The 142,198-nt window shown below is 33.1% G+C and overlaps 13 protein-coding genes and 1 pseudogene across 28 annotated transcripts; 4 read left to right on the top strand and 10 right to left on the bottom strand.

The window, feature by feature from the left end:
• Positions 1-4,770: 4,770 nt before the first annotated feature.
• LOC110606367 (sterol carrier protein 2) lies at positions 4,771-5,790 on the bottom strand. Its single transcript, XM_021745143.2, has 4 exons — positions 5,528-5,790; positions 5,392-5,452; positions 5,134-5,236; positions 4,771-5,054 (listed from the first exon to the last, which is right to left on the bottom strand). Exons 1-4 carry the CDS (start codon positions 5,648-5,650, stop codon positions 4,973-4,975), a joined length of 369 nt encoding a protein of 122 aa, XP_021600835.1. The 5' UTR covers positions 5,651-5,790; the 3' UTR covers positions 4,771-4,972.
• Positions 5,791-15,112: 9,322 nt separating this feature from the next.
• Positions 15,113-18,192, bottom strand: LOC110605978 (abscisic acid 8'-hydroxylase CYP707A1). Its single transcript, XM_021744675.2, has 9 exons — positions 17,903-18,192; positions 17,492-17,813; positions 17,000-17,149; positions 16,664-16,912; positions 16,448-16,537; positions 16,235-16,313; positions 15,846-15,952; positions 15,604-15,722; positions 15,113-15,466 (listed from the first exon to the last, which is right to left on the bottom strand). The coding sequence occupies exons 1-9, from the start codon at positions 18,094-18,096 to the stop codon at positions 15,367-15,369; spliced, it is 1,410 nt and encodes a 469-aa protein (XP_021600367.1). The 5' UTR covers positions 18,097-18,192; the 3' UTR covers positions 15,113-15,366.
• A 15,565-nt stretch (positions 18,193-33,757) lies between these two features.
• LOC110606093 (coenzyme Q-binding protein COQ10 homolog, mitochondrial) lies at positions 33,758-37,459 on the bottom strand. 4 transcript variants are annotated; one of them, XM_021744846.2, is made up of 5 exons: positions 36,792-37,449; positions 36,334-36,696; positions 36,013-36,208; positions 35,102-35,233; positions 33,758-34,170 (listed from the first exon to the last, which is right to left on the bottom strand). In XM_021744846.2, exons 2-5 carry the CDS (start codon positions 36,645-36,647, stop codon positions 34,054-34,056), a joined length of 759 nt encoding a protein of 252 aa, XP_021600538.1. In that variant the 5' UTR covers positions 36,648-36,696; positions 36,792-37,449; the 3' UTR covers positions 33,758-34,053. The 4 variants fall into 4 exon arrangements, with proteins under 4 accessions (XP_021600538.1, XP_043809603.1, XP_021600537.1 ...); XM_043953668.1 differs by having other exon boundaries at positions 36,334-36,714; positions 36,799-37,448; XM_021744845.2 differs by having other exon boundaries at positions 36,799-37,442.
• A 507-nt stretch (positions 37,460-37,966) lies between these two features.
• On the bottom strand, positions 37,967-41,174 carry LOC110606333 (cold-regulated protein 27). Its single transcript, XM_043953670.1, has 5 exons — positions 40,982-41,174; positions 39,390-39,587; positions 38,992-39,280; positions 38,562-38,674; positions 37,967-38,490 (listed from the first exon to the last, which is right to left on the bottom strand). Exons 1-4 carry the CDS (start codon positions 41,060-41,062, stop codon positions 38,568-38,570), a joined length of 675 nt encoding a protein of 224 aa, XP_043809605.1. The 5' UTR covers positions 41,063-41,174; the 3' UTR covers positions 37,967-38,490; positions 38,562-38,567.
• A 1,514-nt stretch (positions 41,175-42,688) lies between these two features.
• Positions 42,689-53,325, bottom strand: LOC110607071 (serine/threonine-protein kinase tricornered). 3 transcript variants are annotated; one of them, XM_021746127.2, is made up of 12 exons: positions 52,763-53,304; positions 52,254-52,428; positions 51,787-51,870; positions 50,922-51,163; positions 50,358-50,589; positions 49,949-50,113; positions 49,726-49,857; positions 49,309-49,422; positions 49,127-49,174; positions 46,095-46,173; positions 45,727-45,783; positions 42,689-43,129 (listed from the first exon to the last, which is right to left on the bottom strand). In XM_021746127.2, the coding sequence occupies exons 1-12, from the start codon at positions 52,951-52,953 to the stop codon at positions 43,071-43,073; spliced, it is 1,578 nt and encodes a 525-aa protein (XP_021601819.1). In that variant the 5' UTR covers positions 52,954-53,304; the 3' UTR covers positions 42,689-43,070. The 3 variants fall into 3 exon arrangements, with proteins under 3 accessions (XP_021601819.1, XP_021601820.1, XP_043809551.1); XM_021746128.2 differs by lacking the exon at positions 49,127-49,174 and having other exon boundaries at positions 52,763-53,314; XM_043953616.1 differs by lacking the exons at positions 42,689-43,129; positions 45,727-45,783; positions 46,095-46,173; positions 49,127-49,174 and having other exon boundaries at positions 49,621-49,857; positions 52,763-53,325.
• A 2,462-nt stretch (positions 53,326-55,787) lies between these two features.
• On the top strand, positions 55,788-61,585 carry LOC110606850 (annotated as a pseudogene).
• A 2,135-nt stretch (positions 61,586-63,720) lies between these two features.
• LOC110607173 (bZIP transcription factor 23) lies at positions 63,721-68,468 on the top strand. 4 transcript variants are annotated; one of them, XM_021746263.2, is made up of 5 exons: positions 63,721-63,874; positions 64,424-65,478; positions 66,385-66,456; positions 66,568-66,597; positions 68,074-68,468. In XM_021746263.2, the coding sequence occupies exons 2-5, from the start codon at positions 64,435-64,437 to the stop codon at positions 68,146-68,148; spliced, it is 1,221 nt and encodes a 406-aa protein (XP_021601955.1). In that variant the 5' UTR covers positions 63,721-63,874; positions 64,424-64,434; the 3' UTR covers positions 68,149-68,468. The 4 variants fall into 4 exon arrangements, with proteins under 4 accessions (XP_021601955.1, XP_043809123.1, XP_043809122.1 ...); XM_043953188.1 differs by having other exon boundaries at positions 63,734-63,874; positions 64,307-65,478; XM_043953187.1 differs by having other exon boundaries at positions 63,738-63,874; positions 64,302-65,478.
• A 1,397-nt stretch (positions 68,469-69,865) lies between these two features.
• LOC110607171 (THO complex subunit 5B) lies at positions 69,866-75,433 on the bottom strand. Of its 2 annotated transcripts, none has more exons than XM_021746261.2 (8): positions 75,142-75,433; positions 74,749-75,039; positions 73,958-74,294; positions 72,884-73,236; positions 72,516-72,775; positions 71,631-72,216; positions 71,426-71,548; positions 69,866-70,470 (listed from the first exon to the last, which is right to left on the bottom strand). In XM_021746261.2, the coding sequence occupies exons 1-8, from the start codon at positions 75,364-75,366 to the stop codon at positions 70,210-70,212; spliced, it is 2,436 nt and encodes an 811-aa protein (XP_021601953.1). In that variant the 5' UTR covers positions 75,367-75,433; the 3' UTR covers positions 69,866-70,209. The 2 variants fall into 2 exon arrangements, with proteins under 2 accessions (XP_021601953.1, XP_021601954.1); XM_021746262.2 differs by having other exon boundaries at positions 72,899-73,236; positions 75,142-75,431.
• Positions 75,434-75,593: 160 nt separating this feature from the next.
• Positions 75,594-82,487, top strand: LOC110605850 (trimethylguanosine synthase). Of its 3 annotated transcripts, none has more exons than XM_043953185.1 (11): positions 75,594-75,820; positions 75,923-75,977; positions 76,151-76,205; positions 76,325-76,410; positions 77,255-78,321; positions 78,568-78,740; positions 79,349-79,412; positions 80,227-80,362; positions 80,830-80,924; positions 81,059-81,182; positions 81,949-82,487. In XM_043953185.1, exons 1-11 carry the CDS (start codon positions 75,753-75,755, stop codon positions 82,033-82,035), a joined length of 2,010 nt encoding a protein of 669 aa, XP_043809120.1. In that variant the 5' UTR covers positions 75,594-75,752; the 3' UTR covers positions 82,036-82,487. The 3 variants fall into 3 exon arrangements, with proteins under 3 accessions (XP_043809120.1, XP_021600204.1, XP_043809121.1); XM_021744512.2 differs by having other exon boundaries at positions 75,601-75,820; positions 79,349-79,580; XM_043953186.1 differs by lacking the exons at positions 75,594-75,820; positions 75,923-75,977; positions 76,151-76,205; ... (1 more) ...; positions 77,255-78,321; positions 78,568-78,740 and adding an exon at positions 78,762-78,894 and having other exon boundaries at positions 79,349-79,580.
• A 9,193-nt stretch (positions 82,488-91,680) lies between these two features.
• LOC110606917 lies at positions 91,681-97,028 on the top strand. 5 transcript variants are annotated; one of them, XM_021745923.2, is made up of 8 exons: positions 91,681-92,032; positions 92,351-92,534; positions 92,664-92,756; positions 92,852-93,514; positions 93,750-94,113; positions 94,963-95,044; positions 95,953-96,207; positions 96,646-97,028. In XM_021745923.2, exons 1-7 carry the CDS (start codon positions 91,838-91,840, stop codon positions 96,157-96,159), a joined length of 1,788 nt encoding a protein of 595 aa, XP_021601615.1. In that variant the 5' UTR covers positions 91,681-91,837; the 3' UTR covers positions 96,160-96,207; positions 96,646-97,028. The 5 variants fall into 5 exon arrangements, with proteins under 5 accessions (XP_021601615.1, XP_021601616.1, XP_021601614.1 ...); XM_021745924.2 differs by having other exon boundaries at positions 96,672-97,028; XM_021745922.2 differs by having other exon boundaries at positions 91,682-92,032; positions 96,660-97,028.
• Positions 97,029-97,172: 144 nt separating this feature from the next.
• LOC110606918 (triacylglycerol lipase OBL1) lies at positions 97,173-101,754 on the bottom strand. Its single transcript, XM_021745928.2, has 5 exons — positions 101,270-101,754; positions 100,939-101,132; positions 100,652-100,685; positions 98,345-98,952; positions 97,173-97,870 (listed from the first exon to the last, which is right to left on the bottom strand). Exons 1-5 carry the CDS (start codon positions 101,586-101,588, stop codon positions 97,613-97,615), a joined length of 1,413 nt encoding a protein of 470 aa, XP_021601620.1. The 5' UTR covers positions 101,589-101,754; the 3' UTR covers positions 97,173-97,612.
• A 14,890-nt stretch (positions 101,755-116,644) lies between these two features.
• Positions 116,645-117,731, bottom strand: LOC110607128 (transcription factor HEC2). Its single transcript, XM_021746198.1, has one exon. It carries the CDS (start codon positions 117,537-117,539, stop codon positions 116,751-116,753), a length of 789 nt encoding a protein of 262 aa, XP_021601890.1. The 5' UTR covers positions 117,540-117,731; the 3' UTR covers positions 116,645-116,750.
• A 3,696-nt stretch (positions 117,732-121,427) lies between these two features.
• Positions 121,428-126,393, bottom strand: LOC110607166 (protein ROOT INITIATION DEFECTIVE 3). Its single transcript, XM_021746255.2, has 8 exons — positions 126,082-126,393; positions 125,893-126,006; positions 125,664-125,797; positions 125,420-125,567; positions 124,362-124,561; positions 123,520-123,647; positions 122,006-122,253; positions 121,428-121,817 (listed from the first exon to the last, which is right to left on the bottom strand). Exons 1-8 carry the CDS (start codon positions 126,292-126,294, stop codon positions 121,668-121,670), a joined length of 1,335 nt encoding a protein of 444 aa, XP_021601947.1. The 5' UTR covers positions 126,295-126,393; the 3' UTR covers positions 121,428-121,667.
• Positions 126,394-128,993: 2,600 nt separating this feature from the next.
• Positions 128,994-130,589, bottom strand: LOC110606095 (heat stress transcription factor B-4). Its single transcript, XM_021744847.2, has 2 exons — positions 130,200-130,589; positions 128,994-130,069 (listed from the first exon to the last, which is right to left on the bottom strand). The coding sequence occupies exons 1-2, from the start codon at positions 130,446-130,448 to the stop codon at positions 129,239-129,241; spliced, it is 1,080 nt and encodes a 359-aa protein (XP_021600539.1). The 5' UTR covers positions 130,449-130,589; the 3' UTR covers positions 128,994-129,238.
• Positions 130,590-142,198: the final 11,609 nt, after the last annotated feature.

A 142,198-nucleotide genomic window follows, 5' to 3' on the forward strand; every position in this document is an offset into this window, starting at 1 on the left:
TAAGGCCACAAGACAGTTTCGTCAAGCCAAACCACGAATTTAGGCGTTGGTCCTACTAATTGAGTCATCTGTGCCAAATAGCTAAAAAGGCGGATATACCAGTCCCCAAAAAGACAAAGGATGAAGGTGTCAAATAAAGAACTAGATCGAGTGAAATATCCTTATTAACAAATCCCCCCAAGGCATTTTACGGCAATCTGCTGAGTCACAGGTCCAAGTATTAATCCTATTTTTTTAGTAATTTTTTAAAAGATTATTTTATGACTAAACGAGTGTTAAAGAAGATACGTTTTAGCCCCTTCGTTCTGTAAAAATGGTGGCAATAAAGGAAACACACAAAAGCATACAAAATATATATTACAAGGAGTCAAAAAATGGGACTTGAATAAAGTCTCTATTATATCAAAAGTCTCTATTACATCAAAAGTCTCTATTATATTAGAATTCTTAAAATCTATTCTACCCTATGGGAGGGAGCTGTCCGGAAGGCCAGGCGAAGAGCTATCTCTCCAACTACTTCCTAACATTGACTTCAGAATCAATATTGCACAAATTAGCCTTTGCCCTAGGAGTCATAGCGCTGAAAAGCTGCTATAGTCGAACTGATTGCAATCCGCATAGCTAAGCAATATCACATTCATAAAGACCCACTTTCAGTTGCTCTTCGAAGATCATGATGATATCCTCCACATAAATTTAGTTATCCTCAGGAACAGAAGAAGAAGGACCTCTATTTCTTTCTCCCATGAAAAACTGTTGTGAGCTAAAAAGAAAAAAAAAGGGGGGGGGTTTATACAACAAAATAGCCGATAAAACTTTGAATGGGGTGCAAAAGATAAGGCGACCACAGGCAAGTGAAACACGTTTACGATTGAGATCACGCCACATATCCGAAAAAGCAAACAACCATCTTTGAACCTAAAGAATCGAATACTACTCCAGCACTAAGTAATCCATTATGTTATCTCTATTCTTCAAAATCACACTACGTATCTATTACATCATCTCTATTCTTCAAAATACTGACTTAAACATTAGAGTAATTGTTGTTGGGCACCCACTATCGTCTCAATTTCCTCTCTTCCAGATTTTAGCCAATCACAACACAATTCTATTTCGGACACATCATTAATATAATCTCAACAATATCATATAGTTATATAGATTATAATATGATATTACAAATTAATTAATGAGGTAATAATATTAAATTAATTAATTAAAATATAAATTTATAGTTAATTTATAATTTTATAAATAACAAATAGAATTATATTCAATTATTTATTAAATGTCTTTATTTTAATTTGTTAGTTAAACTTTAAACTTCTCATAAAAATTTATTAAAACTTCTTTAACATTTAGTTTGTTGTTTTCAATTTTTTCAATATAAAGATCAGTTTAGTTTAAAAAATAATTTATAATTTTCAGATTTAATCTTTACAAAATTACGTTTTATACTGTAATAATACTAAACTATCAAAAATATTATTTGCGATTCTAATATTCCACCATCCCTCCCAACTTTTATACATACTAATTGCATATAGAAATCAAATTTAAAATCGCCAGATTAGAATTGAAATTCAATCAAATTCAAATTATTAGACCAGAAACAAAATTAAATTAGAATTGATTAGAACTGAATTAATAAAAATTAATATCGAATCGTCCTGAAATTATCATCCCTCCTCTGCTATACATTGCATAAGTCAATCTATTCCAATTGATTGCTTCTAGAATTGTAGCTTCTACTTCATTTATAAGTGCCTATATACCTAAATGGATTGACTGATTTGCAATTGCTTAAATTCTTCCCTTGTGTTCCTGCCTAATTATTATATTTTTGAAATTTTATGTCTCTCTAAGGAAGTTTTTCCCATTTATATAGCCACCGCCTGTGGCGGATGTACAGCGGTAATGATCAAATTAAAATTGATTACCACATGAAAGTGTCAATTTTCTAAATAGAGGAATGTGGAAACTAGTTTTCTAGTTTCCAGAATTTAATTGAGATTTTGAAAACAATTTTCGATTGTTTTTCTCTAGTAAAAGTTGTTTAAAAAAACAATAACTTTTTATAACTAATAATTACACCGACTTTTTAATAAATGAAATTGATAAATTATTTTTAAAATATTTATTTATAATAATAAGAAATTAAGTGTATGATTATAAATTAATAAATAACACATTAAAAAATTTTAGAAGTAAACATAATTTAAATATATTTTATAATTTTTTTTATTATGAATGGGTATATATGAATAATTTTATAAATATCAAATTACAAAATTATTTTGTACTATTGATAAGTGATATTCTCTATGTTTTCTCTTATTTTCTAAAAGAAAATGGAATTCATAGAAAATGAAAAATGGAATGAGAAATCTATTTTCTATAAATAGACGCTATATTTTGTATTTTTTTCACAATACTTTATTTTATTTTTAACATTTATAATTCTAGAAAAAAAAAATCTAGATCCCTCGTATGCCACAATACTTCAGGTGAAATCAATTTCACGATGGAACAAGAGCTTCAAGTGAAATCAATTTCAATTCCTTGTGGAGAAAATTTTTTTTCCCCTTCTTGATCTTCTACCCTCAATAATTTAATTATAATACAAATAATACCCTTCATTGTTACTAGTTGTGATTTTGTTTAAAGGTTGGGGGTATTCGGTTGCATCAAAAAAATCGATCAAATTGAATTAATTTAAAATTTTAATCTCATTTTTTATTTTTTTTTTGATTTTTTTAATTTTTAATTTTAAAAATTTCGATTATTTTAATTCGATTCGATTTTAATAAAAATAAATAAAAAATTGAACCGAATCAATTAGTGATAATAGTATATTATTTTTAATAATATAGAGATTAGATTATATTAAAATTAAAATATTTTAATTAAATTTAAAAATATTAAAAATAAAGTGTAAAAAATAAAAAATATATTAAAAATTTAAACTGATCAAATCGAATTAAATTAGTCCGAATCAGTTCAATTCAGTTTTTGACCAAAATCAGTTTAATTTGATTTTTATAAATATTAAAATTTTAATTTTTAATTTATTCAATTCAATTTGATTTTAAACCGAATTGAATACTCACTCCTAATTTTGTGAGTACAATTTTCTGGTGTTTATTCAAACAAAGAATATTTTACTTCATTCCATTTTATTAATAGCAAATTTTAATTTGTCTTGCAACAGAATAAGAGTTTGCTGCCTGCCTCCCCCTCATCTTCTCATATCCATGCATGGTTTAATAATGGAGTTTGTCTAATATGAGCTCAGTTTTATGCCAGCACGAAGTTTAATAGCCGCTAAATTAGATAATTTAAGTTTTTAAATTTATGAATAATTAATTAAAGAGTATATAATAAATGTAGGGCCGAGCAGTATTCAGTTCAAACTGAAAAAATTGACCGAATCAAATTGATTTGAAAATTTGGTTCGATTTTTTATATATTTCGGTTCGGTTCGGTTCGATTTTTAATTTTAGAAATTTTGATTATTTTGGTTTGGTTCGGTTTTGATAAAAAAAAAACCGAAAAAACCGAAAAAACCGAACCGATTAGTGATAATAATATATTTTTTCAATACTATAGAGAAATTAAAAATAAAGTGTAAAAAATAAAAAAAAATTATTAAAAATCGAAACCGATTAAACCGAACTGAATCAGACCGATTCGGTTTGATTCGGTTTCTAACCAAAATCGGTTCGATTTGGTTTTTATAAACACTAAAATTTCGGTTTTTAGTTTATTCAGTTCGGTTCGATTCAAAACCGAACCGACCGAATGCTCACCCCTAAATAAATGTATAAATTTATATATAAATGTTTAAATTAATACTTGTCAAAATCAGTCTTACATCACCTGGTGATCTTATTCTAGATGCTTTATATGAGAATTGATATTACGTTTCTAAATTTTTTAAAAATTTATTAATTTGTTTATATAATTTCAAAATTTAATTAAAAGGTGAAAATTTATTAATTAATATTTTTATTAATTAAAAAATTAACACTTCATTTAGAATCAAAAATTTTATAAAAATTAAATCAATTAAATTCTTTTCTTATAAAAAATTTTAAAAATTTTTAACTTAAAAATTTTTCATCACATTTTATAAAAGTTTATTTAAATTTTTTTCTTATAAAATTATTTAATAATGAAATGGGAATAATCTTATAGTAGTTTATTTAAAATATTAGAAGTTTAATTTAAAAAGATAATTTATTTAATATCTAATAAAATTAGTCCAAATATAATAAAAATACTAATAAATTTTTAAAAATTTGAAGGATGTATCACAAATACTCGAGTCGGGCAAGATAAAGCGTCATCATGTTTTTTTCATGTTAGGGAGAGCCATTAAGAAAGCTTACGTGGTTATAGCATTCAACAGTCATATTGTGAGCAGAACCACATGGTGGATGTCCAGTCCACACTTCTCCTCTGCTCTTTTCTAACTTGATCTTTTCATATATTTAAGAGTATCGAAGTCTGGTAAGATGTTTAAATGCTGTGTTCTGGATAGGGCTGTGAAATTTAAGTAGGTTGGTTAGCAGGACCCCACATATCACAAACCTGAAATTTGCATTAGCTTCAGACACATAAAATCAAATTGACTTCCTGCTGATAACAAATCTGAAATTTCCCCTTTTATGTAAACTATAATGTAAGAGGTTTGCAGGAAAGTCAGATAAATTAGCAATCTGACCAGCCATGGATGGTTATCTACTCATCTGGGAAGCAAACATATCAATCACACCACAACCTTATTTGTTTAACATTGATTAATAAAGATAATCACACAGCTTTATGACTCCAGAATCCAAGATCGTTCTTACATAACACATACAACAGATATTGTTCAACTAATAGCTCTACTGTCCCATTACAAATTTCAATTTTCATATTCAAACTTGTTCATTTCAACAAAATGGAACTTATCTAATACAGCTTACAACTTTGACGGCTTTGGGAAGATGTCAAGGGTGAATTTTGTTGCTGCACTCAGATTGCCCTTAATCTTCACGGCGCCCCTGTATTCATCAAACAATCAGAAATCAGCATTACTACACAAATGGAGCAAGAACAGTTGAGCAGAGCCAATGATTGCACCTCATGAAAGCCATCTGGGGATTCATTTTTCTCTCAACAAGGTTGATAAAATCTTCGTCCTTCATGTGAAATGTGGCATCGGGCTCGCCTCCTTCATATGGGCCTAAGTTCAGAATACTGAATAATCAATTGCTTGTTAAACCAGAATACAAGACTGGCTTGCACTGCCTACCATCTAAGCAAGCAAATCGGACCAAATTATCATGAAAAATTCTTGAAAAAGCAGGCAAATTACTACACAAAATAAAAAATCCAAACCTTTAATAACCTCTCCTGTCTTTAGATTAACAGTATAAGTCACTTCATCGATCCCCATTTTCTGCAGTTGGTCGACAAAAAATGAGTGGCCGAAGAAATACACGCATAAATCATAGTACAGTGAGACAGGGTTTACCTTGGGGGCGATATTGAACCGATAGACGAAGTTGATCTTCTTTCGACGTTTAGTACCCTCATCGGTCTCGAGGAATCGCCGGAGGTGGTCAAAAAGAAAATCAGACTTGAGCTCCGTAGCCATTGATGATCCTAATAAGTTTGTAGTGTTTCAAGTGCACAGGGAAAATTGGAGTATTTGAATTTTGCCAGGATCAAATTACTCTCTTTCTTAAATTTTCTATCCCTCTGGGGAAGCTTTTTTCCATTTATATAGCCAACACCGGTGGCAGTTGTATTGCAGTAATTTTGATCGAGACAAGATATATATTATGTTAAACTCTCAATTCGATAAAAATTGAAAATTGTGCATTCGCTGGTTCATTAAATTTTAAAACTATTTTAAATAATGAAACTTATCAAGACATTCCATGTGTGATCAATTAACAATTTTCAGAGTATTAAGTTTGAGTGAGAGTTTATTTTCCTCTAATCCAAAAATGGGTAGAGAAAGAGACTGCCATTTAATTAAGAGAGGTGGTGGTCCAGCTGTTTCTTGGTCAAGTAGCAGTCTGTCAGCCAAGGGCATTAGCTTGCTCACTCAAAGCCCCAAATAAATAGCACTCAACAGCCATATTGTGAGTGAGGACCACATGATGGATATTCAGTCCACAGTCCTCTATTGATCTTTGATATATTTAAGAGTCTATACATCAACTAACCAAGTCTGGTAAGATGTTTAAATGTAAGTAGCTGGGCTGCCAAGATCTCACACACCACGAACCTGGAATTTGCATCAAGTTCCGACACAATCAAATGTAAATTTATGCTGAACAACAAACCTGAAATCTCCATTTTATTTTAACTATCATACAGCAATATCCCTTTACTCGTTGTTAGTTGATAACCGCGAGATCCCTTCGTCCGAATCAGAGACGAGGCCCACGACATCGGCCCATTACTCAGATATCTTTGAGCCCTTAGTATGAATAAGGTCTGATTCATTCAAATGGTAAGGCCGGGCTCTCTCTCCTGATGCGCCTCAACTGGGATGGCACATTCTCCAGCTCCGTAGGGGAGCCCCTCTTCAGCCCAATTTTGTTCCCTTCACCCGGCCCAGCCTGGCCGGCCCAACCGGGAACCCAGAGTAAGACCCATCCGTTCATCTTGCAGACCCGTCCAACCGTGCCCAGGGAGAATTAGAGGCCGTTACGCATGGGGCAGAGATTTGATTCCCACATACGTCCGTATCAGCGTGGCAGGGACAGATGGTCTACTGGTACTTGTTCTTTTGGCACGTCACTAGCAGACAAAAAAAACATATAAAATGAGGAATACTCTCTTCTATGTTTAAATTTGAAAGTTTTACAGAGTCCATTGTAAAAACTCTATTTCTCTGGATCTCAGATCATCATTAGTTATTCTAGAAATTAATAATAAGTAATTGTTTATATAGTAATTAGTGAAATGTTATAAAAATTAATATTTTATAATTTATTTAGATATATGATTTCGAATTCAATTTCAATTTTATTTAGAAATTAAAATTAAATGGAATAGTATTTAGTTAAATATTATAAAAATAAATAAATTTTTTTATTCTAAACGGTATGCAGTTTTTGGTTTAAATTCGATATTTATTTAGAAATTGAAATTGAGTCAAAATTTACCCAATTAATTTTTAAATAATAATATTGTGATTAACTATAATATTAAATATTATCTTTAAAATTATTACTAAACATAATGATATTCTAATATATACATAATAGAGTTTACTGTAGTTATTTAAGCTTAATCATGAGAAGTGTCATTTAATTTTTTCTAATACGCATGTGATGCTAGGCCTGCAAAGGGGTTGGGCCTGCTTGTTCCTCACTACATCCCATCACCGGACCGGCTTTCTTTTTATCGGGCTTAGGCTCACAGGCGATCTGGACTGCCATACATGTCGAGATCCAGACCTAAGCTGTTGGATAGGCCTGTTTAGAGGCATTTCGAACTTTGAACTTAATTTACTTTTGTGGGCTCTGATTTAGTCCAAGTGAATACGAAACTCAACGGTTATCACATAACAGTATGCAAAATAATTGATATATTCTATAATTTTTAATAAAAACACTACTTAGACGAATTTTATCTAGAAGGATAGAGGTAATGGAGTAATTTTCAGTCTTAATTGAGTTTGTTAAAAAAAGTAAATGCATGAATATATAGTCTTATGGAAAATAATTTATATTTAAAAAGTATCTTTTAATAAAATAATTTATTTTTTATTATTTAATTTTAATTTAAAAAATAAAATATATTAATAAATTTCTATACGAAATTTTAATATAGATTTTCAAGTATGAAAAATTACTAAAATAGTTTCACTTTTTTTATCAGAAAAATATTTTTTATTAATTAAATTTTTAAATATTTTATACAATAAAAAATATTTTTAAAAAAATTTTTTAGTGAAATAAAAAAAAACTGTAGTAATTTTTTATTGATCCGCCATTATTTAAGCATATTGTTCTATTTTAATTATATATTAAATAACATATATTAATAAATTAATAAATAAATCATATATTAAATGCACTCCAAGGCTTAACCTGGTGGAAAATGCATTCTGTAGCCTTGAAAGGTCTAAAATTCGACTCCCCCAACCCCTATTTCAAAAAAAAAAAAATCATATATTAAATAAAAATAATAAAAAAAATAAATAAATATATATATATGCTTAATTATGAAAGCGAATATTTATATTATAAATAAAATATAATATTTAAAGTTAACAAAATATAACAAAGAACAAATCAACCTATAGTACTAACATCTTATTTAGTTAGACCCATCACTTGATTAGCCGAGAATTAAATTTTTAATTAATGGAATTAAATTTTAATAGACTCTTAAAATACTAATTAAATTGAAATTAAAAAATAAATTTAATCTAACTAAAATTGAACACGAATGAAATAAAATTTTAATAAACTCGTAATATATTAATTAAATTAAAATTAAAAAATAAATTTAACCTAATTGAAATCGAATTTTTGATATATTATGCTTGGATAAATAAAATTGTAATCTAATTAAAAACTAATTATTTTAAAAATCACTGCATTTAAAGGGAATATATATCTTTCAAAATAATTGAATTTAATTATAACCCAATAAAGCATCATTAATTATATTTGACTTTTTTTTTTATCAAAATAATGAAATATCTATGAGATAAAAGGATATTTTCTCATATTTTGTTAATAAAATGCATGGTGCATTTATTAAGATACATACATTGGAAGAGTCAATCCTACTAAATTTATTGCAAGCCAAATAATTTAATTGGAGCATTGATTATTCTGAAAAATTAATTAATTCATTGATAAGAAATATTTTCTTTCTTCCATCAAATTGAATTTATTTATTTTAAATTTTAAATTTTCTTTTTCAAGTTATAATTTATTTAAAAAAATTATATATATTTATATTCACTAATATTTATAATATATATGTGTATTATATTATAATTAAAAATAATTTATATACCATTATTAATTCTCATACGTTTTCCACCGACATTTTTTTTCCATTATATAGAATTTTCTTTAGATGTCAATTGCACATTAATGACTTTTTTCCTCTTATGTTATTACTTCTGCATTTTTTTTGTTCAAATATTTTTATTATATCAAAAAAAATATTAATTTGCTTAAGGAATTCAATACAATTTCTAAAAATTAAGACAATTTTAACCCATTTAAAAAGATATTGGGATAATTTAAGACATGTATGTTAAATTATATTTTAGAAAATTTATCTTATTTTGTAAAATTATTATTATTATTTTTTTTTTGAAATAGGGGTTGAAGGAGTCGAACCTTAGACCTTTCAAGGTTACAGGATGCACTTTCCACCAGGCTAAGTCTTGGAGTGTAATTATTATAATTTTTTTGAAATTAATACTTTTTAATGATTGAAATTAATATCGTTCATTGTGGGAGTGGTATGGTTTATTTGGTTACGTTAATAATACCTTTTTTAGATAAAAAAAAAAGTGTAAACCTAAATTAAGAAATCATGATTAAGAAAAATACATATTTAAAAAATATAATATTCCCTTTATTTTATAATTTTTATTTTACAATTTATAAGTTAATAAAAAATATTATCTATGTAAAAAAATAAATTGAATAAAAATAATTAGAGAGTAATAAAAACAGGTTATAGGAATTTGTTAACAAACTAGTTTGTCTTTAACCAAAAACAAATATCCCAATGATAAATAATTCATAAATATTACAAAGAACTTAAAATATAGGTTGTAGTTTAAAGTTAGATTTAATTGATGCCCAAGCTGTCATTGATTATGAAATTAGCCTAATTTAATCAATCTCTATATCGCTTTAAATTAGTCCAACCGAATTGGCAACTTGCTGATCAAGACTAATGGCTGATAGAATTTTTAAAAAATTATAAAAATCACACCAATCAATTATTCAAATGCAACCATTTATTATTTCATTTACTTAATTAAATTTTATATAAAAAAAATTAAATAAATTTCGTTTACTTTTATATCAAGATTTTATTTTATAAAAATAAATATTTTCATTAAAAAGTAAAAGTGATCCTATCGAATATTTGAACTATTTATAAAAATTAACCTGTCTCATTTAATTGAAAAAAATATATTAAATTGTTCATTATAACACTCATTAATTTTATTTTTTTAAATAAACACGACAAATGTTTTTAATGAAAAACATTAGTGGCTCTCTTTTCTTCATAATATTTTTCTTTATTTTCTTTAAATAAATCTTAAACCTGTCACTAACAAATCTGATTTCTTTTCTCAAATCAATATTTTCCTTAGTACATTTTTCTTTTCCTTTTTGTGTGTCGTATTTTTCTTTCATTAATTTAAGATACTCTTGTGTCTTTTCTATCTAATATATTTTTAATAGTTAAAAAATTAATATAACGTGTTTAAAATTTAAAAAATAATTAGATATCTGAATTGATTTTAATATTTATAACTGATTTATCAATAATTAAATTATAATTATTTTTATATTTATAATCAATCAATAAAAATAAAAATAAAAATTATTTCTTTAATTAAATATTTCTTATCTTAATTTTTTATCTTTCTTTTAATTAATTTTTTTTAAATTGATTTTATTTTTTATTTTTTATATTCAAAACTTCTTTATTTTATTTTATTTTTATTATTTATTTATTTAATAAAATTAATTTACTGTAATATTCACTCTATTTATTATTATCAAAACTTTATTTAAAATAGTAATTTATTTTTGATGTTTTGACGCGGATCAATTTACACAGAAATTCTAGAAAATCAGCACTACATTCAGGGATTCAACTTAGGATGTGAGTCGGCGGCTTTTTACGGGTATCCGATCCGCCCAAATCTTATTAGAACGGATTTAAATTTTTACAAAATGAATTTGGACGGATTCGAATTTGAAAAATTTTACCCGTCTCGGATTCGGGTTCGAAATTAAATGATCGGATACCCGTTACCCGAACTTGATTAGTACATAACAAAACTAACCCTAATCTTAATTCTTAATTCATTTTTTTCATTTTTACTTTCCTCTCTCCATCAGACGCCTCTCTCCTCCACTTCACTGACGACTGCCGGCGCAGGCCAGTCAGCACCGGCGACGTCTCCTTTCTCTCTCTAGCGACGATAATTCTTCTCTCTCCCCAGTCATCAATATCTCCTTTTCTCTTCCCTTGCCTCTCCACAATCGGCGTCGGTGTCGGCGACATCTCCTTTGACTGGAACTCTCTTTAAGTTTGCAATCAAATTTTTTGATAATCAAGATCTTTTATGTGCGTTGTTAAAAATTTTTTAGTTGCTATTAAAGAATTTTAGAATTTATGAACTATTAATTTGACTATTTGGATACTGTTAAAAAATCTAATTATTTGCTATTTGATTATTATTTTCTAATATTTCTACTGCCGGGTATTTCTGCATATCTTAGGGATAGTTTTAAGTTGAATAGATAATTGAGGTTGATATTTGGATTATAATATCTAAATTTTTAAATTTTTTTTCATTGAATTGAATTTAAAAAAATCGGGTTCGGTTGGGTTCGGGTATTGTACGGATATTGTTAAATGGATTTGGAACGGGTACGGGTAGAAAAATTAAAATACTAAACGGATTTGAGATGAATTTAGAAATTTTATATATAATCGGATTCGGATTTGGATAATCTCAATTTTACGGGTACCTACCGTTTACGTGCCTAATTCAACTCCTCCAGACCAGTGATACTGCAGGCTGTTTTCCATTTCCTTCCGGTGAGGTTCCTTTTTCGCTTTGCTCGACTTTTGCATCCAGATGCTGGTGGCTATATGGCGATTTATTGCACAGCATCTTGTTTGCAATGAAGCTTCTGTCCTGTTCTCAGTGCTGTGGACGGTGATGCATAATCTTCCTTGGATCTCCAGTTGGTTTTGTCGGTCCAATGTATTGAATTGGTTGGATGAATTTTAATTTAATTTTTTTATTGATTTAATTGCATTATTTTGAACTGATTTAAGTCTTTTAATTGGGCTTTGCAGGGGTTCTCATATCCAGTTGTAATGTTCTCCCGAAAAATCCTTTTTAAATGCAATAGACTTTCCATTGTTAAAAAAAAAAAATAGAGACTTAAAGATTTATAAATATAAATAATGATTTTTCATTAAATAGAGTGGGTTTGTGCGGCCTGTTCTCTCTTAACACTTGATTAGGACTGTGCAATCGGTCGGTTCGGTTTCGAACTAGGGGGAATCGGAAATGGGGAGGAGAATACCTTGGGCTGAAAGGGAGGGAGAGGTTGGCGTGCCGGGTTAAGTACGGGGGAGAGGGAGGATTTGGGCTTGGGCTTGGGTCTAGCCACTAAATCGGTTATTTCGGTTTGATAGGTTATTTAACACGTTTGAATCGAACCGAATTAAAAATCGAATAATTTTAAATATATTAATTGAATCAAACCGACTGTCCCAACTAATCAAATCGATAAATTGAAATCAATCGATTCGATTCAATTTTTCGATTTAGACCGAAAAATGCTCTCCCCTACCCTTGATAATATAAACAAGTTACAGATATAATAAATTGCTGAAATAATACTATTGCCGAAGTTTTCTTTAATTGTCCAAAAATAAAATGGAAGTTCTTACTTGAAAGATAATTCTCATTCGCTCAAATCAACTCTCAACAAAAGTTTTTAATTTTTTATATTTGTTTTATTTCTATGTGAAGAAAAATTATAATATATTTATTTTCAATTACTTAAGAATGAAACTACTAATTTTTTTAATTAAAAAATCAACATCTTACAATTAAAATGATAAACACACAAATTTTATTATAAATATTTAGTTTAAATTTTATGAAATTTGTTTTATATATAATTCAGAAAGCAAAAAAGCAATGTGAAATTTAAGTCCTTAAGAATTTAGACAGGTAAACTCGACCCATCCTGATTCCGGCCCAATTAACAGGAAAAACTATTCCTATAGACAATGGACTATCTTGGCATATGGATAAATTCTTAAGTGCACAGGTTGGTTTATTCATGAAGAATGGATTTCATCATGGTGTACTCACTTGTCTGATTAAGTTCCTTGTAATTTTTTTATAATGTACTCACTTGTTTGTGTGTTGAACCCATGATGAATCGGAATTTGCCATGATTAAAATGATGTATTACTCATTTGGAAGCTTTCCCTATGGCGAATCCTCGATCATCTTTCCCAAATTTTACAGTGTTTGATTCCCCTCTTTACTGATATTATGCCATGCCAAACTAGTCTTTGAGCTGCGAATTGAATTAAGAAACTGAACCATTTGTGATTTGTAAATGGTACAGATCGATTCTTTTCATACCATTAATAGCTTTGACTTCGTTTTTGCTCTCTGTTAAATATAGGAGTACGCGTGAACATCCTTATTGATTATCCTGAGTTTCTTGGCCTCTGCATGCAAATACCATATGACCTTCCAACTCTGTGATGGCTCTCCTTCTTCTTTTTTTTTTTTTTCTATTGCTTGTAGTGACGGTAGCCGGTTAGGATAAGACCTCCTAGTTAAAGATGGAAAGAGATAAAGAGTAAAGAATATTTTGGTGATATTTCAGGATTTTATCTCCAAAATTTGTTCAATTCTATAAACAGAATATATATAGATTGTGGTATTTTGGAGGTTTGCTGAGTGTTGCCATGCAAAAGTAGAATATTCTATATTCGAAGGGCTCTTTCGGTTTGGGCACCAGCCACCCTGAGAGACAACTTTGGAATGGTTCTAGAGTTCTTCATGTAGCTCCAACCATGCGTCTTTGTACATGTAATGCGAAATCGTGTCGTGTACGGGCATTATATTCTGCCAGTCGGGCTTGGATTTTCTGAAAAAACAGCGACTCTTTGCACCCTGGAATAATCAAAGTTGTGGCTAATGCAAATCCTAGGGAATTATCTGATCAAGACCAAGATCTCTGTTCTCTGGATGTAAGAGTGATGAGGAAGTTTTCAGAATTCTTGAAAACGCCAAAACTCTATTTTTTTAGTGGTGGTAGATTTTTAATCAATCTCCATTTTTGTGGAAGCTGCAAGTAGGGGGTTTGCCAAAATTATGTAAGAGAGCTGGTGATGAAGGGGCTGCAGTGATTTTGTTAAAGCATTATATGGGTAATTGTATTGAACTACATTTTTATGGGCAACTTTTTAAATTTTCAAGGGTATTTATTGATCTACAAGAATTGTACCAATCTGGCAGGATGGTTTTGAATTCTCTAATGCAGGTTTCGACATGCCTTGGTTGGTTCAGCAATTAACAGCAAAATGAATTAAAGAATTGCACAGTATAGAGAAAAGAGGATCTGTCATGTCTTCACTCCTTTTATATGAATTCTGACGTATAAATTCTCCTAAGTCTTTTTAGTCTACAATCCAAAGTGCAGCCGTTTCGCTTCAGTTAATTTGATCGAACTTTTTCTTTTCTTTTAAAAAAAAAGAAGAAGAAGATTGAATTGAGGATGCTGTGTGTAAAATTTCAGTCACAATTATATGTGTAGAAAATTATAGAATTTTGATTTTTTATGACTCTTATGCAATACTAATAAAAAAATTAAATTAAATTAAATTGAATTAATAAAATAAATTTAAGTTTGATATACTTCTAATCGATTTCATACAGTTTTGTAATTGAATTGAGCTGTCGAACAAGCTTGCACATGTACAGTTAGTTAATGCTTTGACCCAAAAAAAAAAAAAAAAAATTCTGTAGGGTCCATCACAAGCGGTAGATTTCAGCAGTAGCAGTTGGCAAAACCTTACGTTCTTTAGAGGTGCAATCCAGCCAGAAGAAGAACCCAATCACAATCTACCATCTGGCTTTCTTGCAGCCTCTTAGAAGTCGCAAGGTGTGGACATGTATAGTCTCTCTTCTCAAACAGACACGTGGTTTTAACCCAAAATAAATATAAATGGTGGGCCGTGTACCATCCAAAAAAAGAAATACATGTAAAAAAAGAAAGAAGAGAAAGATGTAATTTCTTTCAATATGTCCAGGAAACTAGGTTGCTCATTAGGATCCCATTGAAAACATTAATTATATATCATAGATCAATGTAAATTATACAAAAATAAAGAGGGGGTTGAATCAAGAGGGGCCAAGGTAAAAATGGAGGCTAAAAAAGAAAAATCTAAGCAACCCCATGTCAGTTTTGAATGGGGTTGGCTTGGCCCTAAGTAGCTAAAATGAAAAATGCTTAGCAGAAAAAGAGATACAATTATATTTGTTAATAGGAGCATTGTCAGCTCTGCTTATTGTCTTCATCATCAATGCTAAATGCTGGATTCCTTCCAAAATCTTGCTGGAAGTCCATGCAAAGGCACAGGGAATGGCCCATACTGGATCCCATCTTCAGATCCCACCACTTCCCACCTGCAACCAAAATACAAAAATGCCCTTGTCAATTTTTTTTTTCCATTTAGCAATCAAAGAAATTCTTTTTCAAACTGCACCAATTGAATTTTTATAAAATTATAAATTCCAAAATGGAGGGTAAACGTTAACCATACCTGAATTTGGTGACCAAATGGTGGGTGATGATAAGCATCTCCAGCCTTGCAAGCTCATTTCCTGGGCAAGCATGAACTCCACTACCAAATGGCATAAATGTATTGGGTTTTGGTGCATCCTGTAAGAATTAGATAAAAAGGGAATGAGGATCTAAAAAGCAGATAAAATTATCATGTCTAAATTTTACTAGATCTAACTGGCCATGAAGAAAAAGGAAAATATAAAAAATATTGATCTATACCTCAAATCTTGAGGGATCAAATTTTTGGGGATCACTAAAATATTCTGGATTGTGATGAATGTTCCTGAACAAAGGCATCACCTTCCAGCCCTTGGGAATCAGGTACCCTGTAAAATATGTAATAATGTAACTCACTTTCCTTAAATGTCAAACTTCTATCACATGTAATTCAATTTGACCAAAGAAATACTGTACCGTCTCCGATTTAAACTGATTCAAATAATTTATATTAATTTAAATATTCAATTTTAGATTTCTCTAATAGTAGTTTTAGATTTTGAATTTAAAGCTGATATGAACAAAATTTTTTATATATGTTCTAGCTCATAATAATAATTAAGAGACAAAACAAGAAAAAGGAAAAGCTTAATGAGAGCTATTTATCTTACCCTTGTACTCCACATCAGCCACTGCTTCTCTAAAGGTAAAGGATATAATGCTTGCCATTCTTAAGCTCTCTAAAACAACCTGAAAAACAAAGCCCATGGTTTTCCCACAATTAACCACTCATCAATCCCAAATGGGAATTACATAAAATAATAACAAATTAAAAATATTACTTTATTTGAAGGAAAAAATAATTGACCAATTAAATTACATACCTTGTTAGTAAAGGGCATGTTTCTAGTTTGACTCCAAGTCAATGGCTTATTACCTTCATCATTCATTTTATATATCGCCTTCTGTTCAGCCTGAGGAAACACCCATCGCCAATAATTAGTTAGTGGCAATAAATATCATCGCTATGTCCTTGATTACCAATAACCTAACAAAAAAACAAAACTCCAAGACGAAGACAAGAAATGAAAGAGGCATACCTTTACAGCCTCTAGAAGTTTCGGGTTGTCGTGGAGGTATTTCACAATCCATGTCAAGGCACTGGCGGTGGTGTCCTGAGCTGCAAAAAGAACTCCGATAATGTTATCGGCAATCTGATCATCGGTGAGAACCTGTCCCACATCATCTTTTGAGTTCAGAAGACGACCCAAAAGATTCTTTTCAAGTAATCTCTTCTCCTTGCGTTCGCTGATAATGTCACTGAGAATCTTGCTTAGCTCCTTTCTTGCCTGTACACAGTCAAATTCAAATTCAGAAGACCAACATGGCGCAGGCTGTGGTTGCTTATAGTGTAGAATAATTATGTTTAAGCTTACCGACAGTGCCTTCTTGTAAGAAGTTCCCGGAAGGCTTGTCGGGAAGGAATTGTAGCCTTTATCCACTATCCTGTAGTTCTTTTTCAATTCTTCTCTATAATGAGACTCCAAATGCCCAAAAATTGCCAGAATGCCAACCTCAAAAGAAAACTGCAACCGAAAGTGAAGGACCAATGAGAATTGTATTGGATATACTCTGAGAGATAATATATCATATATTACAGGAAAAAGAAAATTGAAAGACAAGACTTATCTTATGTATGATCAGTAGAAACTAGGAATATAGAACAATTATCTCAGAATAATTAGAAAATACCACCTTAAGGAAGCTATAGGGGCGGCAGGGTGTAACAAGCTCTTAAAGTAGAATGAAAGTACTATTAAAGTCAAGTCATTTGTATCAAGTGGGTTGGTATCATTGAACCAAGAAACTAATAAAATTGCCATAGTTTTGACTTGGATCTATAACTGCGGTCCGTGTTTAATACCAACCTTTTTCATTTCCTGAAAAGTATTAATAACATGGCCTTCACTCCATGAGTCTAAGGTGGAAGCTGCTATGTCTGAAATATCAACAACCAAGTTTCGAAGTGCATCCAAAGACAAGGAATCCTTAACCAGCTTCCTTATACGCATATGGTAATCTCCTTGGTGAAAAAAGAGGGCTGATGGGCCGATTAGATGTTCCTTGCTTTCGGGGTAAGTTGGCTTGAACAAATGAGCTTGGTTTACTAACACAAACCGAGCTGCCTCAGGGCTGGCCAACATGACACATGGGCAACCAAGAATATGGGTCTTGAAGATTTCTCCGTACCTGTTTCATCATGGACATCGCAATCAATTTCATGCACAAAAATGAGTGAGAATGAAAGAATTCAAAGTACAGAGAAGAAAGAAAATGACCTCTTCTGCTTGTTTGCAAAGAATACATTTGGGTCTTGAGAGTAGAGTTGAAGAGTTTCTCCAATATAACCCCAACCCATTGAACCTGGAGGAAGCTTAACTCCTTTACAGAGTTCTTTCTTGCATCTTCTTTTGGCGATATACGACAGCAGACTAAGAAGAAAAATGAGAACAGAAACAAAAACCCCCGCCATTTCTCCTTCTTGCAAACTCTCGCTCGCTCCCCTTGAGGGTATAAAACTAAGAAATGTTTTCCAGGGATATCTCTAGTGATCCTTGAAATCGAGAGAGAGAGGCAGGGGAAGTCGATATATATAGATGCAAGAAGGATAAAGACAAAGTATGGTAGATGTCATATATGGTCATTAATATTCGTATATCGCCAATCACAATACGGGAATTTATTTTACAGAAAAATTTCACCATCCTTAGCTTACGATATTCCCGAATATGTAAAAATAGCCTATTAATTATATTTACATAATTTTATGTATCCCATAGAAGATATTTACTTTCTATTTTGGCTGCTTCAAATTTTAAGTTATTTTGCAATAGTAATTTATTTATTAATTTATAAATATATCCTATTTAAGTATATGTGTTGGAATAAACATTATTATTTTTAAAATTAATTATTTAATTTTATTTGAGCAATATGAATGAATTTTTTTAATATATTAATTATATTTTTAAAATTGTATGAAAATTAATAAATAAGTTTATTTTTATAATATAAATATTTTATTAGTAATTTAGTAATCAAATGACTATCTCATAATGCAGAAGTCAAAGTTTAAACCATTAAAATGTTAAAAATATCAAAAAGATATTTATATAATTTTATTCTGAAATTAAATATAAAATGCGATTGAAAATACTGAACATATAGTCATAATTTTTTTTTTTAATCTCAAAGACTCTTTTTAAGTTTAAAAACTGAAATTAATGGATAAAAAAAAAAGATATTAAACCGGTGGGTTGAAAAGAAAAGAAAGAAAGAAATAGAGGCACAACCCTACTTTCTTAGTATCCTCTAGCTTAGCTTTGAGACTGTGGTTTGAAACTCTTGAAGGAGAAATTTATTTAAAGGTTTTATTTTTTCTCACAATTATTTTTAAATAATTTTGAATAATTTTTTAAAAAAATTTATGGTTGAATTCTTGAATATGAATAACTAAATTTTTTTTTTAAGGACTTGATATAATTTGAATTATTTATTTTCCTTAATTTATTAGAGTTAATTTTCTTTACTAATCTGCTATTCAATTTTTGATATTAATACTTTTGAGTATTTAAGGGATATTTGAATGATTTTATCCTGAAATTAATACGAGACGGAAACGTGTTAGAATTGTATTAACTGTATTGGGAATTGAGTATCACCGAAATATTAATTGGATTGAGAATGAAAATTTGACTGTGGAGTCTTAAATACTGTATTGGGAATTGAGTATCACCGAAATATTAATTGGATTAAGAATGAAAATTTAGCTGTGGAGTCTTAGACAAAATAATTTATAAAATTATCAAATTATTAAGAGATCAATGATAATTTTGAGTTAATTAATTTGGTTTTACTCAGGAAAGATGGTAAAATAGCCCGCCCTAAATTTGCCCAAATAATTTTTGGACCCACTTTCCACTTGATCCAAAATGATTAACCCAAGTTATTTAATAGTTTCATGATAGTTATTATATACCATTCAGATTTGTCGTATTTCGTCGATTTGGGATGGAATCCCCAAGCAGATAGCTGAGTTTTACCCTCTCCCTTGCTAAATTTGCAATATTCTCATCGCAACTGAATCGGATACAATTGCTAAACCAGTACCGGACTCTTGGGTATTATGGTTCACTAGTACTTCGGGCAGCTTCACTCGTCTCACACAATAGCTCTTTCTTTATAGGCCCATTAACTCCGTACAATTTTTCTGATCCAGGATGGCTCTTATACCAATGATACCAATTAAAACAACCATTTTCTCGTAGGTCCACTAGCTCCGTACAAATTTTTTTATCCAGGTTGGCTCTGATAATAATTGAAACAGACTAGTCCAACTGCCCAAATAACTTTTGGACTCACTTTCCACTTGACCCAAAATAGTTAATCCAAATTATTTAATAGTTTCGTGCTAACTATTATATACCATTTAGATTTGCCATATTACGCTGATATAGGACGAAATCCACAAGCAATCAACGGACTTTTGCAAAGGTTAATTATCTAAGAATTATTTGCTCTAAATTTAGTAATTAATTTAAAATTGTTACCGAAATGAATTAATTGAATCAGATTCAAGTGAAATCAAAATATTTTAATACTTAATATTAATTGTATCACAAATTTTTTTTCATTAAGTGTTTAGTTTTATTTTTTAGTTTATTTCAAGTTTACCATTATCTTTCACAATTGGTAGCCTCAATAATAATGAAATTTATAAGTATTTTGGTACTTAATTTCCAGTCTTAAAAAGTTTCATTCAGTATTAATTTCATGATAAAATCATTCAAAATATTTTGTAAATACTCAACAATATTAATATTTAGAATTGAATAATAAATTCGTAAAGAAAATCAATTTAAATAAATTGAAGAGAATAAATAATCTAAGCTATATTAACTCTCCTATAAAAAAAATTTAGTTATTCATGTTCAAGAATTTAACAATAAATTCTAGTGTGAAGTTATTCAAAATCATTCCAAAATAATTGTGAACTGTAAATCAAAAGAATAAGAGAAGAAATAAAAACTGCAGATAAATTTCTCTTTCTAGATACTTTAAATCTTTCTCCTTAAATTCTTTGTGATTTCTCCCGTGTATGTGTTTAAAAGTGGGTAAAAAGTATTTTAGTCCTTCAATTATAACGTATTTATATCTTCTTGAAATTTTTAATCCGTGGTCCTAGAAGAAAATTTAGAGAATTATAATTTTTAATAAAAACATGGAGCGTTATGTATGAGAAGGAGCGAAACACATGATAGATTATGAAAACACGGATCTACTCTATGTCAATTATCATTGAGTAGAAAACATGGGATATAGAAAAAAAAATATGGGGTAAAAACAAAAGTTCAGAAAATATTTCGAAATTTTCTTGAATTTTTCTCTAAAACTTTTCTTTTATGCTTTTAACTTATTTTAGCATGTAAAAATATTAAAAATTAAAATCAAATAATAGATTAGAATTAAAAATTATATAATCAAACATAACAATTTAATAAAATTAAAAAATTAATCAAAATATATAGATGTGATATAAAAAATAAATGAATAATTGTGTAAAATTTTACCAAATAAAAAATCAATTCTTGACCCTTAATTTCAGCATATGCATCATGCGTATGCTTTGTCGAACGTTCTCGCCACACTAAATTAATTCTTGTGCAATTTTGGGTTTCAAACAGAGAAATGAAGCATTAAAAGCGACTCGGCGAAATTTTTAAAAAAAATTTCTTTTTCTTAAAATATATCTCCTCGATCCCTCTATATATTAAAATTTGTCAACGACTCATATCAAACACAGGAAGATATGGCTAGGTAATAAGTATCAATGGACTTTTCTAGCAACCTAGCTAGACAAAAAAAAAAAAAAAAGTTGGTGATGACGACGGCTTTTTAATTATTGGGCAGTTAGAGAAGGTAACTAATCGAAATATAATGCCACCGCCCAACCTCTACATCTATCCATTGTCCATTGCTTGGAAATAACTAGCAGTTTCTTCTCAACGTTGACCTTTCTCATCTCAGGAAAACCTACAACTCGCAATAATACAAAATAATAGATTGCAGCTTTCCTTGGCAATCGGTAGTTGAAACAGTTGTTTCTTGTCCATATATATATCTTGAATCTTGGCTACGAAATTTTAAACTAATTCCATTATTGATCTCAACAGTTGCCTTAACACAGTTCCCCTTCGTTCTAGGATATCGACATCAAGATGCAAAAAACAAAAACCTTCAAGGCAATATCGATATCAAGTGGGTGACAGGTGACAGTAACTAATATTTCTAGCTGGATCTTGAGTGAGAGAAGGAGAAAGCAAGAAAATTTCTCCAAGTACTAAAAGGTGGTTAAGTTATAAATAAATTACGGATTTTTAAGATACACGCATGCATTAACGTCCAATCTCCAAAGCTTAAGATTTGAACCCGTACATACCATGCATGCAAAAACATCATACATTTTAATTAGAACATTCTGGAGTCAGACTGGCCCAAGAGACTTCTCTCTCTCTAATTTCATAGAGAGAAACTCCCATTCCTCTGTATCCCATTATGATTTTTTTTTTTTTTCTATTGAGTTGTGATGTTCAGAAGTTATTTGCGCTTCAATATACACTTGAATTTGTACTCTTTTGCTTTGGAAGGTTCTAATACTTGAATGACATTGGACAACTGAAGGGCTTTGTAAATTTGTTTGGAGATCAAATCAAATGGCGGTAGGACCACGGCTTCTTCCCAACTAGCTCTAGGGTTTTCTCAGTTTTAAGCCTTGATCATGAGCTTTCTATATTTGGCTATGGCTAGACTTTGAGTGGCTTTTACATGTTACTAATTCACTCCCATCCAAAGCATCCTCAATTGTGTAATGTATTATCAATTGTTTAACTTTAAGATTATACGAGTATATTTATGAAATAATATAATTAGTTTTATTAAAATTGATAATTAATTTTCTCAAAATTAATTAAATGAAAATTAGCAAATGACAGCATGATGAAAAATTAAGAACATATAATGGAAAACGATCTAGAGATGGGAAGAAAAGGGAGACCAGAGAAAATTCATGCGTTGAAAACAAAAAAATAAAAGAGAGGATAATCACTACCAACCCTTGAAAATGAAGAGTTAAGATTAATGAAATAAAAAGCTTATACGTATAAAAAAAAGATTAATGAAACAAAATAAATTCGTGATATATACTCAAATTATCGTTTGCGAATATTTCCATTTATCACGGAAACAAATCTAATTTAAAAGAAATGATATTTTTTTTGTTCTATAAAAATATTTTTTTAAAAAAAATAAATTATTTTAATATATATTAGAAAAATAAAATTTATTAATATCAATAATAAATCAGTAATTAAATAATATGACCTGAAATAATATAAAAATGTATCTTTTGAAAAAACATATTTTTGAATTTGTGCAAACAATGAAATAAATTCATGTTTTTGAAATGGATGTAGTAAAATAAAATAAATGGATGTTTAAAAAGATAAATAATAAAAACGACATCTTAATTTAGGATGCCATCATTACCTGCAGCACTTATAAAAGCGAAACATTATGCAAAAATTTCTAAAAATCTGCATACCTTTTATGGGAGAATCTCAAGCAGGAGGACCCATGAAGTGGCATCCAGCTCAAGTTCTTGAGGGCTGGGCAACCATTGAGGAGCTTTAAAATAATAAAACTTTATCATCCATTTTGAAATCTAAACTTTTATAAAAGTTTAATTTAATTAATTTTTTTCTTATAAAATTTTATTTAAAATTAAAAAATTCAAAATTTTTTAAAATTAAAAAATTATTTATTATATATATAAACTTCTATAAAAATTCATTTAAATTTTTTCTTGTATAAAATCGATGACGCAACATAAAAATCTCTTGGTTAAAGGATGATAAATATGCTATTCTTTTTTATTTATCATCTATGTCATTATCGATACCGACGTCGGTAAAATTGTTTTCATTGTCAAAGTATTTTATTTTAGCAAAATTGTTCTTTTATTATAAAAATAATTAAATATATCGCCAATAGTAATACTGATATTTAATTTTAGTAAAATTGATTTTATTGTAAAAATTATTAAGACTGGCATCCATACTATTAACGGTGTCTGATTTCGCTATTACTGCTTTTATCATAAAAATTATTAAATCTATCATCCATACTATTATCGCTATTCGATTTTAGTATAACAACTTCTATCTTAAAAATTATCAAATATATTATCTATATTATTATCGGTATTCAATTTCGACATAATTATTTTCATGGCAAAAATTGTTAAATCTATCGCCCATTATCCATGCAAAATGGAGACTATATTCTCAAACTTATTTGGATAATTAATTTGTTAAGTAATAATAAAATTTTCCAATGCATGCAACCAAACGATTTTTTAAATAAAATATCAAATATCATAAATTAAAATAAAATTCACAAATTCTGCCATTTAAATATATACTAATATAAATTTGATTTTATATAAAAATAAATTTAAAAATTATCAAATTAAATGTTTAAATATTTAATTTTATTATCATTAAACTTGATATAAATTTGATAAAATATTTTTTTTTAATCTTTTTTAATCCAATCAACTATAAATTTGATATAAATTTTTTATCTGACCAAACAATAAATTATACATTCTATATCCATGATATTATGCAGGCAAACGTTTAAGTGAAATGGTGTGTGTATATACAAAAAATTCTTAGATAATTATTATTTTTTGAAATCTATTACTTCACGTTATTGTTATTATCTTATTCGATTTCTTTATATTTTTATTTACATAATATAAACTTACCATTATATTTAAATTACATTCTTAATCTCCATTTATTTGAAGAAAATAACATGTAAATATAAAATATTTTTATTGAAATTTTTCTGAAAAATAACTTTTTTATTATTCAATTTTAATTTAAAAATAAAATATATTAGTAAATTTAGGTATAGTGGCTTTATTTTTCATAATATGGCTTAATTTTTTGTTTGATAAAAAATACTTTCTCTTAATTCATTTTTTATCTATATTCCAAACGTGAGCAAAAATGAAAAATATTTTTAAAATTTTCTTTTTCAAAATAAACAGAGGCTCCAGATGGGATTGATTGGCTTGTTGCGGGGTCCACTCGGATTATCATCTTGTACGGAGTTAATAGGGGGCCAATGTGGAAGTCTAGTCTGAAGAGAGCGGGACCCTATGTTTTCGTAATGCACCAAATCCCACAGACTCATCACTGATTATCACCATCAGGCTTAGCTGGATTATGACACTTGTCATAATCCTGGTGGTCAATTTCGAGAAACTTCGAATTATCATTGGGCCACTCTCTTCGTGGTCGCACGGGTACCTTTAATTATTTATTCTTAAGCTCTTATCAAATTATTAAGAATTCTCAGCTCTTTTATTTTATTTCACATGGGAGAAAAGGCTCAATTTTTTTTTCTTTTTATTTATTTAGCTAGTACGCTCTTCCATTTTCCTCAATATACACGTGTGATGGAGAAGTCCTTCAATAAACTCAGTCGATTATGATTAATCAGTACGTGATATTTGCAGTTTAAGAAAAAATTAAAATTATATGTAGTAATTAATATGAAATTATTAAATAATTTGAATTAATTTATTTTAAATTAAATAAAAAATAAATTTAAAAATTATTTAAATTAATTTAAATAGGATTGTTTTAACGTTTAATACACCTTAATTTAATATAATAAAATTAAAATTTACTTTCAAAACCTTAGTTAATTGTCAAGACTACTACAAAAATCGTTATGTACATATATATAATTAAAATTAATTATAATGAGATATATTCACTAAATAGAAACTCAAACTTCTGGATGGATCTTAAAAATTGCCCACCTAACAAACTTAATGTTACAGAAAAAAAAATCATTAAATGTGCAATTAGAATTGAAAATAATGAAATTAGACTTTTTTTAAAAAACTTTTTGCACGCTGTTCACCGCCTAAGACTTGTATTGAATCAATAAATGGATTTGATTTTGTAATCAATGCCCTCAATTCAAGACCTATTTATAGGCATATTTTTCCTTTTTCAGCACATCAGCAATTTATTTATCTTTTTACCAATTTACTTAAAAGTTAGTGTTTTGTTATAACATGATGGTAAAGATATCATACTTAATCCAACTATATCTAGGAAAATTCAATTTAAAATCATAAATTGATCAAATCAATAAATTATACTATTTCAAATTTTAAAATTTTCAATCCCAATTTAGAAGAAATTGAAACTCTTCCGTAGCTTTCTAAGCTTAGCTACCCTAATGATAGCTATTGCAATGCCATCTACTAATTCCATATCAGAAAACAACATCTATTTAGGTTCGCACTAATAATCGTGAGATCTAAAGGTGATTGAGATGGAGACATGTGAATGGTGATTTTTTAAGATTTATGAGAGAAGTGTTTAGCCTGGTAATGAGATTAGTAATAGTGCTGGGTATACATTTCAAGAATACTAAAATTGTTGAGGGAATTAATAGATTTTAGAAAACAAACTGTAATCGCTTTTTTAAGAGTGAAAGAAGTATATATAAATCCGCTTCCATGCACACTTACGACATGTTTCTTCAGAGAAAACGATTGCACTTTTGACAATATTTTTGAATGGCTCATTAATGATAAGTGGTTGACTCATTAATATTTAGTTGGTTAAAACTATGTCACACTTGACATGCATGTTATATCAATAATATCATAATATGCGCATTTAAGGTTTTGTATGGATATTAGAGATTAGAAATCTGACGCTAAAAGTGTTGGAGTTAGGAGGGTCAAGATAACTCAAGTTGAGGTTGTAGACTCTTGCAGATCACCTTCTTGATTCAATTGATGAGCTAATAAGTCCTCTGTTCGTAATTAATAGACTTAACACATGTATCATAATTTCTGAAGGACTCGTATTTTATATGTTATTACTCATTAATCAAATTAAGATTCGTATTAGTCTTAAAGTCATTATAAGATTGAAAAATTTTAATTTTAAATTCAAATGGTATATATATATATGATATGATATTTTGCACGGTATGAGATTGAAACCACACATAAATAATATCAAATGCCTTTACCCTACAAGAGGTATTTTCTTGCCTTCTTCTAACCAGGGAAGGGCCGAAGGTGGAATCTAAGAAAAGCATAGAGGTGTAATTGACATTTCATGGTAACAAGGGTACTAGGAGATATCCAATAAAGTTGGAGACCCTATTCTAAATGCTAATAAAGCTACCCTTGTGCAACTCACACGTATTTCTGGGATCCAGAAGGAATTATCCCCCTACATGTACGGGTACAATCTCTCTTTTTTTTTTTTTTTTTTTTTCAATTCGTATACATGTGTTATTTTTATAATTAATTTTGTTAATTATAACTAAATCAATATTATTTTTATATGATATTTTTAAAATTTAGGATGACAGACTATGTATTTTCTTATAAAATTTAAGACTATAAGTATATTTGGTGGATGCTTAGTGGGATGTATATATGCATGCATGATGAATTGGCGTTGTATGATTTGTTTGAATGGGATTGTGCCAAAATTATTGCTCCCTCATAAGCTGAGAGATACCAAATGGACAAGTAACGACCTCAAAGTTCATCGGCCAATCAAGCATTGGCACGAGAAATGTACCATATATGAAAATCATGCCTAGTAGTACATGATATTTTCCATTGAGTGATGGAAAAGCCTGCAAAGAAGAAGAGTGAAGAGACCGTTTCTCTTCGCATGCAATACATATACGAACTGCCTGTCTTGCTAGTGGCAATCACAGATACAATCCAATTACGGCTTTTTTGGATGCCTAGAAAATTGAAGGAAAAGAAAAAGGAGTTGAGAAAAATAAAGGGTGATTGATAGTTTCGTTGTTTGGGAAGAAAGAAAAATAAGTGTTATTTCTTTTATTTTTATCTAATTTGATATGAAAAGAATAAATTTATAGGATATATTTGGGTGAGAATTTTTAGAGGTGAGGTATAATTGTTCAAAACAATTACCTAATTTGAGGGAGGAGAGTAGAGTTTTTTGAGGTTTTAAAATCTCCAACACTCTAGCTTTTAAACCCGCCAAATTGGTAAATTAAAATTTTAAAATCTTACTTTCCTTTACTTTACTTTACCTTATTTTTTTTTTCAAAAAATAATTATCATTATCTCATCCAAACACACTGATAGGGAAAGTTACTTTATATATGAAAGTTGCAAACTTTAATGTCGTTTTTACATTTAGGGTAAATTTAGCATTAATAAATAAAATAACCTTTTAAAAATTTATATTAAAAATTTAATGAGTTCATAAATGTTGATATTTAATTTCCTTTAATTTAAAAATTGAAATGTCTAAGGAGAGAATAATTCAGATTAGCTAAATGGCTAATATTCGAATTTTTTAAAAGAGTTTTAGAGCTTTTAAATAAAAGAATTTGACAAAAAGCCACAGAACTTTTAGAGAGATCAAATTATCAAACTTTTAATAAGGTGACGACTTGATAGAGTTGATTTGTTGAAGGGTCAACTTGTCAGAAGAAAGGATCGACTTGCCTCATAGAAGCAAATTAAGTAAGGCAGGTCTGATAAAAGAAAGATTGGAATGTTCAGAAATTCTGAATACAGAAATTTTTTAAAGAGTTCGGAACGTCTGACAAGAGAAAGAATATAAAGAGAAATGACGACATTTTATTTGCTCGATTTCATTAAATAAATAAATAGAGAGTATTTTAATTTTTTAGTTATTAAGATGATTGAGTCTGTTTATTTAAGAAACAAGCATTCTTTTATTTTTAGTATAAAAAGCGTGCAAAGCAAAAAATATAGAAATTGTAATTTTTTATCATTTATTGATCTATAATCGTGTAATCGAGTTCATATTTTGTTTTCTTCTTAACTCATCGTGATAGATATTCTTTCTTTTGAGATATAGAACAATCCGAATTCATAATTTTTTTTTGTTTTTTTCTTCTCTTTCTTTATTTTTATTTTATTTTATTTCTATTAAATCACTTACAGAAATCGATTGAATTTAAATCTGGAAGCCATTCTTTTGGTACATCAATTATAAATTATTTGTAATTCTCTTCTCTCATTTTATTAAAATAATTTTATTTTTATTCTTCTCTTATTTATTTTCTTTTATCCAAATAAGAGCACATAAAATAACAAAAATAAATTTTTTTCACTATTTAATTTTCATCCTCCCTAAATTTTTTTTGTCATTAAAAAATCATTTATTTTAGCAATTTAATTTATTTTTTAAAAATTTTGAGATAATAGTTAAGATTTTATAAATTCGTTACCATATATTTTATCCAATTCTGAAATTTAATTTGGAGAAAGTGTATATAATTTCACTTTTTTTTTTAAATTTTGGGTACATGGATTCCACATGATTTGTAATTTTTTTTTAATGAATTCAAAGTAGATTTTTTAAATTTACAGAAATAATATTCGATTAATAAATTAGCCACCGTTGATTTTTTAAAATTTAAATTTAAAATTGTATAAAACTCTCATTAGAGATGCATATAAATTTTACAATTGAAATAATACAATGTATACATTGATCAGTTCAAAAATCTGAAAATCTAGCCCCCGTTAAGATTAGCAGGAAATTACTATTAAATTCTTGATTTTATTAAAAAATTACTAATTTAAGCAAACTTATTAATTTTGATAAATAAATTTTTAGTCAATTTATTTTTTAGTTGATTAGACTAAATAATATAAATATTTAAAATTATAAAAATTAAATAATATTCATATTTAAAATTATATAAATTAATTAACAGTTTTTGTAAAAGAAAAATATAAGATATTAAATTTTATAAAATATAATAATGATAATTTTGAAATATGAATAAATTAATTACTCAACCTTTGCACTCATCAACTACACAATCAAGATGCTTTATTTTTTCCCTTGATTTTTCGCAAATTCTATATATATATGTATATATTTGTAAACGTCGTGAAAGAAACTGAAATAACTAGGTGAAATTTGGAAATAGAGAAGATACCACTTAGAAAAAGTTTGATAATATTTACATGTTAACCTAAATTAGACAAAAAAATATCAACGTCTTTTGATAATCCACATATTTGGAAAAACTTCTGTTGGACTTCAACGACTCTTTTGATAACCCACATATTTAGAAAAATTTCTATTCAAAGATTTGTTAAGAAATTTTATTTATAAGAACGAAATCTTTAATCTCACATAAAATAAAAAAATATTAAATTACTCATTTCAATATTATTCGGTTAACAGTAACCATTACTGATAAAATTATTAAAAATAAAAAAAAATCAAACTAAGATTTTCTCTTTAAATTTTTTCATTAACGAACTTTAATTATTTTGAGTAGAATCGTAAATTAACCGAGTCGAGCTAAATTTTGAAGAGGTAAAACTTGATTTGTTAAAATTTTTTCGAGTTCGAACTGAATTCGAACTTTACTCGTTTCGAATTCAAGCCGAATATTAAAAAGTTCAGACTTGACTCGTTTAGCAAACGAGCTTAAATGAATTGAATTTTTATTGAGTTTAGTATCAAATAGTTCACAAGTAATTCAATTTATTTACATATATAATGAGTTTTAGTTTAAAATTAATAAATTTAAAATTAAAATAATTTTAATTAAATAAATATATTTATAAATTAACTCGTAAACTTATAAAAATGAGTTTTTAAATCTTAATAATCCAAATATATGCAAGTTTAAGAGTGTAATTAAATTATATAAAGCTAAATTTTAAAAAATTAAGATTAAACTCATAAAAGTATATGTAGAATTTGAATTTATTTCATAATAATTTCATCTTACTTAACGAGACTGTTCACGAACCTATTTGCGAGTCTACTCATGAATTTAGAAACGAGCTGAGTTCATAGTCTTAACGAGTCGAATACTATGAAATTCAATTTTGACTCGTTTACCAAACGAGTATAAAAATTAAGTTCGATCTTGATTTATTTAGAAATAGAATCGAGTTCGGTCGAGTTTTTATCGAATCAAATTTTAAATAGTTCTCAAACGATTTAATTTGTTTATATCCTAATTTTTGAGAAATAAAGACATCAAAATCTCCATTCCTCTCGAACGTGGGACAACTAAACAACACAATCTTTAACACTAATAAGTAATAACATTAATAGCAATCGATCTACGAAGTCTCCACCAATTCTAAATATCTGTGTTTGGGCTTAGAAGGGATGATATGTTAAAGGCTTCAACGTGGATAATCATGCATGGGTGGAATGTTGAACGTGGCTTATATGGATATAGTACATAAGCCAATAACACATGTCGACTTGTAAATGCCACTCTTGCATTCAGTGTTGGACAGGTGCCTGAATTCAATTCGATTTTCAGCTTGTCTAAGTGACAAGGAAAATCTCTCCAAGATATGTGGTGCATCAATTATAAGGCAGGTGTCCTCTTCTTACAGGCTTTAATGTACGAGAATTCCACCATTTGCATTATATTCTTGTGTTGCTGAGTTGCTAGCTTAGGTATGTCTCTTTTCCCACCCATGCCACGTGTGTTGTGTACTGCATGTAAACGTGATGAGTGAATGTTGAATCTAACACTATGGATAATTTTAAACAGAGAAATATATTGTTTATTTTTCTTTCTTTATTTTTTTCTGCATGTTTGGATGAATGGAAAATTATATATTTTAGCCATGGGAGAGGGAAAAGGTGGGAAGCATAGAAGAGCTATGGCCCTCCTTGGGCAAGCCTGCTCCCACCATTTACTTTAACTGGAGGCCCGGCCCAAGGGCTACCCTACGGATTTTGATATTTTATTTTTTTATTATTATTTTTGTTATTATTATGAAAATTATGGTCTCTTTGCTGCGCAACATGGTTAGCCGAGTCAAAAAATAAAAGAGTACAAACGGATTAAAGTGAAAGTGGCAAAAAGATAAATATTCTTTTGACTGATACACCTAAAGAAAAAAGCTTTAGTTATTTATTTCGATCCGAGGTCTCAAGTGGGCAACTCAATTTTCTCAAGTGGACAACTCAATTTTTCTCCATGCTCTATACTTTTTCTTCATCACCCAATTGCATTTATCTATATGCACAACAAATTTTGCAATTTGCTTAGATTTAATTATTTTCTATAGTTCTTTTTTAAAAGAGACAAATATATTCTATTTTACATAGCCAAATAAACTAATTATAAAATTAAAAAGAATTTAAAGTAAAATTTAATTCAAAGAGACATCCCAACGTAAACATTCCACCCATGATCTATAAACTATAAACCATAAACCATAATCTAATCCACCAAAAATTCAAAATCTATATACACATACCACAATCTGTAATTCACAATCACAATTTTATAAATCTCAAGATACATGCATTATATATATATTTTTTAAATGTGCTTTTGAATATGAATTTAGAAATGGGATTTGAATTTTTTTAATATGTAATGTGTATAATTATTAAAAAAAATTTTTAAAAAAATGAATGAAAATGAAAGGAGAATGAAAAGGGAAAAAGATGGGACGAGGAAAAAAATAAAGAAGGGGGAGGTTGTGATGGGGGTGCTTTAATTTTTGTAACATACGGCAGAAAGTGACCAAAAGGGGAGAGATATTCTATATATATAGCTGTTAACCAAAAAAATTTTCTTAAAAAAAAAAAACAAAATAAAAATGAAAAAAAGAAATTATGGTTGGAATCGAATCTCGATTAACATCCGTATTAAATCATCTGAATAGTAACCAATGAGAGGACCTACAAATGAGACTTTCAAAATGCCACATCACAAATTTCCAGCTGGAGGATTCCTAAAGTTGATGAATTATTGGTTAGTGTAGAGAGGTAAATGGAATCTTAACACCATTTTTTTTTCATCGTAAGGTAATGGTCAAGATCATGACAGCTCTTACTGCTTCCACTAATATTTAATCTCCTATCAATTTCATAATTACTTATTTTAAAGTTGTCCTCGTCCTCTTCATCAAATTAATCTTCATCTTTCTTTTATTTAATTTTCAAACTTCTTCGTTTGTCTTTTACTCTCTAACTACTTGCAAAGATTTTTTTTTAATTATTGCATTTATAGGAGAGAAGGGTCGAACTTAGTAAAATTTAATCATTATTCAAATATGATATTTTTTTAATTAAAAAAAAATTATCTATAGAATTTGCTTGATTTGCAGAAGATATATAGGCCTTCAATGGTGACGAGGAAGGATCGGTGATGGGAACATTTAGTGACAATTAAGCTTGGAGTTTGGAAGGCCGTCAGAAAATTTGGCAACCACCCCTTTTTCTATCGTAGCCTGTTTTGTCAATCTTGATTTGTCGTTTTCATGATCTCGTAGCTTGGCCTGTCATCCATTACCGAATTCTCTTTTAAGCCACCTTAAAAAACTTCCATCTTTTAACATAAGGTGTGATAAAGATAGAAGCTAAGTGATTTTCATGTTATGCAAATTTATTCACCATGGGTTTATATGATAAATAAATATCTGCTCCCTGCTTTTCTAGCCAATGAGTTTTACAGGGGAAATCGATGGTGAACAATTAATTTATTATTTATTTTGCTTCATTAGTTGTGTACTGAATCAATTCATCCACCTCCAAGACAAAGTTATAGACCCATACGAGCAATGCGATTTTCGTGTATAGCTATACATAGATAAGAATTTGCATTGGGTTGGGTTATCTCCATCATGAGCCACTATGCAGACGTTGGATCGTATGGGCTTAAGATTTTAGCAGCGACAAGAATTTACAATGCCTGCCACTGTAGCTTAGGCCTCGGGCAGAACTCAAGAGGAAACAAACTCTTGGTGCAACCACAACTTCTGGCACCCTCAATGCCAATGGGTTCACCCTTCACAAGCTGCCTCGAATTTCTGATTTCTTCTATAATGTTTTAAGGGGTGTGAAGTGTAAGGGAATTCCATAGACATATTATTCTTTCAGCAAATGAAATGACTGGATTCAAGATATTGGGAATAAACAGCTTATTTTATTTTATTTTTATTTTGCAAGAGCAAGCAGATGTTTATATTACCTGCCTAGCTTCAGAAAGTAGAAGAAAAAGGATTGGGTAATACGCTGCATTACTCGGCTTTCATTTAAGAGTACACGTAGAAACAATACAATGATCACAAAGAGAATATTTATTCGGAGTAATCATATCAAGTAAAGAATGCTTGATGTGGAAAGGGAGACGCTGTAATCTTCTCCGTAAGTGGAGCAGGGAGACATTAAACACTTGAATCATAATTCCATGGGTTGGGTTTCAAACAAAACAAAAGAGAGGCCCGTGAGATTGTTCATTTGATCCTACCAGTTAAGAATATACTCGGATATTCATTCTGCACTGAAGCTCTTAGGTGTTATTGTCCATATGAGTTCTCAAGGACAGGCACTCCTGGTCCATATATCAAGCGACAACGATCGCTGAATGAAGCAACCAGTTTAGATACCACTTCCTTGAAAAACATGGAAGCCACCTGTCAAAAGAACCATCACCAAAATCAGCATGCTCAAAGTTGGAAATATATATCTTCAACAACGCCTAAAGCAGATTGCTTTCCCGATAAATTTGATAAATGAATAGCGTCACATTGTCAAGCTTTGCATAATTTCATGAAAAAATAATTACACATGCACAATGCAGAATGCATCACTTTTACAAGATTTATTCTATTTATATTAGTGCAAGCTGTAACGTGGGGTGAAATTGAGAGTAAGTTGACAGAAGAATAGAGTAGAGATGAGAAGTAAAGATCAGAATGGGATGAGAAGAGAGAGAGAGAAGATCAGAGATGAGAGGAGAACGAGAATTGGGAGGGAGAAATGTCTTATTCAATCTCTTCATGAATCTTCTGTTTTACAATTCAATTCTAATATACCCGAGAGCCTCCAGCTGTCACTAATAGAATTGGTTTATGAATTCCCTCCAGAACGCTATAACCGTCTCTCTAACTAACTTCCTTCCAGCTACTTCCTATTCCTTCTAGAATATGCAACACAAGCACAGACTTGCAGGATGTATATCTGCAGTTCAGCACCTTCAAGAATTGAAACATTCACGAGAACCAATCAAGGTATAGACCCGAAGCAGCTCATCCACCTCCTCAAATGTACCATACCAATAAAATGGACTAAAGCATTCATGATATCATAGCTATTGTTTCTATCCAGTTGACTATCTATAAGTTCCAATTTTGTCTACAAATTGGCATCACAAGCATTATTTCACGGATTACTCCATTTGCAATTTTAGAAAGTCATACCATCAGAGTTTTCTTCTTCTTTAGAAACATAGTAGGACATTAGTTTTTTTACAGATCAGTATTTAAACATATAAAAACTGAAGACAAATATCTTACAATAATGCATAGTAAAATGTTTTTAAAAGAAAAAAGATGTGACTGTTACCTGTCTGTAAAGTGGTGACTGGAACTTAAAATCCACCAAAAAATGAAGGTCACAAGTTCCTGGAGCAGGTCCAGGGTTGAATTCCCAAATGTTTATCAAATGATCAAAGAGGGTACTCTCTGACACAGTTGTCTGGAAGTAAACCATAATGAACAATAAGATGATTAACAACTATGCCAGAAAAAGTCCTCAAAAACTCCAAACAAAAATGTGCCAATAACATCTTTAGATTAACAGAAATGCAATGAAATCGATATTAGGAAGTGCAAGTACGACTGCAGAAGAGGTTCACAAAAGCTGAAGGAGCCACTGTTTAGCTTGGCAGACACTTCATACTAAAAGGATTTTCTTCAAAATTTTCATCCTAGTTTCAGGTTTTCAGCAAAAAATGAGACTAATAATACATGCATTAGAGACTGCTAATTGAGCACAAATTCATTTGAACAAAGTTGTGCACCACTTGGAACTTCAAATAAGAGTTGACCTCAACCTCTATCCCAAATATGATGAATTACATCTACACTTAAAATCCTAGTATCACAAATTAGAAGACGGGTAGAGTTCTTTTCTTTCAGTCTAATTACTCTTAAGGTTTAATCTGAAATCTGAAGGAAGTAGTGAAATTTAAGCCAAGTCCTTGCCCCGCCAATCACAAATCAATGCTTCCTTTACGAAATGATCATTCTGAGACTAACAATGCATAATCAATATGTTATGAATCCACAGTTATAGAAGCAGCATACACATAAGAAATGAGTACATTATTCTGAAATATTTATTTTCACTATTTTTTAATTTAATTTTAACCACACTCCTTCAACTTTATATCAAAAACGCTTAAGAGTGTATCCATCTAGGCATCTAGTTCATGTAACATCGAACCTTTAAAAACAAATAGACCAATTAATTACCTTTACTGATTTAGGTCTGTTTAATTCTACATGAGAAACATAACTCTCAACGAGAAATTTAAAACCAATCTCCAGTTCAGCATCAAATGATCCATCCGGATAGCGTTTGAGTATCTCACACCGCTGACACCATGGCACGAATCCATGATACAAGTCCACAGATGCAACCACATCAAATAACTGCTCTGGTGAATACCTGATACCAAACTTCATATCAGATCAAAACAGAGATAGAAACTCAATTCAACCATCACAATAACAGTAATTATAAAAAGAAACCCACAATATGTTGATTATACAAAAAGACATTGACGAAATTACCCCATAACGCGCCTCTCTTCATAAACCTTGGATAAAACACCACCTTCGTCTCCGTCTCCGCAGCCAAGAAATCGTCTTCTTTGAGAAACGGTAATGTTATTATACAAGCTTCCCAATGCCAAACTAAAATCAATCTTCCTATTAATTACTTCACTGAGCGATGGAGTAGAGATGCCAAAAATGCTACTACTATAACACCGTATTTGATCAATTTTAGAATGACCGTTTTTGGCCGACCTGATCAAATGTTTGGCAGCATTTCTACTCGTTATCAAGGACCGAACAGCCTTGGAGGTCGATATGAATGGCGGCATTGTAAATACAAGCAAAGTTTGAACCCAATTTATGGAAGAATCAAAAGCACTGAGAAAGCAGATAGAACTGGAATTTCAGAATGTTAAAAGGAAGGATTTGGCTGAAATTTGAAACCCTAACAAATTGAAGAGGAGGAAACGTACTGCGCACCTGTCAAAATACGACTGAGAACACCAAGTGATTTTTGACGGTCAGGCGCGAATTTGGACAGAGAGAGGAGAGAAAGAGCGAGCGAGCAAGCGAATGATATGTGAGCCGTTTTAAATCACGGCATTGTAACTCGTCTTGTCGTATACATTTTGGTCTTTTCAATTTTCAACTCTTCATATCTTTCCCCAAAAAGAACAAAATAAAAGAAAAACAGGTCCGTTTTTTCAAGCCAACGGAACGTACCACGTGGTTTTCTTCTAGTGTATGCTCGCTAGATGATGCGGTTGCTTAATTACTGAATAAGGCAACGAGAATGCAATGATTCGTTCCGACAATAAATAAATAAAGAAATTATATAGTACTATACTGCAATTTAGATTATTTTTGTTTTTTAGTCGAAGAAATTTATTCTAAAAAAAAGAAGATTTGACAATTTTCTTTCAAAATAGATTGCCGTCTCTAGCCATTTAGAAATAATTTGGCACTTGAGAATATTATTATTATTATATGTACGGGTGTGGATATTTTAATATAATTTATTAGAGTGCACAATCCTCTCAAATTTTAATAAACCATCCTTCAATAAAAATAGAATAAAGAAGCGACCGAAAATTATACATTTATAAGGTAAGATAAGATGAGTGCACTGCTTTATTTATTTTTTATTTTTTTTATTTTTTTTATTTTGTGCTTATGAAGTGGTTCAATGGAGTAATTAAATCTTTTTAGGTATTTTTTTTTATATAAATTATTTGAGTAAACCAAATAAATCAGGTGGAAACTAAACTAAAACAATAAAATTGAAATGTTTTGAGTTGTACGCTTTAAAAGGCTGATTTTAGTTTGAATAAATTGAAAACCGAGATTTATAATTTGGTTTACTAAAATACATATAACTGACAAATCAACCCATGTATATATATATAAGGCATAAATTACTTGGTTTAAAAGTGGAAGCATATATGCTAAATTAAAAGATGGCAATTCTCCTCCAAAATATCACAACTATGCGGAAACTGGAAGGCAGTACGATCAAGGCAGAATTGAGGAAGCAAACTTGGCAAGTACTTTGAGCTGCGCTTGGAGTCATCTGTGAAGTTGACAGTGAAAAAATAAAGAGTAGTCTCAAATGCGACCAATTATTGAGAACTATGTATGCTTAGATTGTTCAGAAATGCCTTTTCTAGTTTCTGTTTATATTGCTAAATCAACACACCCAAAAATGTTTGCAGCTACAAGGAATGTTATTTGCTGAGAGCAAATGCCATCATAGCTTTTATATACGTACCTTCACTACAGAGGAAAATCAACTGGATTTATAGAATGCAGATATGCAACACATATGTACAAATAAAAGGACAAAAAAATTTATGGAGACTATGACAGAGAATTCCTCACAGCAGCATAAAAAATTATCACAGATTTTGTTTGCTATAACCATAAGAACAAATGTGGCCCCCAAAAATCCTCCCCCCCCCCCCCACCCCCCCAAAACCATCCACTCCCCACCTGCCCATCTTGCATTTTAGTTGCTAAATTCGGTATGTTCCTTCAGCTTCTTTGTGGGTTAAGAAAACGGCCACCAAAACCAGTCAGGTTTATTAACTCCAGCCACTGGTGCAAGTGCTTTTTATCTTGCCACAGAAATACACTTCTCAGCACCTGTCATAGGAGACTTACCATATGGAAAACCTGTAAAAGGAATTGAAAACTAAGACGCTAACATTATATGAGATGAGCTCATGTGAATATCTTTACATTACCTGGTCCTAACTGGAGGTACCAGCTGAACGAATTTTCAACCTTTTTGAGCTACATGTACTGCTTGTCTTCTCATTTTTAATATCTTCATCCACAAAATTTTGATCTGACACCTCTGTAAAAAGAAGAGGAAAAATGTAGTCATTTCACGATGGATGTTGCTTGAAGAATTCAAAACTTTCAAACTTAGCAATCATATTCTGAAGTGTTTTCTAGAGCACCTAAGCATAGGATAGCCACGTGGACCAATGGTCTAGTTTGAGTAGTGCTCAGTTAGGGGAATCATAAACTGGACAAGGTTAGGGAAATTACTGGTTGTGACAGCTTGTTGAACTCTAGATTTAGGAAAACGACCATTGCCAACAATTTTTTTTTTTTAAAAAAAAAAGCATCTACAAGGAAACACAACAGAACGTTAAAAATTGAGGTTACCTTTGTTGCTGTCAATCAGGCAATGGGAACATGAATGACATCCACATGGATAAGAATGTTTCAAAGAAGTTGCTGTTCCACTTTTCACTTCCTTCCTCCTCCTAAAGTTTGTTGCTTGACTTTGCACTGTGGCATTTTCTTGGAAAGCAACTTGGGGTTTTCTTGCGGACTTAAAGTGCTGGATCCACGGATTTATCAGAAGGCCATGGGGTTCATTTGCCATGTTTACATGTGAATCAGTCTTTCGAAAATTGATTTTCTTCCAACAACCATCTTGAAGAACCTTAAACTAGAATATGTAGGAAGGAATTTTCATCAATAAATAGGCATGCAGTAGTATATGTTTGAACAATAAAAGGCATAGGTAGTAATTGAAAAAAAAAAGGTAAAGTTTCAACCTGGCCAGATGGAACATGAGCATTGCAATGTACTTGCTGTGACAATTTAGGATTGGACATCTTGTCTTGAACTTGGACGCCAAGAAGATTCATGGAATTATATAATTGATCAACAAATGATGCTTCCATGGATTTAAGGTAAAGACTATGCTTCTCATCTGTCCATTCTGTAGACACAGATTCTGGCGTTGGCAGATCCTAAGAATTATAATTAAAATCATGATCAGAATCCTCCAGAGGTACAAGACTCTTTGTTACAAATTTTAAGAGGAGTTTATATTCCATAATTAACTAATATCCATTAAAAAAAATAAACATACCACGGCCGGATAAAGGCAATTCAAAGTAATTACAATATGGTTTAAGGACCAAAAGCAACAAGCAATCCAGTTTCTCAATGATTTCCATGCAAGAAAGAGCTCAGTCTACTCAAGTTAGATTCCTACTTACACTTGTTCAACTTCTTGTTATGTTAGATAAAAGGGAAAAGAAAAAAAGAAAAACGAGAAACGAAAAAGAAAAGGAGAAAAAAATACAAGCAATAATATAAGGATTTTAGTTAGAAGAGCAATTTCTTCATAATAAATTCAAAACTTCCAGTCCCTCTCCCCACCTCTCTATTGACCTTTGAATCGACAAACAAGGAAACAAAGAACACAGCAAAGAAGTTAAGGAAACGGAAATCTATTGGACATAAGCAAGAAAAATGAAAACTAATATTTTTCATTTAGACCTCCCAAAAGAATGAATATAAAGACAATACAACAATACTCTGTTAAAATTCACTCCCATAAACACCATAAACTTAAGTCTCCCACTAAATCATTCGATTTTTGCCCTTTTGGGGTTTGTACATTACAGTAGATTCCTACTTGGGAACTGCTCTGTAAGGGTTTTTATTTATTCTGCACTTCATTTTAGCTTTTGTGTATTGTTGACTTAACACTATATGGTATATTGGCATTTAGTAGAAGTTGAATTCTAGATTTGTAGTTTTCTTGTTCGAGATTTTGCCCTATCATCCAGTTGCTACAAATTGCAAACTTTATTGGATAACGATCAATGGGTTGTGCATTTAGACTTTTCTCTCCATTACGTGTTAATTTCAAGTGTTCTCGTATTTTGATTTAATTTGAAAACATAGTTTAGTTGGCAGAAAAATTGAAGGGTGTATATGATTAATAATTTGTTTTAAGGGTTAAACGAATTTGCAGCAGGAGGAAAAATGTCAAAAACACCGGTTGCACAGCGGTTCCTAGATGAACGAATAGGTCGTTTAAATCAAAACCACCGTTTGCACACCCTACACGGGCTCTATAAACAAGAAGTCATTTAATGGGTTAACAGGCAGAGCTTTCAAAACAGAGCAAAAGAAAAAGTTGTTGAATCAACCAACAATAAGAACAGAACAACAGTCCTTAAATGAAGCAAAAACACAGATCCTTTGAGCAAAAACGCCACGATTTTTTCCAACAAAATGAAATTCAGGCACAAAAAATTTTTATTCAATTCCAAAAAATTATACTTCAAAGAGGAAAAAAAAAAGCAGAAGATATTTTGTTCTTCCGATTAGTCATACCAAAGTCTCTTACCTGTCGTGTTTGAACAAACTCGCTGCCAGTTGACCCAGAAGAATGCGAACTCATCCGAGTTTCCCTTCTGCGATGATCCATGTCTATACCTTCAATAAATACAGAGGAGAAGAAGCCAGATTTAGAAGCAGATCAACTGACAGAGAGAAGAGGAGAGGAGAGGAAGCGGGGAGAAGGAGAGAGATGTGATGAATTGGAGCAGGCGTTGGGGACAAAAGAACGTTACAGTTGTCACCGCTTTACACGTGTCAACTGCCACGTCACTTGCATGAACTGATTTATCTGCGAGTTGAGCAGTTCGCGAGGCAGATATTTTTGTGGGTGAACATAGAAAATATCTTAAGGTTACGTGGCGGTGGGCTTTTAATATCATATCATCAGCTACCGTTCGCTTTTTACTTCTGCTAACTTTTGTACTGTTGTGGTTTCTTCGCCTCCTATTTTTGTCTCGCACTCAGCAGTCGCAATCGCAATCGCATAAAATGGAAACCAAAACGTAGATGAGACTTATTCTATAAATATTCGCAAATTCCCAACATAGCTTTGCCCAAGCTAAGGATTGTGGTGGGACTAGATAAAGATTGTTATTTATTTTAATAATTTGAGTAATTTAAAATATGAATTCAATTTAAATTTATAAACGATTTATTTATAAAATAAAAAATATAATTGAGATATAAGAATGTAAAATATATTATTAATTATTATTATTATTATTATTATTATTATAATCTGTTAAAAATTGAAAGAGTCCCCTCAAATATCTATCTTATTATTATCTTCGACATCAAGTCATCAACCTATTGACCCAAAAAAAAAAAAATGAACCTGCTACCTCGTCTTCAGGTTTACAATGGATAACAGCGAATGCCCAACAAAATAATGAAAATTGATGGGAACAATAATTACTTGACAAGACTATTCTCAGATAAAAGAATTAGATAACTATAGAATAATCAACACCACAGTTCGTAGATTATAATAGTAATGTGGGGCTAATCCACACTTCTTCAAGCTCTCAATCCCCCTTCTCCCTCAGCTCTCAGCTCTCAGCCTAGGTTTGTCCATTTTTTCCCTTACCACATTTACTGCGGCATCAGTCTGGGTCAAAAGGTTTGAAAAAACCGAATATCTTCTGAAACTACCGATGCTGGTGATATTGGGTAACGAATCCTGTGAACAATAATCCTTAAGAGGAATGTTAGGGAAGAAATCGACAATTTATGTTAGGGAACAATAACCTTAGGATTTTTCTTTCTTTTTTCTTAATATAATCAGTATTAGAGGCAAAGACGTTCAATTTTCACGAAAGCCATAGAAATTCTAGGTAAATTGAATGTTTTATCCGTCTTGAGAGCATGTTCAACTAGTTTCAGTAAACTAAAACTTTGATTTATTGAAGAACTCCTGATATCAACTAGTTTCAGTAAAATAGAACATTGATTTATTGAACAACTCCTGATATCATGGCTAAGAAGAACGTACGAACAATGTAAGAAAATATCGTATCTAAAAAGTTGCGGATAAATGTAAACCCATACAGCAAATACACCTGTATCCTGAGTGATACTGGGAGTTGCAACTTACAAGCTCAGAAATGTCGCTTCGCTTGCCATAGCGAGCAAGTCCAAAACCACGGATGAATAACGAAATTTTCAGTTTGAATATGCAAACTTCATCACGTTAATAGTTCACTGGGGAAGAACATTCAAAATCCCAAATTTCATGTATTAAATGCCATAAAAGGATATCTGTTTTATATACAAAATTATATTAACACGGCCTTAACAGAGACATGGAAAAATAAGCTATCTAAAAAAAAAAACCGCATCCCAGTTCGATTAGAATATTTAACCGATTTATAGTACCCGAACTTGTTTGGTGCGAGAAAAAAATTAATAAAACCCAAGCTCACATCAATTCTAGAGCCGATGTCCTTATTCACGTCTGCTCAACAACGATTGCCAATGTCCTTATTCATGATTCATCTCTGTACAACTACTATTGCCAATTATCTCAACAACGATTGCCAACGAAGAAAACTGGAAAACCTACTGCAATCAAATAAAAAAAACGTCATGATTGGAAATTAAGTTTCCAGCGTCTCATCCCCTTCCGATTCCAAAGTTTCTTGCAGGTCAGTCTGGCCTGAAAATTGGAAGAAAGAAACAAAATTAAGTCAATCCAACCAATAACAGCTTCTGCATGTGCATAAATCAAAAGCTCACTTGAAATGTTCTAAAAGTTCTTTACAGGTTAATTGACTCCCATTACATATACCCAGGCCTTTTGCAAAATAAAGTTTAAAATAAAAAATATTTCTTAAACCTGGTTCGTAAAAAAAAATTTCCTCAATCAGAATGAATCAGCCCTTTAGCAGTAGAATTTACCGCACTTACAAAGTGCGATAGAGAGCCATTGACGCAAAAATAATTTTTTTTTAAATAAAATAATTTTACTATACTTTTGAAGTACAAAAGAATTTTTAATATATTTTTTTTTATATCTCTACCGCACTTTTAAAGTGCGGTAGAGAAAGGTCTCTGTCAGGTGCAGGAATCCCTGCACTTGGTAGAGAGGGCAAAGACGACTCTTGTCTCTGGCCTGACAAAAAAAAAATTTTTTTTAAATAAAAAAATTTTACCACACTTTTGAAGTGCGGTAAAATTTTTAATATTTTTTTTATTTCTCTACCGTACTTCAAAAGTGCAGTATAGGAAGGTCTCTGCCAGGTGCAGGAATCGCTGCACCTGACAGAAAAGGCAGAGACGAGTTTTGTCAAGGCTCCGTCAGCAGAGAGGGCAGAGACAAGACCCGTCTCTGCCCTGTTAGCAAGAGGCCTGCTATCGTCTACTGTACTTTACAAGTGCGGTAGAATCTCTGCCAGGTACAGAGATTCCTGCACCTGCTCAGTATTATACCCTCCCACTGTAAAACCCTATCCCTTCCCCCTGCCCCATCCTTTTTTCTCCACGCTTCCCTGCCATTCTTTGTTCTCCTCTCCATACTTTCCCGCCCTTCTCAATTTTCTCTCAGATTTCTCTCAATATTTATCTCAAATTTTTCTCAATATTTCTTCTCGACCCATTTCAACCAAATTTTCTCTCAATATTTCTCTTCTCTTCCCAACCCATCTCAACAAAAATTTCTCACTTTTCTGATCTTAATATTAATCTTGCTGCTGCTAAAGGTGAGAGTACAAGTGGTGACTGCCGATCATATATAAAACTCGACGTCCACATGAAAGAAGGGGACGTACATGTGGCATTCGAGGACATTTGAGATATCATTAGTATTATTTTTTTACTTTGTCATTTGTAATTATATTGCTTTATTTTTATTATATTCCATAACTTTTAATTATTTACTTATATGTAATTTTTTTTAATTTTTATAATTTATAAATATTTTATTTATTTATTTATAAATATAATTCTAATAAAAATAATAAATTTTATGAATAAATATAAAATATATGTTATTATTTTCAAAATATAAATAATTATGATGTTATATTTAAATAAATATAATTATAATATTATATTTACATATACTTTTAATTATTTAAAATAAATTCATATATGATCATTATTATGTTAAATTTTATTTATATTAAAATGATTAATATTAATATAATTTTCATAATTATATCTATATTTAATATATAAATAAATAAAATTAATATAATATTACAGCACATGTAAATGCGGGGTAACGGGAAATTGATTGAAACGTCGAAAATTGCGGAAGTTGATTGGTATCATCTCAAATTTTGAGAGAACAGTCTACCCACTTTTTTAAGTGCACTAAAAATTTTTATTTTTTCTAAATTAAATTTTCCTGCACTTCAAAACATTGCTGTAAAATTTTTTTATTTAAAAAATTTTATTTTTGAATCAATAGCTCTCTATCGTACTTTATAAGTGCTGTAGAAGGTTAATTCACTCTAATCTGAAATTTTTTTTTTTCACAGATCGAGATTTAAAAAATATTTTTTATTTTAAACTTTATTTTATAAAACGCTCCATATACCCCCACCCACATCTCTCTCATATATATATAAACACATATATGCATATACACTGTCTAAATTGACCCCTCATAAATTTAATTAGCAACCTTCTTTGATAAAAACTAAAATTAAGTTGTTTATTTGTGTGAGTGACTTGAAGTTAACGAGTTTGTTCTCTATATTTTTTGTGCATGAAAAAAGATTGATAACGTTAGCTGAATTTTGTTCCATAGAGTTCTCCAAATGTTTAAATTTAACACTTAAAAAATTAAATAAAATGTATATTTTTTGAAAATGATGTTTTTCATAAATTGACCCCAGGAAAATTTTTTCTTCTGGATCAGCCACTGGCCCACTGGCTTTGATCCAATCATGGAAAAAAAAAAATCAAATGCCTGCCAAGGTCATGGCTCTCTAAGAGAAATTGGCTTCACGGTAATTCAAATTGAGGTGTTCTAGATGCTAGACAAGGCATAACTTTCAAATTCATTGTTTCGGTGAATTTGTCTCTCTGATCCTTTGATTCTTCTTTTTCTACATCAATTTGGTATTAAAGCTGATTATATATCAATTAGCACCCACACGAGATGATGGTCAAACTAAGGATTAGTTCCTTCTTTTTAAGATGATGATTCTATATCATGCATCAGTATTCTACTGCCACAACTGCAATGACCCACAGCTCTACCCTACTATCAAATGGACCTTTAGGGGGGCATAGGGGAGATCATACCTAATAAGGAAATTAAAGATGGAGCCTCTGAAGATATATTTGACTTGACATATGTGCCTGAAATCAAAGGAAAATCAATCAGACTAGTTCTATTAGTTATGTAACGCATGCAATATGCATTAGTATCATCAATTTTCTGTTGAGCAGTAGATAGTCCATAAAGAGACTAAACTTTGGAATTACATGCTCAATTGTGGATAAACTTGCATAATTATAAAGGAAAAACTTGCACAATTATAATATGATATTCTGATGACTGAATAAAGAAATAACTTCCAAATTTTCATATACCAAAATCGTGATCACACAAATCACTTTGGAACTTGTCATACACCAACAATGGAATTGTCAAGCTTCAAAGTGGTTACCTGAACTTTCTAGCGGGTTAAGGGCATCAGATTTCTTAAAAGTAAAGCCTATGAAATTGGTATCTTTTGATGCCAACATCTGCATCATGGAACAAACAAAATATACAGGAAAAATTAGGCTCATGTCATATAAAACTATAGGCCAAAAGCTGAATATAAACATATCTAATTCAATAAGAAAAAAAAGGATGCGACTATGTAGCAGGACTTGGAACTATATGGCAAGGTCATTAAATACTTTTACCTCCCCGCATAAACTGAAGGACATAATGAAACATATACTAGTACAGTTTCAATGATAGTTATAAGCAATCTAGTAGCAATAATTAACATTAAACTAACCCTTTAGCTATTTCTACTTTTTTTTAACAGGATAATTTGTAGTGCAGCTGAGATTTAGCAAAATCCTTAACTTAATCCCACTTTTTAATAGAAAACAATTTAATTTTTGAGTTTTTATTTTCTTAATAATCCTTTTGTTAAATTCACCATTAGTCAACCATAAATGGAAAAGATTAGCTAAAGTGAAGAAACTAAATTGTTATAATTAAGATTATAGAAATTAAATTATTACACATATTAAAACTATAGGGACTAAACTATGTAATACCCGGCTAGACTCCGGCGTCGGAATTCCAATCTTCTGACAGAATCTCCGTTGGAACCCGGAATCTCAGAGCTGTAATCTCCTTAGGAAGGGTAAAATAAGTTTTTTATAAAATGAATTTTGAAAATTTTAAGGTTTTGAGTTAAAAAGAAAGGAAATAGTTTTGGAAGGAAAACCCCAGATTCGGCCGCCGAACCTTAAAGTTCGGCCGCCGAAGGTGATGCCGCCACAGGACCTCCCCTTTCGGCCCTCGAAGGTGGTTTGTCCAACCACCTACAAGAGGTCTTCAGTCCGAAAATGTGAGGGTTTTTTCTCCATTTTCGGGCAGAGATGAGTCATTGCCCTCCCTTTGTTGTTCTTGTTGTTTTTCCTTCAAATTTCTTAGAAAGTTCATGAGTTTTCTCTTATTTTTGAAGATTTGAGCTTGAATCCAAGTTTTTAAACCTTGGAGACCTCCGAAGACCGTTTTACCTCATCTCCACGTTGGGGTTGCTGTCACCTTTAGATATCCAAGAGATAAGTTTAGATATTTGTCTTTCCTATATTTTAATCAAGTTTTAAGAAAGGGTCAAGGGTTAATAATGCATGAAATGATTAGATCTATAAGTTTTAGGGTTTGTGTTAGTTTGGATGATAAATGCTCCCTCTTATGTTTTTGTTGTTGCTTGTTGGGGATTAGGCTAGTTTTTATGCCCCTTATGCATGATGAGTGAGTATACATGTGTTTGAGTTGTTGGGTGTGAGGATCGAAGAGTTGGGTGGCTGTGTACATAGGGCAGAATCGGGTTCTGTCTTGCTGGAGAACCCAGGTTCGGCCGCCGAACCTACTTGTGGAGCCAACCTTTTGGTCGCCTAACCTGCCCCCGAAAGCATGGACTTTCGGATCTGTGAAGGGGTTTAGGCCACTGAACCCGCCCCGAAGGTTGCTGACTTTCGGATCTGTGAAGGGTTTAGGCCGCAGAACCTGCCCTCGAAAGTCCCTGACTTTCGGATCTGTGAGGGACCTTCGGCAGCTGAACCTACGGCCGAAAGTCCCCTGCCCAGTATTCCTCTGCTTGTTTTATGTGTATGTTTTGGTATGTCTTAGGGGGTTTTTGGAGAGTGTCTAGAGTCATGTAATAGTTATATTTGGTCTCTCATTTGAGTCCATCTGTATAGGATCGGATCTGGGAGACCGTAGAGGCCTACAGTGAAATAACTGTTAGGCAAACATCAGCCAGAGGTGAGTAGAACTAAACTGAATTATTATTTTAAGAAATTAAATCTTTTAAGCATGCTCATGAATCACGAATGCCATGTATATGTATTAGGTTGTTTCGCATTAGAATTCACGAATATGATGCATTGCATAATTTACTGTTGTTGTGGATGGATATTGGATGACCCACTTGCCCTCGAGTATGATATGATATGATACGGAAGCCCAGGTGAGACCCATTATACACCCATGGCAATATGTAAGAGAAAGTCCAGGTCGAGACCCATTTTACGCCCCTGGCATTATGGATATGTTATATTATGTTTAAGAGGAAGTCCTGAGGAGCTCCGTCGAGGGCTGGACACCATTGGAATATGTAGAGGGTTACTGGTGACAAGTCCATCTTGATGTGAATTGTTTGTGTTGTGCCGCATTTCATACGAGCATATGTTTATAAAACTGTTTTTAGGTTCTGCTCACTAAGCTCTTATAACTTATCCCTTTCCCCTAACCCCAGGTTTGCAGGGTCAAAGATAGCTTAGGGAAGTCGGCATAGTTGTTGGTATAGCTAATGTAATAGTATAGTGTGGATATGTAAATTTTAATGGGTTAGAATTGTGCTTTGCCCTAGTTTTTATCTTTGTAATCCCTGTTATCGTGATCTTTATGTAAAAGTTTTAATTATGAGTTATACTTGAACTAAGCTTGAGGCATGTGATGTTTACCATACTAGAGCATTTGATGAGGGCTCTAGTACGGGTTTTATGTTCACAGTTTTGATACATGTACAGGTTGAGCTTGGTTTCATGGAATGTTTAAGTTTTTGTTATAATGTATGATCATGTATGATTATGTATGAGATTTTTATCAGGTATCCAGGATGTATAGTAGGCTTGCTACGGGTTTCGGCGACCTTAAGTCAATCTGAATCCTAGCGCCGGTAACGGTCCGGTTTCCGGGTCGTTACAATTATAAAAAGTGAAATTTGAATGACTAAATTGTATAGTCTAATAATATACTATTTTAGTAACATCAAGGACTCATTGTTTCTCATAAAAAAAAGTAGTGACCAAGTTGTGGGTTTTCTCAAATCTCATGGACTATATTGTAAATTATCCTTTTTAATGTTATTATTGTATTTGTTCACGAATAGTTATTAACTTGGTTTTGTCAGAAGCTTTTGGCATAAATGGTGAATTACAGATCACCCTCAAAGAATGACATTACCTTCCTCCATGGTCCCACCATTGGTCCTGTGGACGGTGGACATTCCAACTGCAAAGAAACAAAGTCTTACGCAGGATTTTCCTTTCATATATATAGACAAGAATAAAAGCGCAAGAAGGAGAATGAGAAGAAGAAAAATAAAAGAAAGCACAAAAATGTTGAAAAGGAATATTAAAACTCACATCAGGAAATTTCTCAAAATTCTGAGTATCCAAATCTCCGTTGACAGTAGGCTTATATGCAGCTTCCGTTTCATACAACATATCCCACTGAATGCATCTGAACCATGGATGTGCCTGAAATATTGGAGAACTTGAGAGCACTAAACAAGATTGAACCGTGAGATTAAAGGTATGGTTCAGAATGACACGAATTTCCATAATCATGCAGAACACAGCATGTGCCTATTCTCAAGATTTAGAACAAACAGGTGGCAAGCATATCTTATATCTGGACAAATTCAAGTTACCAGAACCCTTTTCATGGAACCATACCATATGCTTCTCAGAAGTTGACATGTTATATCAACCCCCAAAAGCTCTGAAGTAGCACCACCTGATACTGTGGAGGAACATTATTAGTCTTGGAAAAGCAAATACCTTCAATTCATCCACTCCTCTGGTCCCTAGCCTTGTTTCAACGTCACAGAGCAAGTGGCAAATAAGATCTTTGGCCTCGTTTGATATCTTTGGTTCTTCAGGGAATTTAAGGAATGTTTTCCAATTGATTATCTGATAGAAGACATAAACTTCCCTATTTAGCAATTACATATAATGCTAAGCAAGTAACTGAGAAGCACAGTTCAGGCACTAGCTGCACTACCTTGCGGCATGTGATTCTGGGATCATCAGAACAGAAGGGAGGATAGCCCAAAAGCATCTCATACATGATTGCACCCAGGGACCACCAATCACACTCCATTCCATATCCTTTCTTTAGTAACACTTCAGGTGCCATATAATCAAGAGTTCCAACAGTAGAATAAGCCTAGAGAGAATTGATGTAAATTGATAACTGGATACATGTAGAAATAATTTACAAAAAAGAAGAACAATTGTAAAGTAGGAAAGTGCAAAATCTTTGTAAAAGCAAGTCACAGCTTGATGTATATTTCATTTTGGGTAAAATATAAAGCTTAATCTTTCTCAAAAAGAAAAGGAAGATAAGTAAATCAATCTTTTAGCAAGTGCCAAAATAAGGATTTAGTTTAAGAAATATATTAGGTTAGTACCAGTGCACGACGATTACGTTTCCATCGTTGTAATTTTTCTTTAGGCATTGACCATGGAGCTCGGTCACTGACAGAATATCCTCCAACATTAGTTTCACCTTCTTGAGTAGAAATATCTTCATTTTGCAGTAAAATTGTTGAATACTTATCATTCAGGGGCTTGCACAGGCCAAAATCTGAAAGCTTCAAATGGCCATTTTTGTCCAGTATCAGGTTATCTGGTTTTATGTCCCTGTATGCAGAACATTTTTCAAGTTAATTTTAAAAAAAAAAGGAATTCTTCAAATATTGACTCAAGGAACTTTGAAATATTTATGAGAGGTTCAACATATGTGAGAGACTCTAATACCGTATTAAAATATGGGTCAGGTCTAACTCACAATAAAAATCTAGCTCAAGAAGTAGAGTGCTTAAGGTGGGATTTAACATTGTCCATAAAAAAAATGAGAACCACTTTACTTCAAGAGAAGAGCACGAATAAGAACTCAAAGTTAGGTCTGGTAATGCCCACAGGGAAATGTGATAAACTTGTAAATATATTACAATATACATAATTAATCATACCTATGCACATAATTGTACTGATGAATTGAGTGTATAGCTAGAATGCTTTCTGCTATGTAAAAGCGTGCAACATCTTCAGAGAGTGTATCTTCTCTCATCAATAGTGTCATTATGTCTCCACCAGGTAAATACTCCATAATAAGGTATAAGAAATCAGAATCTTGAAAGGAATAGAAAAGTTTTACAATGCATCGACTATCAACCTCAGCAAGTAAGTTCCTCTCAGATCGGACATGCTCAACCTTAAAACAGGCAGAATAAAGGATGAAGAATTAATATGCATTATTATGCACAAAAGGAAGAATTCAGGCAACTTAAAAATGAGTCATCAAGTTCACAGAATCCTATTATATGGGATTAAGTTGTTGAGCCAATTTCTTGACTTTTGGTTATCAGTGCAGCATATCATTTATTTATGATGGGTTTGGAAGAATCTAATCATTTTTAATTACTTTGTGAGAATTTTCTTAATGATAGATGCAGGCGAAGGCATGATGCTAGCCAATCTTGGCACTAAAAATATATAATCATATATTGCATCAAAAATTAAGCAAGAAGACAAATCATTACTTCTTTGAAGCATGAGTTATTTTCCAATGCACTAGTCCATTGAAAGGCTAAATAAAGGTTGATGGGAACATGAGACGCAATAATAAAGAAAGGCAGCAGGGTGCATCTAATGCATTGAGATCTTTAAATTCTTTGATTACAGATATGCCCTGAAATCAGCAGTGCTTAAATGGATCATCATTCATCAATACACTAGGTGGCGTATTGGCTCATCTCATCCACAGAATCACCCAAATACAATGAAAGGGAGATGTTATTGTGAATACTAGTGAAACTTCAATTTTGTCAGTCTCACCTGCCCACGGCTAAGCATCTCAGACTTTTTCAGTTTCTTCATGGCAAAAATCTCTCCAGTACTTTTGGCTCGGCATAATCTGACCTGGATTTGTTTATTACATTAACAGACAAGTGTTAACACTGTTACAGAAACAGAGATAGCGTCTTTCCACAGTAATCACGGTAAAAATAGTACCATAAAAAAATCAAAAGCATGATAGTAAAATATGTCAATAGCAACTCAGGCTCGGAATATAGCCATGCCAAATGGCTACAAGTGTGGCATTAGCAACAAAAGATCACGCAAAAATATCACTGTAAATTTTTTCTTTTAAATCAGAAGTTAAAAAATTTAAAACTTCATTAAAAATGTTTTCAACACCTACGTTTCTGTTTTACCCCTAATTATTTCTATAATTCTATTGATCCAAGAAGCGCACGAAAGAATGCTGCAAGTTGCTATGTGATAGTGATACTTTCTTTTACCTCAGCAAATGCACCTTTACCGATCACAGTTAATTGTTCAAAGTCATCAATTCCGGTTTTACGCCTTTGCAGCCTCATATACTCGGTTTCTTTGCGTTCCAAATTCCTCAGCATCTCCTCTTGTTCCTCATTTGTTATCCGATCTTCTTGTGCTCTTCTTTGAAGCGCCTGACGTCTGAAACAGAGAAGTTATTGAGAGAGGGGGAGGAAAAAAAAAGGCTTCACTGGGCCAAGTTTTCATTTGAAGTTCCAATTATCTCTACAGGAATCAATTAATAAACCAGTAAGCACAAGGTAAGGATAAAATGCTGATATAGAAGTGATGTACCATAATTTCCCAAATCTACCTAAAATAGAATAAAAGAAAATCTATTACCGTGCAGTTTTAGGACCATAGACATTAAACATTGACCTCCTATTGACTTCAATTTAGAGCAACAAGACGCGATCGGAATTGCAGCTAACCTGAAAGAGAGATAAAATGAAAACAGAACAATTAAATGTTTTACCTCTCTTTACGATCTTGCAATCCTTGCCAGTAGTTCTTATAGTGATTCTCAATGAACTGCTTCGCCGCAGCAGCTTTCTGTCTCGTCACGGGAGATGAAACGGACACATCCGGTTCCGATTCAGAACAGCTCCGATCCGGCCTCAAGTTCAGAGCCCCTAGCCTCAGCGTACTGTCGCTGCCGCCATCCATTTTGATCCAAATTGAGACCTAACTCAAGTGATGATAGAACAAAAGAAAACTTAATCAGAGGCCATCGCTGGATTGATTTAGAAGCTTCAGTGTTACAGTTTCGAATCTAGGAAAGTCTGTGTTTGAGACAAAGACCGATAGACAGACAGAGCGAGAGAGAGAGAGAGAGAGAGAGAGGAGAAATTTCGGAGGGAAATGAACTGGCAGTTACATATATATACGGCTCGGAAAGGCTGTCTTATCTGCGACCATTTTTGTTTGTTTGTTTTGCGTTTTGAGACTTTCTTTAGTTGATTTTATTTTTTTTTTCTCTTTACAAATTTTGCTTCTTGGAAATGGAGTGAGATCAACGCCGTCGTTTTGCTCACATCGAATGGAATCTTTGAAGAATTTTTTTATCATTTCTGACTTTCTGAAGACGATAAAAGAGTTTCTCCAAAAAAAGAGGATAAAAGAGAAAACAAAAAACGCGGTGACGAGAAAGAGAGGCTCTTGCTTCTGGACTTGCCTTTTGGCGACTTTTTAAACAGTCGGCGGATCGAAAATCCAATTGTATTCTCACTAATATAAAATTGGGCAAATTATACAGCCTCTAATTTAAATAATTAATTTATTTTTATTTTAAAATTATTCAATTAAAATATTATTATATTTTATAAATCAAATTATTTAATATTTTATTAAAAAGTTATTAATTACATTAGATAATTTATATTATTTAGCCTCCATAAATTTAATTATTTATATTATATAATTTTTATAGTTTAAAATATTTATATTATTTAATTTTTAAAAAATGGACTAATATCCCTCTAGTTAAATATATTTTATTTAATTCCTGATCAAGGACTGATGTCGTCGACTGGTTATTGGAGACAAATTCTCTGCTCTCATCTCCTCCTGAATACACCAGATATGTGTTATTGCGTGTCCCGACACAGGCTCAAGTCCCGAATTCTATGGTGACCTGTTGCAATCGTCCCTTCCTCAGTGGAAGGCGTTTCTGATTATGAGAGAAGCTGCATTCCCTGGTCTAAATTCAGCCTGATAGTGGTGCAGGGCTTATGGAAAAAAGGTTTAAATTGTGAAGGATCCAGATTTTACCCGGTTTGTGTGTTTCATCGGGCCATCTTTTCGAGGACTTGTGCAGATTGTGCTGTTCGAGTTTGAACTAGTATTTGTTTGCAGTTGTGTCTTAATTTTTAATGGTTTGAAACTTTTCCTTTATTTCCAACGAATAAAATTCTCCCGTGACTAAAAAAAAATAAATAATAAGATATACCATTTTATTTATCTTAGTTGTTTTTTTAGTGAAAAAAAAAACATATTATGTTATTAATATATGATAAAATAAATAACGAGTAGAATACTAAAAAATATGTTACACTCCAATAATAGTTGGTCATTAGCACTCGAATCACAGTCGAATTCCTTATAGAAGAGTCGAATTCAAAAACTATCATAACTCATTATGCATATTAACTCATTAGCACACAGTTCAATTGGATCAGGTCGAATTGTCTTGAGACCCTTGATAACAATTGGATTTCAAACATCCCGGTCCTTATTAAACCCATAAGAGAGAAGCAGGTCAGAACCTCATGACAATCCAACACACCGGACTATAGTCATGGTCCAAAACGTCGAAACTCGCTTACTCGATTAGATGAATCAGCAAGACTATAAACCTCTATGTATTCGGAACTGGCCTATTTTAATACAGAAAAAAATTAAATAGCCGTCGGATAATAAAAAAGAAATATATGATGAAAACATGCTGCTAAAAAATAAAAAATAAAAAATATATGAAAAAAAGTAAAAACTAAATTTTTCCATATAAACAAAAATTATATTTTTCTTAAATATCAAATCATACACATTTTAAAATATGTGAATATATCTTAAACATTATTAAATATACACATTTCAACCTTAAAAATATTTTTTAATTATGACACAAATTTCTGTAATTTATAAATAATATTATAAAAACATAATTTTATAGTTTATTAATAAAATATTATCATAAAATTTCTGTAATTTCTGTAATAAAATTATGACACAAATTTCTGTAATTTATAAATAATATTATAAAAACATAATTTTGTATAAATATTTATGTAGTGTATGAAATTTAAATATGTACAAATACTTAAATTTTATTTTACTTTAAAATTTGATGACATGTCAACAAATGCATTTTATTAAATATTTAAAATATCTGATGTTTATTGCTAAGTCAATTTTATGAGTACCTCGACTGTTTCAACTATCAGAATAAATTCAATAAAATATTATCATAAATAGGCCTCTTTTATTTAATAGAAAATATTTTAAATAGAATATTTTTGTATATTTTAAAATTCAATTTGAATGTGCGCTTGTGAAGGCCGGTTCAGGCCCAACCCGAAAGATTGAAACTATTTATACCCAGCCTCTTAAAAAACCCAAAAATAATAAACGGGTTGGGTCTCTGTCTCTGAACAAAATCCGAACAGCCCACGTTAGCTTTCAATATTTTTTTCTTCAAATTTCGACAGAGCTTAACCGTCTCTAACACTCCTCTACGCGACCGTTAACCTCTTCAATTCGTCTCCTACGTCCCTCCACGCTCCATGGTCTATACCCAAATGACGCCTGAGAACTGAAAATTCAAGCAGCAATTTGCAACTCCGGTAACATAGTGCCTAACAGCACGAGATAGGTCATGAACATGGTTTCTTTATCTAACCCAAACCCACTAATTCGAACATGCTAGTCCGGCCACTTCAACCCTGTCTCTTACTGTGCCGCTCCCATGATCTTATTCCTTTTCTCCTAACGACATCGCTTAATCCCTGTGTTTTCGCCCTAAGACTGCACCCGACGGGCTCAGGAAACTGATTGTTCCTCTGGGGAAGGACTTGGGCGGTGGAATTTCTGAAGATGAGGAAGACAGTGGTGGTAAGAGAAATTGCATGGAGAACGAAGATGAGGAATGGGTCTGTAACAAAAATAACTTGATAGAATAAAGAATCTCAAGCAATACTCAGCTGGTGTTTTTTTATTTGATAAGAATAGCTCTCCTTCTCATTATCCAGTTTGATACTTCTTGACATAGATAAGATGCTGGTTTCGAGCAGATCAGACTAGTATTTTGGAGAACGACTAAAATATACTTCGGTTGATTTAAAAATATTCCTTTTTGAGACTGGTTGATCTCTATCCCTAGAAAAAATTTAGCATATTCTAGGCCTCTAATTGTGAATTGTCAAGGAAGAAAATATTTGGCATGCAGAATTTGTTGTTGCTTTGAATATGTAATCAAGAGATCATTAACATAGATAATTAGAGTTGTATATTCATTTTCTGCTTGTTTTATGAATAAACAATCCATAGAAACTTTTAATTAACTTACACTTGTTCCCCTTTGGCTTTGGCTTTTGTATATCCCTCTAATGAACATATGTAAACTTCTTCATCTAAGTACCCATGTAAATATGCATTATTTACATTCTATGTTCTCATCTTGTTTGTGCTTTACTTTATAAGCCCATTTTGATAAAATTGCTCTTTTGCCTTTGGATAGTGTAGTGAGTATCTTTTTGCATAGCATGAATCCGAATCCAGTTACTGTCTCCTCTAGCTTGATAGTAGAAACTAGGTGTATGGATAGTAGATACATTTACCATAAACAATGTTTGTGAAGGACTGTAAGTAAGCGATAAGTTCGGCAAGTCTTAATATTACCTTAGCTCGGACCAGCTTCTGTTGAAGTGTTGACTGAGGATTCGACAAGTGAAGAATTATTCATCACATAAGTATTTAACCAGTTTAGTTTAGAACTCTAGCACTTACCCCTTGGTTCTTTTGAATTTGTTTGAAGAATAGGTTCAATTTTCGGGCTATTTGTGTATTTGTAGAGTGGCTCAGGAATAAGAAAGTCATCATTCAGATTGGAATGGGAAGGTTGATGGAGGTTGAAAATGTCAAGGATGGGTGATGGATTATTATTCGGTACAGGCGCTGGAGGGAATTAAATAGCCGCCTAACGAAGGAGAAAATGGTAGTACGTCCATACGTACGGCTCTACATGATAATGATATGTGGTACTGTAGTAGGGTGGAGGTTAGACGTCACTAGAGGACAAAAGGAAAAAATAATAAAGGAAGAGGGTCTGAACCATTCAGACCAGGCTCACACGTATATACCCTACCCTTTCCCTTGTATTAGATCTCAAATCATCAATGTTGATGAAATCATGAAGTATGTTATGCACATTAAATTTATCATGCAAAAGGTATGTCCAAGTGATTTTTAGAAAATCATCCTTATAGTCAAAATGTATTTTGCATTTGAAACTGAATGAGTTAAATTCAAGCTCCATAAATCAATATGAATTAGTTCAAAAACAGTTTTAATAGTTATTTTGCTTTTCTGAAAACTTAGCCTTTGTTGCTTTGCAAGTGGACATATTTCACACATTTGATTCTCCTTATTTTCTAGTTGAATGGCTGAGATACGAATTAATTTTATATGTGATGTATAACCAAGTCTTGAATGTCATAGTTTGTAGGAATTTTGACAAGAGTATAAACGAAAAATTTCATTCCTTTCATGCATAGGGTTTAACTTGGTACAATTAGTACAAAAGTTGACAACTATATCACAGCTAGTAAGAGTTTTATCTACTAGAATATAGATTTTCTCTTACTGTTTTCTTTCTACTAGCACCTCTTCAGTCATTGGATCTTGTACAAAGTAGGTTTCCGAAGAAAATTTTATTGTTAACTTAGAGAATTTAGAAAGACTTGACTGAAAGTAAGTTGTGTTTAAAATGGGGAACATACAAGGCATATTGTAGAATTATTTTAGATGAGAGTTTGATGGTTCTAGAACGGTTAACATGTTTGGATGTTCCATCGAGTAGGGTTATAGTACTTTTATTTGGTATTGTAGAAATGATATGAAACAAAGATAAGTCACTATACATATGAGTTGATACACTTGAGTCTATTATCCATACGAAATTTTTACCATTTCTACTAGTATTCTTACCTTCAAATCTATAGAAATTAACATAGTTTGCCTCATTTGTGACTGAGTTTTGGTTCTGCATATATATTGTCATCTCCTGCTGAATTAAATTCACCCAACTCACTTGGTTGCCTTTTGTTTGCCATCAATAAAACCAAGTTTGTCTTTGACCCTTAGAGCAATTATCATAGATCTACTTCTATGACAAATAGTTCTTTTTAACAAGAGGAGTACTGACCAGTTGAGTTTTGAAGTTTGAGAAAATTACTGTCATTCTCTTTTTCATTTTTGTTTTGATTCACGGTTTCTAAGGTTGTTTCTTTTGATAATTCTTCTGCCATTTGAGTGATAATGAAGAAAAAAAATTAGAGAGGAAATATAGCACAGGTTAGCACTAATAAGAATGAGTTTATATATAGTTCTATCGACTATTCTGAAAGGGTACACGTTATTATGTACAACTATCGTTACAACAGAAAACATGTGAGCTAAGAGAGAGAAAAAGATTCTTCTGTTATTTTGTGCAGTTGGCGTGTCTTCTGAAATTATCTCCTACCTCTTCTATTAGCTGGCATGTGGAGAAGTCGTCCACCTAGACTTGGACATCTGGAATGGTCGTCGGACCTGATCTGCTAGAAAAGTCATCCGACCTTGCGTTGAGTGGTCGTCCGACCTCATTTACAGGAGAAATCGTCCGACTTTGTCTACTGGAGAAATCGTCTGACTTGGTCTACTGGGGAGGTCGTCACTTGGTCTGCTGGATCCGACCTAATCTATTGGGGAGGTCGTTGGACCTGGACATCTAGAAAAAAATGATCGTCCGACCAACTTGATCTGTTAAAGTACTATCAGGTCGATTGGAGGACCAGATTTTAGAGGGTACTGTTCCGCTTGTTGGCTTTGTTAGAATGATTCTTCACTCTGGCAAGTAAGTATTGTCCAATTGAATAAATTTTGTGCTGGCCTTTTCAAATTGAATATTCTTTCTCACAGAGTTGCAGACTAGTCTTCCTTAATGTTAATGCTTTCTTTTCCTTCCTTAATCTTAAATTCTTATTCTGGAATTAGTTAGAACACTCTGCTCTGGGCTTCAATTCTCAATAAAGTTGGCATTATTGTCCGGGAAGTTTCTGCCTGTGCTCAATTCCATATGGCAGTGAAATAGCATGTTTGTTGATACTTCTACATTAAATGGCAGTACAAGTTTCATGGTTTTCATCTTTGCTTATTATTGATCACAATCACATTGAGGTCAATTTGCTAACTCTTGATTAGCTTTTCACTTGATATATGGTTCGACTTTCTCACCGTTTGATGGTTAGAGTTTCTAATATTGAAGATGTGAACGCCAAGAGCGAGCTGCTTTATGTGTCCATAGTTTAATGGCTTATTTTCATGTAAACTAAATATTTGGCATCTTTGTCTGCGGCATTATAATCCGTTTCACCCCTTCAAAAGATGTAGAATAAATTGTTAGTTGGATGTTGAAGGTTTTTGTGCTTGTTATCCTGAAGAATAGTTGTGAAAAGGTTAGAGGTGATAGGTTTTAGCATATAATATGCGCATGCACGCATATTTTCTTAGGCATGTGGGTTGTTTTATTTTATTTTATTTTTACTGTAGATATGAAAATGGAGATAGATTAAGTCCAGAGAACGAGAGAACCATTGTTGAGAGGTTGCTTCCATATCATCCAGAGTGTAAAAAGAAGATTGGATGTGGAATTGATTATATTACAGTATGCTTCATTTGCTTTCCTCCCCAATTGACATGATAGGATTATTTATTTATTTTGATTTTTGGGGGCTGGGTGGATGACTGGTATTCTTGGGTGCTGTCATTTCTTTCGTACACTCTGCTTTATGCATCAAGGATGATATCCATGCTTCCTGTTTCTTGGTTAAATAGTGTTGGAAAAACAAATAGTATCAAAGGAAGTACCTCATTTGTCCAAATTTAAGACCGACCTCTGCATCCATAATCTTTTTTAAAGTTTTAATTTTATAATTTCAGGACAGTTGTAGCTGGTAATCAAAGTCGCATGACAAATAGATACAATGGAGAGGACACGGGCACTAATCTGATGCTTATTTTTATGCAGCATGATTTACAATCCTGCACTTTTCTTTTACTCATAGGTCTTGTTATTGGGGCATTGGGCTGTCCATAGATTGGCCTCAAAAGACCCTTGGTTATCCTGAGATTTGTCATTTTTCTTCTGTTAAGAAGTTGGCTCCATGATCAAGTCGATGAAAGAAGCCCCTCTGGTGCTTGACTTGATGTTTATATGATACATCAAGCTACCTGCGCAGGATGTGGGGTGTGTGCATGTGTGGATGAACAAGACTTTTTGACCCTTACCAAGTTACTTTGCCCTTAATAGCTTGTTCATTGTGACTCTTAACATTCTCTTTTTCCCCTCAGTTATATCTGATGCATAGATGATTTGTCTCTTTTTTGTAATTTATAGGTTGGCCATCATCCTGATTTTGAAACCTCGAGATCCTTGTTCATAATCCGAGAAGATGGACAATTGGTTGAATTTTCTTCTTAGAAATGCATCAAGGGCATGATCAGGAAGAACTATCCACTCTATGCAGACAGCTTTATTCTCAGACATTTCCGCCGACGTAGGTGGAGTTGATGAAGGTAGTACTCTCAACTAGTTGATCACATATGCCATTGCATGTTGAGGAAATTTGTGATTTGTTCTCTACTTCTCTTTGTCTAAATCGTGTAGTATTTTATGCCCTGAAATAACATTTATAGGAATTACAAACAAAGATGATATTTCCAAATTGTGATGATGTGAAGTTCATAGAACAATATGTCTACAAGATTGGCATCATTCCGAATTCTCAAATTGTTAATAAGGTCCTAACTTGTGGCAAGTGCAAGTTGCGTACAGCCTTCTTCTTGGCTTAACCTCAAGTGGGATGGGATGAGATTTGACTATTCTTGTTGCTCTCTCTATCTCTCTATTTGTCCAGACTGATCATAATAGCCTTCCGTACAGTTTTTGCAAGTAGTATGGTCACTCAAATATGACTGTAATCTGATTAGGGCCATTGAGTTTGGGTTAGTTCCGGTGAGATTTGAACATAAATCCAACAAAACTCTCTGGCTCAGGCTCGGTGTGGATTTATTTCTTCACTACATCCCATTAATATTATTATTTATTAACGAATGCATCTATTAAAAAGGTTTTTTATTGTTAATTATTAATTTTAATATATTCGTACCACGTGTGAGGGCAGGTGTCAGAAACATTGTGGGTAATCATGTTGTTGGTGGATCTGGTGATGCCAACACAATTATCTCTCTTTATTTATTTATTGTTTATTTTTGAAAACATCACAATTCTCTCATGATTCTGTAGTTTTTAACTTATTGTGCAATTACTGCTTGACGTGTTTGCTCAACTTTCACATTTCCTGCCTCCGCCCACCATGACCAAAAGAGCCCAAAATTATAAGATTTTATTTTGACTTTAAAATAAATATATTTTATTAATAATTAAGTATAGAAAATACAATAATTATATATATAAAAAATTATTAATTGTGAACACTCGCTATAAATTATAAAATCTTATTAGTTTAAGATATTATCACTTGATCTTACCCTCACACTTTTTCACTTTTTTCTCTTTTGCTTTTCTTCAGGTCCACTTTCTTTGCTTACCTAAGAGATTCCATCTCAATCCCTTCTTCCATTCCACCAAGCCTTAACAAGATAAGGATAGCAGTAAGTCAAAGATAATTTACCTCATGTAATTTAGTCAAATTTATATATTATTTTTAAAATTTTTAAACGTTAATTATTTCCATTTGAATAATTTAGTTAATATAGTTTAGACACATACAATACATTAATTTTTAAATAAATAACATAATGATTGTGGTATGAATTAATGATAATTGATTCTATATATATATATAAGATTTATTCGATAATACTAATTATTATAATAGTTTATATTTATTCAAATAACGGTTAGTTAACTGTCATAAAAAAAATAATTTTTTATAATTTATTTTTTAATTATTAAATATTAATGTTTCAATTGATTAATTTAAAAATATCGTGTAATTAATTGACATTTTAAGGAAGATGAAATGAGAATAAGTTTTATTGTTATGATTCAAAAAAAATAAGTTTTATTGTTACAATCCATAATTCAAGACGATGTAAACGAAAATCTATGATTAAGATTAATTAGCATAATTAGTTAGAAGTTGTTTTTAATACTATGAAAATTCTAGTTATGTAAAGAAATGACGTTGATCGCTGTACATTGTACAGAGACAAAATAGTTTAAATTTGCTACATTGAATTGTGAGTGACGGCATTGACAGAGAATTCTGCAATATGGAAAATAAGGTGAAAGTTTGACTTTCTTTTTCAAGAGGCTTATCCTTATCTTTTTCATTGGTAGAATTAGGTGCCCTAATCATGTTTTCTTATTAATTCCTTAATTACAACTTACAATTAAATTTGCTAATCCTTCCCAAATCACAACCACATACTTCATGCATGAATGAAATGAGCTTCACCTTTTTATTATTGAAAGTGTCTCTAAAATAATAAGGTTTTAAATACAAATATCAACAAAAAATTAATTGTAAAAAAAAAAAAAAGTCAAGCCACCTTTCCTAATTTGGGAAATTATATTAAAATTTCAAACAACCTTGAATGAAATATAAATAATAAATGTTTTGTAGTTCTAACGTAGGTAAGTTGGTCCTTTATTATCCCTCCAATTTTCATTAAAATTGAAACGGTTAAATTTATATAAATTTAATTTATTTTAAAAATTTATTAAAAAAATAAATATTTAAAATTTTTATAAATTCGCATTACTTTTATTTAAAATTAATATGAAATTTAATATATCATTCATATTTAAAATTCTATCGAAATATAAAATATTTGTAGGAGATTCAAAAAATAATTTATATCGGAATATAAAATATTTATAAAAGATTTAAAAAATAATTTAAAAATAAAAAATATTTATAATTTTTTTTAAATTTAAAATTTTATTGAAGTCTAAAATATTTAAAGTGAGTCTGAAATATTTAAGAAAAATTTAATATTAATAAAAAAAATTCTGATAGTATATTAATTTGAATAAATCTAATTTATTCTAAAAATTGATTAAAAAAATTGTCTAAAACTATAAATTATTCCTATTAGAAATTGATTTATGGAAATAATTTGTCTAATCCGATTATTTAAAATGCCCCTGGGCCTAGGGCACTTTCCTGTTATTTTTGGACTATTCATGCATTTAGGACACTTGTCCCCGTTGCAGCCAAGTCAAATACGCAAGGGTAATTTCGTCAAATAAATCAGAATCAAAGGCTTATAGTTGCGGCTAGCTACCCTCATAAACAGATAAAAGTAAATGCGACGGTTCCAATGTCGGCACATAGCTTTCACGTGCATGGAACGGATAAACATGGAAGTATTTGACGAAAATGCCCTTATTAGGGTCCCCATGTGCGCACTGTGCTTCCACTCCCAGCACAAAACATGAATCCCTTTATGATTATCTCTCAGTAAGCAACGTGGACGGCTCTCGTTATCCCACCTCGCATTTCCCTATTTGTCCAATGCAGCACATCATTGGAGCCTCCTAACTCCTGGTGATTGGTCCACGTCTCCAAGGACAGCTGGCCCACTAATAATAATTATGATAATTAGGACATGTACAGCAGTGAGAAGTAAATTAATTGAGTGATTAAAATCTTAACCTTAAGAGCTTATAAAAAAAAAATAATAAAATTGAGAGACAATAGACACTTGGCGCTTCCACCGTGCCCTAAAATCTTGAAGAAGAAGGAACCAAAAAACTGCAGACAAAATCGCAGAGAAATATATTTTTTCTTTTATAGGAAAGGTAGAAGTAAAATTATTTATTCATTCCTTCTTGTTTATCTTTTTATTTATTTTAATTTTATAAGTGGCCGGTATTTGTATTTGATCTCTGTTATTAATCAAGTTTAATTTTGCATGATCTGACGATTTTTGGTGTTTCTGGCCTATGTTTTTGGAAATAATTTTCACCTGAAGCTGCTAATTTTTGTTTCTTCTTCTACCTACTGAAATTTCTTGCTTCGGAAATGCCATAAGCTAGGGTTTTGCATTGTGTGATGGTGTCTCGTGTTTTGAATTTTCTGGTTGAACATGGCAATGTTGAATTTCGTCAGTGTTATGATGTATTTTTATAAATGAAGTTTATTATATTGGATTTTTTATATTTAATTTTTTGGTGAGATTTTGAAGTTTGAGTGACGCTTTATTTTTTTTGTTGAAAATTTTTTAAGTAAAGTTGGATTCTGGACTTGAAGTATCGCAGAAGAGATAAAATCAAGAAACTGAACAGGAACGTCTGAGAGCTTCGAGTTTATTGGATTCATTTTTAGCTGTTTAACACTGTTGTATTCAGATATTTACGAAATGGGGACTAATATCAACTTCAAGAACTTCACCAACGACCCTTCGGCTGACGCCGGTGGAGGAGCAGGCAGCGCCACCCGCCCGCCGGGGAACTTTCCCTTGGCCAGACAGACATCTATCTACTCGTTGACCTTCGATGAATTTCAGAACACCATGGGGGGAATAGGTAAGGACTTTGGGTCAATGAACATGGATGAGCTTCTCAAGAACATATGGAGTGCGGAGGAAACACAGAGCATGGTAGCCTCTTCTGGTGCTGCCCAAGAGAATCTGCAGCGCCAAGGCTCTTTGACCCTGCCGCGAACCCTCAGCCAAAAGACTGTGGATGAGGTGTGGAAAGACATATCGAAGGATTATGGGAATGGAGGTGGTACTGCAGCAGCTAATTTGCCCCAGAGGCAGCAGACTTTAGGGGAGATGACTTTAGAGGAGTTTTTGGTTAGAGCTGGGGTGGTGAGAGAAGATGTTCAATTAGCTGCAAAGGTTAATGCTAATGGTGGTTTTCTTGCCGATTTATCGAAGACGGGGACTTATTCTGCTTTAGGAATGGGGTTTCAGCAGAATAGGAGCCTGGGACTGAACAATAATAATACTAATCAGATTTCTATGCATTCCTCGAATTTGCCTTTGAATGTTAATGGGGTCAGATCAAATCAGGCCCAGGTGCAGCAGCAACAGCAAATATTTCCTAAGCAGCCTAATTTGGGATACGCAACACAGATGCCTTTGCAAAGTAGTCCTGGAATGAGGGGTGGAATCATGGGGATTGGGGATCAGGGAATCAGCGGTGGTTTGATGCAGGGTGGAGCTTTGGGAATGGTTGGGCTAGGAGGTGCTGTAACAGGATCACCTGCAAACCAGCTGTCTTCAGATGGGATTACTAAAAGTGGGGATACATCTTCAGTGTCGCCAGTTCCTTATGTCTTTAATGGAGGTCTAAGGGGAAGGAGAGCTAGTGGTGCTGTGGAGAAGGTGGTTGAGAGGAGGCAGAGAAGGATGATAAAGAACAGAGAGTCTGCTGCAAGGTCACGAGCTCGCAAGCAGGTGAAATTTTGTTGACACCATATTTAGAACATAAGCATGAGTTTACTGCTCTTCTAATTTCTTTATGCTAGTAGGAAATCTGTACCTAATTCATTTGAAACACATGCCTAATCACGGTGCTATTTTAAATTTAAGAGTTTAGATGAGCCAGCAATGTTTGTCTATGTAATAATTAGATGAGCTTCTGCTGCATGTTCACTGCACTAGGGGAAAGCATAGATTGAGGGAACGAAATAACTACTTTTTGAGGGAACGAAATAACTACCTTATTATTCTATTGACTTAAAGATACCAGGACAGTTGAGTTGCTTTGTTATGGATGCACTTTCAATGAAAGAAAGGTGGAAGGAGTATGGATTTTAGCCCCTTTGTTTTTCTGCTGCAATGAATTTTTTTGAAACATCCTACATGTCACTTATTTTGGAAAACTAATAGAATGTCGCCAAAGCTTTTGTTAAAAGAAAAAGGACCAGATAAACCAAGGCAAGTTTCATCTTGTTGTGGCTTCATCACTTTTGCTAGCCATTAACCTTCTACGTTTATCATCTATGGCCATGCTGCATGCCAAAAGTTCATGAAAGATTATGCGGCAGTATGGTTATGCCATAGCGATCTGAGTCTGACATGAAAAGAGATGAAAAGTTTTGAGAAGTCAAGATCATGAGAACTTAAAAAGGATCCAGTTTGTTACAAGGTAATGGAACATTTGGTTTAAGGATCAGAAAATGAAAGCGAACCAGTATTTGGCCAAAAAAATCATAAGCTATACAAATCAATAATTTGCCTCAATGCATTTTTCTGAAATGAACCATAATAAGTATTGTATATTGATGTATCTTGATGATTAAAATTAATGTGAAATTACTTCTCAAAATATGCTCAGTGTATTTGTTTGGCTGCTGTTAGGCTTATACTATGGAGTTGGAAGCAGAAGTTGCAAAGTTAAAAGAGGAGAACCAAGAATTGCTAAAGAAACAGGTACTTTTACTTTAGTTAGGCATGACTCCACATGCTTGCCCTTGAAAGCGACTTGCTACAATTTTATATACTTTTGCTAAACCATTATTGCCTGTTGCTTGGCTGATGCAGGCGGCAATGATGGAAATGCAGAAAAATCAGGTGTGGTTCTTTATCTTTTGGGTATTCTTTGTCCCAGATAAATGTATCCTTCCTGCCTAACATCATTAATTATCTTGAGTATATGACTAAATTTTATAACAAATATCTAATAGTTAATAAATTTTGACATCAGCTAGTATCTTTTTTACTTCAACATCAGACCAACCACTCACCATCTGTTTCGCCTTGCAAGAAGGCAATCTCTGGCTAGTAAATAGTGTTCTTTTTGTGTGAAGGAATTTAGATGTGATAGTTAAGATACAGGGAGTAAAAAATAGTCGTCTATCGAGGAGGTAGCATAGTCAGACAATGCAACAGCATTTATTCACGGATCCCCCTTAATAGTTACCATTTACCAGCCAAAGTTGGAGGATAGTGCACTTGACGATTTCAGTTGGTAAAATTGTTTCTGAGTTGGGATGAAATTTCATTTGATTTAATTTAACTGACCACGATTAACTTGTAACCTGATTGTTGCTGATCTATAGCCAAAGGTTAGGAAGTAAATTAGACGGTCAATTTTAGACACCTTGCTTGAGTTTCCCAAAATACATAGACTTGTCCTTGATTTCTTTTGTCTTGATAAGTTTGGAACAATCAATGCACTTATCTAGAAAAGCCTCTTTTCATTGATTCTTGGCTACTTGACATGTGTAGCAACTATAGCTATTCTAGTCTTTATTTGCACCGAGTGATCTTTCTCTGTATTCATCTTGTGCCTAATAGTTGCTCATAACATGTATATAGGGGATAAATCTCCAGTATGCTCCTACTTGATTATATTAGAGATTCAAATTGAAAAGCAGAACAAATGCTTATGGATTTTGCATCTTGCCGTTCAAGGGGATAAATCTCTGGTCAGCTGTTATTTGAATTACTGTTCCCTGCTTGTAGTCGGAGTCTTAAATGACTGAATTTTGCTGAACTGGAAAAAAGGTGAATGAAGTGCTGTCTAGCATAGACTCTCAACTTGATGGCCACTGCTGGCTGTCACAGAATGCTATTAAAGCCCTTCTATACGGAATTTACTTATACATGCCCTAGGAATTTGTTTTGAATATTACTTATTGCAGAACATGAATGTTGTGCTATGCTCGAATGTCCCTTTCCAAAGAAAAATCAAGCTTACTTTGTTAATGATAGAACAATTGGCTATAAACTTCAGTTCTCACCCTGCGGTTTCCTGCAGTTACACATAAAAAACTTATTCAGACATTTTGTGCTGATAGGAATTTTATATCATATCTTGTGCTACAAACTCATTTGTTTGCATTGACTGGGAAATATAAAGTTAAAATAAGCATCTCATAGTCTACACTACTGGTTCTCTTCTCTTCTTGAGGTTCTGGCTTTTGAAGAATTATGAAGTGAAAAGATGGATAAAGAAAAAGTTGCTTCCATATCTAATAAGTTGTAAAATGCTTTTCATATAATTTTTTCTTTCAGAAGTTGAAGTAATTTGGTGATATTATATAGGTGATGGAGATGATGAATCAGCAGCAGGGAGTAAAGAAACGTTGCTTGAGGAGGACTCAGACCGGTCCATGGTAAAGTGCAGAAGAGTATTGTGATAATACAGTTGAAAATTACATATGGTAGGTGGGTGTAGATATTTGGGAAACGCCTCTATTTATGTAGATTAAGCAGGAGGGAGTGTTACAGACGATGACAAATGAGAGTTTTACTGTTGTAGATTAAATCAACCAATATCTGTTGTCTATTTGCTTCTCTTCTGAACTTCTTTGTTAGGTATAGCAGTGGAAGGGAAGTAAATGCATTTGATCTGAGTTGCAATTTCATATATGTTTGAAAGCATGTCCATTTTTGGTCAAAGAAGTTTCTAATTTAAAACCTTTTGGAATTTCTGTTTATCATTGCCCTTTTTGTTGTTTTGTGTAGATTTTGAACAGGTCCCGAAGGGGAGGAGTCCAACGTGCATCCCTTGCCTGTTCTTCGGGAAGGAATGCCATCTCTTACTTGAGCTAACTGCATACTCTTCACAAATGCATGTTTGGCTAATGTCTCCAATATTTGGGGAACAAAATATAGCCAAAAATTTACTTTTCTTTCGAAAACTCTTCATTCGACCTTTCAAGGGAAAAAGAAACTGCTGATTTCTAATATTGAGGGGGATGATGTAGCTTCGGCCCCTCCAACCCTTTCAAAATGTTTTTACAAAATATTTATGTAATATTTCAAAAAAGATATATTTTATTTTAATTGTCCGACTCTTTTAAAAATCAACTATATTGTTTTATTATACTATAGATAATGTAAAATATTACAAGTAATTATTTTTATCGTATTCTGAATAAATTCTTACAACATTAGTCTTTTTTACAACAAATTTAATAATACTATGTCACGCTTTTTAAATTAGAGTGGCGGTATCTCAATTTAAGGTTATGTAAAAGTATCTCATCTTTACATTTGTAATATAAATCCCTTGACATTTAATTTAAGACAAAACACTTGTAATTTACAATATTTATTTTTTGAGAATTGAACTAATAACTAGCCACTAAAGGTTACATGAGATTGTGCTACATAAAGCTAAAAATTTTTTTAATTATAAATTAAAGGTGCAGTATCTTACCATTAAAAATCTCAAGTGGAGATACCAACAATAAACTATCAATCTCGACCAAGTGCCCTTTTATCACTAGGCTAAAACATCATCGGCAAATGCTAGTTCTTCAATAATGACAGTTGAGTATGGACAGACGATGACGACTAGAGAATATGACCCACATAGTACCATGCATGTGGACAGTCCAATTGCCAGAAAAAAAAAAAAAAAAAGGATTAATACGGCCACGAGGAAACACTGCAGCAAGCCAGAACCGTTTAGTCCTTTATCCACTTTGATTGGGACTTTGCGTTTCCAGATGCCAGTATATTAATAGTGCCGTGATCACATTGGACTTCAAGCAGGGATGACAACGTTCTGGAGGTTTATTGTCAACCAAGTGGAGAAGAGTTATACATCATAGAAACAAAGGTTAGTTCTCAATAAATGCGTTCTGCAAGTATAAAATAGAGTATACTTGGTCCATAGATTGCTCTCTTCCAGAGGACCTCAATAAAACATGCTTTTCTTACTCGGTCTAATACCAAATTTATATATTGTTTCTCTTTTTGGCTGAAGCCGAGTTATGAGATTTGTGGGTTGAGTTGATCCACCATCTCTGAACCATACTGCTGTTCTACCAAAATATGCCTAACTTGCTCGAGTACCAATTGTCAAGCAGATAACGAGATAAAAAACTTTCCATGATAAGGCCATGCCACTTCATTTAAGCAAACAAGGATTAAGAATTCTGATGATATACTACCTATGACATTAAGGAGTCGAGACTAAGAGCTCCACAGATTGGAATATTAACCATGTTGAGTTGGTATAAATAACTGCACCACAAGATCTGACTATGGTTTACCCAACATCGGCGATGCAGTGTAACAAATTGACACTGAAAGAACCATGAAAAACTTGAAAAGTTCGTGGATTCCCACCTGCACCACAATTCACACCTGTAACTCGTTCAAATCCCCAACTGGCAGGTTGCATAAATGAATACTATATGGACACCTATGTGGCCTACGGTCCATTTGTTAGTATGGATAACCAGAGGTGCATTCCATGTCCTTCCAGGATATCATCTTCCTCCGATCCCTTCCTCTTAACGATCTGGCAAGAAGCCTACCACTAACAGGCTTACACAAACCAACATCAATGACAGAAGTACCCTTTTTTTCACAAGGAGATGCCTCATCCATTAAATAGTCAAACAACATTGCTAGACAGCACACTTGATGAGCTAAGATATAGTTTTCTTGATCCAATGGTAGCATCTTCAGCATAAAGAGGTTGACCTACGAAGTATGAATGATAAACATGAATCAGCAACACTTCCACAAAGAGATTGTAACACCACATGCATAACAATCAAGAGAAAGTAATCTGTAAAGTGATTCAGGAGTGTTGTGGAAATATTCTCGCAATGAAAAAAAGCATCAGAACACAAAGTTCCAGTGGTTCAGCAAATAGCCTACTCCACAAATCGATCCACTATTAAGGAAAAAATAACAAACCTCACACGCTCACTAACCCATTAAACCCAATGATGTTTACCCTCTCAAACTATTGCTCTTTATGACACAGACAAACCCAAGCTTAGAGAAGCTTATCTCAACTTCACTTGCACACACTACCTTTGCTTGCCATAAGTCTTGGCTATTTATAGCCACATGGAGCTTGATCTCCAAAGCAACATGGAGTGGTTGTCATAGTATTACTGTAGAATACTTGGTCCCAACTCCCAACCCAATGTAAGCTTCATAGGAAGCTTTTACATTTCTCATTGCATTTTAATTCCTCTTTTTACTGTTACGCTTATGGGTTGGATCATAACAAAAGATTATATGGATGCAATCCCATTGCATAGTCAATATCACCACCATACAATAAACTACAGGATAAATATTGTTTCTTAAACAGTAATTAAGAATGCTCGGAGATATGGAAAGAATCACAACACAAAAAAATGTCTGCTTCCATATTCAGTAACATACTGTCCAGGTTGGTAAGCAGGGATGAGATACAAAGATATGATGGAGATTTATTGCATTACTTTCACGCTTATTAACGCAGAATAAAGGAAAAATCAAGAGCAAAGAAAAGCTTTTTATTACTTCGTTTAATTGCAAGTCTTATCAGAAATTACAAAAAGAAATGATCACACCAATTAACATTCTCCAGATCATAGTAACTAAGCAGTTTGACATTCGTATTCAAACAGCTTTGCTATTTAAGAGCTACTGTGCATACCTCTGCTTCCATGGCACAGAGTTCATTGCACCATACGGAGCAATCATCATGATTTTCTCCAATAGAGCAAAGACTTACAGCAAAAAGGGGAGGTCTAAGAGGATACTCCATGCTGATTTTAATCTGCATCAGCAACAATTGATATACTCAAGTTAAAAGTTTACCAATGGAAGTGCATAACATAAAACAGCAAAAGTTAAAATACCTTTGCTTCTAACTTAACATTCCTCCCTTGAGAACCCATCTTCCTTGTTAGGACAAGAGAATATTCTTTAACCCCATAATCCACCCATCGGTTTTCAGATCTCTTACAGAAAGTTTCATTTTCTTCTAGCTCGGGCAGTGCAAGCTCATCCTGATCACTATCAATTTCCAGCAAGATATCAGAACCCTCATCATGTTTCTTGAAACTTAGTGATTTCGCCTTACTAATAGGTGATATAATGCTCTTTGAAATTAATGCAAGCTGCTTGGTATGCTCTAGATTAGATATTTTTGTAGGAGTAAGCTTAACATCATTCACAATAGAAGCAACCAAGGATGGAAGCTCTCCATCTTCTCTAGCACTCTCTGTTTCTTCCTTTGAAGCACCAGATCTTCTGTCCACATCAGCATCCATGGGGTCCTGAGCTTGATCTGTGTCAATGACAGGCACAGATGAAGTCTGGTTAGGTGGGGGCCCAGCAGGTGACCAACCATTCAAATTGCATATGGGAGTATGTAAAGCCCATGGAACATTTTCACAATTCAAAGAAGGCCATTTAAGCTTCACAAGTGAATCAAGCTGTTCCCTGTAACCAATAAAAGAATTCCAAATTTTCAACATAAAGAGTACCTTTTCACCAGAATAACAAGACATTACAAGAGCTTCCAAAATGAACATAATAAAAAGAACTCGATTTATCAGCAAAGAACAGATTGGAACTACAAAAGATCCATAACATTGACCACTTCATATAAGATAAAGATGCCAAGTGAACAAAGCTGTAAAAGCTAATATTCAGATTTGATCACATTCTTGCATTTCCCTATTTAACTGACTACTCTTCTGCTAATGGTCCATGACTCCAAAGATACAGAAGTGACTCACACAAGAGCCAGCTGAGCCCTTCTCCGAACACGAATTCTTTGCACAACAGTTTGCACCCGATTCTGTTGACGATATAGCGATAAACCTGATACAATAGCTTCACTTTTCGTTGTTTCATTGCTAGCAGTTTCATGGCCACTAAGCAAAGGTGCAATTTCAGGTAAGAAATCAATCCCCGCCAAATGCTGGGCCCACTTATATGGACGTGAAGTTCTAGTTTCATCAAATGCAGGGACATCTCCAACAAAGAGCTTAGCTGACTGCACCATCCTCCACACGATAAATAAATAAATTACTAAACCAACAAATAATGAAGAATGAAGAGATGATACCACAGGAGAAAGTGGTAAAAGGTTAATGATCATGACCTTATTTATCCATACCTGGTGAGGAAGCTCAACACCCGTGTCATCAGGAAATAAGTTACATAAAATGTTATTCTCAGGTCCTTCATGAGATCCCTCAACCCCAACACATACAACATTCAACTTGAACAAGTATTCGAACTTCAAAGCGATAAGCTTTGTGGATTTTGGATCGGAAACCTCATCATCATATACATGGAGTACAATCTTAAGTGGATGAACTTGAAATACTCCGAAGTGGTCCAGACTCTCCTTGCTTGGAACCCTCTTGGGCCGTTTTCTCCTTCTCTGGCCATCATCTTCCTCATCAGGTGCATCATCCTCCAACCTGGAATTCTCTACATTAGCAGATATGCCTGGTCCATTTCATAACAATCTTTGTTAGTTAGCTTCACTTCACTTTCTCTGCAAATTTTATTATTTTCTTAGTTTGAGGGAGAGGAATCAAAACACAAGTTGGAGTAACATTCATATAGGGCAACTGCTTAATACAAGCAAATGGATTTCCTAATGTCACTCAAATACTAAGTTACTTGGACTCAGATACAGGAGCTGGAAATGGATGCATATCCCTATGTCTGACTTGTCAACTTTCTAAATAGAAAATATCGGGATTTGGATCTAAGTTTAGACATGGGTACTTGGATACTTTATATAATATAAAATAAACTGGAATAAAAAATAAATATAAAGCTACATAGGAATAATTATAGTCTAAATAGATGATCAAATACAACCAAATAAATCATCCAAAGTATAACCAAATAACTATTTTGATCTAAATGCACACTTTTTATCTTAAGAGAAAAAGAATGTTCTATTTACTATGTATGAAATATGTCAAATGTTCTATTTACTGTATATGAAATATGTCACTCAGGTATCCAAGTGCATGAATATATGTCAGACACATAATCAATGTCGTATCCCATGAAGTGTAAGTGTACACAGGTACGATATGGCAAAATAAAGAGTCGAGTATTCTAGCTCAAATATAACATGACTCTAAGTCTCTAACCATTTAACAAATCAAAGCAACCTTTATCAAAAATAGAATAAGGCATAACAAAGTATAACCTGTATCTTTATTCGCTTGCTGACGGGCAAAAGCTTGTGCATCTTTCAGACTCCCCACAATTTCCAGATCAATATGTTCTCCAAAGGCTTCCTTTTGTGCCAGGAGCTGTGAATAAATCACATAAAGAGGAGGAGGAAGCAATTCTGCTGAGTTTTGTTGCTTTAATTTCTTTGTATGCAGAACCCCTAATTGGTTCTGTACAGGCAAGGATGCTTTCTTAAGGGATTTGAGGTGTGATGGAAGACTTGATAAGAACTTCTTCCGGTTTGCAATAGTCTCCAACAGACTTTTCTTACGTTGCTCCAGTTTCTCATGAAGTTTGCACAGTTCCTTGCGCTGTTTACAAAATGCATTAGCCTCTTGGGTCTAACTCAATTGGATCTCATTCAACAAGTTCTCAACACTTAAAGAGAGAGAGAGAGAGAGAGAGAGAGAGAGAGAGAGAGACTTTACTATCTTCATTGCTGAAATCTGCCTAAAATCTAAGAGGGGAAGAAGGGTATATCAAATTGCAATGAAAACAAAGGAAAAAAAAAGGATAATTTGAGCTGTTCTTTATGAATAAGTTCAATGCACCAAAGATTAAATAAAAGATAGATTAGACCTTGTAAAATTTAGACTTGTTAGTTAATGACAGCAGATATGATATCCTCGAAACTGTAGGGAACAGATTTAAAGTTTCAAATAACCCTATTAAAACTTCCCCAAGTTTATTTACCAGCAGATATCATCGTAACCTTTTTAGCTTCCCACTGAATCATCAAAAACAAAGAGAAAGCGCCTGCAGTACCTGGTGCAGCTCATAATTGAGCCTCTTTAGCATCAGATTATGTGACGTATCGTCAGACAAAACAGGGCCTTTGATATTTTCAGGAGCATCACGGAAAAATTCTTCTTCCGGAACAAGCTCAATATCAGGAAATTTAGACTTGAAATCCTTACAAGCTTTTATAGCTTTAACATAGTGACTCTTCTCATACATCAAATTATGAAGCTGGAGAGTCGTGAAATCCACAGGCGCCTTTGCGCGTTCCGTCTCCGCTTTCACTCTATCCTCTTCCAATAAAATCGATCGGTTCGCCTAAACATAGAACACCAATGAAACCCTAGATAAGGAAAAAAAAAAAAAAAGAAAAGAGGAAAACAGTGAAAATACTAGAAAGATAGCGAGATCGTTTCAAACCTGGCGAAGGGTGACGAAGTGAAGGAACATTTGAGTGACGAGTTCGCGGAGCTCCGATTTAGGTTTGTTTTCTTTCTTCATGTTGAGAATCTGGGCTACGATTTCCTCCACTGAGGCTTTGCTTTCCCGCAGCATTTCGTACGGTGACGTCCCATTCTTAGGCTGCGTTGTTAATGGGGCCTCCTCTTCCATCGCCACTCCCTCCACTATCTCTCCGTCTTCCATCCTCTTTTTCTCCTCCGTTGCTCGGTCGTTCCCCTTTTTCCTCGGGCTCCTTTTAAGTGTGCTAGTGCTACTATCCGCCCGATGGGCCTTAATGCGCTTTCAATTAATTGGAGGGAACAACACGACGTCGGATTAGATGGCCGAATCAGATAATTTGTAAAACGATGTCGTTCTTTATCAGCCATTCAGACGAAATTGTTCAAACCTGCGTCGTTTCATACTAGTCTACTATCAGAGTATCGAGTATAAAAGGGAAAGCGCGGAGGTGTCTCGTTCACCGGTGATTGAAGTTGAAACCGGGGAACGGTTGGGTGGTGTGGCATTGGTTCTTTCATTTTTGACCTAAAGTTGACCCTCGAGGAAAATCAGGGATCAAAATTTTGGTAATGGAAAGTGAAGGCCCTGCTATCAGAGCAATGGGTTCTCTTTTTAAGCTCACCGAAGTCTACATATGGTGCCTATTTCACTTTCATTCCAGCCTTCTTTTGATAGTAAAAGCTTTATCTTTTTTGTGCTTTTATATGTTTCTCATTTTTCAAAATTGCAAATTCAACAGGGATGACGGCTCAAAGGAGACGCGTGAAGTTTCTCTGTTTCCAGAGTCCCCCAGTGTAAGTTTTGCGATTTCCAGTCCATGACTACAATCATTTTGAAATTGGAACTCTCTGTTGGAATTTTCCAGTTCTCTATACAGTTCTTTCTTAATGGTTTTGTGTATTTGTGGTAGAAATGTTGGTTCAATGCCTATATTCACGTATCTATAACAATTATTCATCAAATGCAGAAATCTCCTCAAGATTATGACGATAACAGTTCAAATATCCCTGCCTCAACCGTCGGTTAGTGTTTTTTATTTTCTCTAATACCTTCATATGTTTTTTTCGCTGGTTTCTTCTAGGCTACCCTTTTTTTTATATTGTCATTATGCATCTAATATTTCCCGCTTAATTCCTTTTAGAGTTTACTGAAGCTCCAGAGGATGTAGAACTGACCAAACAGATGGATGCCTTAGGGCTTCCCCTATCCTTTCAGTCCAATAAGGAGGTAAAACACCCTCAGTTTCTTTTAACCTTACTTGTAAGTTACTCATATGTGATTCACGAAGAAGGTCCATTGATATTATATTCATTATGCCGGTCATTGTGTTCAATGCTTACCTGATTTTCTTTTTTTTGTTTAGAAAAGAAAAGCATTCTGTGGAGTGAATGGTTTCATGAAATAACTAGTTATCGTGAAAGAACATGCAAGTCAGTAATGCAGCTAGGGGCATGGGATGTGATATGATATCAGGGTTATCAAATCATAAATTAGTCCATTCTGACAAGCATTTGAGTGTGCTTTAGCATCAATTTGGATTCTGTGTCTAGCCAAACTATGCCATTGTCATTGCCACTCAAGTGTTTCTCTCTCTTATTTTCTTTGGAAGATATGCACCACCTGCTTATAAATTGCACTTCAGTAAGATGCCATCCATAGAAAAATTTGAGAACCAAAGGAACGCTATATTTATTTATAGCCTTTGGACTATACCTGTCCATAAGGAAAGGGTACCAGGTGGAGACATATTGACATTATTCTATTTTGGGGGGAAAATATCATCTAAGTCCAAAATGTATTGTTTTTAATTCTTTTATGAAAGAAAACAATCTGATTAATTGAATTCTTTAGCTAACTAATTCAATGCATTTAAAGTGGCTATAGCTTATTTTGGGTTTTCTTTTATTATTATTATTTCTTTTAAACTTCAACATAAGACCAAGAAGATAATAGAATTTTTCCTCCCTCACTAATGTTAGTTGTATCACTAGTTGTTGTTCTTGTTATGTTTGTTGCTGTTGTTCTGTAATTGCTAATGTTATTTCAACTGATAATATCAACAATCTGGCAGTCAAGGAACAAAATTTATACAGGCAAAAGGAAAGGCACTCGTTTGAAGCTTTCTCACGGTCATAAAGAAGCTAAGGATGAAGCACTAGAAACTACCAAAGTGAGTGAGGTGGAGATTGTGTCTCCAACTGTTTTGCATGATAACACAACCGATTCTTTATGTTGCATGTCAATACTGGGCCAAAGTGAATCATATTGTTATGATGTTGCAGTTAATACCTGTGAATTTCAATGCCCTGCTGGTGAAGATCCTTCAAGTTCCACTAAGATTATATCTGATGCTGTCTTTGATGGAAACTCGCATGATCTGACTAATAATGGGCAGGAGTGCGAGTTTGTAGCACTCAGTAATGTTATGTCAAATGATGAAAATAGGAGAGTACTTAGTTCAGGAAGTTCAGATTCTGCACATTTACCACCTTGCTGCTTGACAGATGCAAGTTTTGAACATGATAAGGAAGAACTTAGTACAAGTTTGACAGAATGTGAGTGCCTGGAAGATTCGTTTGCTGCTCAGCATCATGAACAAAGTGGAAAATTTTGCAGCGACCACGGTACTGAGGGGTTAGAAGTTTCTGAAACAGTTATGTTATCACAGAACTTGGAAGTGTTTGGACATGATGGAGTTGACGGCCATGGCTACAGTGATGATTTCGGAGATTGGAGGGTATACTGGGACTCCATGTACTTGAGAAATTACTTCCATAACATCAAGACTGGTACTTCCACATGGGATCCACCCAGTGGTATGGAACATCTAGCATTTGATGGTGTCGCTGATGGACGGGATGAAGTTATCACTGAAGCAACCGAAAATGATGATAGTTTTTCCATGTCTTGTGCTTTTCTAAATTATTCCAAGTCATTGGAGGAACCTCCAAATGATGCTAGACTGGAAGATCAGCCATCTAATGAGGTGTCAACTGGGAAAGGAGTTATTGCTGGCAGCTCTTTTCCAGGAACGACTGTCCTAACTGCAAACAGCAGTTCTGAGCTTGAAGATGAACTTCATGGGATCAGTACAACTTGTGATGATTTATCATCAGATATGCAGGAGCATGTTGGCAGGTACTCGCCCTTATTTTCATTCTCAGTTTTTTGCTCTTTTTTTTTTTGCACATGTTTCTTCTTTTGGAAAACAAACTGTAGAACCAGGTTTCATTTAGCTGCTAGTAATAATATGTACATGTAGAAAAACTCAATGCATAAATTACAAGGATGAACAATTATTGTCTAATTTGAGCATGATATTAAGTGCCATTTCCACCAGGTTCTTGTCCACTTTGGATGGCTGACATCTAGTTCTGCTTGCAGCTTGAACAGTAAAATAAGAAAGATAGCTACTGGTGATGATAACATGCGAATAGAAATTGTTGATCCTGCAACAGATCATCAGTTAGACATCCAGCATGACTCTGGAAAGAAAAAACAGAAAAAGAAGGCAAGAAAAAGGGGTGCGCGTAGGCAATTGTCTAATGGGAGTGAAGGTTATTCCCTTGCTCTTTGGCTGCTTATCCACATGTATCCACGTGAAGTTTTTCTTCTACACATGTTGCTTTATATTCTAATGCATAATCAACTGGCTGAGAACATGTGGCGTGATCTTTCGATGGTTTTCCTGCTGTAGGGCACTCAAATGAAGTAAATCAAAATGATATAGTTTTTTTCTGTCACTTGTGTTTTTTTATTCAATGGTATCTGTATACATGTTTTCTGTCTAGTGATCATATACAAACTCTTGACTTTTGAGTTTTGGGCCAAATATTTACCTGCTCAGCAGCAGTTTCAAATATTGGAAGATTATAATCCTCTATTTCTTAGCCAACTTAAACAGAAATTTACTGGGGAATGGAATTGAGGGACACAGGATTCTATAATTTATGTTCAGCTACAAGGCCACTTGGCTATCAATAAAGAACTACAAATGATAAGATAAAAATGTCTACCTGAGTTCTATTTGTGTATTCCATTTTGCCCAACCATTTGTAGTTTGATGTTGATAGCAATTAGGAACTGCTTTTAAAGTTTATCTTCTGGTACTGGCAAATTATTGTTAAACTTGATTCCCTTGCAATTAACTATTTTCTTTGTGCAGAGCTTGAGCGTAAAGTTATCTTTGAAGACTTATCTGCCAATATTGGCAAATACTGGTGCCAAAGGTACATTTTGTTCTCCAAATATGATAGTGGCATAAAAATGGATGAGGAAGGTTGGTTTTCTGTAACTCCAGAGCTTATTGCTGGGCATCATGCACTGCGTTGTGATGGTGACATCATTATTGACTGTTTCACTGGAGTTGGTGGAAATGCCATCCAATTTGCACAGAGGTGGATGCTAAATTTATTACAATTCAATTTTTCTTTCTGATAAAGATCTTTGTGCATAAGTGATGGGCCTAATGGTTTTCTATGTCCTGGATGAATGGTTTGATTTGGCATTTGTTTCTGGTAAATTTATTGCGTGTGTTTTTCTATTAGCAAGAGTCAAATGCAATTTTCAAACTCTCAAAATAATGATAATAATAAATAAATAAACAAACATTACCCTCTGCTTCTTGATGGGATGCAAATGATTCTCATTGCATTGTTGATTATCCAACTTGCTGAAGTATATCTTTCTTAATTAATATTGAAAATTACACTCTGGTGGTGACCGACCTTAAAATCAAGTTAAGTAGATCTATGAAATCATAGAAGAGGGATAATTAACCCTAGATGTCATATTTTAACTATTGGCAAGATTATAATCACAAGATTGTTTCCCATTTCTGTTATCTTTGTGACTAATTTTAACAACATTTTAGCAGCACCGTTCTGAAAAGTAATAATAAAAAAAAGGAATATCCAATTTATGTGTGTTAAGGTTATGCAGATAACTTCATTGATATTTTCAGTATGCATGGTTTTGCATTGGAAATTTAAATACTTCCACTTTAATATACATGTGCTTGATTTTTGTCTTTGAACATTGCAGGTGCAAACATGTTACTGCAATTGACATCGATCCTAAGAAGATTGATTATGCATATCATAATGCTGCCATCTATGAAGTTGGGGACCATATAGATTTTATAAAGGGAGACTTTTTTGTTTTGGCACCAAAGCTGAAGGTACTAAAGCGATTGCATGTTAACAACTTGGTTTATAATTTCAAAACTGGAAACTTGAAAATGTTGACTTGCGTCGTCCTTTTCTCCTTCATGTTTCCAACTTTGAAACGTAATTGTGATTTGGGTATCTTTGTCATTTTATTTGTATTGGTATTGAAGTCTGCTACTTGCAGTATTCTGTTTGTTTTCTTCAATTTATTTTGAGGTCTGTTTCCATTCAAGAGTTGTGTCCTTGCAAGAATTGCCTGCTAAATATCTTGTACAGCTGTACTGATGTACTTCTTGAATAGTTGATTTTCTTAGAAAAGAGCGTCTTGCACACAATCGTTTTATGTTTTGGAAATACAAGTGCATTTTATTGGATAATTATTTTAACCAGTTATTGTTCACATCTGTTGCAATTTTTCTTTCGCATTTCATAATTTCAGCTTTTTCTCACCTTTGTGATCTTTATTTCCTCTGTTCAGGCAGACACAGTCTTTTTATCACCTCCTTGGGGAGGACCTGATTATTCTAAAGTAAAGACATACGACATCATGAAGATGCTTAAACCACATGATGGGTATACATTCTTTCCTTTAATTTTTTTTTTTGTTGGGGGGGAAGAAAAAGGGGATTAAAACCTTTGTTGTCTATAGTGCGGCTTATCTTCCATACTGGTATTAATCCAATGCTTCTCCGACATTACTTGTGCAGATATTTTCTCTTTAATACTGCAAAGAAAATTGCTCGCAAAATTGTCATGTTTCTACCTAAAAATGTTGATCTCAACCAGTTGGCAGAGTTGTCTCTATCTGCTGATAGTTCATGGTCACTAGAGGTAACTTTTTAAATCAGCTCATTTGGTGTCCTTTATTCTTTCATAGCTGTTTAGATTGTGCAAATGTTGTATGCCCATCCTCCTCCCAGCAGCTAAGAACGCACTTGGACGTGGCCATGGACATCTAGTAAATTGTCATTAGCATTTGGAGATACAATTCAACTTTCTAGTGATCAAATCAATTGAAATGATGCAGCAGGGAAATTTTTAGGATGTGACAAATTCTATGAGCCTGTTTGAAATTGTGGTTCAAACCCTTAATCCTCTAAAGATATTTATGGGGGGGGGGGTATTGTTCTCAACAACTCCAACAACAATGTGTGCTTTACATGATTCTGTTTATCATCATGATATTGATGAAAAGTTAAGATTTCAGTATCTTTTAATTGAATCTTTCTTTATGTCTTCCTCTGTTAGTTTGCTTTTTTATTATCAGTAACTATGATTTTAACATGCATAATTTGTTCACAATATTTAAAAAGTTTCCACCTGTTTCTCCTTTTTACCTGGTTGTTTACATGGTTTGGAAGATTCTCTTGTTTTCTCCTGCATACATTTATTGGCCCATTTACTTTAACTAGCTCCAGCCAATATTGAATTATGTATCCCAGGAACTATTTTTGTTGCTTGGTTTATGGTCCACCCAATGTTGAACGTTATAACTCAGGAATTATTTTTGTTGTGTGGTTACCTATTTCTTGATGTTTAATAAATATGCTGATTTGTGTTGTAAATTGTGTTGCATTGTTTTTGGCCCATGTCCCAGGTTGAGAAAAACTTCTTGAACGGCAAGTTGAAGGCAGTAACTGCTTACTTCTGTGACACAACAGTAGAAGATAATGATGCAACATAGTGAACATGTACCCTGTCCCTGGGTTTCGGGGACTGACATCCCAAAAATTTTGAAGCCAATATAGTGTGTGTTTTTTTTTCGTGGATGTCATGTATTATTCTGTGAGATGTTGTATTAGTTAGTTTGCATAGGTACTTAAGTTAGTCCTGTTCAAATAATGTAGAGATTAGAATATGCAAATTCATGGCAGCTGAAGTCAATATTTCTGGAAATTTGAAGTCAGAGAAAGGTTGTACAAGGCTTTTTTTTTTTTTTTGGTGGGGGGGGGGGGGGGGGGGGGGTCGAAGAAGCACAAATTCATCCCTTGGTGTATTTGCAGCTCGCCATATTTATGTTGGGGTAACATGCAGATGTCAGAGTTTGTATGCATGTGCCAGGTAAAATCTCATGCAGTTAGTAAACTGCGTAGAAGACTAAATGAATTAATTTATTTGGAGCTAAACTCGGTAAAAGTTTGCCTTGGCTTCACTAATTTTAAAATGAGTTAACATTAAGCTTGCAAATATTTGGTTTGTTAGGGTTGAAGAGTTTATTTTTTCATAGGTTCATAAATTGGTTTATGCCAATGTTTATTTAACTAAATTTATATAATTTTAAATTTATTATTTTCAAATTAAAACTTATCAGGTTTAATAATTTGAATTATTTATAAATTATTTAAAATTTAATTTAATAAAATTTTAATTTGTCTTAATTCGTTTATTAAACTAATTAAGCTTTAATTTATTGACATTTAGCTCAAATTTGAAAGGAGTTAAAATTGATTTCGGGTTTAGTGTGAAAAAAATTTGAAGCTCTTTGAAGTTGGACACTACTCGATTATGTTACTAACTTTTATATTCTTGCATTCCTTTCTTTAAGCAAAATGTGCAGCTACCTCAATGTAATTCGTGGATGGAAGTAGAATTGCGATTTATCGGTTTGATTTAAAATTAAATTGAATTAAATAAATTAATATTTTAATATTTATAAAAATTAAATTGATTTAATTTAAAATTAAATTAAATTAAATAAATTAATATTTTAATATTTATAAAAATTGAATTAATTTAAAATAAAAATTGATTCGAATTAAATTAATTTGATTCAATTTGATTTGGTTTGATCGATTGAATTTTTTAATTTTTATACTTATTTTAAAATTTAATTGAAATATTTTAATTTTAATTATAATCTAATATTTTTGTATTATTAAAAATAATATATTATCAGATTTAGTTTTATTATTTTTTTATTAAAATAATTAAAATTTTTAAAAATAAAAATTAAATAAATTAAAATAATTAATTAATTAAATTAAATTTTAAATTAATTAAATTCGATTAATTTTTTAAATCGGTAAAGTCTAAATCTCCAGCCATTACCTCACTTTGGCAATAAGCCACTATAACCGAATAATAATAAAATTGATCACAGGGATTTTTTTTTTCTTTTTTTTCGACAAATCCTCAAATACTGACGTGGAGAGGCAAACAAACATTATAGGGTCTATTTATAAGTAGTCTAATTAAGAAACCAACTTAAACCAAAAGCTGACGTGACAAGAATTACGTTGATTAGTGTGGTTGCATTATGTGTGAAAGAGAAAGTTTAATTTATATCCTATTTCAGTCAATGCCTCGAATAAAAACAGCATAAAATTGACAAATCAACCCCCCATTCAGTGTTCAGGATCATTATTATTCCGAAATCTTTGTTCAAATATGGTAAAGAGATATTAAAATAGGAAAGAATACAACCAACTAGTTCTAGATTTTAATTTTCATATGATTGTAATTATATTTTATATTTTTTATTAATTATAATTTTTTAAAATTTTATCAATATATTACATTAATAAATTTTAAAGTAAAATTAATAATAATTTAAAATTTTAAAGTAAAATTATAATAAAATTAAAATTATATAATTTTTTATAATTATCTATTTTATTAATATTTTTTAAGAAAATAAAAATTAAATTTATAATTTAAGATAAATTATATTTTTTTAACCATTTAACTAAGTCAAATTAGACAATAAATGCTTAATTTATATATTATTAATTTTTTTAAAATTTATATTAAATATTAGTATAATTTAAAAAAATAGTGTATTAATATTATGCTTGAAAATTAAAAGAATAATTTAAAAAATATTTTAAAAAATTATTTTATTATTTTATATATTTTTAAATTGAATCATATTAAATATTATTTTAAATTATTTTTTAATATTTTATAACTAATATATTTAATAGAATTATTTTCTTAATAATGTTTTAAAAATAACACTAAATAGTAAGCATATTTAAGAAAAATTAATTGATAATAATATTAATTAAAATAATACAGACAAATTATTATTATAAAATTATTGGTAAAAATAAAAAAATAATAATATAAATAAAAAATTTTAAATATATTTAATAATAAAAAAGTGTAACTTGATAATAAACTATATAATGGTATATGATGCATTTGATCATATATTAAATTAATAAAATTTAATTGACAAATAATAAAAGTATAGAGTATTTACAATAAAAATAAATAAAATCTTCTTTATTATTAATTTTAAATTTTGCAGATACCACGATTACATGTTATGATATAGTATTGATATGACATATAACTGGATAGTTTCATTAATTTTTTAATGGTATAAATAACAATAAAATATTATTAAAATAATTTTAAAAAAGTGAAATTTTAATTTAAAATATATAAGGTATAATGATACGGGGCAACTAGTCTTGGATTTTACGGCAGAGTTGGACCGGGGCTAACTTTTATATTTTAATTATTATTTTGGATATTTTAGATATTTTTATTATTTTGCATATTAGAGTTTTATTTTTACTGTAAATAGCCTCCATTGGCTATTAGGATTTTAGACTCCTATTAGGATTAGGATTAGGATTATTTTGCATATTAGAGTTTTATTTCTATTTAGCCTCCCTTGGCTATTAGGATTTTAGACTCCTATTAGGATTAGGATTATTTTGCATATTAGAGTTTTATTTCTATTTAGCCTCCCTTGGCTATTAGGATTTTAGACTCCTATTAGGATTATGATTATTTTGCATATTAGAGTTTTATTTCTATTTAGCCTCCCTTGGCTATTAGGATTTTAGACTCCTATTAGGATTAGGATTATTTTATTTCTATTATAAATAGCCTCCCTTGGCTATTAGAAAGGGACTTTTCACTTTTCAATCTTTGAGGAATTTCAATAAGACTTTTAGTCTTTCAGCTTATCTTTTCTTCTATTTCGTCTTAGCCAAACGATATTGGTTACAACTCCTGACGGAATCTAAATAGTCCTGCATCAGATTGATGATACGGGGCAACTAGCCTTGGATTTTACGGCAGAGTTGGACCGGGGCTAACTTTTATATTTTAATTATTATTTTGGATATTTTGGGTATTTTTATTATTTTGCATATTAGAGTTTTATTTCTATTGTAAATAGCCTCCCTTGGCTATTAGGATTTTAGACTCCTATTAGAATTAGGATTATTTTGCATATTAGAGTTTTATTTCTATTTAGCCTCCCTTGGCTATTAGGATTTTAGACTCCTATTAGGATTAGGATTATTTTGCATATTAGAGTTTTATTTCTATTTAGCCTCCCTTGGCTATTAGGATTTTAGACTCCTATTAGGATTAGGATTATTTTATTTCTATTATAAATAGCCTCCCTTGGCTATTAGAAAGGGACTTTTCACTTTTCAATCTTTGAGAAATTTCAATAAGACTTTTAGTTTTTCAGCTTATCTTTTCTCCTATTTCGTCTTAGCCAAACGATATTGGTTACAACTCCTGACGGAGTCTAAATAGTCCTGCATCAGATTGATAATACGGGGCAACTAGCCTTGGATTTTACGGCAGAGTTGGACCGGAGCTAACTTTTATATTTTAATTAGTATTTTGGATATTTTGGGTATTTTTATTATTTTGCATATTAGAGTTTTATTTCTATTGTAAATAGCCTCCCTTGGCTATTAGGATTTTAGACTCCTATTAGGATTAGGATTATTTTGCATATTAGAGTTTTATTTCTATTTAGCCTCCCTTGGCTATTAGGATTTTAGACTCCTATTAGGATTATAATTATTTTGCATATTAGAGTTTTATTTCTATTTAGCCTCCCTTGGCTATTAGGATTTTAGACTCCTATTAGGATTAGGATTATTTTATTTCTATTATAAATAGCCTCACTTGGCTATTAGAAAGGGACTTTTCACTTTTCAATCTTTGAAAAATTTCAATAAAACTTTTAGTCTTTCAGCTTATCTTTTCTCCTATTTCGTCTTAGCCAAACGATATTGGTTACAACTCCTGACGGAGTCTAAATAGTCCTGCATCAGATTGATGATACGGGGCAACTAGCCTTGGATTTTACGGCAGAGTTGGACCGGAGCTAACTTTTATATTTTAATTATTATTTTGGATATTTTGGATATTTTTATTATTTTGCATATTAGAGTTTTATTTCTATTGTAAATAGCCTCCCTTGGCTATTAGGATTTTAGACTCCTATTAGGATTAGGATTATTTTGCATATTAGAGTTTTATTTCTATTTAGCCTCCCTTGGCTATTAGGATTTTAGACTCCTATTAGGATTAGGATTATTTTATTTCTATTATAAATAGCCTCCCTTGGCTATTAGAAAGGGACTTTTCATTTTTCAATCTTTGAGGAATTTCAATAAGACTTTTAGTCTTTCAGCTTATCTTTTCTCCTATTTCGTCTTAGCCAAACGATATTGGTTACAACTCCTGACGGAGTCTAAATAGTCCTGCATCAGATTGATGATACGGGGCAACTAGCCTTGGATTTTACGGCAGAGTTGGACCGGGGCTAACTTTTATATTTTAATTATTATTTTGGATATTTTGGGTATTTTTATTATTTTGTATATTAGAGTTTTATTTCTATTGTAAATAGCCTCCCTTGGCTATTAGGATTTTAGACTCCTATTAGGATTATGATTATTTTGCATATTAGAGTTTTATTTCTATTTAGCCTCACTTAGCTATTAGGATTTTAGACTCCTATTAGGATTAGGATTATTTTGCATATTAGAGTTTTATTTCTATTTAGCCTCCCTTGGCTATTAGGATTTTAGACTCCTATTAGGATTAGGATTATTTTATTTCTATTATAAATAGCCTCCCTTGGCTATTAGAAAGGGACTTTTCACTTTTCAATCTTTGAGGAATTTCAATAAGACTTTTAGTCTTTCAGCTTATCTTTTCTCCTATTTCGTCTTAGCCAAACGATATTGGTTACAACTCCTGACGGAGTCTAAATAGTCCTGCATCAGATTGATGATACGGGGCAACTAGCCTTGGATTTTACGGCAGAGTTGGACCGGGGCTAACTTTTATATTTTAATTATTATTTTGAATATTTTGGGTATTTTTATTATTTTGCATATTAGAGTTTTATTTCTATTGTAAATAGCCTCCCTTGGCTATTAGGATTTTAGACTCCTATTAGGATTAGGATTATTTTGCATATTAGAGTTTTATTTCTATTTAGCCTCCCTTGGCTATTAGGATTTTAGACTCCTATTAGGATTATGATTATTTTGCATATTAGAGTTTTATTTCTATTTAGCCTCCCTTGGCTATTAGGATTTTAGACTCCTATTAGGATTAGGATTATTTTATTTCTATTATAAATAGCCTCCCTTGGCTATTAGAAAGGGACTTTTCACTTTTCACTTTTCAATCTTTGAGGAATTTCAATAAGACTTTTAGTCTTTCAGCTTATCTTTTCTCTTATTTCGTCTTAGCCAAACGATATTGGTTAAAACTCCTGACGGAGTCTAAATAGTCCTACATCAGATTGGTATCAGAGCGAAGTTCGACCATGGCAGATAACCAAGAGGCGCGACTTGCTGCGATTGAGGCATCCTTAGCAGAATTGAAGGAGATGATCAGACAACTGATCCTACAGCAGGGAATCCACCAACCCGCCGCTGCCGCAAACCCCCAACCAGTCGCCAATCCTAAGGTCACCTATGTGGTGAAAAAAATCTTATGTTCAACAAAACAGGAGGATGAGACGCAAAGGAAGAAGATTTTCCAGGCAAAATGTCGAGTAGGAGAGGCAATTTGCAGGCTAATTATAGATAGCTGCAGTTGTGAGAATCTGATAGCTAAGCAATTGGTAGAAAAATTACAGTTGCCTACACAGCCTCACCCCTCACCCTACAAAGTCGGATGGATCAAGGAAGGACCGACAATTGAGGTCAACAGAATCTGCAGCGTGCCTATCTGGATCGGTAAATCTTATACTGAACCTGTTAATTGTGATGTTGTGGATATGGATTGCTGTGGAATTTTGCTAGGTCGCCCTTGGCAATTTGACGTTGATGCTTTGCATAAAGGGAAGGAGAATTCATACATGTTCATGTGGAATCAAAAGAAGATTACTATCTTGCCTTCTGGTTCTGCGAAACATTCTAAGGTGGAAGGGAAGCATACTGTTGCTATTTCTACGGGAGTGCAGAAGCTATCAGGCGCAGTTGAGAAATCTGAAGGCACACTAGCCTTATTGATGAGAGCAAAATGTACAATGGAGGATGCACCATCTTTACCACCGCCCGTCAAAGAGTTGTTAAAGGAGTTTCCTAAGATAGTGGAGGAGTCATCAAAGCGTCCACCCCTGCGGGATATCCAACATAAGATTGATCTCATTCCTGGATCAAAATTACCGAATCTGCCTCATTACAAGATGAGTCCAAAAGAGATTGAAAACCTCCAAGGCCAGGTGGAATTTGCTTACAACAGTATTGCAACAAGCAACTTGGCAAAGCAGCACGTGGATGTTTTCAAACAGGAGCGTGGTGGAGGACAGAAAAAGCTTGACACCAAGAATATTGGTCCATTCCGGATCATTCAGAAGATCAATGACAATGCCTATGCTCTTGACCTCCCACATGAAATGAAAATTTCGAAGACGTTTAATGTGGCAGATCTATTTCAGTACTACCCTGCTGATGACAACTCGAGGACGAGTTCTTTACAAGTGGAAGGGAATGATACGGGGCAACTAGCCTTGGATTTTACGGCAGAGTTGGACCGGGGCTAACTTTTATATTTTAATTATTATTTTGGATATTTTGGGTATTTTTATTATTTTGCATATTAGAGTTTTATTTCTATTGTAAATAGCCTCCCTTGGCTATTAAGATTTTAGACTCCTAATAGGATTAGGATTATTTTGCATATTAGAGTTTTATTTCTATTTAGCCTCCCTTGGCTATTAGGATTTTAGACTCCTATTAGGATTATGATTATTTTGCATATTAGAGTTTTATTTCTATTTAGCCTCCCTTGGCTATTAGGATTTTAGACTCCTATTAGGATTAGAATTATTTTATTTCTATTATAAATAGCCTCACTTGGCTATTAGAAAGGGACTTTTCACTTTTCAATCTTTGAGGAATTTCAATAAGACTTTTAGTCTTTCAGCTTATCTTTTCTCCTATTTCGTCTTAGCCAAACGATATTGGTTAAAACTCCTGACGGAGTCTAAATAGTCCTACATCATATAATAACAATAAAATCAAAATTTATTAACTTTAGAATAAATTAAGCATTCATGTGTGCTGATGAACGAACTGCCAGAAGCTAAAATTGATAACAGTTCACTCTCTTTTGTATTGCAAGTCTGCTTAGTAAGATTAGAGCTTGTAATCTTAGTCAGTTTTGCAGTTGAATTTAAGGGATTTTTTAGAAAAATTATCTTTTAAAATTGTTAAAAAAGAACCATTTTAAAAATATTTAGTAAAAAATTTAATTAATAATAGTTAAATTTTTTTAATAATAATTTTTGGAACACTAATAAACTAATTCTTAGTGGTTGCACAAAACTGCAGATGCTGCTCCAATGGTTGCCTAAATATTAAATAAAACTTTCCAATTATTTATTTATTCAATAGTAGTTTTAATTCCAGAACTGCTTCTTTACTGAGCATGTAGAAGGTTGCAGTATAAAGTTTATTGTAATATGTAATAAAGACTCGTGCCATAAATCATGCTTAAGTGTAATGATTTTAACTTACAGTGTTCTTGAGAAGAGAAACATAACTCATTGCTAGTTTTGCAAATTACATTGTTTAAAAAGCTAAAAGAAAACATAATAATTTGAAAGATTGTTGGTATACGTAGACTTTGTCATGAGTCAGTTTGCACGCCAAATCAAATATGTAAGCTAAACTGATTATATTAATGGATATGCGGCGGATATACAAGTATTTCTAAAATAGATAGTTGTAATAATAATAAGAAGAGGAAAAACGGAGTTATCACATGCAGGATCCTCCACGAAGATAATGTTCAGTTCACGAGGAAGTCCACGCAGAACCTTTGCTGGCAAAATTGCTAACAAAACCAAGAAAAATTATACAAAGGTTTGACCACACAGAGCCCCACTTTTGATGGGAACAGAAAGATATGGTCACCACTGACGGTGGCGTAATTTCTCAGTAAACAAACACACTTTGCAGACCAAAGTTACGCTTTCTCCTGCCTAAACTATAATTACGGGTTTGGTGAAATGTTTCTTTCTTTCGTTTGCCTTTTATCTATTGGATTTGGGTTTGCGGTGCAATTTCAGTACCATTAAAGAAAGTTAATAAAGTCATTCGCATCCAACCATTTCTTCTCTCAATATTTGTATTAATAGCTTTTCTAAATAGTGCCTTTTTTTAATTTCTCAATTTTTAAGGAATTTTAGTCATTTCAATTGAATAGAATATCTTTCCGTTATGACTTTTTTAAATCAAGAATGAAAATAATCATATTCCTAGTATTGTACCAACCTAATCATTAATATACCTTATCTATTTGCAGCTGGGTTCTCATTATTTAGGACAAAATTGATAACTTCGTTATATTCAAATTCTCAAAGCTCTTATTTATAATAAAAATTTTTATAATAATTTAGTTTAATTGATTTTTTTACAATGATAAAATTTAATATTTTTTATTTAAAAAAAATTAAATTCATAAATAATTTTTTAAAAATTTATTTTGTAAAAGAAATCATTACAAGTAAAAAAATAAAATTAGTTCGATTCAAAAAATAAAATAAAATAAAATTAGTACAAACTGTGATTTTAAGAAAAACTATTCTTAAATATTATAAATAAATTTAATAAATTTATTAAAATTATAAAAATTAAATAATAAAATATTTAATAGTTGATATTAATAAAAAATTAATTAATAAATTTTATTATACTATAAAAATTAAATAATTTAAAAAAAATACCCTTCTGCCCGCGGTCACTGACTGGTTGTCTGAGATGATAGGAATTTACTGTACACTGTTCACCTCGTCAAATTAAAAAAAGAAAATTAACTGAATGTCATAGATACCCCTTGGTTTGTTGCAGCACAGCTGCACAGGCAAGATCTAGCCCACGATAGGAGGGCCCTACCGTCATTTTGCTTGAGTCAAATTGAGAGTCAAGGTAATCATGAAAGAGCCCATAACATTAAAAGGAGCAAACCCCACCCACCCCCACTTGATTAACAAAAACAAAATCGGTTCGTCTCACTCTCCATTCATCGTCATAATTCATAACTAAAAAGCGCCTTAAATAAAATGCAAATTTTGGCCTCATTTATTTGTCTTTTTCTCTGGTCATTTACATCACCCCGCCATATAACGCGCCTTGCAATCGAAGCTGATTAAACCAAAAGCGAAAATGACGAAATCTCACTCTCACTCTCACTCTCACTCTCACTCTCACTCTCTGCTTTCTGAGACTGGCAACTAAAGCAGTGAGTAACTGAAAATGCCGGAGATTGGTTTTCAGGATCAGAGCTCGTCGAGATCGGGTTTTAGAGCTCGCGATGCTAGTCCTGATTCTGTGATTTTCACTCTCGAGTCCAACTTTAGTCTCTTCTCTTCTGCTTCTGCCAGCGTTGATCGATGCTCTTTTGCTTCCGATGCTCATGACCGTGACTCTCTCGCTTCTGAAATTTCTCTGGTAAGCTCGCAACAGAGTTTGAGAAACTTCTAAACATGAACTTGAAACCGTTTTGAGCTTGATTCTAGCAATTTGCGTGCCCTCTCTTCTTGAGTACATCAAAGACCGACTCAACCAACTGACATTTCTTTCTTTATTTTTTATTTTCCCTTTTTTGATGTCTGTTCTTGAGGACCTGAAGTTGTTGTTAGTTTGGTCGATTCCTTGTTCATTTTGTGAATTGAAAATGGTTACGTTTTGAGGACGATTAAGTTTATTTTTATATGATAAATTACCTGACTGCTTCTTTAACGCTAAAATCCAACGATTTTGATGCAGCATTTGGCAGGACATGAAGCTCCATCTTGTGGCGGCGGCGTCGGTGGTAGTGACCTCCACGATACTTCAAGTGGTCCAGATCGAGATGCTGATCCAAACAAACTCATCACTGTATACAGCAATACCAAGCACGCTCTCTCTCACTCTCGTATCTTCAGAAAAGGTGAAAAGGAGAAATGTACGGGTAACATGAGATTTTAGCTTTAAGAATAAACTTTTTTTTCCTTGAATAAAAGCAGAGGAAAAAAAGGCCATCCTAGAAGAGAGTTAAAATTCACTTACCCCTGTCACTATTGTTTTCTATTGTAAGCAGTTCAAAAAGAAGACAACAAAGGTACTATTGAAGTAGAAGACGATAGCCATCTCTTAGATTCGGCGAGAAGCTCCTTCTCTCTTGCTCTTAAAGGTAATAAACTGTATTTTCCAGTCAAAATTGAAGTTTGGACTGTTAGCTAAAATCTCTGCATCGGAAGCCCTGGATTCAATTAATTTCTTATATAGAGTGTCAGGAACGGAGATCCAGATCTGAAGCGATTTCGAAGAAGCCAGACAGGAGAAGACCTGCTTCGCTGGATCTGAACAATGTTATTGCTGCGTCATCGCCGCGATTGGGTGCCATGAAAACGAGCTCGATTTCCCGCAGGTCCGGTATGTTTCCTAGTCCTGGCACTCCAAATTATCGCCAGGCTAGTCTTGGAATGCAGAAGGGTTGGAGCTCGGAGCGAGTGCCATTGCATACTAATGGTAATAGGCGTCAAGTAAATGCTGCATTATTGCCTTTGAATAATGGGAGGACGTTGCCGTCGAAGTGGGAGGATGCTGAGAGATGGATATTAAGTCCTGTTTCTGGAGATGGTGCAGCGAAAACGTCAGTTCAACCTCCTCAGCGGAGGCCAAAGTCGAAGAGTGGACCGCTTGGGCCTCCAGGGATTGCGTATTATTCGTTGTATTCTCCTGCCATGCCAGTATTTGAAGGGGGGAATGCCGGAAATTTTATTGCAGGTTCTCCGTTTTCAGCTGGCGTTACTGCAGCGGATGGATCGTCTATTCCGTCTAATGGTCATGGTATGAACTTTCCTATGCGGACAGAACCTTGCATGGCCCGTTCAGTTAGTGTGCACGGGTGCTCTGAGGGTTTGGCCCAGTCTTCATTGCCGACCCAAGGTAAAAGTTCAACTCCTGCACTCTTGTTCATACCCGTCAACCCAGTTTTCTTGGATTTGATCAGTCTCTCTTTCTTTGTTACTGAGAACACTGAATTGGCCTCTACATATATCATTCCCTTTGCTCCACTAACACGATTGTACATTTCATTGTATTGGAAATAGATATTCTTCTCTTAATATCAACTGTCAATCCTTTCTGATATTGGCCTGTACCTGTTGGATCAAATATACAGATGAGAAGCTTGATGGTATGAAGAATGCAGCAACTGATATAACTTCTGCTGTTTCAAGAAGGGACATCGCAACCCAAATGAGTCCAGAGGGTAGCAACCATTCATCTCCAAGCAGGAGGGCTTCATTCTCTGTTTCCAGTCCATCTGCCCTAACTATTCTGGAACTGCAGGGTATGCATTCCACCAAATCAGAAGTCAGGGATGTGCAGGTGGATGAAAAGGTGACAGTCACGAAGGGGTCTAAGAAACATAGGGCTCGCACCCAGGGTAAGAGATCAGAAATTGTGGATGACTGGAGGAAGAAAAGTGCTGATGCTCGATCTTCAGGTTGGGATGTTTCAGAAGCTGCAAAGAGCATTTCAAAGTAAGTGTTCTGTTGCATTTTTTTCACAATTTCTTTAATTCTTGGGTCAGCTTACGATATTGTAATACAGATGACTGTTGAAACTAGCAGTGCCACTGAAACAACACTTCTAAAGTTGCTGAGATTAGATTCCAATCTTCATATAAACTTCAAATCCCTGAAATCAAAAACCACAAAATATACATGTTTCCTCTTATTGGAATTCATGCTTCTGAAGACTAATATTGGGTAATTACAAATTAGTTTAGTTAGCTCGGAAAATGCAGAATGATGGCCATTATCGCTAATTAGAATGAAAGGAGTAAAAAAAAACTTTCGAATTGTTGGAACTGGTCACTTGTAAAATCTGGACCCATCCTGAAGCTTCTTGCTCCTGGTATGTGCCGTATAAAATACTCACCATAAGTAGCGCATCTTACTTGGCAGATATTTGGCCAATATGGAAAATAGGTCATTATTAACAGTTGCACTAGTTGTTGGGCAATTAAAATCTGGTTAAACAATGCTCAGACTTGTTATGTTTAGTTATTTATCCCAGCAGAAAGTATAAGAAGCCAATAAATTTTCCTTTTTCCTTTGCTGCTGTTGCTACTAGTAGTATCAACTTTCTATTTCCCCTTCTCCCTTTCTTAGAGGTTATAACTTATAACTACCTCCTGGTTTCCTGTCCTTGCTATTTACCAAGTTATTCTAGCCCAGTAATTTTGGCGGTGCAAGAGTTATTATGTTGGTCCAGGTGTCATAAAACTGATGAACTACTGATACAAGAAACTTTGAAAGGCATTGTTTATGTTAGAAGGATGAAACTTCATCAAAGTTTACATAAACATCATTTTTGTTTTTTGCCAGGGCAAAAAGAGAGGAAGCCAAAATCAGTGCGTGGGAGAATCTGCAGAAGGCAAAAGCTGAGGCAGCAATAAGGAAACTTGAGGTTCTTTTCTTCCTCCACACACAGTTTTAAGTAACTCGGCACATTTTCATCTTATAGTCAACCTTGGTGTGGTAGTAAATTAATATGATTCCCGACCATGGTTTCAACTATTTCCTTTTGTCTTTTTGGTGTTGACTCCATCATGCTTTAATGCTAGTGTGGAATTTTGAGAAAGTGATACCCTTAGCTGAGTGTATGTCATTGTTAGTTGCTGGAATTGGATGGGGCCAGCACGTAGGGATATTGGTAGATTTGTAAATCTCACTTTAGATGACAAAAATATGCATGATTAATCATCTTTAACCATATCCAAGGATTGATAAACAAATTAAGCGTTGAATATGGCATCATGATACCAAACTTTTGTATATGGAAAAGTACAGTTCTTTTTTTTTAATTTCAATTTATTGAATTATAGTTTAGTGGATCTCACGCCCTACATCGGCAAAATTACGGAAAATAGAATTGTATATAATAGCTTACACGAAACTACTAATTTGGGTTAACCATTTTGGGTCATGTGGAAAATAGATTCAAAAATTGTTTGGATTAGTTTAGGTTGGACTGTTACAATTGTTATCAAAACAGGGAAAAAATTGTGCGGAGCTAGTGGACTTACAAAGAAAGTGTTACTTATGCGAGACAGGTGGACCCAATACCTGAGGATCCGGTCAATTTTATTTGGCAACTCCATTTTTTGGCACTAAATAAAATAACAAAAGAGAAAATGCAGAGTTTCATGATTGCCAGCTATGCTGTTCTATAACAAAAAGAAGGCCTACAAACTGTCTTGATTTTTTATGGATATCTTACTATCCTTGAGCCAATTGTTGTTTTGGCTCGGTATTTTGTACAAGTGTACTCCTGAGTTTTTTGTGGGATTTACAGACTTAAAATGCTTTTTTCAGATGAAGCTTGAGAAAAAGAGATCATCATCCATGGATAAAATTATGAACAAGCTTAGATCAGCTCAGAAGAAAGCCCAAGAAATGAGAACCTTGGTATTATCCAACCAGGCACACCACGTTCCCAGGACTTCTCACAAGGCTATGTCATTCCGCAGAACCCGTCAAATGGGGTCCTTGAGCGGTTGCTTCACATGCCACGCTTTCTAGTGTCTCAACTTGCCAATATTGTTGTCTTTTAATCAGCTTAACATGCCGGTAACTCCTCAAATTCCATCCTTGTTCAAGAAATTTAACATCTTCTTTTCCTAGATTGTTTACTTCGAAGTGCTTGACATGACATTCCAGTTTCCTGATCTATTGAGATGGCTAATGTTTGCCAAAATGTTGGAAAATCAGCTTTAAAATTACATATAACTGAGCTGTGTTTCCATTATCATTCACCTACATGGATACATGGTGCTACCATTCTTCAAGATCGTTCTCTGAGTCTCTTAGGCATTTGTACATCCCTGGATATATATGGTGCATCTTGGTTTTGTAACATTTGAACTTTGAAGGCAAAAATAATCTTCAGCCAGAAAGTTTGGCTTTGTACAAAATTACATGCAATGTATTAAAGTGTGGATTTTCCCTATAACAGGGAATAAAAATCTAAAATAACTTCTGATTGTGGTAATATGTCATGTATCTCAGTGAAGGTTTTTTAGATTCTTGATCAGGTTGAAGTGGAATTACACCTGCAGCAGAAGGCAGTGTACAGAAGCAGACAACTAATGTACAGACACTATTTTGGTGTCAATGCAGTTTTACAGGCGAGAGAAGCTGAAGTATTTCCATTAAAATTTAAGTGGCAACATGCTTGGTTGCAGCGTTCCTGGCCCAACTTATCCAGAAATTGGGCTGATAAATCTTGTGTGGTGTGTATGTATGTATGTCAGCAATTATATTTCCTCATATACTGCATTTTGCTTGGCTTCCTTCCAAGTTTAAAATAAATTCTGTAAGGAGGTCAATTACACTGAGCATTCTATTGGTTTATTGGTCAATAGAACCTCCAAATCCTGGAATTGCTATTCCATTATTTGTTTGGGCATCTTCCATAATAGGGTACCTGTGCTTGAAATAATAGTAGGATGTGCTAGTAAGAGACGGGGAGATTATGTCATTGAATCTCAAATAAATTTAAGCATCTGTTGAGGAGCAAATCATGGAGTTTCCCGGAAAATAAACCTTGTTATATGGTGAAGACAACTATTCCCCGCAAGAAACTGGGGTTTTAGTTTCTGATACAAGTCTACTTTGGATTTCACAAATCGATAGAATGCATATATGCTCTTAAAAATAATAATCCGATAAAAAAATTTTCAACATTTTACTGCTTAATGCTTTGTTTGTTTGTCAAAGACATTGTCCTGGAACAAGCCTAGAAGAGGCGAGTGCAGCTTGAAGAAACCTCTGTTTGTCACTGCGAGACAACAAAGATCCTAAAACGGAATGTGGGTAACAGACCGAATCACCAAAAACTTAATTCCCTACAAGCTAAATCCCTTTCCAAAGCAATTTCTCAATAGTTGAAAGTGAGACTTCGAGGGAAATGGGTGACGTGCAAATAATCTGTGGATGATTATTCTCAAAAAATCATTCAGCAGCTCCATTGTTATTAATGTTGGTGAAGCTCTAGTTGAGGCAAGGACCCTAATCGGGCAGAATTGTTATAATCTTGAAGGACATGAGCTGATAATCCTGGAATTACCAGTCCTATTATCCTAAAAAGTTTCATAAACCAGCCTTCTCTATAGTTCCGCCCTTTCACGCAAGGGATGATAAAACTCCTAATCAGCTCCCAAACAGCATTCAAGTTTTTGGGTATGACCCAAAATAAATTGAAGTAATTCTTGTTTGGCTCTTCCCACAAGACCTGCATCATGCCAATCAGAACAAGCCCATTCGTTAATCACTTGTTAATAGCTTAATTAACATAATTTTTTTTCTTTAAACAAATTATTTAATCCAAGATTGAGGCAACAATCTCAACCTGTACTTCATATGAAAATATGAAAAACTGCTAGTAACACTTTTTTATACACTTTTTAAATAATTATTCTATTTTATGTAAAATAAAACCTATTCTTCGGACTGTGTAAAGTGTTACATTTTAATTTTCGATATTTTTTTTAACGTGAACAATGTATTTGCTGTATTAATTTACCTTTTCACTAAATGTTTTATCAACTTATATATAATTTAATTAAAAATAAAAATAGATATAAATAGCAAATTATATTCAATCTATAAATTACTGCCAATTTTAATTTATATTGTAATTTCTCATGTAATGAAAATACTTGCTATTTTGTAGTTTAATGGCTATTAAAATAGAGAGAGAACTAACCTTCCCTTGATAGCAGCTATTGTAGTAGAGGCAAGGCCCAAAGTGCTTATACAAGAGAGTTGAATCATCATAGGGCAATCTAGGCACCATATCATTGCTATAAACAAATCTCAAATATCTGACATCATTCTTTTTCAACCCATCTTCCATGAAACTCCCAAAGAGCCTGTCCCCAACTCTTGGCTGCCCAAATGTGTACACACCTTCCATTTTGTCCAGTAACAACTCCTCTTTGTGCATGGCTAAAACACCCACAAACAATATTGCCAAAGCCCCACCCAAGCTGTGCCCTGTTACAATGAACTTTGCCTTCTCATTCTTGCTCAGTAGATCTCTCAGCACTCTTCTGATCTCGTAGTACGCATATAAACGGCCATTGGGTTGTGTAATTTCATTTGGCCAGCCATTGTTCTGTAGGCCTAGGGCATTCATAAAGCCACGGTGGATCTTACCAATGCCTTGAAGCTCGTACCAGGAGATATCAACATCTGTGCACCATGCATTTGCATCAAATGGGTTGGTGCCTCTAAATGCCACCACTATAAGGTTTGGGTCACTGTTCGTGTCTTGAAGTATGAAGGCTTTCGTTGAGGGTAGCCTCTGGTACTCTGTCAACCATTCAGAATATAGATATTCAAACTACAATTTTTCATTTTTCCTAATTTAGCAAAATAAAAAAAAATAACAGTTGATAAAGAGCATACATTTAGAGGAAACATATTACCAACAATTACATTTTTAAGTGATTATTTAACAATTTTCGTATTATTGACCGAAGAGTAATTGTTATATTAAATTATTATTTTCTATTAATTAATAATTATTAATACTTTTCAACCAAATGTTAGACAATCACTTTATCACTAGTATTTCTCATATACACACACAAATATTTTATTTTAAAACTCACTACTATTTTTCTTGTTTAACAAAATAGAAAAGAAGATAAGAAGATTTATGTGGTGACAAATTAATTAAATATAGTTTAAATTATAAATCTCACTACTATAAAGATAACTTCAATGGCATTTAATTAAAATTAATCTATTGATTTATAACATATTTAATAATGGAGGCTTTATGCATTCCGTGAAAGACTTTTATTTTATTGCAAATTTCTTTTCAGTGCCTGTTATATTGCAAAATCAAAAGCTTTTTCTTTCCTTTCAAGTAATCCCTTTTTTTTTTTGGGATAATTAAACAGGCAAGGTCATATGCACTTGCTAAAGTTAAAGATTCAAAATCATATTTGTACTACATAATCAAAATATAAAATTAATTAGATAGATTTACAATTTAGTATTTGGTTATTGCCATTATTGATAAGTCAGTCTCTATATTTTTAAAAATTTATTAAAACGTTCTTATCTTTTCTCTCCGTCAATAAAATAATATTTCCGTCTATTTCTGCCATTAAAAATATAACAAAAAACCAAATTACCCTCTTATTTTCCTCCTCCTTCTTTTTCATTGATTCTTTCTCTTCTTCTTCTTTTTTTGTTCTTCTTTTTCTTCTTTTTCTCCTTCATCATCATCTTCTTCTTCTTTTTTAAAGAGGAGGAGAAGAATGAGAGACTATTTCATTGATAGAAAGAAACGATAAGGACATTTTAATAGATATGTGAAAAGATAATAACATTTTAATAGATTTATGAAAATGTAGGGACTGACTTATTAATAATAGCAATATTAAATGACTAAATAAAACATTTTATTTGAGAGCAAATTGGATTTTAAAAATTTTATTTTTCATCCTTTATCTATTTTTAATAAAAAAGATGACAGAAACACTATTTTGTTGACGGAAAGAAAAGTTAATGACTTTTTAATAAATTTTTAAAAATATAGAGATTGATTTTTTAATAATGACAATATTTAAAAACTAAAATGTAAATCTCTCAATTAATTATTTTTAGTATTCATAAAGAGATATGTTATATATCAATATTTATATAATAGGATCGGATCCGAATATTGCCTGGAATTAGCTAGCAGGCAATTTTAATTAAGCTTTAGCAATTAAAAAAGCTTTACAGTAATCACATGCTGAATTAATTATATATTCCAGTTAATTCACCCTCAATTTTTTTTTTTGAAAAAAAGAAATATATATAGGGCACACATATTAACATTATCTATAATTTAATTTATTTTATTTTAAATAGAATTCTCATGTTATTATGTGTGACTTTGATTTGTAGCTTTTCTTAATAGCATTTGACAATTTAATGATCACATGGAAATTATATTTTCTTTCAATTTAATTAGAAGAAGTAATTAGATTCTTAATTAATTAGTAGCTCTTACCGTTCCAGAAGTTGTAAAATCCTAAGAATTCCATCTGCACAACAATTGAAAAAAAAAAAAAAAACAAACCCATCATTTCTGATATATACATGTAATAAAGCAAAAGATTTGCATATCTTTTATGGAAATAGTTATCTAAATTAATCTAATGTATAGGCAAGCTTTCCAAAAATTATATATAATTGGCAAAAATTGACGGTTTGGTCGGCGGTTTTCGATTCGGGAATTCGACCCCTATAATCTGGGTAGGGCTATTTACATGTGAAGTACAGTTTATGCATACTCACATTCCAGTGATCTGTAACAATGGAGTTGATGAAGGCTTCATTCTCGTATGATAATTTCGCTGCCATTAAAGCCAGAGCTGGTTTATATTTTCTTTCACCAGCTTTTATACTCCTATCTAATTCTACTCTCCGGTCAAGATTTCCCACCACCGAGGTGAACATCGCTGATGATCTATCCGGCCACGTCACTTTTCCTGCATTTAAAATCAAACCTCCATAATCACAATTAGCATTTGATTAACCCTTTTCATACTACCTCTACTGCATGCATTTGCATGGGCATAGGTCATTTAGTGCTCATTAATTTTTCATGAAATCAGTAATACTTTACCTGTCAAAAATTTCAGCATCAGCGTGAACAGCCCACCGTTGCTTGACAAAAGATTCAACCACGTCTCTATTGCATCCCCTATCTGAGCCAAGGGTTTTCTGTTATAGAGAAGAAATTTCTGAGCAACAACGGAGATGAATATAAGCCATCGATGACTAAAATCTCTTCTCCTTTGCTCTTCTGGGCACTCAACAAATCTTCTGCTCTTTATATCAGAGGAAAATAGGAGACAAATCAGATCGAAAACACTTGCTTCCTCTGGATCAAGCAACAACTCATTATGACAGAAAGCTTCATCATCATAGCTACCACCTGCCATGGCTTTCAAGCAATGAAAATGATGGCGTATTGGGTAGCTACTGCTATGTATAAACTAATCTCTTGCAAATCTAGCAAAGTATGCTTTTATTTTTCATGTTTCTTAGGCATATAAAGATGGGCTAACGTAGGTGTCGTGTGTTGGAAAATGTCTGGTTTAGAAACGCGAAAGAAGAAGAACAGGTCCCTTTTACCCTCGTGGGTGGCTTTTGCCAATAATTCCAATCAGAGTTTGGCGTAGATAAGTCAAGAATCGATCTAGTTTTCCCCGTGGAAAATCATGGTGTGTGTTGCTTATGTGCAAAATGGGATAGAAATATTTTTTTTTTTAACAAAGATGCATTTATTAAAAATTTGACTTTATTACAAAAATAAAATTAACAAGAAGATATAGTTTGTATTAATACAATATATGATATATTTCAGCAGTTTCCACCCTGTTAATTTGCAAGATCAAGGCTTGACGTACAAAGAATTTGACTTATGTAATATATTTTTAGCTGTAAATATTATTATTTATTAATGTGATTAGTCATAAGTTGTGGGATTCCTTTCCCTGATGCATCTTTATTTCTAAATTAATAAAAAATTAAATTAAATGTATAATAATCTATTATTTTCTCTTCGATCCTTGCAGTTTTTATTACTTGGGCAAATTAGGAAAAGTCATGTAGGACGCTCGATCATTTTGAATGTTGAACAGATCATTTTTCTTTAAGGAAATCGTTTCATTTTTCAATTCTAAAAGTACAGTAGTTTCAGATTAATCCATTTGTATATAAGGAGCTAGGGGAGAATTAAAATATCATTCATGGGTATATTTATTATTTACAAGTCATGAATAATCTCCATATTCTGATCAACTCATGAAAAATAATCTCTATATTTGGTCCAACTCATTTATAAGAGCTCAACTTATTGTAAATATCAAAAAATTTTTCAAAGAAGAAAATTTTTTTCTCTTCTTTCTTATGTTAAGTCTGAAATAAAAAGACACACAAATTAAATCTAGGCCTGAATCGGCTCTTTTAATCTGATTTGCAGCTGGGCCAATACAATTAGGCCGTTGGGCTAGAAGTGATTGCAAAACTTCTTCATCCTTTCTATGGCCCATACACATTAATTTCATATTTATACTCAACCTATGATAATTCTCATTGGTTGGAATATTGACAATTACAGATTCATTTTTTAATTCAAGAACACAGTAAGATTATAATATCTTAATAAATTAAATTGAATATCAAAATAACATTATTGTTGGAGACGGTCATGATTTATGAGGTATGTAAACAGCAAATGAATGAAGATGGTTTGTGATAAATATTTTCCTCTTCCTGGTCCATGATAGATCTGGTTTTCTTCTGGGTCCCTTCTTGCTGGGCTCCCTGGTGGATCTCTCCATGTTCTTCTTGGTGAAGGGACCTGTAAAATAAGAAAGAATGGTCAGGGGCCTACCGGGTGTGCCCCGGCAGAGGCCCTCCGACGCTCAAGTCAGATTTTATGGCTCAGAGTGGTATATTTAGGCAAGGGTTACAGAAAGAATAAAAATGGTGTCCAGGAAGGAACAGGAAGAAGAAGAGAGCCCCCCCTGCGTGGCCTTTACCGTGATATATATATCTGTCTCTCTGCCACAATGCTAGCTGTCTTCTGCCGCCTAGCTCCGTATGTACGGATGTGTCAGGCGCCTGCTCCATGCGTAACGGCCATTAATTCTCCTCTGATACGTATGATTCTCCTCTGATACGCATGCGGAAGGACCTACCAGCGGGACATCTTGGTCATTTTCCCCTTTCCGGGCTGGGTTGAATGGTAGGGCTGAAGTTGAGCCTGGTGAGGGCCTGATTACTGGGCCGAGAGGTTTGGGCCGGTTTGATTGAGGAGTCTAGGCGGAGTCCGGCCCTGTGACTGAGCGGGCTGGACCTGGCTCTCGAGGGGAATATTGAAGCCTTCGGATCATGGACTGTTTTCATGGGCCTGCCCTTTATACCGGGGTGAAGAAATCCAGCGATCATCAATTGCCCCTTTATCTCCTCAGCAGTTATTCCATGACTGGTGAGGGGATAAATCTTTAAACTCTATTCATGATCGTGCGGTCTGAGAACTGGTCTTGTCGAAAGTATCCCTTTCTTGCCTTTTTATTATTTTTGCCTGAGCGTTGGACTCTTGTGTATGTTTTTTGCCCCTGAGTATTTATGGGCTGTCTTCTTTCGAGCGTTTTGCGGGCTCTTTGTTGCTTGGACCTTTCTCTAGGTCAGCTGAGTTGGTTTAGTGTGAGCGGTCAATTCTCGAGGTCGTTGCCTCTCATGATTGCCCCTGATTCTCTGTTTGGCTTTGTATTTTGGTATGCAGTTTGCTTAGGAATCGCCTTGCCTTAATTCGGTTTGTCTTATCGGGTTTACCAGTACTGCACTCGTTTTCTTGAGATCGGCATGATGCTTTGGTACTTTTGGCTGTTGTGTGAGATTAAAGTCTCTCTACCTGATGACTTGAGCTCCTTTGGGAGGTCGGAGTTTAGCTTTTTCATTTATGGTCCCGTGCCCCAATCTTTTATGTGAGATCAGAACTATGTTCTTTATGAGTTGTTTTTGCTTGTAGCACCGGATGATCTTGGGGATTCCGGCTATTTTTGCTCCGGGAGATCTTTGAGATCTTCGCCGGTCTTCTACCTCAGTGAGGTCTTCTGCCTCATTGAGGTCTTCTGCCTCAGTGAGGTTTTCTGCCTCAGTGAGGTCTTCTGCCTCAGTGAGGTCTTCTGCCTCATTTAGGTCTTCTGCCTCATTTAGGTCTTCTGCCTCGGTGAGGTCTTCTGCCACAGTGAGGTCTTCTGCCTCATTGAGGTCTTCTGCCTCTTTGAGGTCTTCTGCCTCTTTTGAGGTCTTCTGCCTCATTGAGGTCTTCTGCCTCGGTGAGGTCTTCTACCTCAGTGAGGTCTTCTACCTCAGTGAGGTCTTCTGCCTCTTTAAGGTCTTCTGCCTATTTGAGGTCTTCTGCCTCATTGAGGTCTTCTTTTGCTAGGACCTCAGTGAGGTCTTCTTTTGCTAGGACCTCAGCGAGGTCTTCCTTTGCTAGGACCTCAGTGAGGTCTTCTTTTGTCAAGACCTCATTGAGGTCTTCTCTTGTCAAGACCTTATTGAGGTCTTCCTTTGCTAGGACCTCAGTGAGGTCTTCTTTTGTCAAGACCTCATTGAGGTCTTCTCTTGTCAAGACCTTATTGAGGTCTTCCTTTGTTAGGACCTCAGTGAGGTCTTCTTTTGTCAAGACCTTATTGAGGTCTTCCTTTGCTAGGACCTCAGTGAGGTCTTCTTTTGTCAAGACCTTATTGAGGTCTTCCTTTGCTAGGACCTCAGTGAGGTCTTCTTTTGTCAAGACCTTATTGAGGTCTTCTCTTGCCAGGAGATCTTGGGGACCCTGGTCTTCATGCTCCGGGAGGTCTTTTAAGATCCTCACCGGCCGTTTTTATTTTGTTTTCCCGGGAGTTCTAGGGGATCCCGGTCTTCTTTGTTTTCCCGGGAGTTCTAGGGGATCCCGGTCTTCATGCTCTGGGAGGTCTTTTAAGATCCTCACCGGCCGTTCCGGGGTGACCTCGGGGCCCCGCCGACAGTTTTTTGTTTTGTTTTCCCGGGAGTTCTAGGGGATCCCGGTCTTCATGCTCCGGGAGGCATCTTTAAGATCCTCACCGGCCGTTCCGGGGTGACCTCGGGGCCCGCCGGCAGTTTTTTGTTTTGTTTTCCCGGGAGTTCTAGGGGATCCCGGTCTTCATGCTCCGGGAGGCATCTTTAAGATCCTCGCCGGCCGTTCCGGGGTGACCTCGGGGCCCCGCCGGCAGTTTTTTTGTGCCTTCTTGAGGTTTTTGCACAAGATTCAGGCTCATTGGCCTTACTGTCGCTTCGTCATCTCAGCTGGTTTTGTGCCTAACTGAGGTCTTGTTCATTTTTCTGAATTTTTCTGCAAAATAAGAGCTTGCACAGAGCGTATATAACGAGAATGCTTGTTGTTAATTCAATAATATCCGTCAATAAATAATATGTCACACATGTCACTCGGTTTCATCTTTCAGATGCATGCAAGTATTAACTCATGCAATTTCAGGGATGCAATGAACAATATTTTTGCATGTGTAAATTTCTCCAGGATTTTACTTTACAAAAGCAATATGTTTAAATACATAATCCCTTTCATTAGAATATTCATGCTATTTTAACTAGCAGCGAAAACTTTTCCATTGAGCTAGTTAATTTTATTTATTTTCTCCATGACATATTAATTATTTTTCATTTATTTTATTTTATTTTTAACTGAACATTATTAATTTTAAAAACCGAAATAATAATTCTTCTTTCCTTAATAATAGAAAACTCAAGCATTGATATGAGGGCATTCAGGACAATACTGACGCAAGGCTTATTTATTATTATTATTATTTGAAAAATACGGATGCTTACCTCTCGAATCGTAGGAAGCTCCCTTCGCAGCATATCATAATCTCTTCCGGGGTTAAGTTTTTGTATATATTCAAGCTCATCATCTGAGAATGGGATTGAAGCTTGAGGCCAATGAATCCACTCAAAATGTGGGTCCTCCAATGTTTCGTGTTAAAAGAAGAGGAGAATCATTATGAACAGGACTGAGGTCATTACTCAGTACCATATCCCCAAAAGTCAAGCAACTCTCCTCCGTGGGGACTTTAAGAGCAATTTGCAACCTTCTTTTCACTGTATGTGCATTATCGCCACGATCCACTTCCGTCCTCAAGACACAACCAGTCTTAGTCTGCACAAAAACTCGTCTCCTCCCAGCGGGTTGTTTCCCCTCCATTCTCCTGTTCTCGTGATATTCCCCACCGAGTGGGCTGTTGAAGATTGCCACTGCCATCTGGGTTTGAACTGGGCTGTCCCAAGCACGTAGTCCACATGACGACGAAATCGGCAGCACCGACATCGTTCATGTCGACGCCGGCCTGCATGGTCGCATTGCTACATGGTCACGCCGACCTCACTTGTTGGAGCTCGACCAGACCCGCGACTTCCTCCTCAGGTCGGCACGTCTTTGGCAGCTCGTGGAGCGCTGGTGACGCTGGTCATCTCAAGATCGATGGCGACGAGATCGGCAGCACCGACATCGTTTATTTCCGTGCCGACCTCACTCGTTGGAATTCGACCAGACCAGCAACTTCCTCCTCAGGTCGGCGCGTCTTTGGCAGCTCGATCTCCTTCCATTCTTGCTATTTCAACCATCCGACCTGCTTTTTCCTCACGGACTCCTCTTCTCTAACCTGTTACCTGGAACTTCACAGCAGATCTGCCCATCCAATCTCTACAATATGTGTATTGTTGATCTCACAGTTTTTAACAAAGATATTCATCATCTGAAATTTCACTTCTTTAAATCTCAAAGAAAAGATTAGTAATAATAAAATTTAATAAATATTAAAATAAACTATTTAAAAACTATCAAAATATTCTTGAACCAGCTGGGTCTTTCTTTTCAACTTAGTTATTCAGCTAGGTTATCCGCTGGGTTGTCTTCCCCGTCCTCGAGGTGACCGAGCTTTCTCTGCTGTTACAACGCACGGCTTCGGGCTTCACCGGTGACACCCATGATTGGACACGACATTGGATCGTCACCTTCCCGCGCCGGCTGTCCTGACGCCATTCATCAGGCGTGAAATCACTGTCATTGTGAACCCAAAGCAACAGATTCCCTGTTTTTCACTCTTTCCGAACAATGATGAAGAAGAAGAAAAGAGAAAAGTTGTTGCTGATTGGCAGTGGGCCCTAATCATCCTGTGTGGGTCAGGAATTCTTGACTTCTTGTTGAAAGCATCTCCACTCACGTCTTTACTCTGTTATTTTCCTCAAACAGGGCCCCGATCTCGAGCGTGATCTCCAGCACGGATCTAGTTTCGCACATGGGTTCGGCTCCCACGTGTAATCTCTTAACGATGTTGTTGATTTTAGTGAAAGTCCACCAGTTATTCCTTCTCAAGCCAACGTGCCTTCACTTATAATACTGTGATTATTGGATTTGCCGAGCTCTTTTCAGTTCTGCTACTTCGACCGGCGAAACCATTGACGGTCTTACTAGCGGTGTTTGATCAGTCGTTCTTTCGACAACCAGACGGGCTAATGCCGACCATGCCGATCTGGGTATCTCAGTTCACCTTGTTTTCGAGCTGGATGACATACTGCGTCCGAACTTTTCCACCTCGACCTGCCTGGATATTTGATTATTTGCTATTGTCTCCAGGTTGCTCTGATACTTGAGGGGCGTTGCTCTGCAACCGAGTTGAATGGCTATGAATCGTGTCTCCTCCGACCTCATGCCCTATCCGACCTGAAATGTTAGCCCGACCTCATCTATTTTTCATTTATTAATTTTCTCTCTGACTTGCTAACCTGGGATTTTACAGCCGATCTCACAACTTCAACAAATATATATATACTTCTCATTCTTTTTTCCTTTTACAGAAAAGATTAAAATCTACACTCAGAGACAAGCATTTCAATCTGAAGTTTCACCTCATCAGATCTCAAAGAAAAAGTTAGTAGTAATAAAATTCAATAAATGTTAAAATAAACAACGAGGGTAGGAAAATGAAGATTAAGAGACTGTCAAGATATTCTTACACCAGCTGGGTCTTTCTTTTCAGCTGGGTTACTGTAAATCTCCAGCTTTCTTTTTCGTGTAAGCTTTCTTTTTTGTATTGTCTCCCTGTCGCCCCGATGCTTTCCATCTGTCCTGAAATGCGACTCCAACCTCGACCACGAATCTAGTTTCGAACATGGATCCGACCTCAACGAGCAATCTATCGCTGTGGTCGTCAGATTTGCTGAGTTCCTTTCTGTCTTGCTAAACACGGCTCCGACCTCCTTTTTTCTCACGGACTCCTCTTCTCTTTCTCTCACCTTCTTCTTCTCTTTTTTTTTTTTTTATATATACAGCGGACCTCAGAATTTCAACAATACATATATTCCTCACCCTTTTTTTTTTCTTTTACAGAAAATATTCACCAGACTTCAAAGAAAAAATCAGCCGTAATAAAATCTAATAAATATTAAAATAAATTATCTGAAAGACCATCAAAATATTCTTTAGCACAATGAACCTTTCTTTTCAGCTGGGTTATCTGCTCAAACTTTCGTACCTTATGTGGATCTCAATGGGTGGATCTGAAAACTTTTGAGATAGTAAAATCTCTTTCGTGGAGGGCACATTCCCGGCCAAGCTCGGCGAGGGGTTAAAAGGAATGGGTGGTTGGTTGTTTGGAGTTGTAGGACTGGAAAATAAGAACCGCTGCCCCTCTTGGGCAGAGCTCAGATTATTTGGAATGACGTTAAGGTTATTTTCTTGGTGGTTTGCCATTGTGGATCTCAGTGGGTTTTGAAAGTGAAAACTCCGGTGATGAAAAGATCTCCTTCGTTTCCCACAGACGGCGCCATTTGATAAATATTTTCCTCTTCCTGGTCCATGATAGATCTGGTTTTCTTCTGGGTCCCTTCTTGCTGGGCTCCCTGGTGGATCTCTCCATGTTCTTCCTGGTGAAGGGACCTGTAAAATAAGAAAGAATGGTCAGGGGCCTACCGGGTGTGCCCCGGCAGAGGCCCTCCGACGCTCAAGTCAGATTTTATGGCTCAGAGTGGTATATTTAGGCAAGGGTTACAGAAAGAATAAAAATGGTGTCCAGGAAGGAAAAGAAGAAGAAGAGAGCCCCCTCTGCGTGGCCTTTACCGTGATATATATATCTGTCTCTCTACCACAATGCTAGCTGTCTTCTGCCGCCTAGCTCCGTATGTACGGATGTGTCAGGCGCCTGCTCCATGCGTAACGGCCATTAATTCTCCTCTGATACGTATGATTCTCCTCTGATACGCATGCGGAAGGACCTACCAGCGGGGCATCTTGGTCATTTTCCCCTTTCCGGGCTGGGTTGAATGGTAGGGCTGAAGTTGAGCCTGGTGAGGGGCTGATTACTGGGCCGAGAGGTTTGGGCCGATTTGATTGAGAAGTCTAGGCGGAGTCCGGCCCTGTGACTGAGCGGGCTGGACCTGGCTCTCGAGGGGAATATTGAAGCCTTCGGATCATGGACTGTTTTCATGAGCCTGCCCTTTATACCGGGGTGAAGAAATCCAGCGATCATCAGTTTGATATTACATAAAAGCAAAAGAAAAAAAAAATGAAGGAAAGACAATGGGTCTTGCTTCTAGAGAAGCTCCGACCAAGATGTAATGAAATGGGAACAATGTAAGGAAGAAGAATATTGGAGGCCCCCACCCTAATCCCAATCCAACCAACCAACATATTTCAATGTCTTCTTGTTTTCAATCATTCATTCATTCATTTTATTAGGTTGTTTTCTCATTTAAATGCAACCCATATATTAACTTTGGTAGCTTTATCTGCCTTTCTCATCCCCATTGACAACCAAATTATAATATCCCTTTGAACAGAACATTACAAAACACAACTGTTAAATGTCCTTGCAAGAATTTTTCTCTCTTGTTTGTTTATGGGTAGTAGATGTTTTTCCCATGAGATATTTTTGTAGAAATTAAATGCATGTGTGAGGAAATACAGTGGCATTGGGGGTCAGCAAAGGGTCAATGCTCTGTATTTTCAGGACAAGGGAGCAACTCCATTTCAATTGCAGAAATCCCTCATTATTTGGATGTTGGAACTTTAGTGGGAACCTTCACATGGGCTGCTCTCATCTCTTCTTTGACCATCATATATATTTCTTCTTTCCTTTTATTTTTCCCTTTTTTTTTTTAGAAAAAAAAATATTATATATCAATTTATTATTTATTTTAATATCTCCTTGATCGAATCTAATGAGACTTAGATTGGAATATGGATGGGTTCTGGTAAGGCATGATTCATAACCCTTCTCTATTTGGAACCTGTACTAGGAGGCAAGGACATGCCTTGCCTCAGGCAACCATGTCCTCTTTCTTTTTTTTTTTTTCAACACACATTATAGGGTATATTGCAGAAATCCCTCATTATACAAATTACCAAGTAACACAACCTCTCCCTTCCTTCCTCCCCTCTTTATTGCTCAAAGAATATTTTCAATGTAATACTCTCGCCCATGGATTTCATAAAATAAAAAGAACAGACCTTATATAATTTCCAGTGAGAATCATATACAATAAATTTGGAGTATCATACGGGGACATGTTAATTAAAAAAAAAAGTGGATTAGTATTATTTATTTATTTATTGATAAGATGTTACTGATGGGTTTCTATGTTCATGAATCATGATGGGTTAAATAAGAAACGACCTTCTTAGTTCTCACGAACCAAAATGTAACAATATATAATAAAGTTTATCTTCAGTGGTCCTAAATAGTCCTAAGCCCAGCCCACAAAATTAGTGGGGAGCTCCATCCAACACATGACTAGCTGCAATGCTAATTGAAAATTTCCAAATTCCAAGTTAGATCTCCAATTAAAGCTTGTATTTCTAAAGGAAGATGAGGGTACCTGTCGTAGGTTGATTTTGCAGAATTCATATCCAGAAGAGGCACATGGTACAGGACCAGAGCCATTAATAATGCAGGCAGCAGCGAGAGTTGACAAGTTGGGTTTGGCTTATCAGGCGCTGTATAAATTGATTATGCTGCCACCTTATTCAACAAACATATTAATTTAATCTTTGATATATTAAAGTTGTTACAATTCCATGCATGTAGATGCAGTTGCTCCTCTGGAAAATTATTTAGTCTTTGATTGCCAACAAAACCTTTATCTCATTGGAATTTCTTGAAATCCTACACGCATATCAGACTATTCTCCAAGCACGTGCATATATTTTTATTTTGCATCTTCAAACCGAGAGAACTACTCATTAATTACTTCTTACATATATATTTGTGGTAGCCTCGAATTAAAATGTCTAGCTCCGCTGCTGGACTGCACTTCTGGCCGTATCACGGCGACAATGATAGTCATTTGGCGAAAGAAAAGGGTAATTAGGTAAGTAAGATATGTAAAGTTGACGTGGAGTGCCACGTAAGTAAAAGGCAACAGCGTTGACCATTAAGATTGAGTTTCACGTGTTAACACCCTGGCAGACAAGCAAGTCATCGTCTTTGCCACATTTGCAAAAATTGGAAAATGCCTGCCGCTCTGTCATATCTTCACGTGCTTTTCCATCCTCTCGCTTTTGGGAATCTATGCAATTTCTTTAATTTTTAAATAAAATAAATATTATTATATAAGTAATAATAGAATAAAATCAATTTTTTAGTGCTTTTATCAATTATAATCAATTATTTTAATTTTATCTCAATTTTAAAATTTGTATTAATTTAAAATTGAAAATTATAATTGTTAACATGGTTACTAATGCGACATTGATAATATTATTTAATATATAGTTGTTAACGTAGTATGAAGTTTGATGATAAACAAATCTAAAACATTTAATTTTTAATCGGTTATAACTTAATTTTAAAATTTTATTTTATTTATAGTCAATTAATTAATTTTAATTAATTAAATTAATATTTTATTATTTAATTTAATAAAAATTAAAACTTTCACTATTTTATAATTTTTATACATTTTTTTAAATTATTTTAAATTTATTATTCACTTTTTTAAATTATAATAACATATAAATACACTATTATAATCTCTTCAAAAAAAATAATCTATTATAATTTTAATTTTATATTATTTTAAAAAAAATTAAATTATCATTTAATATTTAATAAAATTTTGTATATTTAAGATGGATATAATTGAAAAATTAATAAAAAATTATATTTTTTGATATGTGTAAAAAAATTAAGTGAATAAAAATTATAAAAAATATTTAATTATACAAAATAAATTAAAATTTAATTTTATTGTATTAAGTAATAAAATATTAATTATAACTTGTTTAATTAAAAATTAATCAAATGAGTATAATTGAGATAAACCTATCATACTAAGCTATAATTGATAAAAATAAAAAAAAAATTGACTTTTTATTTATAAAATTTTATGATACATCAATAAGTATAATTAAAAATAATTATATAATGTGTCATGCCAGCCTCCACATTAGCATTCGGATTACAATTAATCCAAAACTTTAAAATTAGATTAAAATGACAAAATTTAAAAAATTGGATAAAATTGAAACAGGATTAAAACGATTTGATTTTTATTTAAAGTTAAAATGGTTTGGTGAATATTTTATTTAAAGAATGACTAAGAAATTTAATTATATATATATGAATATTTTAATTGAGTGATATAAAAATAAGAATCAAATAATTTAAAAAAATAATTAATTAATTAATTAATTAAAATAGAATTGATAAAATTTACCCATGGTATAATGATGGGAGATTCGCTTTCCTTTTTTTTTTCTAATCTACAATAACTATATTTTTCATTTTTAATTTGTATTTCTTATGTGTACTCTTCATAATTTACCATTTCCTTTCAAGAAAATACAAGCGCAAAAACTTGTGTACTCTTCATAATTCACAATTAGATATTATTTTTTATTTTAATATTAAACATAAATTATAAATTAACTTTTTTAATTTTATAAATCTTGTACTATTAAAATATCATATTCCTAATGTACGTGTATGATTTTTTAAGTAACATTTTACTCATTGAATTTTCATATAAACTTTATTTTTAATTTCTAAAAAAATAATAAGATAATAAAATGTTATTTTACCTAAACAAATAGATAATAAAAGTTATTAAATTTAAAGCAATTAAAAGAAATAGGTAATGCTCAAAATTTTAATACTATCAATATAAAAACACAAGAAACTTTATCATTTTTTATTTAAAATTGCAGTCTATATTTTTTTATAATAGCTTCAACAGTTTTTAACTTAATATAAAATCTAAAATCCTTTTATTTTTATTTTTAACAACATATATAATTTTTAAAAAGCATATTGACAAAAAAAATTAATATTTATGTTGTATTTATATTTATACTTGTAATCAAAACTTTAAAATATTCGAAAGTAAAATAAAAATTCCAATCAGTTATAATTTTAGATATAATAATTAATATTGTTGAGATTACATTAATGACATGATCTTTTTGTTTGCCTTTCCAAAATTTATGTCGGGAGGCCATTTGATCTCTTTGTTATTCTTTCTGATCCACATGAAAATATGATTTCGTGAGTCATTTAGCGAGTACAATTCTTATACTTACCTTATTCACTTTTTTTTTTTAGATGGGATAGCTCCTGTGATCCCCTTCAGGGGCTCGCCCATCGGACTTTTGACTTGAATTTTGACTTGCCTTCTTGTCTTCTTTCAATGTCTGATTCTCATTATCTATCATGATATACTTCTAGATTTTATTTATCAACTGTTAGTATGTTGCCGCTGGATTTTTGATTAAGGAATCCATGAACTTGACATTACAGGTTCCTTTTCTTTAATGCCTCACATGCTACCTCATGATTTAACTCTTCTACCTATATGGTTTTAACATTGAAATGGGCAATAAAACTTCTTAAAGACTCGCCCTCTTCCTAAAGGATCTTTTGCAGATTCGAGGAAAGCTTTTTTGGAGACATGCAAGTGATAAATCTAGATTTGAATATCATAGCAAACTGTGTAAAGTTTCGGATTACACTAGAGCTTAGATGTTGATACCATTTATGAGTCACACCTGTGAGTGTTGACGGGAGCACTCAGCATAACACAAAATCATTTACATCTTAAAGCTGTATGATCATTTGAAGATGGCTGGATGGCTTCGAGGATCTATCGTTCCGTCATACTTATCCAAACTGAACAACTTGAACTTAGAAGGGAATGTCTCCACTAATATTTCTTTCGAAAGAGGTTAAAACTCATCTATACTAAAGTTCTCTTCCTGTTTCTTTTGATATCTTTATACGGCCTATACTAGCTTTCAATCCATTCCTTTCGGAATCTCATTCGATTCATCTTTAAACTTGGACTTACCTTTGTACTGTACTATGGTCGCTTCCGTCTGGCCTCTCAGGGTGTCTACGGAAGCTTCATCTCTTCTACCGGGGTCCATTTTAGACGCCTCTTCTCAGACTTTATACTGCCTGAGAGTAATCTGCAACCTTTGGATATACTGGAGTATTGGCTCGTTATTTAAATTATTCAGGTTTGCTTCATTAACCATTAGGGGTGTTTTCTTTCGGAGGTCTGGGACAAAGAAAATGATTACTCCCCCGTTGATAGCAACTTTAGCTGTGGTTGTAAGGTTACTGGCTATTTTGAGAGCAAGAGGAGAGAGAAGAAATAGAGAACCGATTGTAATCCAAATGAATGAAGGGGATTTAATGGTGGCAACATAATCAAATGATATTGCTGAGATTAGATTAATGACATGGCTGGAATGGGGTTATGCCACGATTGGCTAGAACCTGCAAGGAAGAAAATATGAGATGGTGGTGGGTGCTCACGGCAGTCACTTCGACGTTCAAGTCAGTACCGTAATAAGGAGAGAATACAACGAATTGCTTAAAATTTTAGTGTTAAAGAATAACGTATCTTTGTATTTGTGATCGTTCCCCTTTTATACAATAAGAAAATTGAGATAAATATAACATTTTATGGGAGTTTGATATTAATGTAGTCGGTTGCTAGATAATGGACATCGTCAGTCAATTAATTTAGTAATCATGTGATCTCTAGCGAAATGAAATTTTTTTTTATAATGATAACTTTATATCAAAACTCGATTTATTTGGAGGACAAGTCTTGAGAATATTTCGGATGTTAAAATGTCTGAATCTCCTTTGTCTACCGTGAAATTGTATTTTCTACTTATCAAATTCTTACTATATAAACTTATTTTTAAGTCACTTTTGTTGGCGGATATTATGTAATATTAATAATTAATTTAAATTTAAAAAATTAATAATAATTACAGTATAATTTTTAAAATTTTATTTAATTGATAAAATGGCATGTTGATTTTAAACTTTTTATCCAAAAAGTTTTTTTGAATAAAATTATTACATCAGCCACTATATATGAATTTGAAAGTTTTGAAGTTTGGTATATATATTTAATAAAAAAGGTGAAGAATATAAGAAATGTTAATTAAGTATTCTATCTTATACATTAAATTTCATGACAAGTAAAGATGACTTACAAATTTTTAGTTATATTTTAAGCTCAATGAACTTCATGTAATTAATTAGAAAAAGGAATATATATTAAGATTCACATATAAATTTAAGGTTTTAACTTGACTTGTTCATTACTAATTCCCAAGGTGTGAACTTAATTTCAATGTAACATATTTTTACTAATTTTCTATATTCACATATCAATTTATTTTTTTAATTAAAAATTAAAAATTTTAATTTGAGTATAATAAAATTTGAAAGATAAAAGTTTTACCCTTAATAAATGTATTAGGTGGGAATTCGTATGGTATATTAAAAAAAAAAGAAAAGAAAACTTGCGGAGACTAAATAAACAAATTGTCGAGCAGAGCCAACGGTTTTGATATTGAGTGATTTGTGACTTGTGTCTTGTTGGTTTACGTTGTATTCCATATGTTACCCAGGAAGTAGGTGATGATTTTTCTCTGCTTTTCATTTTACAAACGTCTCAAATCGATTTGAAAAGAAAACCATGGAGTTGTATCTACCAACCAAGAGGAACCCATTGGGTCTACCTGTAAAGAAACCGTTTTTTAAATATAATTTTGCACACTCTGTCAATCCACTGACATTTATTATCATCATTATTTTTAAATTATTTTTTTTGGCTTCCTTTTCTTTTTTAAAACTGTAATAGCATTTTGTTTCAATAATATCGTCAGATTCTTCAATTTCTGTTATTTGAAATACGCGATTTTGATTGCCATGAAATCATCAAGCAGGCCGGCCGGTGGAACCATTTTTCAGCTCATCTACGTCACTGCAAGATTTCTCAACGGATAATATTAAAAACACGCAGAAATAATTAATGTATAATATTCACCTACAAACAACCTTTGAACAGTTGCCTTAGTTCTCTGTTCTGAGATTTTAATTATTAGCAGAATAATAATTTTTTTTTAAAAAAAAAGGAGAGCTGAAACTAACAATGGCAAATGCATAAATGATTAAGCTTTTTACAACCCCGCAGAGCCAAAATTAAGATTATAAGACTATTAACTTGCTTTATGATGAGTTAATTAATATTTAAGCATCTTCGAAATGTTGAACATTTTGATGAGGAGGCTCCTGCAGGCAGGCCTTTCCCACAGGAAGATAACTCCCACTGGACATTGCTACAGGGAATCCTATCCCAGCTGATGATGACCTAGTAGCCTGAGCTCTCTCCAGCGACTGCACTTGAGTTTTCAAGAACTTCACGTAGTGAATTGCCTCGTCTAACATAGATGCAGTGTCCATTTTGGTACCTCCAGGGACTAGTCTTTGAAGTATCCTTATTCTCTCACTAATCCTTTCCCTTCTATGGCGTGCAGCTACACTCTGAGGATCTTTTGAAATTTTCACGTTTCTACGCTTTGGTGGCTTAACAGATTCTGGGTCTATGTGGATTGGTTGCATGGCTGCGATTCGAAAGATCATCTCCCTCATTGCAGCCATTGAATTCTTCTTCTGGGATGGTGTAGAATAAGCATTTGGACCTGGAAATTCTGCAGCACCTCTCCATCTTGATGTGGGTGGATTTGATAGGAAAGCAGCTGGGGGAGATTGCTGGTGAATTGGGGCGTTATCACTAGTAAATGGTATGGCCATATAAGGAGGCGAGGTACCGATATGTGGGTTGTTATCGATAAAATGCGGGATAGCATCAGAGGCAACAGTGTCGTTGATGGCAGTAGTTGCACCAGGAAACTCAGATGGCGGGGCTAAATCAGCAACATCGTGATAGGCACCGTAGAAGTCGGGGAGTTTGTCCATCATCATCATCATCATCTCCATCTGATCTTGTGTTGCAGACTTTAACTGGTCAATTTCCATGGCTTATTCACTCTCTTTCCTTAAAGAGAGACAGAGGAAGTATTTAAAGTATAAGAGAGCGAACTGAAATAACTGGAAGACAGAGGGATGGGGAAGAAAAGATAAAAGAGAAGAGTGAAGTAGACTAGGAGTTTTATCAGAATTTTGCAGTGATGAAGGTAAGGGTATGGAGAATGGAGAGAAGTACTAGTGGAACTGAAAATAAATAATAATTATAACAATTAAAAAAAAAAGTGATATCGGGAATAGGCAGTATGAAAGAGTGAAAATATATAGAAGCAAGTGGGAAAAAAATAAAAAAAAAAAATAAAAATATGCAGAGTATAAATGCGTTTTGCAGTTTTGTTATGGCAAAGTTGGTGAGCTTTTGTTTCTTTCTATTTTTACAATATCTCTTTATGATTAAGAAACAATATCTACGCTCCAAAGCTTAGGGATAATTTGTTAAATTATCATAGCTTTCAGATTGCTACCTGAAAAAGCATCACAATAATAATGCTTGTTGCTGCCTCATTTTGATCTGTACAATCCCCACTGTAGGTCCTTTCCGATTTTAATTTTTAATAAAATAATACTAAAATGAGCTAGAAAAAATCAAATTAAATTAATAAATGATTATCATTATAATGTGAAGGAGTAGGCGGTCCCACAATTTGAAGGGTTGAGATCTACAGATTTGATGGAGTGCATGAATGATTTTAAATACGAATGTATAATATAGTTGCCTGTGTGGCAACTGTTGTAAAAAATTTCACCCCACTCACATGAGGGGTGTCAGAAATCTCACCAGACCCCCTTAAATGAGATTCTTTAGGTGTCGACGGTGAGAAATCGGGTGCCGTCGGATGTAGTGGTGGCGAGTGTGGTATGGTGAAGAACTCAACGCAAGTCATTACGGTTGAGGGTAAATTAAGGTCCTTCTCCTGTGATTGAAACGGAACGCTTTTCGAGAAGGATGAGATTGTGATTGTGGGTGTGGGTCTGTGGTGTGGTGGAATTGGCCTTTGCCACTTCCTCAATTTACGACTTCCCTCTCCCATTAATTGCTTTCTACTTCCCTTTCAAGTCTTCCCTTCCGTTACTGCTAATCTTATTTTCAATGATTTTTAGTTAGCATTTAATATAACCTCAATTTTACTACATAAATATATTTTTTTTATTATTAAAATTCTACCATATTTATATAAAATTCTAGGCAAATACCAATTTGAGAATAATTAAACTCATTATTATCTTCAATATTTATGGAATCAATTTTTTTATTTGAATTATTGATTTATTTCATATAAATACTAATTTCTCCTTCACACTAACATTTTTAATTGCATAAATATGTTTTATTTATTTTAAAATTTTTGTGAATGTTATGTGACAAAAATTAGTGTTTAGTTAATTTAGTATATTTTTGGTTTGGATTTTGGATGGACCTGAGTTTTTAACTTTTGTATTGCTTGAATATTTTTAGACTTTATTTTCTTAATTTGGTATAATTTATTTTGTAAATAAAAAATTTAATTGAATTTTTGTAAAATCAGTTAAAATTTCAAATTTTTTAAGTTAAATAGAGTAATAAAAAATAACAATGTCAAATAAAAAGAATGAAAAATGTTCGTCCAATTTTATATTTAATTTTCTTATTCTTTAGGATAAAAATTATTTGATATGCGCAAAAGAAAATAATAATAATAATAATAATAAAAGAATAATGGTATTTAGGGGTAAAAGGGCGGTGGGACCATAGGATTCGTGATTTTTTAATAAAAAAATGGAAATGAAAAAAGAAGGGGGGGTGGGCCCAGTTAAATGGAGCCCACAACTTAGCGCATCATGATATGATGGAGACGTTGATAAGGAGACATATAGGGTCTACGGAGAGGGTTAATGGTTAGTGATATTGAAAACGACAATGTTTATTTTGGTTGGAGATAACGGTGTTTAATTCATTTTGGGTTCCACTTAATTTGCCATTCTCGAACATTCTTGTCACTTACTTGTAGTTTTAGCAACCTCTAAGGAAAATTTTTAAAAATATAATTATCACAGTAATTCACTGTTGTAAATTTTATATAGATTTAAAATTTTTTGAATTTATAAAAAGAATTATTTCTTAATACTATCTCCATATATATAATAATCTTCTCAGAAAATCATTTGTTCTGACGCGAAATTAGACTGAGAAACACGCGGTAGTTGCTCCAATCCATGCACGTAAAATAATGCAGAGGAAAAAAATTTAATTATGTAATTGCTAACAATATTCAATGAATCTCATCACCATTTTCTGTACACGATTAAATAAAATTACATCACTTAGATGATTTAATTTTATATTATCTGCCTCCTTTGCATGCACATGCCACCTTGCAGAGATATATATATCATCTTCAATTTCCCAAGAAAGATCTTAAGTTACACAATTTATACTTTTGAATATATACTTGTTATAGGCTTGATTGATTTTAAGTACATTCAAGGAATAAGTTGACAAAATATATTTAGTATTTTCTGTTCATCAAGATTCGATTTTCCTTTACTAGCTAAACATCTACTAACAGAGAAAAAAAAAAATTAAATCACGTTCTTAAAGGGAGAAAATACAACACCTAACACAAACAAAAATACTCACCCTGATTCAAAGCACTGCCAGTCCAGATTGATGACGAGAAGTTACTTTTTTTTTTTTTCTATCCCCTCAATCTCTCTGCCCATTAAAATAACAAAACAAAGCGTACGTGCTCTTTTTTTTTTCTAAAAAAAAAAAAGCTTTTGATCAACGAGACATTAATGAATAAAGAGACATGTTCTCTGCAAGAAGAGGTTCGATTGGATAAAAAGAATCGATGGGGGAGAGATCTTGCTGTTGGGTTGGTGTTTTTACTTTGCATTATCAGTCACAGTAGCACCACCTTATCTTCTCTTCCCCACTTCCCATTTTATTTTATTTTTATATCATAATTCTATAATATAATAATAAACCAACATATTTTAATCAGTCTTTTTTGTCCCACATTCGTCATCCTCCTCTCCCTCATCGGGAACAGCAGGCAGCCTAGCGCAGAGTAGAAAAGGAACGTTCGTAATATTTTCTTCCAATAAAAAATTAAATAAAAATGGTCCCACCTTTTTTTTCTTTTTCCCCTCTCTACATGATTTTCTACACTCCAAACTTGGGTCGTTTTCATATTCCCAAATTGCTCATATTAGATAGTGAAGCCAGCCATGTTGTGATACTGCTTTTGGTGAGTCTCATTCTCAATTTGAGGGGCTAAGGGCATTCCATTCTTCGCAGGCAAAAAGAGTACATAAACTAGAAAGAGTGTTTGATCGTGCAGGATTTATTATTGCAGGTACAATCTTTGCTGGTAGACAGCAGTTTCATGTTGTGTTGACGTCATCAAATGAGAGGTTATCCCAGAATTCGGCTTTTGCCTTCAACAGTAAATATTGGGCTACTCACTTCTTGGGCTCTGTGTATCTCTTGTGAATTAATCACTAGGCCCATAGATACTGCGGTTTACGCAATCCAAATTGCTCATAACTTCTCTGAAGTAACTAATATGATTTGATGATTTCAGTGCTTTATCCTTCCTCTATTCTATGCAGTTGGGCTGGCCTTGTCCTGTTCACATTTACGTTGAAAATGAAATTCCACCAAATATTATTGTCACTGTAGAGAATTTGGTGCTTTTATCGTATGCCAACCAATTTTTGCAGAGGATAAGGCACTACATTGCTTTCTATTGTGTCACCATTTGTAATGCAATTTCTAAGGCAGGATTCCAAAAGCAATTCAACGGTTAAAAGATTCTAGATAAGGATTCCTAGCAAATGACCATTTCTAAAGTTTACTTGGAATGTTTCCTACAATGAAGTTGTTACCACAAAAAATGAGTGGAATAGATTCTGATCATAAATATTGAAGTTGGTAGCATAATGCCTCACCAAAACATGCTGCATTTCCAACTAACCAGAAATGAGAATTTTCCAAACCAGCTTGATTAGGAAATGAAAAAGCTCAACTTTCTCATCGTATTGACAATAAATATATATCCAAAATTTCTAACACTGCTCGGCAAAGTAGAACAGGAAAGCCGCAGCGTTGAGGTTATGTTTTAATCGGTGTTTCCCTCATTTGTCTCCTTCCAATATTTCATTCACACACAATTCATGCAAGTTGTCATACATTTTCTTCCACTTCTGAAGCATTTGCATATACTGCATGCAATCTAGCTTTAGTCTCTCCACCTCCATTTCAGCTGCAGCAGCGGAACCTTGTTGCTGCAAACAAGGACAAAGAGAAGTCAGGAAAGTGGGGTTCAGGAGGGAATCCTCGGTTTTCAAGTTGCCATTGACACAGAGGAAGTTGTGTCCAGTGCTAATGATACAGGTATTACTGGAGAAATAAATCTTTTTTTATCTACATTAATAAAAAGCAACTTAAGAACATCCATGGGGCAGTTAAAAACCTTAAGCTCTTGGATTTGACTATCAATCACTTGACAGCTGAGGTATGAAGCATCCAGAGGACTATCGTAAGTAGACTGAGGCCTAATAACTGCATTAATTCCTGTGTTTTTGTCTGTTGTATTCACGTATTTATCCAATGCTGGTGGCAATAATGATCCATGCCTTCTTGAGGAAGATTGCACATTTGATGACACTCGGGGATTCAGATAAAGTGGCCGCCTGACAATTTGAATGTTGTTCACAGGACCTGGAAAATAATATATCAGATAAGAATAGACCGAGTAAATAGTGAACATATATTCATACATAGGCGTGCGAATGGTCCAGTCTGGTGCAGTTCACAGTGATTTTCAAACCAAAACAAAAAGTACAGTTTTGTATAATTTTTAAAACAAATCAAGTTAAACCAAAATACAACAGTTTTGTTTACTGTATGAATCTAAATTTTGCTTATCTTAAATACATTAAAGAGTCAAAAGTAGTAATTATACTTAATAATTTGGTGATATTAAAAAAAATGCTAAGGAAAAAAATTCTTCAAATATGCATTAAGCTATTAACATGTGAATCCTATTGCCTATATTTAAAAGAAAATATACATTCAAATTTAAAATATAAAAATTATACTCCATCCATCCCATAATTTTTGTCCATCTTTCCTTTTTTTATTGTCCCAAAATTATTGTCCACTTTTTTTTTTATAATATAGTAACGTATAAATTGATTATAGTTTTGTTTTATTTCCAAGAAACCTCCCAAAATATCTCTTAATATTTAATAAAACTTAATGTATTTAAGATGGGTATAATTGAAAAGTTAATAAAAAAAAAATTTCTTACTGTAAGTAAAAAAGTAAAGTGGACAAAAATTATGGAATAGAGGGAGTATAAGGAATTACCATTTATTATTGTGACTCGAGGAACAGAAAAATTAGAAACCAAACTACACAATAAACCTTTTCTCTTTTTTTACAATTTTATTTGACAAACCAAACCAACCATTTTGAGAGCCAAACCAAATCAATCTGTTAAAATCCATTGGCTTGGGTCAGACTGGCAGTCTGAACCAAATTGTCCACATCATTAGCATACAAACACATAGAAAGATACCTAATGTGGGATGTTGATCTAATTCCTATTACAAAATGAGGTACTATGAAATTTTTTTTCTCTCTCAGTTAGCAATAGTTCAAAGATGTATTTAATGCTTAAAATCGTGCAATGACATTGATTATATCAACTTGTATTGTTAATCTGTTACAAGGTGATAGTTGACAGGTCTTTTCCCCATTAAGTTTTGAAAGGTTGTTGCTTATAGTTTACAATGATTAGAGATAACTTATATATAGTTAATACTAATTCCTTCTAGGTATTGAGATAGTGGCAAACATTGGAAAAGCTGATATTTTACAAATGTTGTATTGCAGCAATTCAAGAGTCCGAAATAAAATCTAGAAGCAGTGAATAATCATATGAACATAATACAGCAGAAACTAAGGTCTTTTGAACAAAACCTTTCGCATGTTTAAAGGTACGAACAATATTATGGCTTTTGGGGTCCCAAACTCGAATCATGCCATCCTCTGATCCAGCTAGCAGTAAATTTCCATTTGCACTATATTCTAAGCAAGTAACAGGCTTGCTGTTACAAAACAGAGCATTTGTAAATTAATATATTCATCAAAGTCATGCAGGAATCTTCATCTCATATAAGTGCAATCAATTACTAGCAAATGTAATATTTCACACATGGAATACCTTAAAGCTCAAAGACTAGAATATTCAATTGTGGAAACTGTAGTTAGAAACTTAGGTTATGCAAATATTAGAGCACGTATTCACTTGAAGAAAATAACTGAGCGTTGTTCACAATCAACAAAGGCATTTAGCCACCAGAGTCAAAAAAGAAAACCCTTTATACTTTATCTAGTTAAATGACGTAACATAATTGGATGCATACACAAGCTTTCCATCAAAGCACGCAACAATAAAGTCAAAGAACCCACAAGAACTACAAAGAGATCAAATAAAAACATTTTAAACAAGTTTAGCAATACTAGGAAGGAAATCATTTCAAAACAATACACAAAAAGTAAACTTGTTTAGACTATGAGCAACAATTGTAACACGAATGAGCCAAAGGGCAATAGAACCTTCCATAAGGAAATAAATTAATGCTCAAGTGGACTTGCGCCTCACAGCAGAACCAAATGCCACAAAGCATGTACCACAAAAATTTCATCAAACAACATACCCCTTGCTAGTTGAGAACAACTGCAATTTGTAACGTCACAAACTATACATTATGCAGCTCCCTACATCTAAAACATATGCAACCATTTAATAAATCACAAACCTGTGACTAGATAATGAGCCAACAATATGCAACCAATGACTTTTACTAGAGGAACTGTCAGCATTTAGTGCAGCAATGTATATCTTTCCATCTCTACTGCCAGCATAGAAGACATGTTCACCAGGGTCTAAAGCAATTGCATCAATTACTGAGGGAAATACAACATTTCTTAATAATATCCCCTTAGATAAGCTCCACACCTGAGACAAGATGCGTCATAATAAATTAATACAAATTTTCATAGGACAAATATATATTTGTAAGCAGATTATAAGTACTGAAATTACTTCCTATAAATGTGTGTTACTCAAACGGATATCAATTCTACATAATGTATTTAAGAGCCTAAAAGGGGGAACCTATTCTTTTAATACATAGAGAAAAAAAGGAAGAACAAATGTTAAGAAAGAATTTAGATAACAAAGCAAATAGACAAGATGCTGGAATGAACTACTTGCAAGTTAATTGAAAACTTTAGGGACCCTAAATCTCACTACAATTGTTTTTTGTTATTTAATTGCCCCGGGCTGTTGCAGTGTGATTTTTCAAGTTAGCACATAATTTATCTCTATTTTATTTCAAGTGCATCAATAATGCAAGCACTTCCTTTTTGGTATGCCTTTATCTCATCTCTATTCTAGGATCAATATCCCCTGCAATCCCGCTGTAAAAGATAAAACTTGGTGCACAAGCAAAACTACAGAGAGATATCTCATGATCATCAGTCTTAAAATCCCATTGTGAAATATAGAACTTAGTGTACAAGAAAAACTACCCAGGGATATCTCACGATCATTAGTCTTAATATCACAGAATATCCATTGCTCTGTAATTAGGCTCTCAAGTTGTATGACATAACATGATATATTTCTAACATGTATAAAGAGAAGAGCTCTTTCCAAATTTAAGGTTTGCAAACTCCATATGATATATTTCTAACATGCATACTGTGGTTGTCATTACATAAGGTGAATGAATTACCACCGTGGAAATAAAGTCAAAACTATAAACTAGATGAATTATATACATACAAATCTTCAAACAAAGAGGACACCAACCTTACAAGTTCGATCCTGGGAAGCTGAAATTATAATTGCATTGCCTCCTCCATAACCTGTGACTATATCAGTTACCCGTAAAGTGTGCTCTTGAAAGCTGTGCACAAAGAGATAGCTTGCCTGATCTGTTTGATAATCATCAAATATCCTGATTCATGAAAGATGTGCAATTATACCCAATAATCATGACAAGTAACTAAAAAGAAAGGAACACATTACAAGCAACAGCAAGAAAGTTAAATACATGATAAGTGACCAAACTTTAACAGATCCATCCTCTGATCCAGAAATCACAAAGGAATCATCCTCTGTAAACACCAAGCACGTAACTGCCCTTAAATGAGCACGCCATTTCTTAAGCAATCTACCAGTTGCAACCTAAATCCCATAAAAGAGAAAAACGCAATATTAGAAACAGACTAAAAGCTAAACAGGTCAAAACTGATAAACCACATTAAGAGAAACAGAGTTACCTCCCAAAGGTAAATATTCCCAGACAAACCTCCACCAACAATATAGGCGCCTTCGCTGTTAGCAACAAGCGGGTTTATTGGCTCCTCCGGAAAACTCTTGACCTCTACTTGAGCCTGTCAATTGAAGGAAATCTAATTTTATAATTGACAAGATGAATTATATCGGACAGTTCATATAGATTACTATACCTTTGACCAGGACCAATAGAGAATGGAGCCAGATGATGCATGGGGATCGCGTAGCTGGGAAGAGGCGAGGAAGCGGTTGCCTACACAGGTAAGGCCGTGAGGGGTAGAGGCGCAGGATTTATAGCGGAGGTGTTCAGCGCCGGTTTGGAGGTCCCAGCAACCGATGCCACCGTCGATTGAGGAGGACGCAATTACTACTTCTTCTTCCATCATGGTGGTGGTGGTGGTGCTTCGAGTTCGAGGTGAGTGTTTAAGCGTTTTCTCCTTTTAGTAAATGTTGGAAGCAAAATTTCCAAATTGAGTGGTTTTGTTAGGGTTTTAGTTTCAGAATTGATGGCTCGAAACGATGTCGTTATTACAAGGGCATTATCGAAGATGTATGAGGTTATTTTTTAGTGACACCAGAAAACCATTAGTGGATTGAGGCCCATCCGGGCCCAATAAGCTCCATTGAAGAGTCGAGTTAAATTTAAAAGAAAAAAGCCAAAATTTAATCTCAATTAACATAATTAATTCGAAAAATATTTATCCCCTGTAATTTGAAAGGGAAAAAAAAACAATTCAAACGAGGGGAGAGATTACCACATGGTTATACTAGAAGACAAGAGATAGGTCATTGCTTCTTAATTATGTCCTTTGGATGGATTATGTCAAATTATAATCAATTACGAATATTTTTTGTCCTAATTTGAAAATAGACTCTTTTTTCACTAGAACTGTTTTTGTAACTAAAACATGTGCAACCCAAATTCATCTGCTGTCTCTTTAGCACACAGAAGGAGATGCAAGTGAACTAGAGATAGTAATTTAAACTAGTAAGTTATAACATGAAACGGGTTGTCGTACAGGCAAAAGCAGCCTCGAGAATGTATTAAAAGAATACATGTTCTTCCACTAAGAGATTTTCGCCAGTTTGTTTAAGGGGGTATATGTGCATGGGCTGCCTGCAATTAACCAGACAAAGTCTTTAAAAATTAGTTTATAAAAATATATGAATATCATATATATTGCAGCCTTAGACTTCCTTATGCATTTAATCTTATTACATAATTATATTATTATTATAAAATTAGTGTTATTTTAGGTCGTCAATAAAGTGCTCTCTACATAAAGAAGCATCAAGAAATGTCAACAATTAAAGGTGGATTCAAAGGCTAAACAAAGCACAGAGGTCTGTTTTTTATGAATACAGAATGCCCATCTTTCTTTTCCTTTATCTTTCTGCTTTCTTATGTAAAAGAAAAATGAAAAAATAAAAAAAGAAGAAACAGAGCTTCGTGGTCCAATACGGCTGTTAAGCAACACGAAAACATACATTCCTTTAAAGCATCTTTATCTGATGACCTGAAACCACTTTAGAAATGCTCCATCACCTACTTTTTATTACCCTTCTAATTATTCTTCTTCTTCTTCTTCTCCTTCTTTCATATATATATATATATATATATATATATATATATATATATATATATATATTCTATGTAAAAAAAAAAAAAAGAAAAAGCCATGGACTAGACGTATCCTTATACACCGCCACGTGAATATTGAAGTCACGTGCGATGCCTCCGAAAAGACAAAAGGCTTACTGGAGAGGAACATCCGAGTGTTGTCAAAACTAGGGTTAGGGTTTTTGTTTTTGGTATGGAAGCGACGAAATCATTGCACGACAAAGATATTCCAAGAATACTATACTTTTTTTTATAATATAATTCCGCTAGGCTCTATGGACTTAAAATGGATCTTTCTTAACTTGCTTTCAACTCTGTCTCCTCATAGTTTCTCTGCGGTGGATAATAAATAACTGCGCCTTAAAAAGGAAAGAAATATGCATATATAGATGAGCATGCAACAAACAAAGACCCAATAAAAGATAAGAAAAAAACCAGTAGAAATGGCCATGCTTAGTCAAACTTTTGCATGAAATTACTTTACTTGTAGAGAGAGATGTTGGACAATGGGACAAGTAATAAAGCCATAATAAAAGAGATGGGGTTTTAGCAAAATGTGGGTTTTGTTTAGCTAGCTACCAGTCAAGAGTCTCTATCTTTATGGGATTTTTCTGGAAGACAGAGAGAAAGAGTTTGGAATTAGTGAAAAGAGGTATATGTAGAGAAAGAAGGAAAGAGGAGAGGGCCGATCTCCAAAGAGAGTTTTGAAGAAGCTGATCAGATACTTAAAGTAGGAAAAGGCAAAGGTTTCTGGTCCTCAGAAGAAGTATAGAAGCCTTGATAGAAACATTTCAAACCATATTTTCAGTCAGTTTCTCTTATATTTTGCTTTCATCGAACATACCACTCTTTTTGTTTTTTAGTTTTTGTTCTTGTTCTGTCTTTTTTTGTTTTCAAAATAAAAAAATCTCCATCTGCTGCATATTTTTGTTTTAATTTTTTCCCCGTTAACTGACAGTTCATAGAGATTATAACCTTCATCAAGAAAGAAATGATGACATGCTTTTCCTAAATAACAGTATCATTTCTCTTTTGACAATAATAGGGATAATGATAATTATGATGGCACCGCTAATAATAAGATCTTGAAAGAATTATCATGTTGGTTTTAGCTGCTCCCACCTTTAATTTTCATCCACTTGTTTTTGAATTTATTTCAAGTATTTTGAAAACCTCATAGCATTACGTATCATCCATTAACGGGACTAATCAGAGAAAGCCCTAGAGATACTGTCCATGAACCATCCTGAAACATCCACAGCTTTTTTTTGGTTTTTTAAAACACCCAAAAAGGAAAGCATCAAGATTCAAGACTCTTTATTTCTCTCTCTGTGTCTATCTCCTTGCATTAATGTAACTGAAACATAGAGACATCAAATTCCGAAAAGAGAAGGGGGAGAGGAAATAGAGATCTGATAGTATCGAGAGCAATAAATTGCACAAAAAAAAGCGAAGAGACGTCTCTAGAGGAAGATGGAGTTTGTGATTTTTAAATTTTCTTTGATAATCACTCTAACAAAAACCCGCCTGCACTCATGGCTAGGAGGGAAACAAGATAATACCCTGGCACTAAAATTATGTACAAAGTCACAAACGCCCACACAGCACGCACACACATGGCAATCGAACAAGAAAAAATCTAAATGAAAGTAGTGAGGAAGAAAAAAGAAAAGAGGGCAGAAACCTCAGAACTTTGAATGATTGAGGAACTAACATGCTGAAGGTGGCATGAGATTCAACCCTAAATCATCATTTTCTAACACCAAACGAGCTTTACTAGGCTCCATGTTTCCGGTACTAGAAGAATATTCGGGGTGCAATCTTTTCTTGGATTGTAGAGGCACACCAAACAACTTCGTCTTGAAGCCATTGGTGTTGGAATCTTCAAGAATTGTCAGAGTGCTCTGTGAAGTGGTGCTAGGAGAGTTTAAAACTTGAACCTGAGGAATTTGCTTAGCGTTAGTAGGAGGGTAATATCCAAGGAGCTGGTTTAAAGGCTTTTGTACCAAAGAGCCGTTAGAAGCAAAAGGGTTAGCAGTAGATGTTGGGGAACAAAGAAGCAAGGAAGAAGGATAGGAATTGCTTGGAGTCACAGGCTTAACATGATTTTGGACAAAATAGATAATATCATTGTAAAGCTTTCTCATGTGTGCAAGCTCAGACATGAGCATGTTATTGCTTCTCCTTAATCTCTCGTTATCCTCTGACAAGGCAGTTACCGAGCTGTTATATCCACCACCATTAATAACTGAAGCATTAGCCTCTCCTCCTCTCGGTGAAGAGAGAGGCGGCGAGTCACACCAGTTGTTGGGTTGTTCATCTGATTCAGAAGGCGAGATGCTAACTCGGCCTGAAAATGGAAAGAAACCTGGTCCGTTAACACCCAGCGGAGAATGTGGGTGGTGATGGTGCTGGTGATTGAAAGCTACATGTGGCTGAGCTGTTTTTCTTCTATGGATTTCACAGAGCAAATGCTTCTCTCCTTTCTTGAAAAACTCATTTGCGAACTCCCATCTGTCAGGTACAACCTTCCTAAAACCCTAGTTCAGCAAACACCAAAAACAAGAAGCAAAATCAGAATAACCACAAACAGAAAGAAGCAAATCAAAAACAAAATCTAAAAAAACACAATCTTCAAAAGAAAGAAGAGGAGAGGGCGTAGTTATATACATAGGTATTAAGTTGTCTGACAAAGCTAGAGAAGTTGTTATGCTTGAAATAGTTAGGAAGGAGATCTCTGGCAAACTCAGGCGGTCTCCAAACAACGAAAGTTGTATCATCTTCACCCCAAGATACTATGTGGTCGGTGGTGGGATCATCAACTAATTGGTAGGTTTTAGTAAGAAACGGGGCTGGGACCGATTTATGGGAGTCTAGTGACAGCAATATGCTTTCACAGTTGTCTAGCATAAGAGCCATTGAAGACTAAAAGCAGCCTGATACTCTGCGACAGAGAGAGAGAGAGGGGTGTCGAAGGGAAACAGTGGAGGCTTTGGCTGTGACTAGCGAGCAAGCAACCAAGAGAACTAAAAGAATAAGGGTGGGGGGGGGGGGGGTGAGTGTGAATCTTGGATGTGGTTGGATTAAAATATGTTGGAGAAGACGGGTGCATGTGCCACTACTGTTTACTATGCGGTTGTTTTTTTTTATTATTATCTTATTATAAAAAAATAATTAATTAATTAAGAGGGTGAATTGATAATTTCATATTTGTATATGTTTTGTTTGGCGCCTCGGTTATGTGGCGAGAGAGAATATGTGTCTGTCTGTCTGGGACTGTGAAATAAGGGCCTTTCAAGACAAACCCGTGAACTCTCTCTTTCTCTTTCTCTGACATTGATCTGCGCACACCCACTTAAAATCAGGCACAGGGGGATGGGTGAAGCCTGCCATTGACAATTTCACCCTTCTTCTCTCCTTTATACTCTCTCTTTTCTAAAACTCCCTGCAGCTCACTAGTCAACCATCTTCACAATTTTCCTTTTTCTTTTTCCCTTCTTTTAGTAGTTCCATTAAACAGTACATATCCTTAATTGCAGTTCTTCTTAGCCTGCAGAATCAGGATATATGATACAGCAACCTATTTATTTCTATATATGAACATTTTGATTAATCTTTTATCTTGAAAAAGGATTACTTTAATGTATTATATAGAATATAGGAAGTGGTGGAAAAGGGTATTGTGGTAATATAGGATGTTGATGTGAATGAAATGGAAAAAGAAGAGGAGACGAAGGTGGGTTCACTTCACGTCAAACGAGTGTCCTCTTTTCATTTTGTAGGTTTCCTTTTGTTGTTTAATACACCAACCCAACACACTCTCCAATTTCGAATCCCCATCATTTTCTACTACTCTAACAGATATAAGGTAAAGGATACATCGAACTACGTGATGGGATTTAAAGCCTGCTTCTTCGTGACGACATTATTTCTTCTTCTTCTTCTTCTTCTCTTCTTCTTCCTCTTCTTGATCTCCTTTCCCTCAACTTTCTTTCCTCTCATAATATTCCAAACTTCAAAATCAATATCATATACACATGTTCTCTGGCCTCTACTACCTTTACTGACTACGTTATATATATAAAAATATATATGCTTTGAGCCTCCAACTTTGGCTCTTTGTCGATCGGCTCGGCTTTCTTTCTTTGCTGACGTGTCTCAGGTGATTGAATTATTGGCTCCAAAAGTTTCCATGAATAACTGGAAATTTTGCAGCTTTTTTACTTTCTTTCTTTTCTGTAATGGCCCAAGAAATTTTTTTTGTTTTTTTATATGTGGACTACTGCGATCCCCTTCTCAAGAGAGGCATGGAGTCTTCTGATGCCTTAATTAATTTTAATGAGCGCAAAATTTGAACAAGATTGCATTTACATGTAATGAGTGGTTGCCAAATGGATCCTATAAAAAGTGTAATTAAAATGGATTGAGTTTATGATGAATCTGTGAGAGTGCTTAAGGGTAGGGACAGTAGGAGGTCCAAACTGAAAATAGCAAAAATCATTACTAATTATTTCATATAGATACTCAACTGATTATTTTCATAATGTATGATTCTCATTATGGGAAAAACAAAGTTAAACTGTCATGGTTCCCCACCAATATAATTCCACTGTTTTACCATTTTTATTTGCTTATTTTTCATACTTATTATTTTTTTAAAAAAAAAATCAATCAAAGGGATGAAAACAATATTTACTGGCATGAATGTTTTTAACCAGTAAAGTCACGACACCAAAATGAAATATGCAAACAAAAATGAGATCTTTTGAATTTCTAGGTTGCTCTTAAGTTATGAAGCATTGCTTAAATTGTTTGCAAAATTCCAAAGCAATTTATTAATTAGTTTAATTTGGTGATGAAAATATAAATACATAGCCATCATCTTCCAGATACTTATTATAGAATAACCAGGTTGCATGTGACATTAAATTTTTTTTTTTTTTTTTTTTTGGTTTTCCTCTTCAGTCTTAACTTTATATAGATAGCAAAGGAACTTGAAATTGATAAGAAGCAATGTCAGCTTCGAGTCCCGATGTTCAATTATAATTGGAAATCCTTTCCTATCCGTCGACTGAGATCAAAATCTTCTAAAATTTTTTATCTACTGATCTTCTCTCTCTTTTTCTTGTTTGTTCATTGTGAAGTTCATACCTTTACCCTTCCTCTTCTGTACTCTGTAAGATTTGCAGCGCCTGACATGGACGCTGTCCATGTATTTTTTATGCTTCTGTACGTATACATTCTCGTGATTCCTGTTGTGTTTTGTTCTTTTTTCTTTTTTCTTTTTTTTTTTCTTTCATAAAACACATAAATATATTTATTACAACCCCCTCTATTCTCTGGCATCATTCATGTTACATGCATATTTATGGGAATATTGCCTATATACCTCATCCCCAAATAACAATAGCATCTAGATGTTTCCCAAAAAATAAGATAATACTTCAACTTTATATAATTTACATATGATAAGTTGAGAATGCAACCCACTTAGTCACTGTCACCAAAGAGAGGGTATTATATAATTATCCAAGCTGGTTGATTATCTAAATAATGTGATTATCCATTTTGAACCACTTGATGCGTGGTAGGATGTGGGTCCAACAATGATATTTAAAATGGGACCTACTCATTAATGGAGAATGAACAGTTTATGGGTAATGGGCAGCAGAAGCACGAATAGTTAATGAGTGAGGAGGTAAAATTCATGATTCATGGAGCTTTCTTTCTTTGTTTGTAGCTCTGTACAGTGAAGAGTAGGACAAATATGAAAGAGCAAAAAAAAAAAAAGAGTTATAAATATGAAGAGGGGGTCCACAGATCATATGGAAATCTAGAAACCAAAGGTTTGATGTTTTTCTCCCACAAGTTGTCAGCAACTTAGACAGATCCTACCGAGCCCACCACACCATCACTACTAAAATCACCCACCACACACAGCACCCACAACAACACACACACACACTCACTAGCCTCTACACGTTCAAGAGCCAAGAAGATTCTATTCTAATTTCTAAAATGCAGTGAAAGTGAACCCCACAAACCTCTCACATGACCACCGCCAATACCCTTGACAAAAAACAATACATTTATATATATATACTAATTAAACAGGCTGATAAAATGTCATTATTAGATAATCAAAAAATGAAGATTTCAAGGAGAGACAGCTTAAAACACAGAGCGAATACGGATAAAAGTAAAAACCCCATTATTTATTTTATTTAAACTTGCACTCCACCCGAACCCAGAAACCCTCTTTTTCTCTATATTATTTTAAACTGCAAATAAAAGCTGTATTCTATACTATAACCTACAAGGTTCTTTCTTCTGTCTTTTCTCGCACTCTCTTTTGTCTCTTTTGCCTGACCCATCTCTTGCACTGCGAGAACACAACCCTCTTCCACTCTTATTATATACATGTTTGAACAAAAGTATCATTCATGCACAAGAGCATCTCTGTAATATTTCCCAAATCTATACAGATTTCTGCTTATAATAAGATTATTATATATTTAAGTATCTGCATAATGTGAAGGTAGCTAGGTAGGCAGTAGTGGTCAAAGGAGTTGACGCAGCTGCTCACAGAGTATATACATTGTATTTATCTGAGAGAGATATCGGTGTGTATGGGTCACGAGGGAGATGGCTCCAACGAGGAAATGGCACTCTACTCATATTAATGGAGCGGACAAGATACCCGTTTGTCTCTCTGAGGCACTAATATAAGCTGCCTCAGTTCGTCCTTTGTGTTCTGTAATGGACATCTCTGTCCTTGCAGTTTCACCTCCCTGCCTTTGTCAGCTGAAGTTGTGAAATTTTACACATTTTGAAATTACATGCGGACAGTATTTGATTAAGTAAAAAAAAAATCAATGCATACTCAATTAATTTAAAATTTTAATTTAATTTTTTATTTATTTTAATTTGATTTAATTTTTAATTTTAAAAATTTTAATTATTTTGATTTAATTTAATTTTAATAAAAAAATTAAAAAAATATTCAAATCGATTAATTTATTACTATAATTTTCAATAATATACAGATTAGAATATATCCATATTAAAATATTTTAAAATTTTAAATTAAAGTATAAAAAATAAAAAAATTATTAAAAATTCAAATTAATTAAACTAATCGAATCAAATCGATTTGATTTGATTCAATTTCTGACTAAAATCAATTCGGATCGATTTTTATAAATTTCAAAATTTTAATTTTCGGTTTATTCAATTCAGTTCGATTTTAAATTGAATCGACTGAATGACCACTTCTAATTACATTTATCTATTTTAATTAATTTTTATTAATTTTATTAAAATTTTTATGTTTAAATTATAATTTTTAATTTTAGTCAATTTATCAAAATAAGTTAAAAAATAAAAGAGATCTTTTGGTGTGAAATCCATAACAATTTGAAGGAATTTTCAAGAAACAAATAAAAATATAGGGCAATACGGTGTTTTTGTCTATACCCATGTTTTTGCACTCTGTTTTGTATTTCTTGTTAGACTAAAAATTTTCAATGTTGAATCATCTATTAAACAATACAGTGTAGACCAGTATTTTATGATCTATACTGTATTTTGTTTTTTTTTCACGCGTTCCATTCTATGCTTTTATCAAAAGTCTAAATCCTATTTTTTTTCCACCAAAACTGTGAATTAAAAATATTAAGAAAATATAAATACATCAAAATAATTTTTTCCCACTTTTAAATATATACACACTGCAGAAATAATAAAAAAAATCAAGAAACAAAATTTAGAAGATATAAAAGAAGAAATCTATATATTTAAGTTTTTCTTTTTCTTTTTCTCTTATTCTTTTGACTTGTTGTTCTCCATTATTTTATGATAATTTTAAATAATTTTTTAATAGAATTTATTATTGAATTTTTAAAATTGAATATGAGCAACTAAATTCTTTTATTAGGGACTTGATGTAACTTAAATTATTTATTCTCCTTAATTTATTTGAATTGATTTTCTTTACTAATCTATTATTTAATTTTTGATATCAATACTTTTGAGTATTTAAGAATACTTTGAATGATTTTATTGTGAATTTAATATTTAAATGGAACATTTTAGAACTGAATTGCGAATCGAGTATCACAAAAATATTAATTGGATTAGAAATAAAGATTTAACCTGTATAGTTTTAGACAAAATAATCACAATATTTATGAAATTAATTAGAAAATTATTATATTATCGAGAAATAAATAATAATTTTTATTTAATATTAATTATTTTATAAATTTTATTTGATTGAGTGTTTAATTTTATTTTTTTATTTTATTTTAAATTTATAATATTTTTCACAATTAATAATTTAAATAATAATTAAATTTACAAATATTCCAATATTTAACTTTCAATTTCCGTAAATACGATACTCTATTCTATAGACGGATTTTATAGATACCGTACAGCTTGTCACTGGCCACCTGTTTCTCATCTATCTATCTATTTATATATCTACAAGTAAAGAAATTTTCAAATTTTCTGTGTATTGATTGCACCAATTAATATATTTTAAAAATTAAAATTAGCGGTAATTTATATTTTTATTATGATCATTGATATACGGAAAGAATTGTTTCAGTTTGTGATTTTAATATTTAAAATTGATTAAATTTCAAGCGACATGAAATTTTATTATATAATATTAAAGTCGCAGTTAAATTATTATTTTTAGGATAATGAATTATTACTTTATTTCTTACTACGTACATATATATATATTTCTTAATTAAAATATTTTCCTATTACAATCTTTTTTTTTTTTCTTTGAAACAACTATTACAATCTTAATCAATATTAAAGAAAAATAAAAATATATTTTTAATTCTTTGTTGCAGCTTGCAGATGTTTTTGCAAACATGAAAACACAAAAAAGAAGGGATATTGTGAATCAGAAAAGCTGGCATCTTTGTGTACAATTTATTGTTTGATGCACAATTTCTGTACTGGACTGCACAAACAAAACAAAAGAGAGATAATGGACTTATATTGTTGCCTCCACGTACTGTTATTATCAAATATTTGCTTTCTTTTGCTTTTAAGCTTTTCAGGAAAAACATCTCTTTAAAAATTACACTGAAATTAATTAATTAATTAATTATTTCTTACATTTTTATTTGAAAAATTCAACTAAAAATTTCTGAGACATGATGACCCAAATGAAGTAAAGGAGGTTGTCTTGACTGGATATAAATTAGATTTGATTTGCATGCAAAAGTTATAATTTTAGAAAAAAAGACGTTAAAAAGCATCTTCCCTTGAAAAATTAATCTCTTTACCATACACGTAGGTCCAAATTTAAAAGGGCATTAGAAAATTTTTGATTTATAAGACTCGCATGCCTTGCTAAAATGTTTCTTTTCCTTCTTAGTAAAACAGAAACCTTATTTTTTAATACATAAAAAGGAGAGAAATGTTTCCTTTCCTTTCTCTCTTTTGTTAAAGAGGATGTTGATTCAACTTGTACACACACAAAAAAAGAAGCTACCATGCATCCATACATGCACATTGTATATTCTACAGAATGTGGAAAAGGTGGGTCTGTGATCAGATCAGTTTTGATGTTGATATTTATGAATATTATGGGTCCCATTGATTCCACTAATGACATGCTTTTAGTCGGTGGTATTGATGATCAAGTCAGGGCAAACATTGCTTGTCTAAAGAAGATTATGGGTCCCAATCATTAACTTTCTTTTCTTCATTTCCCTGTTTTTAATTACTTTTTTTTATTTAAATAATTAAGTTTTTATTACAAAACAGTAACACCTATCTAATCTTAATTAAGACCTAAACATCAATAACCACAAAAAGTACAAATCCCACATGGCTGGATAAATAACTTCAATTAATAATTTTAAAATAAAAATTGACATAATATTTAAAAATTAAATAATAAATTTCCTTAATTTTAATCATACTGTTAGACGTATTGAGTTCACATATGTCAAAAGAGAATCACAATATTAATGGTGAGTTTTAGTATAATGGGCTAGAAGAGGGAAACATAAAGGCTGTTCTATCACATGCACATCACAATCTTTTTTTTTTCTACTTTCCCTTTTCTTTCTGTTCTATCTTCTCTTCTTCTCTTCTTTTTATACTGTGGCTGAGTGATGAACCAACGTTAAAGAAGAGTGAAAAATTAAATAAATATATATATATATATACAAAAAGGGTCCCACGATTCAAGGCTGCTGCTTATTACTAAGACTAACTACTACAGTGCTGCTCCTCAATCCAAGGGATTCCTTTGTGATGATCAAAAGCCACATTTGGGTCCCTCCATTATTCATCCTCCCCATCATTTCATGCACATATATGAAGACCCACATCCTAGCAATCTACGTAGTTAATTAAAGTGGCAATTTTCTCTTTTTTCTAATTAATTACTATGATGGCTACCAATAATTCATGCTATAGAGATGGTAATCTTTGATGATTCATCAAAATTCTATGTAAATTATCAAATAATTAATCGGATGGTTACCATCTATCATATGTTCTGGGGAAATGCAGTTATCTTCAAATCATTTGCAGTGTTGGGTTGATCCAGGCAGTCCAGTTTTTTGCCTTTTTTTATTTATTTATTTATATTTATTTCATAAATAAATATATATATATATATATATAAGATATTGTTATAATCATACAGATATTATTGCCACCTAATAATCCACTAAGAAAACCATATTGGCTGGTCAATCATGTCAAGCAAAAAGCTTTTAAAAGATCTGATTGTACTGTTTACATCACTCATATTCTTCCAGACCACAATTCTGATGCTCTCTAATCCCTAACTATATATCCGCTCCCCATTTTCCTTTTTTTTTTATTATTTTTTTTTATAACTGTTTGATTCCCCACTTCACCTTAACAGTAAAAATTTCTTGACAGAAACTAAAACGACTAGGTAATCTCTTTTTTCTTTCGTTTTTTTTTCTCAACTTTACGTACTGCATTCCAGATTTTAAAAAGAAAAAAAAAAACTGATTCATTCAAATAAGACAAGTTAGTTCGATCAGTTTCTTTATCTCCTGTCTTGTTTCTACTCTCTCCAACCAAAGAGCTTGAAAATCTCTTTTTTTTCCACTCTTGTTATTTGAAGGCAAGTAAACACAATAATAGAGATCGTTACTGCACAATATTGCACATTGCTAATTGATCAATTAGAATATAGAAATGAATCCATTTTCAAGGTAATTAATTAAGCAAAGACAGCATCTTTATATGCATATTCAGAGATTTTATGTGTATGTATAGTTGGGGACCCCATGCAAGTTGCAACTGAGCAAGTAAGCTAAATAGCCTCGTACCCGAGGCAGGAGATGTGGGCATATAACGAGATGCATGTTCAGTTTAAAAATAGGAACAACTTAGATTTGTGCCAGAGAATATATATTTAATTCCCCACAAGAAAATAAATAAAATGAAAGAGATCACGTACAACATCTCTAATGGAAAAAAAAGAAAAAAAAGAAAGGAAAAAGAGAAACAAAGTGGAGGTAAGCCAACAGAGATATCATACCCCACAAGTGAAAGAAGAAAAAAGAAAGTAGAGAAAGAAAAAAACAGCTTTATAGGGAATAAGGAGAAGGGTTGGATACTCTAGTATAATAAAGTCACTCTTCCATTAATTTTTGAATGTTCATTTTCAAATCTAAATGTACATTTTTATCCAAAGTCTTTATAAAAGAGAAAGGAAAAGAAAAGGGAAATGGACAGGCATTGACAGGAATCAGATGGAGTAGCTAGGGATTTGCGGTGGAAGTGGAAGTGGAGGTGGAATAATAGAGAGCAGATAGTTATAATCATGGGGGAAGCATATTCACTTTCCTCTTTGTCATCACTTTCTAAGGCATGATTAGATAAAAGTTTATCATTCTTCTCTCTTCCCTTCAACAAAAGCATCACTTTTGTCACCATAATAAAAAAGCCAGCTTCCTTCCCAAGCCTTCTACGTTGCTAATTACTTTTAAATCCAATTTCCTTTTTCATCTTTCTCGGCTTATTGGCTTAACCTTTTTCATTAATTGAGCTATTGGAGCTTCATATTTAAGCAACTTGACTTCTCTACATGGTGGGTTATCAGTGGACAATGACTGTTCAGCAACTTCATTACACAATACAACTGCTCTTATTTAATTTGTCTATTTTTGAAACCTTAATTGGCTGAGGTTCCAGACATTAATTATGGTTTACGACGTGCAATTTTCTTTCCAATTATGTCTGCAATTATATATGCAAGTGGTGATATCTCCGATGTTTTAACCCAACCATTAATCTTATTCAGCAATCATCAGCATCTTTGAGAAAGAAAGGGAAGAGTGCTTCAATGATTATTTATTAGGCCACAATGAACCTCTTCTCTAATAGTGACTCTCTACAAGTAGAGGATAAGGCATTATTAATTATTAGATTTCAAGCCAAGTGAAAATGATATATAACTAAAATCATTGACTGTTAGGATATTACTAGGAAAGTTGCTCCTTTATATCTCGGAAAAGTAGGATTTGTAATTGGGTTAAATACCCAGTTTTGTCTGGTTCTTGCTAGCTTCATGTACTTGATTGACCTAGAACTTGGCCCAATTCAACTTGCTACTGCCCTTTAAGCCATTAGCCCATGCAAATAGAATGTGGAATTCCTCTCATCTACACTTGCATAATCCTCTCGTCTTCAGCCGAAAAATAAAAATAAAAAATCCTCTCATCTACGCTTGCATGCTTTTTTTCCCCACCGTCGATTCTGGTTTGAACTTTTTAACAGTGTACTATTGCACTTTATATATGATAATTTATTACTAATTTTACATAATATATTTTCTGAGATACTGTACTCTTTTTCATATCATATAGCATTTTTTTATTTTTATATATTTTTTAATATAAAATTAATAATAACTAAATGTACTTAATAAAATGTAATATTGTAGTCATTGGACGAGGATTAGAACAATAATGAACACAACTTACAGTTTTTTTAGGGTTTTGGAATGCAAAGATGGCTTCATAGAGAAGCCTTTTTAAGGCGATTTATATATTCCCTTTTCACAGTGATTGGAATGAATTGGCTAATGCCGGGGTCTACAAATCTGAGTCAATTGTCGGAGATGGGTGCAACTTTTTGGACCTGGTACTTGGAAATTGCCAAGAGAAGTTGTCAATTGAATTGCCAAGGACGTAGAAATTAAATCTCAAAACTACCATCGGCTTCATAAACACATGGGCTCATTCATTGGTACGTTTCTTATGCTATTTACGCAAACAATGACTTAAATTAGCATTTAGCAAGCAAACGGAAGCCACACTTGAATTCCTCGACCAGTTACCACTTTACACATTGCACGTACGCGTAAATGTTTGAGAAAAAGAAAATGCTTTTCTACGAGAACGAAGGTATGCTTAAGTTTACAGTAGAAAATCATACACGTTTCCTTGACTAATTCACAGAATGAAAAATCTGAAAAAAGATAAAGATACCATTTATCATCATAACATGCTGAATGATTAAACATAATAAAGAGAACCGTTAGAAGGAAGCCCAGGATATTCTTACAATATGTTCCAGTGTATGACTTAGAAGGAAGCACAGGAAACTTCTTACAATATTTTCAAGTGTACAACTTAGGTTTTAAATTCAATAAAAAAAACATTAATGAAATCTAATATAATTAGTAAATGAAACTTAATATAATTTTAATTAATATATCAATTACTATTTTTTTTAACAATTGAATCCAACCAAGTAATTGGACACATGTACACAAGTGTATAACAGATTGAGCAATTTTTTTTTTTTTTTTTATCAAATTGAGCTAATAATTCGCGTAAATGGCATATACTCAAATTTACCATGAGAGCTCCATCAGATACATTCATACATATAAAAAAAAAAATTCCAGCTATTATTTTATTTTATTTTTTTGTATAACTTCAATTACTTTGAAGTAACTTTCATCACTTGCCTATTGTCATATCTTTGCACTATAAAGTAGCCGCTGCACATCAGTCTATTTGAAGGAGTTCGACAATGAAAAGCAGCTATAAATATTCCTTTTAAAATCATATTTCAAACTATGCTTGTAACAACACAAGGCAAGAAAACACATAAACCAAGCAATCACTAACTTTTATATACGTGTGTGTGATTTTAATTTAGTTGCCAATAAAAAATAGTCTTATAATTTGTTTAGTCAGATCCATTTTTATTCTATTCCACGTTACTGTTTTTAAAATTATAGTAAGCCAATCTTCAGACTACAACTCTTGCAAACACAGCATAGGCCATAATAGCACGCAGCTTCAACCGTTATTCCACCAACAAGGCAAAGCACATTCCAAGCTAGCATGTATTGTCGTTGCACAGAACATTTACAACAGAAACTACAACATATAACTGAAAAGGGGTTATTGAAAAAGATCCCACTTGAAAATCTTGAACATTCTAAGGCTTCTTTTATTATTGACCATACAAGTGATCGTATAATCTCACTGGGTGAGGACCTCCTACCAATAGTATATTATGTTCTTCCCAGATTTTGTGGATAAATGCATACAATAAAAATTTCTAGATGGTCCCATGAAGAGTTAAGGGATCTGCACACAAATATGCAACTCACTAGGAAATGTTTGATGCAA

The sequence above is a fragment of the Manihot esculenta genome, chromosome 18 (genome assembly GCF_001659605.2).
Source record: "Manihot esculenta cultivar AM560-2 chromosome 18, M.esculenta_v8, whole genome shotgun sequence".
NCBI lineage: Eukaryota > Viridiplantae > Streptophyta > Magnoliopsida > Malpighiales > Euphorbiaceae > Manihot > Manihot esculenta.

Coding starts and splice junctions, on each gene's coding strand:
- LOC110606367 (XM_021745143.2), bottom strand. CDS start 5,650: ATGGCTACGGAGCTCAAGTCTGATTTTCTTTTTGACCACCTCCGGCGA. Junction 5,453..5,527: donor GGTTCAATATCGCCCCCAAG/GTAAACCCTGTC, acceptor GACCAACTGCAG/AAAATGGGGATCGATGAAGT. Junction 5,055..5,133: donor CCCCAGATGGCTTTCATGAG/GTGCAATCATTG, acceptor TGATGAATACAG/GGGCGCCGTGAAGATTAAGG.
- LOC110605978 (XM_021744675.2), bottom strand. CDS start 18,096: ATGGCGGGGGTTTTTGTTTCTGTTCTCATTTTTCTTCTTAGTCTGCTG. Junction 17,150..17,491: donor CTTTTCAGGAAATGAAAAAG/GTTGGTATTAAA, acceptor TTTCGGTTGCAG/TTTTCTTTTGAGGTTGGCAT. Junction 16,538..16,663: donor AACTTCTAGAGGCTGTAAAG/GTATGCCTCTTT, acceptor GTGTTTCCTCAG/GCTGAACAGAAGGCGATATA.
- LOC110606093 (XM_021744846.2), bottom strand. CDS start 36,647: ATGCCGCCATTCATATCGACCTCCAAGGCTGTTCGGTCCTTGATAACG. Junction 36,209..36,333: donor GAAGAGAGGCGCGTTATGGG/GTAATTTCGTCA, acceptor GTTTGGTATCAG/GTATTCACCAGAGCAGTTAT. Junction 35,234..36,012: donor ACAGACCTAAATCAGTAAAG/GTAATTAATTGG, acceptor GTTTACTTCCAG/ACAACTGTGTCAGAGAGTAC.
- LOC110606333 (XM_043953670.1), bottom strand. CDS start 41,062: ATGGATCATCGCAGAAGGGAAACTCGGATGAGTTCGCATTCTTCTGGG. Junction 39,281..39,389: donor CTCATGTTCCATCTGGCCAG/GTTGAAACTTTA, acceptor TACATATTCTAG/TTTAAGGTTCTTCAAGATGG. Junction 38,675..38,991: donor CCTGATTGACAGCAACAAAG/GTAACCTCAATT, acceptor TTCTTTTTACAG/AGGTGTCAGATCAAAATTTT.
- LOC110607071 (XM_021746127.2), bottom strand. CDS start 52,953: ATGGATGGCGGCAGCGACAGTACGCTGAGGCTAGGGGCTCTGAACTTG. Junction 52,429..52,762: donor TTGCAAGATCGTAAAGAGAG/GTAAAACATTTA, acceptor TCTCTGTTTCAG/ACGTCAGGCGCTTCAAAGAA. Junction 43,130..45,726: donor ATCTTTAATTTCCTTATTAG/GTATGATCTCCC, acceptor TCCAATTTTCAG/GCCAGACTGACCTGCAAGAA.
- LOC110607173 (XM_021746263.2), top strand. CDS start 64,435: ATGGGGACTAATATCAACTTCAAGAACTTCACCAACGACCCTTCGGCT. Junction 66,457..66,567: donor AAGAATTGCTAAAGAAACAG/GTACTTTTACTT, acceptor TGGCTGATGCAG/GCGGCAATGATGGAAATGCA. Junction 66,598..68,073: donor TGGAAATGCAGAAAAATCAG/GTGTGGTTCTTT, acceptor GATATTATATAG/GTGATGGAGATGATGAATCA.
- LOC110607171 (XM_021746261.2), bottom strand. CDS start 75,366: ATGGAAGACGGAGAGATAGTGGAGGGAGTGGCGATGGAAGAGGAGGCC. Junction 74,295..74,748: donor TCAATTATGAGCTGCACCAG/GTACTGCAGGCG, acceptor TTTTGTAAACAG/CGCAAGGAACTGTGCAAACT. Junction 71,549..71,630: donor ATGTTAAGTTAGAAGCAAAG/GTATTTTAACTT, acceptor TTGCTGATGCAG/ATTAAAATCAGCATGGAGTA.
- LOC110605850 (XM_021744512.2), top strand. CDS start 75,753: ATGGAAAGTGAAGGCCCTGCTATCAGAGCAATGGGTTCTCTTTTTAAG. Junction 75,978..76,150: donor TGTTTCCAGAGTCCCCCAGT/GTAAGTTTTGCG, acceptor CATCAAATGCAG/AAATCTCCTCAAGATTATGA. Junction 78,741..79,348: donor ATTGTCTAATGGGAGTGAAG/GTTATTCCCTTG, acceptor TTCTTTGTGCAG/AGCTTGAGCGTAAAGTTATC.
- LOC110606917 (XM_021745923.2), top strand. CDS start 91,838: ATGCCGGAGATTGGTTTTCAGGATCAGAGCTCGTCGAGATCGGGTTTT. Junction 92,033..92,350: donor TCGCTTCTGAAATTTCTCTG/GTAAGCTCGCAA, acceptor ATTTTGATGCAG/CATTTGGCAGGACATGAAGC. Junction 92,757..92,851: donor CTTCTCTCTTGCTCTTAAAG/GTAATAAACTGT, acceptor TTTCTTATATAG/AGTGTCAGGAACGGAGATCC.
- LOC110606918 (XM_021745928.2), bottom strand. CDS start 101,588: ATGGCAGGTGGTAGCTATGATGATGAAGCTTTCTGTCATAATGAGTTG. Junction 100,686..100,938: donor TTGTTACAGATCACTGGAAT/GTGAGTATGCAT, acceptor ATTGTTGTGCAG/ATGGAATTCTTAGGATTTTA. Junction 98,953..100,651: donor ATTTTACAACTTCTGGAACG/GTAAGAGCTACT, acceptor AATGGTTGACAG/AGTACCAGAGGCTACCCTCA.
- LOC110607128 (XM_021746198.1), bottom strand. CDS start 117,539: ATGGAAATTGACCAGTTAAAGTCTGCAACACAAGATCAGATGGAGATG.
- LOC110607166 (XM_021746255.2), bottom strand. CDS start 126,294: ATGATGGAAGAAGAAGTAGTAATTGCGTCCTCCTCAATCGACGGTGGC. Junction 126,007..126,081: donor TCTATTGGTCCTGGTCAAAG/GTATAGTAATCT, acceptor TTCAATTGACAG/GCTCAAGTAGAGGTCAAGAG. Junction 122,254..123,519: donor TACCTTTAAACATGCGAAAG/GTTTTGTTCAAA, acceptor ATTATTTTCCAG/GTCCTGTGAACAACATTCAA.
- LOC110606095 (XM_021744847.2), bottom strand. CDS start 130,448: ATGGCTCTTATGCTAGACAACTGTGAAAGCATATTGCTGTCACTAGAC. Junction 130,070..130,199: donor TCAGACAACTTAATACCTAT/GTATATAACTAC, acceptor TTGCTGAACTAG/GGTTTTAGGAAGGTTGTACC.